The sequence below is a fragment of the Diabrotica virgifera genome, chromosome 5 (assembly GCF_917563875.1).
Source record: "Diabrotica virgifera virgifera chromosome 5, PGI_DIABVI_V3a".
NCBI classification, from domain to species: domain Eukaryota; kingdom Metazoa; phylum Arthropoda; class Insecta; order Coleoptera; family Chrysomelidae; genus Diabrotica; species Diabrotica virgifera.
This window is the reverse complement of record NC_065447.1, coordinates 80,990,013-81,134,191: the sequence shown is the minus strand read 5'-3', so window position 1 is coordinate 81,134,191 and position 144,179 is coordinate 80,990,013. Positions and strand designations below refer to the sequence as shown.

The 144,179-nt window shown below is 32.8% G+C and overlaps 2 protein-coding genes and 1 long non-coding RNA gene across 4 annotated transcripts; 1 reads left to right on the top strand and 2 right to left on the bottom strand.

The window, feature by feature from the left end:
• Positions 1-2,326: 2,326 nt before the first annotated feature.
• Positions 2,327-17,694, bottom strand: LOC114333877 (protein transport protein Sec61 subunit gamma). Its single transcript, XM_028283870.2, has 3 exons — positions 17,533-17,694; positions 17,364-17,461; positions 2,327-2,582 (listed from the first exon to the last, which is right to left on the bottom strand). Exons 2-3 carry the CDS (start codon positions 17,455-17,457, stop codon positions 2,470-2,472), a joined length of 207 nt encoding a protein of 68 aa, XP_028139671.1. The 5' UTR covers positions 17,458-17,461; positions 17,533-17,694; the 3' UTR covers positions 2,327-2,469.
• Positions 17,695-20,811: 3,117 nt separating this feature from the next.
• LOC126884261 (uncharacterized) lies at positions 20,812-23,528 on the top strand. Its single transcript, XR_007697911.1, has 2 exons — positions 20,812-21,259; positions 21,318-23,528. It is a non-coding gene; the product is annotated as an uncharacterized LOC126884261 (long non-coding RNA).
• A 41,788-nt stretch (positions 23,529-65,316) lies between these two features.
• On the bottom strand, positions 65,317-141,000 carry LOC126884258 (uncharacterized). Of its 2 annotated transcripts, none has more exons than XM_050650192.1 (5): positions 140,258-141,000; positions 118,695-118,821; positions 114,721-114,847; positions 90,072-90,248; positions 65,317-65,502 (listed from the first exon to the last, which is right to left on the bottom strand). In XM_050650192.1, the coding sequence occupies exons 1-5, from the start codon at positions 140,365-140,367 to the stop codon at positions 65,381-65,383; spliced, it is 663 nt and encodes a 220-aa protein (XP_050506149.1). In that variant the 5' UTR covers positions 140,368-141,000; the 3' UTR covers positions 65,317-65,380. The 2 variants fall into 2 exon arrangements, with proteins under 2 accessions (XP_050506149.1, XP_050506150.1); XM_050650193.1 differs by lacking the exon at positions 140,258-141,000 and adding an exon at positions 122,839-122,989.
• Between the last annotated feature and the right edge of the window lie 3,179 nt (positions 141,001-144,179).

Sequence of the window (144,179 nt, the reverse complement as noted above, 5' to 3'; positions counted from 1 at the left end):
ACAATTGTTTCATATTATGGCTATCTTTAGGCATGCTGGCAAATCTCCAGAGTGCCTAAAGATAGCCATTATTATTCCTCTTCATAAGGGTGGTGAAAAACCTAATGCTTGCAACTATAGACCTATTGCCTTACTACCGGTACTCTCCAAAATTATTGAGACTCATAAAAACCCGACTTATGTCCTTTCTCATTGATAACAACATCTTATCCCAAAATCAATTCGGCTTTTTAACTAATAAAGTACCACTGATGCCATGTTTTCTGTGCTTCATGAGGTTTACCAAGCACTAAACAATAATCTTTATACTGCCACTGTTTACTGTGACTATGCCAAAGCTCTTCATTGTGTAAATCACATTTTGATTAAAAAACTAAATTTCTATGGAATTCGAGGTATTTCTTCGAATTGGTTCCAATCTTACTTGAAAAATAGGAAACAACTAGTTAGAGCAAATGATACTGACTCTAGTCTTAAAAACATTGTATGTGGAGTACCACAAGGTTCAGTATTGGGTCCTCTACTGTTCCTTATCTTTATAAATGACATCACTAATTTAAACATCGATGGAAAAATTTTTCTTTTTGCTGATGATACCAGTATCACTTGGAGCAACTCAACTATTGCATCTCTTCATGCAACTATAACTTCTGATTTGCTTACGATAAAAACCTGGTCTGACTCTAATTTACTCTCTTTTAACGTGGATAAGACAGTAGCATTATCCTATAAAAGTGCTCTTCAACCCCTGCTTGTTAATAACAGCCAGATCTCTACCGTTGATTCTGTAAAATTTCTTGGTATTTTTTTAGACAGCAACCTCAAATGGTCCCTTCATATCGAGTTGTTACGTAAGAAACTCGCCTCAGCCTGCTATGCTATAAGATCTGTTTCGAAAGAACTCAATTTAGCATCTTCTAAACTAACATATTTTTCTTTGTTCGAGTCTCATCTTCGATATGGTCTTCCTTTTTGGGGTTCTAGTACAGCTGCCCAATTAGATGTTATTTTTAAAGTACAAAAAAGAGCAGTAAGGTATCTGTTTGGCCTCAAAAGAACAACACATTGCAGAAGTTACTTCAAAGATCACATAATTTTATCCCTTCCATCTTTATATATTTTAGAAACTGTTTGCTTAATTCGGAAACACATGCATGTCTTTCCAGCAATGACTACTTCACCAGAAATTCAACTTTTGATGTCTATTTACCGATCCCGTCCTCTGGAGTTAGTAAAGAAATCTATAGTATATTCCGCAAAAAAACTATACAACCATCTTCCTTTACAACTCAAATCTGCAACATCTTTCCTCAACTTCCGTAAAATGACAAAAGCTCATCTATCTAAAAGACCATATTATTCAGTAGAAGAGTTTCTTAATCGACTAACTAAGAAATTACAGTAATGTATAAGTATAACCAAACTTATCTATATTTGGGTGTCACATGCAGCAGCTTAAACTTATTAGTTCCTGTGTCTATAATTTACTTTGTTCCTTTGTTGTATGTTCACTTTGCAATTTCTATTAATTGTTGCAATATATCGATTTTGTTCTTTTTTTCTTTACTTTATTAACTTATATTTTGTATTTTTTTTATATTGACGATTTATCAAATTTCAGAAAATTGTATTTATTATTTATTTTTTCTGATTTTATATTAAGCTTTGTCCATAAAATTTGTATAATTTTCAGTGACAATAAAGCATATTTCTATTCTATTACTGAATGCACTTCTTAGCCCTTTCTATTCTAACTCTGATTTCTTTCGTAAAATCGTTTGTTTAATTAATGCTTGTCCCTAAATAGTTAAAATTCCGAACTCGTTCTATCGTCTTATTATTTACGTGTAGATTAATGTTTCTTATATTTTTCTTTGATATAACCATGAATTTTGTTTTCTTTATGGTTAGTGACGGACCAAATTCTTCACTCGTTGCAACAACCTTATCTAAAATTCTTTGTAGATCTGTAATATTTTCTGCTATTAGTATTGTATCATCAGCATATCTAATTTCACATATGGGTAGGCCATTTATTTTTATGCCTGCTACTTCATCTTCTAATGCTTTTTTAAATAGTTCCTCTGAATATACATTAAACAGTGATGGTGACAAGACACAGCCCTGTCTAACACCTCTTTTAATTTTTATTTTATTAGTTTTTAAATTATTTATTCTTATGGCGCTTCTTGTTCATAATACAGATTATTTATTATTCTTACATCCCGTGTGTCGATGTTCTTTGTTCTCAGTAGTTTTATTAACGGATTATGTTTCACCCTTTACTCCAAATCATGATATTATAAAAGAAATAAAATGGTCAAAATTTACAAAACAACGTTTTATTCTATGCAAAAAACATTGAATGATAAATATATGAAAAGTAAAAATATAATTTATGGTATTCCTATTTAACTAAGAAAATGGAAAATGATGATTGTATGAACTGACATAAATATGAAAATATATTTATGATCCCACTATAATGTTGTTGATGGGGATGTGGATTAGTTTTACGAAAAATCCTATGAAGCCCATGATACAAAAACCGATGGCAGTGGCAATTGCAATCTTTTGGAACTCTGAAACAAAAAATACATTCTGATTATTTACATTCTTGTAGATATAATAGGTATAAGTAAAACTTCCGTTAACCGAAACATTTTTAACCGACATGGTTGACAATTTCAATAATTTCTTCAATAAAAAGGGAATTTACAAAAAGGAATAAAATTAAGGAAAATGAAAATGTTTAGTATTATTTTAAAGAAATATTCTATTTTCTTTTCTGTTTTCCTTTGACAACGATGTTTTGCATCTATATCTTTCCAATACTATTAGTGCAGTAACTGAATGTATTCACCTCCGATTTCGTTGAACCTCCATCGATTTTCATGAAAATTGGTGAGTAGTTAGAAGAGACCTCAAGGAACAAAGGTGACATGGTGCCAACTTGCGCTTTTATCCTGGGGTGGATACCACTTCTTATCGGGGGTGAAAATTATTTTGTTAAAAATAACTCCTGAAATCGATAGAGGGTCAAATTATAAGAAATTTTTTATATAGATTTAATAAAATAAATCAATACTTTTTGAGTTATTAAGGATCAAAGATTTTAATTTTTCGTGAAAAAAATGAATGTTTTAAAGTGGTTTTTCATAAATAACTCAAAAACTATAAGTTTTTACAAAAAAGTTATAATTACTAAAATTGAAGATAATAAAAAATTTATTACACCTCTTACTTGAAAAATCATTGAATATTAAATTAAAATGGATTATAGACAATTAAATGTATATTTTTTCGGTGAGTACTCATATCTAAGTATTCACGCTTAAATAACTGGAAAACGGTGAATTTTATAACATATAATTATCAAACACTTCTAAAAGTACTTAGCAATACCTATCAAATGAGCTTTAGAAAAAGTTGATAGCACTACAATTTAGCGAGTTATGATGAAAATAAGAAAACCCTTTCGATTTTTTTAGGAAAAAATGAAAAGTAAAACATGTGCCATTTCCACAAAAGTTAAAATTTACAGTAATCCCTATAAGACTTTCTTTACATTTTAATGTTGGTAATGATCTCAAAAAATTTGACTGGTTTAGAGTGTATATTTTTGAAAAAAAGTATGATTTAAAAAAATCAGGATATTTCAAATTTTCGTACTTTTCATTTTCTTTTGATAAAACTCCAAAAATACTCTACACTATATACGTACAAAATGATATAAAACCAAATTTTAGTTGTTTCTTTAACATAAAAAATAACGGAGATAGAAACGTTTAAAGCCTTAATTTTACGGCGAAAGCCATGTAATAAGAGCCCTTTAACCTTAAGGGATTTAAAAGATTAAAATTAATATTATTTTAAAGCGCTTGAAATTACCTTTCAAATGGTAATTAGACAAACCTAATACCATAAAAATTAACGGAGTTATTCGAAAAAAAAACAATAATTTTTTTTGAAAAATTTTTGGAGCATAAGTTTTTAAGCATTTTTGGAGAATAAATTTTAATGGTATCAACTTCTTCGGCAGCTCATTGGATAGATATTTCTGAGTGCTTTGACAAATATTTAGTAAGTATATGTTATAAATGCATCGTTTTCCCGTTACTTAAGCTTGAATACTTACGATTTGAGTACTATCCGAAAAAAATATACATTCAATTATCTATAACTCACTTTGAGTTAATAATAAAAGATTTTTCGGACAAGTTTATTTTGCATTTTATTATCTTCAATTTTGGTAATTATAACTTTTTTGCAAAAACTCATAGTTTCAGTTATTTATGAAAAACCGCTTTAAAACATGCATTTTTTCCATGAAAAATTAAAATTATTGATCTTTAATAACTCAAAAAGTATTCATTTATTTTAAAAACTTGATATAAGAGATTTTGCTTAAAATTTGTTCCTCGATCGGTTTATGGGGTTATTTTTAATAAAATAATTTTCACCCCCGAAAAGGTGTGGCATCCACCCCCAGGATAAAAGCGCAAGTGAGCACCATGTCACCTTTGTTCTTTGAGGTATCCTCTAACCACTCACCAATTTTCATGAAAATCGATAGAGGTTCAACGAAATCGGATGTAATAGCTCATATCCACCTTCAGTGACTGCACTATACAGGGTAGCGAGAAAGTATGGAAACACGGTAATTTCTCGGAAACAGCTGAAACGTTTTTTATAGATTTTGGTGGGTAAGGGTTTTCTAATACGGCCGATATTATAGTGGTAATTACATTGTTGTCAAATCTTCCGTTTTTATGGAAATCTAATGAACTTTCTTATTTCAAATGGAACACCCTGTATTTTGCGTTTTGACGTCCTTAAAAAATACTGATTATTTTTCGTATTACATTCCCTATACCTAAATGCCATAATTTCGGAGTTATTACTACTTATAAAAAAAATTTTAAACAAATTATAAAATTCTAATTTTTCGGCCCGGCTAGACATTATTTTAGATTATTTGGATCATTTGGAACAAAAAAGATCCTTTGTAATTTTTCTTTAAAGTTAATCGTTTCCGAGTTATAAACAATGTAAAACTGAAAAAAATAAAAAAGTTACGATTTTTAAGATTAGAAAACACACGTAAATTTTTTTTCTTGAAATTACGAAGTACCTAAATTTAAGCTCAAACCTTCTTTTATCAGCTCGCTATAAGAATTTTTGGCACGTTTTATTCTAAAACATTGTTTTTTTTTTTTAATTGTTAATGAAGCACATATGAGAGGACGGGCGATCGGGCTCCGTTAACAACTAGAAAAGATTATTTTAGAATGCAATAAGCCTTATGCCTGGTTGCACCAACAGATCTTAAGCTCCAGTTTAGCTAAGCTCTACTTATATATAGGGCCTCCTTGAGTATCACTTACGTTGCATCATAATTTTAGATTCTTACCTCATTATTAATTATACCTATTATTATATTATGGTATTCTTATTGTAATATATTATAATTATATTAAATTAATTCTTATGATATTCTCGACTTAAGCTTAAGATCTGTTGGTGCAACCGGGCATAAATTACTTATCGGTAGCTGATAAAATAAAGTTTGAACTTGAATTTAGGCCCTTCATTGTTTCAAAAATAATATTCTTTACTTGTGTTTTTGAGCCTAGAAAATCGTCATATTTCGATTTTTTTTTTCAGTTTTAAATTGTTTATAACTAGGAAACGATTAACCTTAGACAAAAATTATAAAATCCCTTTTTTGTTTCCAATGATCAATGTTTTCAAAGAACCTAATATAATGTCTATCCGGGCCGAAAAATTTGATTTTTATAATTTGTTTAAACAATTTTTTTTTAAATAAATGTAGCAATAACTCTGAAATTATGGCATTTAGGTATAGGGAATATAACATGAAAAATTATAATCAGTATCAGGGTATTCTATTTGAAATAAGAAAGTTCATTAGATTTCCAGAAAAACGGAAGATTTGACAACAATATAATTACCACTATACTATCGGTCGTATTAGAAAACCCTTACCCACCAAAATCTATAAAAATCGTTTTAGCGGTTTCCGAGAAATTACCTGTATGTAATTTGATACAAGGAGAATACAAAAAACAATTTTATTTTTAACCAAAATTCTTGTTATCCGAAACGGCCTCCCTCCAATTATTTCGGTTAACGGAGGTTTTACTGTATTCATTTATACAATAATAACTTCAAAATAAGAGATTTATAAAATATTATATGTTTTTCTCAACACAAAATAAATAAGTACACATGCTATTAATATAAGGCTGATATTTAAAGAAGTGGTAAAATTAAGAGACATTAAACTGAAAATACTGCACAACATAATAAACTTTCTCTTAAACGAACATCAGTTGTGCCCCATAAAGCATTAATCAAAGGGAGAAAATGGACAAGGAAACTTTTTCTTCTTCTTCCTAGTTTATAAATAGGCTCAACAGAGCCGGCCCGTGGGTAATATTTCACCTGCGCGAATTACTATTGTGGCGCCCCCCCACCCCGGTGTGGGGCAACTGGTTTTGAAAAGTACAACTTTATAGGAAAATAAGTAGTAAAAGTCATTTATAGTAAAAGGAAAGTAGTATACAACATGTTTTATTTAAACGTAAGTTAACAAGTTATACAATTAGATTTTATTTAAAAAAGTCATCCAAAAGTTACAAAAGTATGGCAATGAGCCATGATACATATTGTGTTTTTATGCTATAGGCTAAGTTGAACAAAGTTAACTTTCCGAGATTTGCTCTGGGCAAACTCATTAACAATTGCATTAACATCAATTTTCGAGCACTGCAAACTCAATTGACATCAAAGCTAGTCCCACCAATCTGTCTTGCGACATTGAAGACCTCAGATAATTTTTTATTATTTTCAACTTGGAGAAACTTCTTTCTCCACTCGCGACAGACACTGGAAGAGTAAGAAGGATTCGCAGTGCTACACACAGATTAGGAAAGTTCTCCACAAATTCGTTGTCTGCTAAGTAGCTCAACATGTCAACTGGGCCTTTGATTTTGTCTTTGTCTTCTTTTTCGACATTCTGAATCATGCTGTTGACAAGTTTCAATTCAGAATATAGTTAAGACCATCAATGTCACTGTGCTGGCCATCAGTGAGAGCAGTGTGTAGGTCCTTGCAGCATTTTAATAAGGTTTTGTCATCACTTGTGGTGTTTGAATGTAGAAACCCAAACAGTTGGTGGTAGTTTTGAAGCTGCTCAAAACTGTCGCCTAGAGAAGAGATACACTGATCCAAGACCGCGTAGAAGAATTTAGTTTTGAACACGATTTCAGGATCAAGAACTGTTTCATCACTTGATTCATAAGAAAACACTTTCTTCTTCTTTCTCGGCCGCAGTTCACTTTCTTTAGGGAATTCTGGGTCAACTTCAATCATTTCGGCCACTTCCCTGCAATCGACTAATATTCTGTTGAATCCTGCATCACTCCTTGTTTCTTGAAAAAATTGCTTCGTTGAAGAAATCAAAGCAAGAGAGTTTGCTATGTTCATGTCAACCTCTTAAAGTTTCTTGTCTGAATTGTCAACAACAACTGACGATGTACTTGCACTAGCACAATCAATGACATTTGTTGTACTCGTAAAACTGGAACTTGGTTTATTAACAAAAAATTTTTTTTTCAACAAAACAGTCCGCTTCTTATTTTCTATAACTTGCTATTTTTTTTTCCTATAAAAGGCACCCCGAAGGCTTTTTCTTGTTGGCCATTGTTTACAGTCACTCCAATCCAAACAAGGCACAAGGCAAGGCTAAAATGAAAACTCACGTACTTGGCGGCAGTTCTGTCTAGCGGCTGACCCACTACTTTTTCCGTTGTGCCGTGTAATTTCGGTTGCCTATATGAACTTGAATCGGCAAAATGGGCATATAAATAATACTAGCAGTATTCCACCACACATACAATTATGTCTTTTTGTCTATAATAAAATTAAAACTTACTAAGGCTTTCTGAAATATTACTAATTCATCATCAATGAGTGAATAATTGACTTAAAAAATTGACATAATTTAAATAATTTATCGCTTTTTAATTTTTTTGGGAGGGGAAATTCGCCCCACACCCTTGGCGCCCTGTGCGGGCGCACGGCTCGCACGGCCCTCGGGCCGGGTCTGAGGCTCATATCTGTTTTACTTCGGTTTTTAGCCTCAATTGACGTTGTCTGACCATCTTTTCCTCAGTCATCACAATGATCTTCTTCCATTTGTCTCATTCGTATTATTCTATTTTCTAGCATTCTTTCAATGTGTTGATTCCATTCCATTTTTCTTCTTTTGGTCCACATGTTTATTTCTTCTATACCACATCACGCTTGTATTTCCTCACTTCTTACTCTGTCTTTTAGAGTATTGTTTGTTATTTTTCGTAAGACTCATTTTTGCTGTTTCCAGCAGTCTTTGTGCTTTCGGCGTATCTGCTCTTGTTTCCGCTGTGTACGTCATTATCGGTCTTATTGTTGATTTATACACTGTGCGTCAGAGAAAACGGGCACCCCAAAAAATGGGTCATTTTTGATGTCTCCAACTTCCTAAACCTGTTGTCCGATTTACAAATTTTTTTGTTATAGCCGTATTCTTTAGCAATATCGCTGTAATAATATTGTTTCTAAACAGGTAAATTTTCATTTTATACCGGGTGTACGAATCAAGTTGTGTTTTTTGCTCAAAGTTCGCAACATCCTGTGGAATATTTTTAGCATTTATAAAATATTGAAATTAAAACTCAACTATAGCCTCAGGTTTTCTTAACATTCTCGTTTTTGATTCATTCGCTTAGGTTGGATAATACAAAAGTTAGGTACTTTAACAACTAGCCATGTTATTCATCAGTACAGGGTGTTTCTAAACAAGTGCGACAAACTTTAAGGGATAATTCTGCATGAAAAAATAATCACCTTTTGCTCTATAAACATATTATGTCCGCAAATGCTTCGTTTCCGAGATACGGGATGTTGAATTTTTTCTTACAAACTGACGATTTATTTATTGCCCTAAAACCAGTTGAGATATGCAAATGAAATTTGGTGCGGTTTAAGAGATAGGTATTACGCATTGTTTGACATGCAATTAAACATTTTATATTCACCATTGGCGCGCCAATGGTGAATATAAAATTTCTTAATGGTATAAAAAATATACCAATATAAAATTCTTAATGGTATGTCAAAAAATGTTCAATAACTACGTCTTAAAACCCTCTAAATTTCATTTGCATATCCCAACTGGTTTTGAAGCAATAAATAAATCGTCAGTTTGTAAGAAAAGATTTAACATCCCGTATCTCGGAAACAAAGCATTTGCGGCCACACGATTATAAAGCAAACTGTCATTATTTTTTAATGCAGAATTTCCCCTTAAAATTTGTCGCACTTATTTAGAAACACCCTGTACTGATGAAGAACATGGCTAGTTGTTAAAGTACCTAACTTTTGTATTATCCAACATAAGCTAATAAATCGAAAAAGAGAATGTTAAGAAAACCGGTGGCTATATTGAGTTTTAATTTCAGTATTTTATAAATGCTAGAATATTCCAAGGGGGGGGGGGGGCGAACATTGAGAAAAAACACAGTTTGATTCGTACACCCGGTATACAATGAAAATTTACCTGTTTAGCAACAATATTATTATAGCGATATTTTTAAAGAATAAGGCTATAACACATTAAAAAAATTACTTAAATCAGACAACAGGTTTAGGAGATACGAGATATCAAAAATGACCCATTTTTTAGGGTGCCCGTTTTCTCCGATACGCAGTGTAATTTCTGGTTTTCGTTTCCGCTGTGAGGTATTTGTTTCTCCAGATTGTGTTGTTGAGACATCTTGGTGCTTTGTTCGCCATGTTCACTTGTTTTTGTGCTTTTTCTTCCACTTTTTTAAATGAAACACTTAGGGAAACTTAAAACACTTAAATTTAAACCTAAGGCTAAGGTATCTTATTTTTATAATTTGATATTCTACCGAATTTAAAGGTTGAGAGATTTGCTGTACTGTAATAAAATCCATGACTTCTTATTGAGCTACCATTCAATCGGTAAATTTTCTATATGGGAGTCATTGAAAGAAGGGTTTTTTACTTTATCCGATTACCAGTGGCTGTTCTTTTTCTTCAATAATATTGGTGCAAAATAGAGCATAATAATTGTTATTGGATAAGGTTGACCAAATAGTCCAGTCTTGTTGTCATTTATAAATATCTAGCCCTTTATTATAGTAAGCAGTTTTTCTTCCAATCAGCAATTACTGATAAATCGACAGCAGCTAATTCACCAGATATAGATTTGAAGCAAATAGTGTGCTACTTATAAAACTTCCTTGAGTCAGCAAGTAGAAGCCTTCGTAGCAACACTTAGTGCCACTTCTCATGTGCCTTTTGAATAAGTTTCATAGAAACAGTATTTAGACTTAAGTTGTGCTCACTACGGAGAGCAATGGATTGTATCCTCTCTCCGACCCTTGCTCCCTGGTATTCATATTCGTGAATTCTCGCATTTAAAATAATGTATTTATTTTACATAGCGATCGATAATTTAGTTTCGATCGCTATGTAAAATAAATACATTATTTTAAATGCGAGAATTCACGAATATAAATACCAGCGAGCAAGGGTCGGAGCGACGATACAATCCATTGCTCTCCGTAGTGAGTGAGCAAACCCTTAAGTTGTGCTCATGACGAGGTGCCGACCCTCGCTCCCTGGTATCCCTCGTACTGCTCGTACCATATTATCGATCGCCAGATGCATTATTTTAAATGTGCGGGTTCACCAAAATTAAGAGTAGGATACTAAGCGATACCATCCTTTGCTCTCCGTGGTGAGCAAACCCTTAGGGTCATTTCACTACGGAGAGCAATGGATTGTATCCTTGCCTTGTATCTATTGTTGTCGTCCTCATTCGTATTTACTCAGTGTTTGTTGTACGTTTGCCGACAGTATACCTGGTATTGGATACATGGGTACGATACATTGATTGGTGTAAGGCTTGGCGCCTCGTAGTGAACAAACCCTTAGACTACTCTTATTAGAAAATATTGAATTATAAAGATTGAAAAAGGTTGAATGAAAAAAAAAATTTTTGCTCTAATTTCACAATACTTTTCTGTCGATTGTCTCAACAACTTTTAAATATCCATATAATTGATCACCTTGGAATAATTTTAAATAAGAAGGAGACACAAGAAGACGAAATTGGAAATAGGATAAAAGCAGCCACAAGAACATCATTCGCTGTATAAAAACTTCTTAAATAAAAAAGAAATAACTAGGAAAAGCAAAATGATAATATTTAAAACAATTTACGTACCTATCACTACATATGGAGCAGATAATTGGGTATTGAACGACAAACAAGAAAAGAGATTGCAAGCCGCCGAAATGAGGTATTTAAGAAAAGTCGTGGGAGCTAGGAGAACCGATAAAAGACGTAGCAAGATATTAGAAGAGAATTAAAAGTAAAATCATTAAAGGAAAAAAATCCATGAAAAGAAATTAAAATGGACTGGGCACTTATTTAGAATGAACGACGGCAGACAGGTTAAAATGACATGGGAAGCGAGGCCGATAGGGAAAAACAGGAGAGGCCGACCAAGGAAAACGTGGAATACAAGTGTGATGGAAATATTGCAGAATAGAGGAAAATCGTGGCAGGAAGCCAAAGAATTAGCTAGGGACCGATAAAAGTGGCGTAAGTTCGCAGAGAATAACGAGTAAAGAAGACACCTCGACACCTTACGGTATAAGAGGATCATCGATTATGTATGTATGTATGTATGTATAATTGATCATTTCAACTTTTTAGAAATATTAATAGACAAGCGACACACCCCTAATTTGAGGCTTAGAAATCGAAAAAGCGACCATGATAGGTGAATGGCAAATATTTATCATTCTTTATGTTTTCGAAGTCGCTGAATCCGAATATGAAGTTAATTTTGATCTAGAATTGGTGGAACATGTTCAAAAATCCAATTTTAAGCAAAAATGCGAAAAATCAATTTCGCTGATTTTTCAATTTTGACTCACTGTATCTTTGGTCGCTGTAAATATTTCCTTTTGAAAATTATACTGTATCATTTTTGAAGTACATATTTAGATAACTATGAAATTTTTCTGAAATGTTTAAAAACATTAAAAGATGAGTTGTTAATTTTTTAACATTTTCTTGAGATTTCGTTAGTGTCATGTTTACTTAAAAAAGTTGAGCGACAAACTTTTTAGTTTATAATTTTAACCAACACAGCATTAAAACATAAAAAAGTTTTCTGGAAAATTTCAACTTAAAATATGCAATAGGAAAAAAGTTATGTGACTTGATAGACGAGTGGGACTCCATCAAAAAACGCTTATTTCTCGAGATTCTGACCATGGTGTGGTGAATGATTAATTTTGGTCATACTTAATGTTTCTGATGGTACTGAAAACGAAAATGTGGTTTATTTTAAATTTCATGTGGGGAAACATTGTCAAAATCGCAATTTTATCCTAAAAATAAAAAAAAAATAAATCACATTTTTTTGTTTTTAACTCATTACAACTCTGTTCCCTTTTAATATTTTTTTCTGAAATTTTTATAGTATATATCTCTCACATTTCTGAAGACAATGGGACCTGTTTTAATCTGTTATTCTTAGGGACGGTACTTTCTGTCCCGATTAATCCCCGGTTAGCTGAATTTTACATGACAAAATTCCTTCAACCGGGGTTTAATCAGGACAGAAAGTTGCAGATTCCTGAATTGCAAAGTTTAATTGCAAAACTTGAATGAAAAGTTTGAGATTTAGTTTTTTAATCAAGTTTATGTTATAATATAGAGTACCTATAATGTACAAAATGTTTTATAGAAAAAAAAATGGGTTTCGTTTTCAGAGCCATTAAAAACATGAAGTATGACCAAAATTAGCCATTCACCACACCGTGGTCAGTATCTCCAGAAATAAGCGTTTTTTGAGGGAGTGCCACTCATCTATCAAGTCACATAACTTTTTTTCTATATCTATTGCATATTTTTGACTTGAAATTTTCTAGAAAACTTCTTCATGAGTTATGTTTGAATACTATGTTTAAAATTACAATAAAAAGTTTTTCGCTAAACTTTTTTAAGTAAAAAAAAATAAAAAAAAATTCCGTGAAACTCACGGAATCTGACTACAAAATGTTTAAAAATTAACAACTCTTTTAATTTTTTTTCAACATTTCGGACAAATCTCATTGTTATCTAATGCTCGGTTTCATAATCAGTTAAAGTGGACTTTAGATTTTTAAGTTGGTACCTTTAGTTAATGTTCACTTTAAGCTGCTTATGAAACCAGGCGTAAATACTTGAAAGATGATTCAGTAAAATTTTCAAAAGGAAATAATTACAGCGACCAAAGATAGAGTGAGTTAAACTTGAAAAATCAAAATTGATTTTTTGCATAAAATTTGACTTTTGAACATGTTCCACCAATTTTTGATAAAAATAAACTTCATATTCGGATTCAGCGGCCTCAAAAACATAAAGAATGACCAATATTGGTCATTCACCTGAAAGTTGATTTTCGTGGTCGGTATATCGTCATTTTAGGGGATGCTGCCGCTCGCCTATAATGAACTAACGACATTTTGCCTGCCTGATATTTATTTTGTGAGTATTTATGTTTATTAAAATTTGTTTTTGACGGAAGGGACGTTTCGATGCCGCCGGTTCATCGCCGGCCGTTTCGATGCCGCCGGTTCATCGCCAGTCCATTTAATCGCAGTCATATCTCGCATTTCCTAGAATTCCTAATTAGTATTAAAAATAACTAATAATTGTAACTGTCGAAAATTCGGAAATATATCAGATAGCGATTAATTGACTGGCGATGAATCGGCCGGCATCGGCATCGAACTGGCGGCATCGAAACGGCGGCGATGAAACGTCCTAGACCCGTTTTTGAAACTGACTCGAGGGATGTTTTATAGCGAATATATCACACTTTTTGAGAATATAAAAATGAGCCTCTAGCTAGACAAAACTTTAAAAATAATAAAAACAAAATTAAAGACAATACTTGTAGAGTGAATGTATGTAGATGTGCTCTACATTTGGTCTTGTGGATTAGAATAATTTCTGAATGTTTAATCTCAATAAAGGAAACAGGATACATAACCAAAGTATATAGAAAATCAACATCACAATAAATATTTGAATTACCACTCAAATCACAACATAAATATTAAAGAGAAAATCATCAAATCAAAATATGGTCGAGCCAAAAATACTTGCAATTTAGATCAGCGGTTCTCAATCTGTGGTACATGTACCACTGGTGGTACATCTCATTATTTGGGGTGGTACACAAGACACAAAAAAAATTAAAATAGTAGTGCTTAGTAAGTCTTGATAATACAATCTAAAACTATAGGTGGTACCAAAAATAATAAAAAGAACTGTAGGTGGTACATGACTCAAAAAGTTTGAGAGCCCCTGATTTAGATAATACCTTTTTTTAATGAAAAAAGTAACCATTGTTGCTTATAAATAAGGAATTAAAAAAATAATGAAATAAAACAACACAACATTAAAAAACATTCTGAAACACACCAAGCTATTTGAAGTGACACTGTGACAGATATTTTGTGTATACCGTTACCTACAGTAGGTCATCAAATCATTATGATCAGTCATACAATTTTAAGTTTTTCACATTTGTACGAAAGTTTTAGAGTAAAATCATAAGCTGCTATACAGTTAGGGCATTAGGGTATGCCAATATGTTTTGTCACTAATAACATTACTTTTTTGATATTGACAGCACTAGAACTGTCATTTGTGTGAAATTATGTCACAACATACACATTGAGGTGAATTTGTGTTTGAGGAAATTAGAATTGAATTTGTCTGTTTTTATTTTGTTTTTAAAAGATTATTAGCATTTTATCTATGTAGTATGTTTTAATAATGTATTAGTGGTGAATGTGAGTGAAAAAAACTATCAGTTTTAATAATTTTAAAGACATTTTTCAAAAAGCGTGTTGCTACACCCAGATACGAGAGAAAAAAGAGGGATATCTTTGTAAACAATAGAAAGAAATCATGAAAAATCCTCACAGGACTTATTAGTGAAGCTTGGATGCCAGTTTCTGACATGACAGTCAGAAAGGCTTGCTGAGCAAGGTTTCAGATCATTTTGCCCTGCCAAAAAACCAAAGTTGACTGTGTTGACAGCAATGATGAAAAAGAGACTGCAATGAGCCAAAGAACACCAAAATTGAACAATTGGTTGGTATAAATGGCAGTGCAGATGCTTGTTTAAAGCAAATTCAAGATTCTCTGATAACTACTGAAGCTTTTCCCATGGCCAATGGAGAACATATCAAAATAGGCCAACAAAGACTCCAAATCATATAACAGACCTATGTCTCATTTTTTATACACCTTGGTCAATATTCTAAAAACCGTTGAATCAGTATCTCCAATGAAAAGCCATTCCTGGTAATTCCTACCTATCAAATGGTTTAGATTTTGTTTAGATAGAAAATAAAGACGACTCTAATAAATATCCAAGAGAACCGAGGATTGGGATACTATATGTTAAATGAGAGGATAAAATCTAGCCTATTCAATTTAATAAAATGAAGTAACATAACTTCTTTGAAATAAAAATGCAACATGCAACTTTTTCCAAAAAATGACAAGCCAGCTATTTATATTAAAACAGAATTATGAAAATAAATAATAAACAAACATTTTTTTTATTAATGGCTTTGACATAGCCAATAAGCCAGACTATTTGTTTTTTTTTGTATGGAATTACAATAACAATTTTAAGTTAATATCTAAGCCTACTTATTATCTAAATTTACAGGCATTCTAAATAAACAAACATTCTTACTATTTTTAAAGCATTGATACAATGGATGTGGACAATGGTTAGGTTCAATATGAGTGGGCACTTAACCACCCTTCCATTATACCCAAGAGGTCTATTGTGGCTCAAATAATAGGCTAAGGGGTGAAAAAATTGATCCATAAATTGATAAAGCTATGAAACTAAAAGCGTAATAAACTGCATTGAAATATCATCACTACCATTACATGTAACGTATGCTTACATATTCAGATAACATATTCAACAATCCAATTCACTTAAGGGAGCGTTCAAGTATTACGTAACACGATTTTTGAAGATTTTTGACCCCCTCCCCCAACCAGTGTTACGTAATACTTGAACGGCCCCTAACTCCTTTCATTGCTGACGAAATATCGATGTGTTTTTGACAAAACATCTTAAGCGACAAAGCTTAGGAGATGACTTTTTCTTCTAACAACTTTTTAGCTAATATAATTAAAATTTAATTTAAGCAGTAGATTAGTAGATTATTTACCAATTTATCATAGTTTAAAATTTTTAATTATATTAGCAAAAAAATGTTAGAAGAAAAAGTTGTCTCCTGAAAAACACACAGTTATGTAGCGAACAATGTTTTGCCAAAAACCCATCGAATGCCTAACGCTACCTGGGTGCTAACACGATTTTTTTTTACATCTACAATCTACATTGTAGTCTTTTGGTAGAGATGGCCCTGGAATTATAAATAAGATGAATCTAAACTGACGTTATAAAATCGCTTAATATTATAACTACTTACTCAATAGAAAGACAACTTGTTTCAGTCAAAGTCAAAACTTATAACAACATCTAAACAAATGTTGTGCATATGACACTTTAAGCCGTTATGTGCACTAAACAATAGTAATGGTAGTATTTTTAGTCCTCATCAGCATTCAAAGGGTGAACCATATCACACTACAGAAAGTATGCACTGAATACCTACATTATACATTGATACCAGATCTATAATTTGTATCTTAAGCATGATAGGTTGTTGAATCTACTAGCTGAAACACCATAGAAAAGAGTATAATATGAAGATACACAAGTAGTGTCAGTTTATTACCAAAATAAACAGCAAGACACAATAACCTATTTACATATTGGCAGCTATCCATATGGCAATGCCAAATAAACAGTAACAAAAATACAACTAGGCAAAAACAGTAACAAAACTAATAAGGGTACTAATATAGACTTAAGGGTAAAATTATATGAAACAGTAGGCTTGAAACACATTTTATGGAAATTAATGTTTAGCTCCTTAATGGATTCTTGCCCTTTAAGGTTTCGCAAAGTCTTATAATAGCTACAAAATACATTAGCAACACCAAAATCATCTTAAGCCACAAATTCTCCCCATATTGTATACATAAATGACAAAAATGCTCAAGTAGTATTTACATAAACCAAGAAGATTGATCAAATTTTCCCCTTGAGTTATTTTCAAAAGCAAATTGTGTTAAAGAATATAACCAAATGTCTTACCTCGTCTGTCTGGTTTTGTACACCTTTTAACTAATCTAATTGAGTCTTTGGCAAACTGTTTTCCAGGCTCAACGAATTTTGCAATTTGGTCCATAGTTCTAAAAGTGAGGAACAAATATAAAGTAAACTCTTTAATTCAGCAACTTGTTTAATTATTTTGAGTACTTACGTTTTGATTTATGTTAGAATACAGTACTATAACTGTGCTTCAAAGCTACGTCGACAGTAAAAGAATTCCAAGTTCTCCCCAAATCACGCACTCGGATCTCGTCAGTGACAGCTCCGGCCACGATGGCAGAAAATAGTAATAAACGTCAATTGACGTGTATGACAGGTATGACATGACTTGAACACAGAATAGGAAACTTCTGTGACTTGAATATGAAATTTAAACCATAATTACCAAAAAATAGTAATAAAATAAATAACACAATTGCTTTGTATTGAATAAACTACTGTAGTTATAACATTATTTTTTCAATTAAAAAAGCTTTTAAGATTTACAAATTACGAACACGTAATGTTAGTTGCATATCCAGCAAGATTTTTACGACCTTTTATGTACAGACTGTAACAAAAATACAGGTTATAAATTATTCTGGGGCCAAAAAAAGTTCGACTGAACCTAACTTATCTTAGTACAAATATGTACATAAAAAAGTTACAGCCCTTTGAAGTTACAAAATGAAAATTGATTCTTTTTAATAATAATATATCGAAAACTGTTAGAGATTTTTTATCGAAAATGGACATGTGCCATCCTTATGGCAAGAATGCAAGAACAATTTAAAAAAAAATTTATAGTGACATTTGTGCATCCCATAAAAAGTTTATGGGGGTTTTGTTCCCCCCCCTCCCAAACTTTTGTGTACGTTCCAATTAAATTATTATTGTGATGCCATTAGTTAAAAACAATACATATTTTTAAAACTATTTTGTCTCTTAGTGCTTTTTTGAAAAGCCAGTTTTTATCCAGATATTTTGAATATTTGTCAAATCCACCCAATGAACTGTCAATACGGATGGAATAGGGCTTTTCATCGATTGTCATTTGTTTCGAGCTTCTGTCATGTGTCACATAATATTAATATATCTACGTCATACGTCTTTGGTTTGTATCATTGTATATATCAACAACGTATGACATAGATATATTAATATTATGTGACACATGACAGAAGCTCGAAACAAATGACTGTGAATGAAAAGCCCTATAGGCACAAAGACCACGGTTATTAGACTTTATTACGGTTGTCTTGTCCGACGGTGGTGGGGAGACTTATATTTTTGACTTTACGTCACAAGAGTTTACATTCCCATATTTTTAAATTATTTTCGATCATTGAATGTGTGTTATTGTGTATATATGTGTATTATTTGTGTTATTATGAAATAATAAGACAAATAGTACACATTTTATCTTATACCGGGTGGTGAATCGTAAAAAGGGCCATAGGAAACTCAATGTAAAATTCTGAATTGTTGAATTCCTGCTTCCCTAATTATTCTACATCAAAAGTCATGAGAGAATACTTGTAGAGAATTAAAATCTGTATTAAAATCAAAAGTTAAAATTGTTCTACGATTTAAATGCATTCCAAAATTTTGAAAAATATGATACATTTGCCACAATAGGTATGCGTGTAAAAGTAAGGCCACACGTTACTATTTAACTGACAGTGCTCACACCATTGACTGAATAAAAAAATCTTTATTATTAATCCTTTCTCCGCAACTGAGGGTATCTTATCAACTGTACAATATTGTTTTTAAACAATAGATGATAAAATAAAAATATTGACAGTTCAAAAATGTGAACATTATTGCATTGTGTGTGGCCTAAGTTTGGGCTGAAAACTAAAATGTATTACATTTTTACAAAATTTTGGAATATGTTTAAGGTCCGCTTGCCACTATGCTAAATTTAGTACTGAAATTAGTACTAAAAATATTGTATCTACAAATTAGATGCGCGCGCCGATTTAGTACTAAAAATTAAAACATGTTCTAATTTCTTGTACTGAAATTGACACAATATTAAAAAGTGAGGTTGTATTGTATATTAGGTACTTTTGTTTTGTTTATAGGTACATAATAATAATAGTGATTTCAACTTTCAACATGTGGAGCCAAAGGCAGATTGAAACATTAATAGAGTTTTACAAATCGAATCACTGATCAATGTTTGTATGTGCCAAAGCACCCTCTCTATAAGAATAGGAATGCACGAATTAAAGTTTTGGAAGAAATAAAGGCTGAATTAGCCAAACTAGGTGTGGATATATCTGTAGCAGAAATAAAAGCCAAGTTTGCCAGTTTTGCAAAAATACTTCTTCCCATCTTTTATTGTTAATAAGTTAATGGCTTGCAACTTGCAATATCAATTAGTAAAGCTCCTATCTATGAACCTTGAGTAAAGCTCATGTAAATTTAGTAGAGCGCATGCCTATATGCTGATTACAATTCGGATAGTTGCAAACACAAACTTGGCACAAACTGACATTTTTCATACTAAATCGACTCGCGCAACTAACCAATATTTTTAGTACTGAAATCAGTACTGAAATTAGTATAATGGCAAACGAGTCTAATTACGTAGACCAATTTTAACAGTTATTTCCAATACATATTTCAATCCTCTTCAAATAGTTTCTAATGTCTTTTGATGCAAAATAATTATTAGGGAAGCTGGAATTCAACAGTTCAGAATTTTACATTGAGTTAATGCAAAACTTTGACGCATGTCAAAATTCTCAATGTGTTTTAATTGTATTCATTTTTTTAGAATCCTGAGAAAACTAATAAATATTTTTGAAAAATTTAAACTCAGAATGAAAGACTACATTATTAAAGAGGTCTGAAAGTCCCTGAAAACTTCTATAATGTTTATTTTAATAAGTTACAGGGCTGAAAATAAAAGAGAAGTGTGATATTTAATTTCAAATATTTCATTCAATAGAATCTGCTTGTTTATTCTAAGGGGCTTTCCGCCCTCGGTAATAATGTAATCTTGCATCCTGCGTTTAAATTTTTCTAAAATACTTGGTTTTCTCAGGATTCGAAAAAAATCATATTACGATTCAAATGACAGTAAACTCTCGTGACGTAATCTCACCCTTAATGTTCATTGGTTAGTCGATTTAGGCAACCGTAGTAATGTCTAAGAACCGTGCACAAAGACAACTAATAGGGCTTTTCATCGATTGTCATTTGTTTCGAGCTTCTGTCATGCGTCACATAATATTAATATATCTACGTCATACGTCTTCGGTTTGTATTATTGTAGATACCAATAAAGTATGTCGTAGATATATTAATATTATGTGACACATGACAGAAGCTCGAAACAAATGACTGTGAATGAAAAGCCCTATGCAGCCACGATACAAGAGAGAGGTCCTAGAGAGAGACAGACAAGGTGGTGGAAACACAAGAATCTACAGGTCGAGCAAGTCTCGTAAATTTCACGATTGCGAGCCACGCTTCACGCAACCGTGTTTGCGTACTTGTGTTTCGAGTTGCGTGGTCGTGCGAAGGTGCGAAGTTATGTGGTTTCAAAATTAAATCAATATGGCTACTGGGTGTAAAAGATAAATCTTATTCTATCTGTTCTTAATGAGTTTTAGATAATTTTAGTTGTATTTCTTTGTAATTTTGTGTTGTACAAAGATTAATTTAACATTTTCTCTGGAAGTATTAATTTAGAAAGATAATATGCTTCATTGGTGTTGTGTTTTGAAGTGTGAAATGTGATAAAGTCAAGATAAAGTTCACTTTTAAACTGAACTAAATAAGGTATCTGAGAGACAACAATGGTTAAATGCAATACAATGTACGGGTTTTACTAGCGAAATGAAAATTTCCCTGTCCTGTCTGCTGTAATCATTTTATATCTGGTAAGTTACAATTACAACAGTAACGATTTTTGAAGATGTTAACATTTTAATCTTATAGGAAAACCAGCCGACTTAATCGATAATAGCAATCTCCAGATTGGGTTCCTTCAATAAATATGGTCTATAAACACAATGAAATAAGTTCCCCAAAATCTAAAATGGAGTGGTATCAAAGGAGAATTAAAGGGAAAAATATTCATATTGAAATTATTTATAAGGCACTGGACTGTCTTAAATTCTACAATAATACTAGGTGGGTAAATGATTTTAGACATTTTTCATTAAGAGTAGATTAAGATTAAGTAGATTTTCATTCAGTAGATTTAAGACTTGTTTACACGGGTAGAGTAATGATGCAAGTACTTGATAGAGTAGAGTAACTCTACCTGTAAAAATTATAAGCACAGTAGAATAGCTGGTAGAGTGTATAGTTGGAGTTAAAGTAGAGTGACTAGCAACCTATGGCAAAGTAACTACTCTATGACCACCACTACTGCCAAAATGTCTACTCGGCTGCACACTCTACCCATGGAACACGCTCAATTATGGCAGAATAGAGTAGGTAGGAGAGTACATGGGGGTGCTGTCATTCTGGCTGGAATTGTGTTTTGTGTAAATAGTGAAAATGAAGTTCACCGAAGATGAAACTTTAAAACTTGTAGAGCTATAATACAGCAAATACCAGTGTTTATGGAATTTAGGTAGTGTATGCTACAGAAATAAAAGTTTGCAGCAAGCTGCGGAGGATGAAATCGTCGAAAGAATGGCAAAGGGGGCTTTGGAGTAAACGAGCTTCAGCAAAAAATTAAGAATTTAAGGTGCACTTATAATCAAGAGTGTTTAAAAATACAAAAATCGGTTTCACTATACTAGCATCAGTACTATACTTGTACTCTCCTCATGTGAATGGTATCAAGCCATTTTTGGTAGAGTACTACCACTACTCTACTCTCCTCAAAACTCTACCCATGTAAACAAGTCTTTAGAAACAGTGGAAAATGAGGTAGCTAGTAGAGTAGTAGTAGAGTAAAATATACTGGTTTAGCAAATTACTATGTTTTAAGGTAATACAGTAGCGATAAACAGGTAGCCAAAACGTGTTCCAAGATTGTCACTGTAATTTTGAATATTTTTTTGGGGGATTTGGCACACGTATTCGTAAAATAATAAAGAATGGCGGTACAGAGCCCAATTTGAAAAATATATTAATATGTGGAAATTACTCTGTAATTATACAATATTTAAAAAACGAGCCTGTACCGCCATTAAGAAGAACAAAAAAATACACTTTCTTCAAATAAACTTTTTTATCCAATGCCTAGATTTTGTGTAATTTTGGAACTACTAATGAAATAAAAAATTTTAGTAGTTCCAAAATAACACAAAATCGGATAAAAAAGTTGTATTTGAAAAAAGTGTATTTTTTTGTTCTTCTTAATGGCGGTACAAGCTCGTTTTTTTATATTGTATTTAATTACAGAGTAATTTCCACATATTAATATATTTTTCAAATTGGGCTCTGTACTGCCATTCTTTATTATATTACGAATATGTGTGCCAAATATCTTGAAAAAATATTCAAAATTACAGCCGCAATCTTGGAACACATTTTCGCTACCTGTTGATCGATACTGTTTCCTCTTAAGATAGTTTTAATAGTTATTTATGATATAAGTATTAAAAGTACAATTTTAAGACGCGCATGTGAAAGTTAACTTGAAAAAATAATTAATTATTTATATGGGAAATAAGCCACAATTAAAATGAAAAAAATAATTTTATTAATGTTTTGACTTCCACATCAGATGTCATTGTCAAAATACAAAATATTCATTATTATTAGGTTTGTTCTAGCAAACAGTCAAACTAGTCAAAAACTATCAGCAAACAGTTGGTCAGTAAAAGAACATAATACAGTCACCAGTGCGATCCCCTCTACTCGCGCTGGTCCACTATTCGCTGATGGTTTCAAACTGATGCTAGAACAAACCTATTATTATTATGCATATCATTATCTGTAAATAATATTTCTTCTGATTGTTAATTGTAAAGGATAGAAAAATTACCATTTATTTTATTTTTTTTAGAATCAGCTGAGAGAAGTGGTCTACAAAAAACCAGGAAGGAAACGGAATATGTGGCTACGAAAGGCAAAAGAAAGGTTTACAAAGCAAATGTGACACATCTTTTTGAAATATTTAGGAATATCAGTAAATTGCATTGAAAAAATGTATGAAAAGATTTTGTTCAATAAAAATGTTTATATTTATCAAGGATGTATTATTTGGTATGGCCACATATCGTCAGTGATGTAATAATACATCCTATCTGTTTTTTCATGAGTTTTGTAAGAGAGACTAAAAACTTGTCTTAGGGTCACCTCCTGTTTTCATATGATATTTTTTGACTTGTTTTGTAGTAAATTAAACTATGTATGAACTACAAAACAAGTCAAAACTTACATATGAACACAGGAGGTGACCTTAAAACATGTTTTTCCATCTCTCATATAAAACTCATGAAAAAACAGATAGGAGGTATTGTCACATCAGCAAGGATGTACAGTGATGAGTGCCCTAATAACCGGCAAAATATGGGCAACATATTTAGTTGTGAGATAAAAAGAAATGAAACTAGTCGAGCTGGGAAATTTAGCGAAATTAACCTTTAAATTTACGTTATATTGATCCCACCTTTACACATATCGGAGGAGTATGTCAACTAAAACTGTCACTGTGACAGTGGTAGTTTCCAAACTCGTCTGATACGTCTGAAGGTGGTACACAATCAATACAATCTAAATGTATAAGTTAATATCGCTAAATTTCCCAGCTCGACTAGTTTCATGTCTTTTTATCTCACTACTTAATACATCTTTTGTGCTATTTTGCCGGTTATTAGAGCGCTCATCACTGTATTTCTGGTATATCCAGGGAATGTCTACAAAATATATTTTGAATGTCCAGAGAACATTTGTGGACATTCATGGAATGTTCCAATAAGACATTCAGGTAATGTTTAAAATGCTGACACAGGATTTTCCTGGGATGTTCAGGGAACATGTTTTCGGGGATATTCCAGGAATTTTTCAATGTCTGTGTACCTTCTATGGACCTATATGGAATATTTTGGTGTTATTACCGCCGCACTCCACTTGCGATTTGTAATCAGGAAGATTGAACACATTGTTTCAAATACAAGTCAATCCATTTGACTAAATAATCATGGATTGACTTCTATTTGAAAGAATGTGTTCAATCTTCACAACTACAAATCGCAAGTGGAGTCCGGCGCTTAGGGCTACTTCCTCTTCGGTATTATGTATTATACTACAGAAATCAGGAACTTTGCTTCTAAATATATGTATGCATCTTGGCCATCAAACATATTCTTCCAAACATTTTTTTAAGGGGTTACATATAGGTCTTGTGGGTAAAAAAAGTGACTTTTTAAAAAAATTATATCTCGAAAACTAAAATTTATTTTTATTTATAATTGGAACATGTAAAAGTATAGTACTTAAGGTAGTCTCAAAAAAAGTTTCAGCCAAAAATATTCATTTTTGTAGAGTTTAAGTTTTTTTGCGTTGGCAGCATACTAAGTCCAGTCTCATCTGAAATCAAAAAGTTTCTTGTAGTTTATACCTCTGGCTAGAATATGAACGAAGGAATTAAAAAAAAAATGAAATTTGAAGATTTTACATAAGTTTAAACACATTTTTGACCCCAATTTTTCTCATTTTTAAAGTAGTTTTTTTTATAAAACAAAAATGACCTCATCTAATAAAAAATCCTTTGTTCATTCACTAGCCAGAGGTATAAACTACAAGAAACTTTGATTTCAGATGAGACTGGACTTGTTATGCTGCTCACTGCAAAAAAGGGCTGTTGTCGAAAAATTGCAGTCAACTCTACAAAAATGAATATTTTTTGGCTGAAATTTTTTTGAGAGTACTATACTTTTACATGTTTCAATTATAAATAAAAATAATTTTTAGTTTCCAAGATAAAATTTTTTTAAAAAGTCACTTTTTTTACCTGCAAGACAACAACTTAACAAAATGCTGATTTCAAATTGTAACAGCTGTTTTACAAAGTATGCTGCCCTCTTGTATTTTCTGTGTTATCTTCATCATAAAATTACTTCATCTAAAAACTTTCTGCGATATATTCGCAACAACAAAAACAAACAAAACAAAAAAAATAAAACAAAAGTTTAACCACCTTCACACCACAGAATCAAGCAATCAAGTTACAAAATTTTCAAACACCTCACCTGACACAGCGTCTCAAGTACGATTGCGCGAATTGGTAAATATAACTCCGCACGACCACGCAACTCGAAACACAAGTACGCAAACACGGTTGCGTGAAGCGTGGCTCGCAATCGTGAAATTTACGAGACTTGCTCGACCTGTAGATTCTTGTGTAAAACAAAAATCTTATTCTATCTGTTCTTCATGAGTTTTAGATAATTTTAGTTGTATTTCTTTGTAATTTTGTGTTGTACAAAGATTAATTTAACATTTTCTCTGGAAGTATTAATTTAGAAAGATAATATGCTTCATTGGTGCTGTGTTTTGAAGTGTGAAATGCAAAGTAATTGTGATAAAGTCAAGATAAAGTTCACTTTTAAACTGAACTAAATAAGGTATCTGAGAGACAACAATGGTTAAATGCAATACAATGTACAGGTTTTACTAGCGAAATGAAAATTTCCCTGTCCTGTCTGCTGTAATCATTTTATATCTGGTAAGTTACAATTACAACAGTAACGATTTTTGAAGATGTTAACATTTTAATCTTATAGGAAAATAGGAAAACCAGCCGACTTAATCGATAATAACAATCTCCAGATTGGGTTCCTTCAATAAATATGGGCTATAAACACAATGAAATAAGTTCCCCAAAATCTAAAATGGAGTGGTATCAAAGGAGAATTAAAGGAAAAAATATTCATATTGAAATTATTTATAAGGCACTGGACTGTCTTAAATTCTACAATTAATACTAGGTGGGTAAATGATTTTAGACATTTTTCATTAAGAGTAGATTAAGATTAAGTAGATTTTCATTCAGTAGATTTAAGACTTGTTTACACGGGTAGAGTAATGATGCAAGTACTTGATAGAGTAGAGTAACTCTACCTGTAAAAATGCTCAGCACAGTAGAATAGCTGGTAGAGTGTATAGTTGGAGTTAAAGTAGAGTGACTAGCAACCTATGGCAAAGTAACTACTCTATGACCACCACTACTGCCAAAATGTCTACTCAGCTGCACACTCTACCCATGGAACACGCTCAATTACGGCAGAATAGAGTAGGTAGGAGAGTACATGGGGGCGCTGTCATTCTGGCTGGAATTGTGTTTTGTGTAAATAGTGAAAATGAAGTTCACCGAAGATGAAACTTTAAAACTTGTAGAGCTATAATACGGCGAATACCAGTGTTTATGGAATTTAGGTAGTGTATACTACAGAAATAAAAGTTTGCAGCACGCTGCGCAGGATGAAATCGTCGAAAGAATGGCAAAGGGGGCTTTGGAGTAAACGAGCTTAAGCAAAAAATTAAGAATTTAAGGTGCACTTATAATCAAGAGTGTTTAAAAATACAAAAATCGGTTTCACTATACTAGCATCAGTACTATACTTGTACTCTCCTCATGTGAATGGTATCAAGCCATTTTTGGTAGAGTACTACCTCTACTCTCCTCAAAACTCTACCCATGTAAACAAGTCTTTAGAAACAGTGGAAAATGAGGTAGCTAGTAGAGTAGTAGTAGAGTAAAATATACTGGTTTAGCAAATTACAATGTTTTAAGTTAATACTTAATAGTAATTTTGAATATTTTTTCGAAGTATTTGGCACACGTATTCGTAAAATAATAAAGAATGGCGGTACAGAGCCCAATTTGAAAAATATATTAATATGTGGAAATTACTCTGTAATTATACAATATTTAAAAAACGAGCCTGCACCGCCATTAAGAAGAACAAAAAAATACACTTTCTTCAAATAAACTTTTTTATCCGATGCCTAGATTTTGTGTAATTTTGGAACTACTAATGAAATAAAAAATTTTAGTAGTTCCAAAATAACACAAAATCGGATAAAAAAGTTGTATTTGAAGAAAGTGTATTTTTTGTTCTTCTTAATGGCGGTACAAGCTCGTTTTTTTATATTGTATTTAATTACAGAGTAATTTCCACATATTAATATATTTTTCAAATTGGGCTCTGTACCGCCATTCTTTATTATATTAAGAATATGTGTGCCAAATATCTCGAAAAAATATTCAAAATTACAGCCGCAATCTTGGAACACATTTTCGCTACCTGTTGATCGATACAGTTTCCTCTTAAGATAGTTTTAATAGTTATTTATGATATAAGTATTAAAAGTACAATTTTAAGACGCGCATGTGAAAGTTAACTTGAAAAAATAATTTTATTAATGTTTTGACTTCCACATCAGATGTCATTGTCAAAATACAAAATATTCATTATTATTAGGTTTATTCTAGCAAACAGTCAAACTAGTCAAAAACCGTCAGCAAACAGTTGGTCAGTAAAAGAACATAATACAGTCACCAGTGCGATCCCCTCTACTCGCGCTGGTCCACTATTCGCTGATGGTTTCAAACTGTTTGAAACTGATGCTAGAACAAACCTATTATTATTATGCATATCATTATCTGTAAATAATATTTCTTCTGATTGTTAATTTTAAAGGATAGAAAAATTACCATTTATTTTATTTTTTTTTAGAATCAGCTGAGAGAAGTGGTCTACAAAAAACCAGGAAGGAAACGGAATATGTGGCTACGAAAGGCAAAAGAAAGGTTTACAAAGCAAATGTGACACATTTTTTTGAAATATTTAGGAATATCAGTAAATTGCATTAAAAAAATGTATGAAAAGATTTTGTTCAATAAAAATGTTTATATTTATCAAGGATGTATTATTTGGTATGGCCACATATCGTCAGTGATGTAATAATACATCCTATCTGTTTTTTTTCATGAGTTTTGTAAGAGAAACTAAAAACTTGTCTTAGGGTCACCTCCTGTTTTCATATGATATTTTTTGACTTGTTTTGTAGTAAATTAAACTATCTATGAACTACAAAACAAGTCAAAACTTACATATGAACACAGGAGGTGACCTTAAAACATGTTTTTCCATCTCTCATACAAAACTCATGAAAAAACAGATAGGAGGTATTGTCACATCAGCAAGGATGTACAGTGATGAGTGCCCTAATAACCGGCAAAATATGGGCAACATATTTAGTTGTGAGATAAAAAGAAATGAAACTAGTCGAGCTGGGAAATTTAGCGAAATTAACCTTTAAATTTACGTTATATTGATCCCACCTTTACACATCGGAGGAGTATGTCAACTAAAATTGTCACTGTGACAGTGGTAGTTTCCAAACTCGTCTGATACGTCTGAAGGTGGTACACAATCAATACAATCTAAATGTATACAATGTCTTTTTATCTCACTACTTAATACATCTTTTGTGCTATTTTGCCGGTTATTAGAGCGCTCATCACTGTATTTCTGGTATATCCAGGGAATGTCTACAAAATATATTTTGAATATCCAGAGAACATTCGTGGACATTCATGGAATGTTCCAATAAGACATTCAGGTAATGTTTAAAATGCTGACACAGGATTTTCCTGGGATGTTCAGGGAACATGTTTTCGGGGATATTCCAGGAATTTTTCAATGTCTGTGTACCTTCTATGGACCTATATGGAATATTTTGGTGTTATTACCGCCGCACTCCCCTTGCGATTTGTAATCAGGAAGATTGAACACATTGTTTCAAATACAAGTCAATCCATTTGTGACTAAATAATCATGGATTGACTTCTATTTGAAAGAATGTGTTCAATCTTCACAACTACAAATCGCAAGTGGAGTCCGGCGCTTAGGGCTACTTCCTCTTTGGTATTATGTATTATACTACATAAATCAGGAACTTTCCTTTTAAATATATGTATGCATCTTGGCCATCAAACATATTCTTCGAAACATTTTTTTAAGGGGTTACATAGGTCTTGTGGGTAAAAAAAGTGACTTTTTAAAAAACGATATCTCGAAAACTAAAATTTATTTTTATTTATAATTGGAACATGTAAAAGTATAGTACTTAAGGTAGTCTCAAAAAAAGTTTCAGCCAAAAATATTCATTTTTGTAGAGTTTAAGTTTTTTTTGCGTTGGCAGCATAACTAAGTCCAGTCTCATCTGAAATCAAAAAGTTTCTTGTAGTTTATACCTCTGGCTAGAATATGAACGAAGGAATTAAAAAAATGAAATTTGAAGATTTTACATAAGTTTAAACACATTTTTGACCCCAATTTTTCTCATTTTTAAAGTAGTTTTTTTTTATAAAACAAAAATGACCTCAACTAATAAAAAATCCTTTGTTCATTCACTAGCCAGAGGTATAAACTACAAGAAACTTTGATTTCAGATGAGACTGGACTTGTTATGCTGCTCACCGCAAAAAAGGGCTGTTGTCGAAAAATTGCAGTCAACTCTACAAAAATGAATATTTTTGGCTGAAATTTTTTTGAGAGTACTATACTTTTACATGTTTCAATTATAAATAAAAATAATTTTTAGTTTCCAAGATATAATTTTTTTAAAAAGTCACATTTTTACCTGCAAGACAACAACTTGTTGATTTCAAATTGTAACAGTTGTTTTGCAAAGTATGCTACCCTCTTGTATTTTCTGTGTTATCTTCATCATACAATTACTTCATCTAAAAATTTTCTGCGAAAAAAAATAAACCAAAAGTTTAACCACCTTCACACCGCAGAATCAAGTTACACAAATTTTCAAACACCTCACCTGACACAGCGTCTCAAGTACGATTGCGCGAATTGGTAAATATAACTCCGCACGACCACGCAACTCGAAACACAAGTACGCAAACACGGTTGCGTGAAACGTGGCTCGCAATCGTGAAATTTACGAGACTTGCTCGACCTGTAGATTCTTGTGGTGGAAACTTTACGAGAATCTAATAGACCGCGATAGTCATGACGTCAAAACGTCAAAAAAAGTTTTCCAAACACGTTGTGTCTAGGTACACGCTAAAATGTACGCAAATAAAGAAGTTAAACTTCATCAAGCTAGTGACTATTTAGCGTGGGCAGTGACTGTATATTTTGGTACACGCTATTTTGATATGTTTAGTGTTTGTTTGATAGCAAACTATTTGTTATGACCTTTAATTCTACCCATTCTACCTAACTTTTTTATTTGCGTACACGTTAGCGTATACCCTAGACACAGCGTGTTTGGAAAAATTTTGACGTTTTGACGTCACACTATCACGGTCCATTCGCACCTTAGAATATAAAATAAATCTTCTTTTATATGCTAAGCACTATACAGGGTGAGTCACCACTAACGGGACGGAAGATTACAGCTAAACGATAAAAGATTTAAAAAAAATTTAAATTGATTAGTTTGTAAGTTGATAAAAGCTACATTTTAAAATTATTTTGAAATATACAGGGTGCCCCAATAAATGGCGGCGTATCAAAGTTTTATTTTTTCTTATGGAACACCCTGTATTTTATTACATTTTTTAATTGTCCGCAAAAAATAAGGTATAGTTTTATAAGGCTTCCCTATACCTATGTACAGAGTGTTCTGAGTTATGTTGACTTTTCTTAAAATGTAAAGTTTTAAAAGAAGGCTTATTCTCAAGTTATTTAAGAAATTATAAAAACATTACTCTTACATCTAAATAGTTGGATATTGGTTTAATGTATTCCATGATTAATTATTATACATTTGTCTACAGGGTGTTCAAAATTTACAGTTTCATTATAGGAGTATTCAATGTGTCATATGATGCTTATTTTAAATGGAACACCATGTATATTAATAAATAATTATACTAACCAAATTTACCTCTTTCGAATGGTATATGAATGTCCTATACCTAGGTGTCATAGTTTTTGCGTAATTTACAATTATTTAAATTCTTAATCTGTAAATCGATTTTAAAACATAAGATTAATGTCATTGTATGACATTGTCAGTTTATGACAGTACGGTCTGGTAACTATCAAAACTATAAACATCCGTGTATGATATTTAATTTTTTTTTACTTAAAAATGGCTTTGGAAGAGCCAATTACATTCAAATTTAATTGTTCCTAGGTCACATTATCTATGAAAGAGTAGACATGCTACTTTGCATTGGGGAATATTTTTAAAATTTTCTCTTAGCTTCTAAAGTTTACGCTTAAAGGTATCCTAATAGAGGACACCCAAAAAAGGACGTTTTTGAGAAATTTCTAGGTAGATTCCGTGCTGCTGGTAATTTTGCATAGGTAGGAAAAGTTAAATAAAGTAAACCATTTATTTTTGATGACGTCAACGAACTTGATGTCCTGCTTTCTGTTACGGAGAACCCAAATACTAGTACCTACGTGAAAAATGTCGAGTCAATTGGAGAGCAGTCTAACAAGTGTACATAAGAAAAACCACTATCATCCGTATAAAACTCAACTACACCAGCATTAGACAGAACAGGAACGTTTAACTTTTCGTTTATAGACTTTAGAATTTGGAGAAGATCCTGATTTTTTTTAAGAATGTATTATGTACAGACGAATCTACCTACGTTTAATAATAATCGTCTAGTTAATAGACATAGCTTTCATTTTATTATGATACAGTAAACAAACATTTTAATGTTGATCGCCAAAACCGATGAAGTGTTAATGTTTGGGGCAGTATTCTGAGCCAGTATGTTATCGACCCATATTTTTTTGACGAAAATCTGAATGGAGCAACTTTTTTAAATTTCTTAAAACACGTTTTTTGAATCCTTCTTAAAACCTTCCACTTAGCGTGCGAACAAACATGTGGCTCCAAGTGGACGGAGCTCCTGCTTATTTTTGACGTGATGTTAAGAACAACCTCAACATAAAATTTAGAAATAAATGGATAGATTGATTCGGTCCATATATTTGGCCACCTAGGTCACCAGGATTGACCAAGATGAATTTTTTTAAATAAGGTTATATTAAAAATATTGTAAATGCTGCACTTCCTAACCCAGAAACCTGTGTTTAGTACAATCTTTGATTAATATACATGGTGTTCTAATAAAATACCCATCATATTATGCTACATTGAATAATCTAATAATGAAACTGTAAATTTTGAACACCCTGTAAATAAATGTGTAATAATCTATCATGGAATGCATTAATTATAAGATAATTACCAGACCGTATTGTCATGAAATGACAATGTCATACAATGACATTAATTAACTTCATCTTTTGTTTTAAAATCGATTTACAGAGTAAGAATTTAAATAATTGTAAATTACGCAAAAACTATGAGACCTAGGTATAGGACATCCATATACCATTCGAAAGAGGTAAATTTGTTAAGTATTATTATTTATTAATATATATGGTGTTCCATTTAAAATACGCATCATATGACACAATGAATACCCCACTAATGAAACTATAAATTTTGAACACCCTGTAGACAAATGTGTAATAATTAATCATGGAATACATTCAACCAATATCCAACTATTTAGATGTAAAAGTGATGTTTTTATAATTTCTTAAATAACTTGAGAATAAGCCTTCTTTTAAAACTTTACATTTTAAGAAAAGTCGACATAACTCAGAACACTCTGTACATAGGTATAGGGAAGCCTTATGAAACTATACCTTATTTTTTGCGGACAATTAAAAAATGCAATAAATACAGGGTGTTCCATAAGAAAAAATATAACTTTGATACGCCGCCATTTATTGGGACACCCTGTATATTTCAAAAAAAATTTAGAATGTAGCTTTTATCAACTTACAAACTATTCAATTTAAATTTTTTTCAAGTCTTTTACCGTTTCGCTGTAATATTCCGTCCCGTTAGTGGTGACTCACCCTGTATATTAGACAAGACGGAAACGGCGGGTTCGTTGGGAAAAATATTCCCATGAGATATTTTTGCATAATCACATTCGTGAGACATCCCAGAATAAAGGTCAAGAAGTCGCCCACGAGAAAAGTGGGCCAATTTTTTTTTAACAATTTTTTTTTAATCAAATTGTAAAAATCAATATTTTTGGCCCGGACTAATTTTTTTTAGGTTTTTTGGACCATTCTGGACAAAAAAGGTCTGTTATAATTTTTCTCTAAAGTTGATTTTTTTCGAGTTATAAGCAAGTTAAAATTTGAAAAACGCGAAAATGGCTATTTTTAAGACTTAATAACTCGGTCAAAAATTATTATTTTGAAAGTCAGAAAGTGACTAAATCAAAGTATAAAGTCGCCGTTACGTGATCCTAAAGAAATCTGTGTCATTAATTTACTACTAAGCTGTTATTTTTAATTAATATCAATGAGTGGTTAGATCGTATTGACGCTGTTGTAAATGTGAGTGCGAGTAAGATGCACAATTGGACTGCTGGAATGGCTTCTCTCTCGCACTCAGCATTTACAGCCCCGCACACGTGTATGGCGCTTATTATTATTACTTAAAAATAACAGCTTAGTAATAAAATAATGACAAAAATTTCTTCAGGATCTTGTAGGGGGCTTTAAACTTTGATTTAGTCATATATTGACTTTCATAATAATAACTTTTAACCGAGTTATTAAGCCTTGAAAATCGCCATTTTTCGTTTTTTTCAATTTTTAATTGGTTATAAGTCGAAAACGATCAACTTTAGAGAAAAATTATAAGAGACCTTTTTTGCCCAGAATGGTCCAAAAAATTAAAGAAAAAATTGTTCGGGCCAAAAATATTGATTCTTGCAATTTGATTAAAAAAAATTGTTAAAAAAAAATTGGCCCACTTTTTACGTGGGCGACTTCTTGAACCTTATTCTGGGATATCTCACGAATGTGATTATGCAAAAAAATCTCATGGGAATATTTTTCCCTTCGAACCCGCCGTTTTCGCCTTGTCTATATCAATATTGTTTAATCAACAACTCAACATATTCCCGATGCCATGTCAAATATTTAAATTTGTCACTGATTGTCACTGTCTGACTGACAGTATGCTGACAATATTCTATTCGACTGAGTGCGTTGTATGACAAAGAGAGATTTGAAAATATTACCACGGACATTGTGTTTATTTTATTCGAATCCTGAAAAAACCAAGTATTTTTGAAAAACCGCAGAATGAAAGACTATATTATTACCGAGGGCCGAAAGTCCCTTAGAATAAATAAAAAGTTTATTTTGAATGAATTATTTTAAATTAAATATCACACTAAATTTTCTCTTAGTTTTTCACCCCTGTAACTTATTAAAATAAACATTATAGAAGTTCTCAGGGATTTTCGGCCCTCGCCAACAACGTAATCTTTCATTCTTCGTTAAAATTTTTCAAAAATACTTATTAGTTTTCTCAGGATTCGAAAAAAAATGAATCCCCATTTGAATAGCATTGCAGCCGAAAATACGTACCCATCCTCTTAACTGCTAAAATCAACTTAATTTTTCATTAAAAAAATAATAATTATTGAAAATAGTGGGAGTGTATAATAAACTCATAAAATTTTGTGGAATTTATTTCTACAAAATATTTTTATTTTGTACAATAAATAATTTTATCATTTGTTAACACTACATTATAATGGTGTATTATTGATTGGCGTATAGTGGAGTCACTGAAGGTGGATATTGAGCTATTACCTCCGATTTCGTTGAACCTCCATCGATTTGCATGAAAATTGGTGAGTGGTTAGAGGATATCTCAAGGAACAAAGGTGACATGGTGCCAACTTGCGTTTTTACCCTAGGGGTGGATGCCACCCCTTCTCGGAGGTGAAAATTATTTTATTTAAAATAACCCCATAATTCGATGGAGGGCCAAATTCTAAGCAAAATTTGTTATATAAAGTTATTAAAATAAATCAAAATTTTTAAGTTATTAAAGATCAAACATTTTAATTTTTCTTGAGAATAATCCATGTTTTTAACCGATTTTTCATCATTAACTCAAAAACTACAAGTTTTTACAAAAAAAGTTATTATTATCAAAATTAAAGCACTCTTCGAAATTTAACATCTTTAGCAAGCACTCTTCGAAAACTCGACGTTTAGGCAGGATTTTTTCCGCTCGGAATTTTCGTAAATTCCAAAATTTATGCTTAACCTCTGAGTGGCCCTTTCCTTCTATGAACGTCGATAATAATTTCAGTGACTTTTTGAATAAGCTTGTCTGTATCTTCAATAAAGCATTTCCTTTAATCACAATTAAGCCAAAACATCACAAACCCTGGACTACCAAAGGTGTCCGCATATCAGCCAAAAATATGCGTTCACTACTGTATATCAAGAAATTTACTACCAACGTCTCTGTTACTGAATATATCACCAAGTACAGGGCGATCTATTTAAAACTTATAAAATCAGCTAAAAAATTGTACTATCAAAATCGTCTGAGAAGCTCTAAAAGTGTTGCAAAAGAAACTTGGTCCATAATAAACGATCTTCGTAATAAAACTCACACAGCTCAAACATTTTCCCTTCCAGACCCAGAAAATCTAAATGAATACTTTGTTAATGTGAGTAAAAATATAACATCAACTATTGTGTCACAACAAGATCCCATTTCCTATCTCCCTAATTCAGGAAAGGTCTCGAATTCATTCTTTATAAGACCGGTTGATAAATCTGAACTGATTCAGACAATCAATAATATCAAATGCAAATCTTCGTGTAGTACCGATGGACTATCCATAAAAATTTTCTCAAATCTCCCAGACAGTGTGTTGGGAGTCCTCATCTCTCTAATTAATGATTCTTTTGAGAAAGGTAAATTTCCAGAGTGCCTAAAGACGGCCATCATTATTCCTCTTCATAAGGGTGGTGAAAAATCAAATGCCTGCAATTATAGACCTATTGCATTACTACCGGTACTCTCCAAAATTATTGAGAGACTCATAAAAGCCCGACTTATGTCCTTTCTCGTTGATAACAATATTTTATCACAAAATCAGTTCGGCTTTTTAAATAATAAATGTACCACAGATGCCATGTTTTCTGTACTACATGAGGTTTATCAAGCATTAAACAATAATCTGCACACTGCCACTGTTTTTTGTGATTATGCCAAAGCTTTTGATTGTGTGAATCACGACATTTTGATAAAAAAACTAGATTTCTACGGAATTCGAGGTATTTCTTCGAACTGGTTTCAATCTTACTTGGATAATAGGAAACAACTGGTTAGAGCAAATGATACAGACCCTAGTCTCAAAAATGTTGTATGTGGGGTACCACAAGGTTCAGTATTGGGTCCTCTACTTTTCCTTATCTTTATTAATGACATCACTAGCTTAAAAATCGATGGCAAAGTTTTTCTTTTTGCTGATGATACCAGTATCACTTGGAGCAACTCAAATATCGCAACTCTTCATGCTACTATAACTTCTGATCTACTTACAATAAAATCTTGGTCCGATTCAAATTTACTCTCTTTTAATGTAGATAAAACAGTAGCATTGTCCTATAAAGGAGCTCTTCAACCCTTACCTCTTCATAACAGCCAGATCAGTATCGTTGATTCTGTAAAGTTTCTTGGTATTTTTTTAGATAGCAATCTGAAATGGTCCCTTCATATTGATGTGTTAAGCAAGAAACTATCCTCAGCTTGCTTTGCAATAAGATCTGTTTCAAAGGAAATGAATTTAGCCTCTTCCAAAATAACATATTTTTCTTTGTTCGAGTCACATCTTCGATATGGTCTCCCTTTTTGGGGTTCTGGTACGGCTGCCCAATCTGATGTTATTTTTAAATTACAAAAAAGAGCAATAAGATATCTGTTTGGCCTCAGAAGAACAACACATTGCAGAAGCTACTTCAAAGATCACAGGATTCTAACACTACCTTCTTTATATATTTTAGAAACTGTTTGCTTAATTCGTAAACATCTACATGTCTTTCCAGCAAGACCTAGACATGACTATTCCACCAGAAATTCTACCTTTGACATCTATTTACCGATCCCGTCCAGTGAGTTAGTAAAGAAATCTATATTATATTCTGCGAAAAAACTTTACAACCATCTCCCTCTACAACTTAAATCTGCAACATCTTTCTCCAAGTTCCGTAAAATGACTAAAGCCTATTTATCTGAAAGACCATATTATTCAACAGCAGAGTTTCTTAACCAATAACTAAGAAAGTACAGTATTCTTATTTATAAGTATAATCTTAATCTATATTTGAGTGTCATATGCAGCAGCTTAACTTATTAAATTTCTTAAGGTAGATTATGCAATTTGCAAATTTTTTTTTTTTAAATTTTGCAATAGGTTGTTACTGTTTTTTTTGTTTATCTTCATTATTTTTATTTATGTAGACGATTTATATCATTTTAGTAAATTGTATTTGTTATTTGTTATTGTTCTTATTTTTATGATTCTTGTAAGCTTTGTCTATAAAATTGTTAAATTTTTCATGACAATAAAGCATATTTCCAATTTCCAAAGCTAACAAAAAGGAAATAAACCCTTTACTAGAAAAACCTTTTAGTGTTAACTAAAAGTGAGTTAGAGGTAATTGAATGTATATTTTTTTCGGCGAGTTAAGTATTAAAGCTGAAATAACGGGAAATTGATGCATTTTATAACATAAACTTATTAAACATTTGTCAAAGTACTTAAAAATATCTATCAAATGAGCTCCTGAACATGTTGATAGCCTTAAAACTTATGCTTCAAAATTTTTTCAAAATTTATCTTTTAAAAATTTTTCCAAAAATGTTATTGTTTTTTTTAATAACTACGTTCGTGTTTACGATATCAGGTTCATCTAAAAACTGTTTAAAAGTTAATTCTAAGTGCTATTTAAGCAAGTTGAGACTAATCTTTTAAACCCCTTATTTTTTTTATAAATAAAAGGTTAAATGGCCTCGTTTGCGTGGTTTCCACAGCAATATTTAAGATTTAAACGTTTCTATCTCGGTTATTTTTTACCATAAAGAAATTGTAAAACAGGTAAAATATTTGGTACAGAAAAAACTAACATTTGGTTATATATAATTTTTTACGTATACTGAGTATTTTTGAAGTTATTATCAAAAGGATATGAGAATTAAAATAATTTTAAAAAATATGATTTTTTTTAATCACATCTTTTTTTCAAAAATATGCTTTCTAAACCGGTCAAAATGATCTAAAACATTACTTATGCTCATATAAAGAAGTTCTTGTAAGGATTACTATAAATTTTAATTTTTGTGGAAATGGCGTATGTTTCATTTTTCACTTTTTCCTAAAAAATTCGAAACGGTTCTTTTATTTTCATCACAACTTTCTTAATTTTGACCCTATTACCTTGTTCTGGAGCTCATTTGTTAGGTATTCCGAAGTACTTTTACAACTATTTAGCAGGAATATTTTATACATTGCATCGTTTTCCCGTTATTTAAGCTTGAATACTTAGATTTGAGTACTCGTCGAAAAAACTACACATTCAATTGCCAATAACTCACTTTGAACTAACATTAGTTTAATTATTTATGTGAGGAATGTATTCAATTTTTTATTATCTTCAATTTCAGTAATAATAACATTTTTGTAAAAGCTTATAGTTTTTGATTAATACGTGAAAAACCGATTTAAAACATGCATTTTTGCGAAAAAATTAAATCTTTGGTCTTTAAAAACTCAAAAAGTGTTGATTTATTTTAATAACTTTATGTAACAAATTTTGCTTATAATTTGTCCCTCTATGGACTTATGGTATTATTTTTAATAAAATAATTTCCACCCCCGAGAAGGGGTGGCATCCACCCCCAGGGTAAAAGCGCAAGTTGGCATCATATCACCTTTGTTCCTTGAGGTATCCTCTAATTACTCACCAATTATCATGAAAATCGATGGAGGTTCAACGAAATCGGTGGTGAAAACCTTCAGTGACTGCACTAGTAAGGTTTATGTTGTTTGTGTCTGTTTACTATTAATAATATTAGCAATGAGCAGGTATGTTTGGTTGTGTAGTAGTTTTCACTCACGTCTAGCAACCTAACTTCCAAAAAAAATTATCAACATTGTTTAGGCAATACGTAAAGTATCCTTAACAATAGTAACCTATACTTATTGTACGGTTATAGAGTATATTCCCATAGGTAAGCTGGTTAAGAGTAGATAACGATTTTTCATATGTAATTTAAAGTATTATCTGCATAAATGGCACAAAGAATATTTGCTACGAGAGGTATATGGTTCAAAATGCATACAGTATCACGACTAATAAGTTATGTTCACATACATGTAGAGTACTTACAGTTTTATTCCTTGATGACGTGTCACATCAGAGCTCTGATTGAATTCCATAATCCATTTGGTTCATTTGTAAGGCACTCACTAATACGCTAAATAAATCATCGTCGATAATACTGAGCAGATTGAATTATCTGAGCGGTATAAAACGATAGCAAAAAAAGCCGGTAAAATGCGGCCTTTTTACGAATAGCGGGAGCGTCGATAGATTAGAGATGATTCTCGTTAGGAAGCTTTTGACGATCTGCTCCGGCGAGGGGTTCAAATGCGAGTCTCAACAATAACCTGGAGTTTCCAGAAAGGTTACATAAATACTACTTGAATTTTAAGTAATCAGTAGTACAGGGGCGTAACTAATTATTTTAGTGAGCCGTGTATAATATATTTATTGTACATATTGCCGGGGGCGACAGGCGAGAGAGATGGCCTATATCACCTCGAAGAGAGGGGATTGGCAAAGATGTGCACAACGATAAGAAATGTTTGAAGAAATTAGAGTTTATATACACAAGGGGTAACAACGATAAAATGGAGGAAAACGATAAGTTTTCCCCCTAGGGATAGATTTTAATCTTCCAGGGGAATCACAGCGATTTTCGTAATACCACGAAGAAAATCACCGTGAGTAGTGTGAATCTTGACAGTACGAACTAGACCATCCTTACCAGGCAATACATCTATTACCCTGGCAGTTGGCCATAAGAGTGGAGGAGTACCATCCTCCTTCAACAGAACCAAATCCCCGATCTTGACAGGGTCAGTAGGGTCGGTCCATTTATTTCTTTGCTGCAGGAGGCAAAGATAGTCTTTTTTCCACAATTTCCAAAATTGCTGTTGAATTTTACTAATACGCTGAAAAAGATTCAACCTATTTTCAGGTATCTCTGAAACACTTGGTTCAGGGGGCGCGGTTAAACTTCTTTGAACTAAGAAGTGAGCTGGAGATAGGAAAGCGAAGTCATTGGCGTCAGACGACATCCTAGTGATGGGTCTCGAATTTAGAATAGCCTCGATTTGGCATAATACTGTGTTAAACACTTCAAAGGTGAAGTGGGAATTTCCTATAATTCGATAGAGGTGATACTTCACACTCTTTATTCCTACCTCATGGAGGCCGAATTGATGGGGGTTGCGGGGAACACCCATCTTGAAAGTTATGGAGTTTTGAGTACAGAATTCCTTAATCTGTTCCGAATTATTTTGATTTAAGAAAAAATCATAGAATTCGCGCATTTCATTTTTTGCCCCATGGAAATTTGTGGCATTGTCGCTCCAAATAATACTGGGCGTGGATCTTCTGGCAATAAACCTTTTCAGAGTAAGAATATAGGCTTCTGCGCTTAATCCTGTGACGAGTTCGATATGAACACATTTAGTGCTCATGCAAATGAAATAGGCTACGTATGCTTTGTAAAGCGGTGCCTTCCTCAAATGTGAGGACTTAATTAAGAAGAACCCCCCATAGTCCACTGAGACGACTTGGAAGGGTCTAGTGGGGAGTACACGATCGGGATGCATATCTGCCATCTGTTGAACAGAATTGGGTGTCATGAATCGGAAACAGTTTACACACTTACGAATTAAGCGTTTAATCTGTCTTAATCCGTCAATTGGCCAGTACTTCATTTTGACATACGAAAGTACTGTTTGCGCGCCTGAATGTAATAACTTATGATGAGCTTGAGTCAAGATTAGTTCTACAACTCGACATTTAGAAGGAAGTAGAATGGGGTGTTTTTGATTATACGATATGGGGGCGTGTCGGAGACGTCCTCCCACACGAATCAGCCCATCATTATGTTGTAGGAAGGGGTTGAGTTTACGAATGGCTTTATTGGTCACGAGTTTAGCATTTTTCAATTCAAGAATCTCTTTTTTAAAGTAGATACTTTGGATATACCTGATGATCGCGTGATCAGCGATCTCCATTTCGGGTGGCGTCAATATATCCGTATCTCGTGGAGAGTTATTTATTTTCTTTTTAATATTACTGATGAATCTAAAAAGATAAGCGACAATTCTTTGAATTTTACGAAAAGAAGAAGATTTAGCGAATAGATTTTCAAAGGTGTCGTTGAGTTCGTGATTTGTTGCTATGTTTGAGACAACTAACTTCCTTAATTCAGGAAGATCATCCTGAAAATGAGGAATTTGATGAAGAGAAAAATCGATGGGATTGTCTCTAATAAAGCTAGGTCCGCATAACCAGTCTTCGGTGGTCTGGGGATTATCAAAGACATTTATCCCTCTGGAAGCGGGGTCAGCGATGTTTTCGTGACTTCTGACGAAATGGAAATCACAAGGAAAAGTTTCCAACAAGGAATTGACCTTTTGAATTCTGTTTTGTACAAAAATGTTCCAAATGTGTTTTTTAGAAAGTATCCAAGACAAGGCAATTGTAGAGTCAGCAAAGAGATGAGATGAAGATATACTCAAATTTTTCTTGAAGATGTGAAAAAGTCTATGAGCCAGAGTGACTCCCAACACTATTCCACAAAGTTCCAATTTGGGGATGGTGAGTTTATTTTTTAGCGGAGAAATTTTGTTTTTAGAAGCGATAAGCCGCGACGATACAGAAAAGTCTGAGTATGTCGCTTTGAGATACACACAAGTGCTGTATATTTTTTCCGATGCGTCGGTGAAAATAATTAATTGAACATCAACAACTTTCTTTTGTAAAAGTAAGCATCGAGGTACCTTGACCTCTTCTATAGTTTTGAATGTCGATAAGAGGTTTTGCCAATTTTTCATAATGATGGGTGAGTCAATGGGTTGATCCCAGTCCAATTTCTGGGACCATATTTCCTGTATCAAGAGCTTAGCGTTCACAAGGACAGGGGATAACCATCCTAGCGGGTCATACAAAGTAGCAATGTAGGAGAGAATAGTACGTTTAGTAACAACATTAGCCAATTTGAAGATAGGAGTTTTAAACGAAAAGTGGTCGCGTTCTGAATCCCAGAATATGCCTAAGACTTTATCAGATCCCGTGAAGTTAAGACTGACTTCAGAGACGGGATTTAAATTGTGTTGAGACAGAAATTCTGAAGAACTGCAGTTCCACTTGTGGAGGAGGAAACCATGGGTTTCTAGCAAAGAAGTTAATTGTTCGAAAAGACAACTTAATTCATGAAGACTGTCAGCACCGCTGATCAGGTCATCCATATAGATAGATTCTTGCAGAACACTAGTAGCAAGTTCGTGGGTATGTTTGTTGTTGTCAGCGATGTGCTTGATAACTCTTTGAGCGATAAATGGGCTACTTGGGAGCCCGAAGGGTAATCTTTGAAATTGATAGCACCGTAAAGGCTGCTGAATATTGTCCCTAAAGAGAAAATTTAACAGAAATGTTTCAGTGGGACAAATGGCGATTTGTAGGAACATAGCCTTGATGTCGCCTACTAGTGCGAATTTAAACTGACGAAACTTAGCGAGAATGTCAAAAAGTTCATGTTGGACGACATAACCTTTGTCTATGACGTCACTGAGGGAGATTCCCGTAGACGATTTATTGTTTGGATCGAAAACTATACGAGTGGAAGTAGTAGAGTTGGATTTGAAAACGGGAAAGTGAGGGAGAAAGTAATTAGGTTTACCTGAGTCATTTAGCATTTTTAACGGCACTTGAATTATTTGTCCGTTATTGAGATATTCCGATATAATGTCCTGATATTTTTCCAATAAATCAGGGTTGAGTTGAAAACGTTTCTCGAGACTGAGAAAACGTCTTTTTGCCGAGAGAAACGAATTTCCCATGTCTATATCTTCGATAGGGAGTTTGAGATTGAGTGTGGACTCATATCGTCCATTGGGGAGAACATTAACATGTTTTACAAAATTAATTTCAGCGGGGTGATCATTAATGAGATCGGTGTTCTGAGGAGCGGCTTCTTCCAGCTCCCAGAATTTTTGTAAATGATCGGATAGTTCCTCGTTGGACACTACCGGCTCATTTACGGCGGAAGGAGTGTTATGAGAACAACAAGTAACGAGAGAGTTTGAATAAAATTCCAAAGCCTTTTTAGTATTTTTCGACTTAAGAGCAAAGTCTGGAACTGACCCTGATATCGTGTACCCGAGTAGAGTGCGTTGAAGAACGGGAAGACCTTTTCCCAAACGAATTATTTCAGGTTGAATGATATCGTTATACAGGTCTGCACCGAGCAGGATACCAATTGGGGATGTTACATGGAACATCGGATCACCTAATGGTATCTCTGAGGGTATGTTTAGTTTGCTCGCCGAAATAGAAATTTGAGGAAGCGGATTTGTTATCTTTGGGAGTACAGAGCACGAGATGTCAAAAGGAACGTCGTTAGCGACAGCGAAAATTGTTGTATCTACAATAGATTGAGACGAGGATGAGGTGGAGTTAATTCCATTGATCCGTAATTTTCCATCTCTAGTGGTGAGTGACAGTTCCTTTACGAGGTCAGCACTAATAAATGAAACCTGTGAGGCCGAGTCTAAAAGTGCCTTTGCGAAGACCCTCTTGCCGCTAGGAGCGACAAGATAGACCTGGAGTGTGCTTAATAACACCAAATGATTATCAAGCGAGGCTGCAGATAGAGCCATTGAATGTGGAGTCGAATTTTGAAGATTAACTTCCGTTTCAGGAGCTCTAACATGTGAGGGCCCCTGTTGTGAATTACCCTGTGTATGGGAGTTATTTGAGATAGCGGTTTTATTATGATTATTTGAGTTGTGTTGGCCAACAGCCGCGGAAGGGTTACTATGACCCGTTTTGTCGAAATGGAGCAACGTGTGATGACGAGATTTACAAACTATGCAAGAGAATTTGGATTTACACTGATCGAGCATGTGAGACCCAAGACAATTAATACAAAATTTATTTTGTTTGACAAAACTAAAACGTTCTTTAGAATTCAACTGCTTGAACTGAGGACAAGAGTAGATCGAGTGAGAGTCGTTGCAATAGGAACATTTCTTAGGACCTAAGCGAGGCGAAAGGTTACTGGTAGAAGTGTCTGAGGCTAGGTGTAAAGAGTGTCTGGAAGTAGTAGTCGATTTTGGTTTTGATTGAGATTGAATATTCTCAAGATGAACAACGCGTGTCTCGATTTCCCCTAGAAAATGGACAAAATCAGGGGTAGCTTGGCTACCACCGGATTGGAACTCAAGAGCCCTAATGGTAGGTGCGTCGAGTTTCTGAGTAGCGATATGTATGAGAAGTAAATGCAAGAGATCTGAAGGGGGCCTATTCAAGTTCAATAGGGCCTTGAAATTATTTGACATGACCGTATGAAAATTTCTTAATTGTGAGTGATTTGCGTTTCCAGAAATAGGAGGCGCATCAAGAATTTGAGAGATGAGAGTTTTGATAAGCGATTTAGAGTTGGCGTACCTTTGTGTCAGGTTATCCCGGGCTATTTTGTAATTGTCACCTGTGAGTGGGATATGCTCGAGAAGCGTCAAAGGCTCGGAAGTTAGAAAACTTTTGAGGTAAATGAGTTTTTCCAGATCACTTAATGTAGTATCAGATCCTATTATTGTATCAAAGGTCTCAATGAATGAATTGTATTCAGTAACTAAGCCACTAAATGGTTTTAACTGAATACGAGGGAGGTTTACTGTTCGTTGCCTAGCCATAGACTGTGAGGTTAGAGAAGAATTAGGGTCAAATTGGAGGGAGGGGGTAGCAGTCACATTAGAACTTTCAATGACCTCTAACCTTTCTTCCAATAGAGAAATTGTATCCAAATATTTATCAAAAACCACAGAGGAATCAGTAGAGGGGGTAGGTTCCTCGGGGATCGTCTCCAGCACATTTTGAGCATCGCGGAAAAGTCCGTAAGAATGTTTGAGTTGTGAAATTATTTCACGAATTTTATATTTGTTTAGAGAATTAAGAGTTGTGGGAACCGAATCAGCCAACTTGGTTATATCAAGTTTTGCGGTGAGCCTCTGTCGGTTATATTTTGATCGGTCAGCCATGTTGCGAGAATGTGAGATTAGATAGATTATTTGCAAATGTCTAAACCTATAAATCGATGCGAAAATGAGAGAATATGTACAATATATTATATATTACACGTTTAATAGTGTGAGATTGGCTTAATAGTATCACCCTGTATGAGCGCAGATTAGTATATGAAATGCAAAACTATAAAATTTCAAAATATATGCAATTTTCCAAAATGGGTATTTTTCAGCAAGTGTGAGACACCCTTAACAAGTATTTAAATTAATTAAATTGAAGGAAAAAACAATTATTTATTTTCTATAGTTTTCTAGAAGTGTAAAATGAGCTTAAGCGAAGCTAAATGTAGCAAAAACTTACAATTTATGCAAGAAAACAAAATTATTTTTAATAATTTTTGTAACCTGTGAACCAGGCTTAATCGGATTCAAAATTATAAATTTAATTTAAATCAAAAGGTTGAACAAACAATGTTAAAATTATAACACCCGTACTATCAGCCAAGAAATGAGTACACTTTTTGTATACTATAAACAGAAAAATATATTTACGAAAATAAAATAATGTAATATATGCAAATATTTTTTCATACAAACAAAACGACTCCTTTATTTGAACAAAGCAAGTAGTTTCTGAAATTGCACGTGTAGACCGGGCTTAACAACCTACCAGCTATTGTAGAGACGTGCTGGGTTAAATACTGAGAATTTGAGTGCAGAAAGAGAGGAATATTTTATTTTTGTGCCGGGGCGGCGTGGCTTGGAAATTTCCAAATGCAACAGAAAGACACTATAAATGAAAAACCGTTATTCTCAGAATAGAGATTATCAAAATATGCAAATACGAAGGACCTTGAGGATTTAATTAATAAATAATTAATATGATACGGCTCGATGGAACAGAAATGTTTAGGCAATACGTAAAGTATCCTTAACAATAGTAACCTATACTTATTGTACGGTTATAGAGTATATTCCCATAGGTAAGCTGGTTAAGAGTAGATAACGATTTTTCATATGTAATTTAAAGTATTATCTGCATAAATGGCACAAAGAATATTTGCTACGAGAGGTATATGGTTCAAAATGCATACAGTATCACGACTAATAAGTTATGTTCACATACATGTAGAGTACTTACAGTTTTATTCCTTGATGACGTGTCACATCAGAGCTCTGATTGAATTCCATAATCCATTTGGTTCATTTGTAAGGCACTCACTAATACGCTAAATAAATCATCGTCGATAATACTGAGCAGATTGAATTATCTGAGCGGTATAAAACGATAGCAAAAAAAGCCGGTAAAATGCGGCCTTTTTACGAATAGCGGGAGCGTCGATAGATTAGAGATGATTCTCGTTAGGAAGCTTTTGACGATCTGCTCCGGCGAGGGGTTCAAATGCGAGTCTCAACAATAACCTGGAGTTTCCAGAAAGGTTACATAAATACTACTTGAATTTTAAGTAATCAGTAGTACAGGGGCGTAACTAATTATTTTAGTGAGCCGTGTATAATATATTTATTGTACAAACATCACTAGATAGTTGTGTCTCAGATTTGCAAATCGACTTTAACAACAATATAATGTAAATTTATAGGTTTCTATCGCTAAATTTCCCACCTCTACTAGTTACGTCTCTTAATATCTCACAACTTAATATGTTTTTAATCTTTTGCGTTATTTTGACGGTTATTAGCGCGCTCATCACTGTATAGAGTGTTTTCACGTCAAGTCAATATTTTTCGAGTTATTGGCGAGTGATATGTTCATTTTTTCAACAAAAACATCACGTTTTTTGAAGGTTTTCCGGAAATAACTCGAAAAGTAAGAATTTTATCGAAAAAATATTCTTAGGAAAATTATAACTTAAGTAAAAATTGTATATGTATATAGTCTGTAGACCCAGAGAAAACTCATCACAACTTTTTTAAAGGTTTTAAAAAAACTTTATTTTTATTTCATAAAAAAGTTCCTGGCAACAGTAAGCAAGTTACGCTCAAAATAAACTTGGCCTATTTTTTTAATCGTGAAAGCACCTCCTAATTAGAAGGATTAAAAGGCAGGATTTCATAGATGTACTAGATCAGTAGTCTTCAATCTTTTTGAGTCATGTACCACAAAATACTTTTTATTATTTTTGGTACCACTTAACCGAAATGGCTATCTAGATAGCTATTCTAATTAACTATAATGCTGGTGCGGATTTTGTCCGTTTTTCCCAAGTATTCCGGTTCCATCACTTGTTCTATTATTTTGTTATTTACGAATAGTTTACATCTCTCGATTCCGCTGATATTATTATCGATTTAGTTTTCTCTGTTGAGATCACCATGTTGTATCTGAGCGCCTTGTCTACGAATTCTTTAATTAATCTTTGTAGGTCATCTTCATTTTCGGCTGTTATTATGGCGTCGTCGGCGTAGCAGATTATCTTTATTTCCTTTTCTTCCATTCTAGTTGCGATATTTCATACTTTAGTTGCTGTGATGTATGTAAATAGGTAGTATTCGGAACGCACTCAAGTTGGTAATATTGTAAAAGTGACATGACAGTGACAAGTACAGTGAAGTGGAAATAAAACCATTCTGATTCTGAATCTAGACACGATAGATACAAGTTGTTTCATTATAACCTCTCCTCCAAAGTTAACCTAGGAACCCTACCACGTGTTACATTATATTATTACAGTTGCTACTTTAGAGTAGCATACTAGGTTGCGATAGTTGTTGTTTATTTGGGTTTATATGACTGCGGACACTAGATCCATTCGCCAACTTTTCTAGTTTTCATTTTATTAGTCATTTTTTCGTATCTTATCCTAAAACTAATACTAATATTAATCTCTAATAAACAATTCTACTAATAAATAATTATTTTTGTAAAAATGTATACCATTTTTACAAAAAATGTATCTTCATCTTAATTATTTTTGTATTTATTTTTTTTAAATCCACGAGGAAAAATTTCTTGTAGTTGGCTGTATACCATTACAAAAACATAAAATCCTTTATAAAAGGTATATTTGTTCAAATCTCTAAACAGGGCTACATCAAAGACATAACTAGTTTTCGATCGGTTGACAGATCATCATCAGTGTAATCTTAGAATCTACATGCTAACCACCAAAGTAAAAATATGGAAGCAAGTACTTGCTTCCATACAGCCATGATGTGAACTTGTCAGATTGAGCTCATTGGTACCTCGGGCGTATAACATTGGAAATTTTATACATCCATGTTATAAATCACATCTTCTTCATATGTTCCTAGGACGGATCAATTATAAAGGGTTTATACCCAAATATTTTTACTTTGGTGGTTAGCATGTAGATTCTAAGATTACACTGATGATGATCGGTCAACCGATCGAAAACTAGTTATGTCTTTGATGTAGCCCTGTATGGGGATTTTAACAAATATACCTTTTATAAAGGATTTTATGTTATTTTTTTTTAATAATTTTTTATAATATATTTTTGAAGTGAAAACTTCTTTAGGGACGTTATCTGATTTTTGGATAGGGGAAAAAGCATTGAATTCGCGACCGTCATCGCGACCGTCATTGTAACCGTCATCGCTTATGCATTATTTGTATGTAAATATAAATTGTATAAAAGTATTTAAATTTAAAATAAATGTAAAACCTATTTTAAGATGGGGAAAAAAGATTTATTTCGCGGCCGTCATAGCGACCGTCATCGCTTCGAAGAAATAAATTTTTGAAGTGAAAACTTCTTGAGGGTCGTTGTGCACTTTTTGGATGGGGAAAAAGTATTAAATTAGCGACCGTCATCGTTTCGACGAAATAAATTTTTGAAGTGAAAATTTCTTTAGGGACGTTGTGCACTTTTTAGATAGGGAAAAATATTAGATTAGCGAACGTCATCGCGACCGTCATCGCTTCGGCAAAATAAATTTTTAGAGTGAAAACTTCTTTTGGGGACGTTGTGCACTTTATAGGTGGGGAAGAAGTATTGAATTAGCGACCGTCATCGCTTCGGCAAAATAAATATTTGAAGTGAAAACTTCTTTAGGGACCTTGTGCACTTTTTGGATGGGGAAACATTATTAAATTTGGACGGGGAGAAAGTAATAAATAAGCGACCGTCATCGCTTCGACGAAATAAACATTGAACTAAAAACTTCATTAGGGACGCTGTGCTCTTTTTGGATGGAAAAAAACATTAAATTAGCGACCGTCATCGCTTCGATGAAATCAATTTTTGAAGTGAAAACTCCTTGAGGGACGTTGTGTACTTTTTGGATGGGGAAAAATATAAATTGGGTACCTTTATCGCTTCGACGAAATAAATTTTTGAAGTGAAAACTTCTTTAGGGACGTTGTGCACTTTTTGGATGGGGAAAAATAATTAAATTATCGACCGCCATCGCAGCCGTCATCGCGACCGTCATCGCTTCGACGAAATAAATATTTGAAGTGAAACTTCTTTAATGACGTTGTGCACTTTTTGGATGGGGAGAAACAATTAAATTAGCGACCGTCATCGCTTCGACGAAATACATTTTTGAAGTAAAAACTTCTTTAGGAACGCTGTGCACTTTTTGGATGGGGGAAAAGTATTGAATTAGGGAGCGTCAACGCTTCGACGAAATAAATATTTGAAGTGAAACTTATTTATGGACGTTGTGCACTATTTCGATGTAAAAAAGTATTAAACTAGCGACCGTCATCGCTTCGATATAATCAATTTTTGAAGTGGAAACTTCTTGAGGGACGTTGTGCACTTTTTGGATGGGGAAAATATTATATTAGCGAATCTTCATCGCTTCGACGAAATAAATTTTTGAAGTAAAAACTTCTTGAGGGACGGTGTGCACTTTTTGGATAAGGAAAAATTATTAAATTAGCGACCGTCATCGCTTCGACGAAATAAATTTTTTAAGTGAAAACTTTTATAGGGACGTTTTGCACTTTTTGTATGGAGGAAAAGTATTGAATTAGGGCCGTAATCGCTTCGACGAAATAAATATTTGAAGTGAAACTTATTTAGGGACGTTGTGCACTTTTTCGATGTAAAAAAGTATTAAATTAGCGACCATCATCGCTTCGACGAAATAAATATTTGAAGTGAAAACTTCTTAAGGGACGTTGTGCACTTTTTGATGATGATGATTTTTAAATTATGAGTATGTATACATAAATAGCATAGGGCATACGCATCACGTATATCGTATATGATATAGGTATAGCACTTCTTTTAGGATGGGGTAAAAGCATTGAGCTCGTAATTTATATACTATAAGAAGTTTCACTAAATTTTCTCTTAGTTTTTCAGCCCTGTAACTTATTAAAATAAACCTTATAGAAGTTCTCAGGGACTTTCGGCCCTCGCCAACAACGTAATCTTTCATTCTTCGTTTAAATTTTTCAAAAATACTTATTAGTTTTCTCAGGATTCGAAAAAAAAATGAATCCCCATTTGAATAGCATTGCAGCCGAAAATACGTACCCATCATCTTAACTGCTAAAATCAACTTAATCTTTCATTAAAAAAAGAATAATTATTGAAAATACTGGGAGTGTATACTAAACTCATAAAATTTTGTGGAATTTATTTCTACAAAATATTTTTATTTTGTACAATAAGTAATTTTTCTACGAGCGTGAAAAAATGTTTACTTTCGCACACGAATTTTAGTTTAGAAAGTTTCACTTTTCCGCACGCGTGTTACTATTCCGCACGCGTGTTACTTTTACGCACGCGGTTTTTACTTTTCCGCACGCGTGTTACTTTAGATATGTTAATATGGCCTTAAAGTAATTATAATACATGCAATAAAACTAATATTTAGATATTATTTACTAATTTATTTCAAATATATCTTATTGTATTCCTATTTTAATGAAATTAACGCGACAATTCGATGAAATAAAATTATTTTCGCATAATATTCGAAAGTCAAATCGGTAGACAATAACAGTCGTTTTGAATCATCGTCATGGAAACCAAGATCGTCGTCATGCTAACTAATTATATTGAAAGTTTGGTTTTGACAACCTTGTCAAAGAATTAATTTGTGTATGTATTTTTACATTAATTAAATTAATTGATTAAGATTTGGTAATCTTTTAAAGACTCTTAGAAAAAATATTGTTCCTAACTCTTGCAGAAAGTCTCTTTTCCGCACTCGACTGCAGTCGCGTGCGGAAAAGAATGACTTTCTGCACTTGTTAGGAAAATAACTATTTTCTTCAAACGTCAAATAATGATGACATTACTTATCTAACTTGATCCTGTCAAAGTTTGATGTCTCCGCCGGCAGCAGTTTTTTTCCCATTTCTTTACGGCGCGGCGGAGGGAAAAATGTTGTCATGGCAACAATATGAAACATGTCACAAAGCAACAATACAAATGTCATTAGCAACAATTAAACATCATTTTTATTTATAGTAATATTAAAAGTACAATTAGTTAATGAGGCATTTTCAAAATTGAAAATGTGGAAAAATGTTCCCGACTCCTGATACGCATTGGTAATAGTTGATGATACTAATGGTCGAGCACAACTTTCAGCAATCATTCCCGATGTTGGCGAATCATGAGGGTTTATCCCACCGACGACTTAATTATTTTAATTTCTAACATTTAGACTACTTTGATAGTTGTCACAGTTAATTTCGAGTAAAAATAGCGTATGAATTGTACTATTTATGGTTGAAAATTGCTACGTTTGAAGAAAAAATAGTATACTTTATTCGGCAAAGAAGCGACTTTCCTTGACTTGCCCTTTATTACGCGCCGAACGAAGTGAGGCGCGAATATCGGGCGCGTCAAGAAAAGTCATGCTTCTCCGCCTCATAAAGTAATATACTATTTCTCATTTGTTAACACTACATTATAATGGTGTAAATAAATAATTATTGATTGGCGTATAGTGGAGTCACTGAAGGTGGATATTGAGCTATTACCTCCGATTTCGTTGAACCTCCATCGATTTGCATGAAAATTGGTGAGTGGTTAGAGGATATCTCAAGGAACAAAGGTGACATGGTGCCAACTTGCGCTTTTATCGTAGGGGTGGATGCCACCCCTTCTCGGAGGTGAAAATTATTGTATTTAAAATAACCCCATAATTGGATAGAGGGCCAAATTCTAAGCAAAATTTGTTATATAAAGTTATTAAAATAAATCAAAACTTTTTAAGTTATTAAAGATAAAAGATTTTAATTTTTCTTGAGAATAAAATAATCCATGTTTTTAACCGATTTTTCATCAATAACTCAAAAACTATAAGTTTTTACAAAAAAAGTTATAATTATCAAAATTAAAGCTAATAAAAAAGGAAATAAACCCTTTACTAGAATAACCTTTTAGTGTTAACTAAAAGTGAGTTAGAGGTAATTGAATGCATATTTTTTTCGGCGAGTTAAGTATTCAAGCTGAAATAACGGGAAATTGATGCATTTTATAACATAAACTTATTAAACATTTGTCAAAGTACTTAAAAATATCTATCAAATGAGCAATGAGCCCCTGAACATGTTGATAGCCTTAAAACTTATGCTTCAAAATTTTTTCAAAATTTATCTTTTAAAAATTTTTCCAAAAATGTTTTTGTTTTTTTTAATAACTACGTTCGTGTTTACGATATCAGGTTCATCTAAAAACTGTTTAAAAGTCAATTCTAAGTGCTATTTAAGCACGTTGAGACTAATCTTTTAAACCCCTCATTTTTTAATAAATAAAAGGTTAAATGGCCTCGTTTGCATGGTTTCCACAGCAATATTTAAGATTTAATCGTTTCTATCTCGGTTATTTTTTACCATAAAGAAATTGTAAAACAGGTAAAATATTTGGTATAGAAAAAACTAACATTTGGTTATAAATAATTTTTTACGTATATTGAGTGTTTTTGAAGTTATTATCAAAAGGATATGTGATTAAAATAATTTTAAAAATTATGATTTTTTTTTAATTACATCTTTTTTTCAAAAATATGCTTTCTAAACCGGTCAAAATTATCTAAAACATTACTTATGCTCATATAAAGAAGTTCTTGTAAGGATTACTATAAATTTTAATTTTTGTGGAAATGGCGTATGTTTCATTTTTCACTTTTTCCTAAAAAATTCAAAACGGTTCTTTTATTTTCATCCCAACTTTCTTAATTTTGACCCTATTACCTTGTTTTGAAGCTCATTTGTTAGGTATTCCGAAGTACTTTTACAAATATTTAGCAGGAATATTTTATACATTACATCGTTTTCCCGTTATTTAAGCTTGAATACTTAGATTTGAGTACTCGTCGAAAAAACTACACATTCAATTGCCAATAACTCACTTTGAACTAACATTAGTTTAATTATTTATGTGAGAAATGTACCTATTCAATTTTTTATTATCTTCAATCTCAGTAATAATAACATTTTTGTAAAAGCTTATAGTTTTTGATTAATACGTGAAAAACCGATTTAAAACATGCATTTTTTACGAAAAAATTAAATCTTTGATGTTTAACCCTTAACTACAGACATCCGGTATTTTTTACCGGCGGGCATTCCCAAAATGTGGATTTCGTGGTAACCTCACAACTTACAAGTTCATGTGTCTCTGTACCTCTCGGGCAGTTTGTATAACAATGCTAGTCAAAGCGTGTATTGTGTATTGTCAATATTTTCTTTTCTGGTACACATCAAAAATCTTAACCGGTAAAAATTACCGGATGTCTGTGTTAAGGGAGTATTTTTATATGAGTACTATATTTGTAAATCTGAAATGTTTACATTATTTTTTGTGTTTTTGGGGAAAAAGTAAAGAAATGGACTGTGGAAGACATCCTGGACCTTCAATGAAGGTTAAATTTGAAGATAAAAATTTTGAGGCCACTTTGCAAAAATGGAATTGCCATTTAATTTTATTACAATTTTACCCCTTGCAGATTTTTTTTCATGGATGTAAAAATTTTCGTGGATGCTATTTTATATTTCCTTTGTGATTCTATGTTACGTTTATTTGTTAAAAAAAAGTTTAAATTTTTGTCCATAGCATTTATGGCCGTTTGTTTCAATAGACCAAAAATGTTACCAAAATTCTGGTTTAATAGATTATTCTTCAAAAATCTTGTCATTATATTATTAAAATCACTCATTTTACCATTTTTCCCATATCTAGAGACTCCATAAAAACACATAATGCAAAAAGTTTTTGTTTTTTATTATTAACTTTATGTTTTGACTCTATTTTATAATGACCGGTAAAAAATACCGGGAGTCTGTAGTTACGTGATAATATTGGGATGTCTGTAGTTAAGGGTTAAAAACTCAAAAAGTGTTGATTTATTTTAATAACTTTATGTAACAAATTTTGCTTATAATTTGTCCCTCTATCGACTTATGGTATTATTTTTATTAAAATAATTTCCACCCCCGAGAAGGGGTGGCATCCACCCCCAGGGTAAAAGCGCAAGTTGGCATCATATCACCTTTGTTCCTTGAGGTATCCTCTAATTACTCACCAATTATCATGAAAATCGATGGAGGTTCAACGAAATCGGTGGTGAAAACCTTCAGTGACTGCACTAGTAAGGTTTATGTTGTTTGTGTCTGTTTACTATTAATAATATTAGCAATGAGCAGGTATGTTTGGTTGTGTAGTAGTTTTCACTAACGTCTAGCAACCTAAGTTCCAAAAAAAAATTATCAACATCACTAGATAGTTATGTCTCAGATTTGCAAATCGACTTTCAACAACAATATAATGTAAATTTATAGGTTTCTATCGCTAAATTTCCCACCTCTACTAGTTACGTCTCTTAATATCTCACAACTTAATATGTTTTTAATCTTTTGCGTTATTTTGCCGGTTATTAGCGCGCTCATCACTGTATAGAGTGTTTTCACGTCAAGTCAATATTTTTCGAGTTATTGGCGAGTGATATGTTCATTTTTTCAACAAAAACATCACGTTTTTTGAAGGTTTTCCGGAAATAACTCAAAAGGTAAGAATTTTATCGAAAAAATATTCTTAGGAAAATTATAACTTAAAAAAAGTAAAAATTGTATATGTATATAGTCTGTAGACCCAGAGAAAACTCATCACAACTTTTATAAAGGTTTTAAAAAAACTTTATTTTTATTTCATAAAAAAGTTCCTAGCAATAGTAAGCAAGTTACGCTCAAAATCAACTTGGCCTATTTTTTTTGATCGTGAAAGCACCTCCTAATTAGAAGGATTAAAAGGCAGAATTTCATAGATGTACTAGATCAGTAGTCTTCAATCTTTTTGAGTCATGTACCACAAAATACTTTTTATTATTTTTGGTACCACTTAACCGAAATGGCTATCTAGATAGGTATTCTAATTAACTATAATACTGGTGCGGATTTTGTCTGTTTTTCCCAAGTATTCCGTTTCCATCACTTGTTCCATTATTTTGTTATTTACGAATAGTTTACATCTCTCGGTTCCGCTGATATTATTATCGATTTAGTTTTCTCTGTTGAGATCACCATGTTGTATCTGAGCGCCTTGTCTGCGAATCCTTTAATTAATCGTTGTAGGTCATCTTCATTTTCGGCTGCTATTATGGCGTCATCGGCGTAGCAGATTATCTTTATTTCCTTTTCTTCCATTCTATATCCTGTTCTTTTTAAACTTTCTTTATGATTTCATCCATTATCAGATTAAATATTAATGGGCTCAGCGAATTTCCTTGTCTAATGCCAGTTTCATACTTTAGTTGCTACTTTAGTAGCATACTAGGTTGCGATAGTTGTTGTTTATTTGGGTTTATATGACTGCGGACACTAGATCCATTCGCCAACTTTTCTAGTTTTCATTTTATTAGTCATTTTTTCGTATCTTATCCTAAAACTAATACTAATATTAATCTCTAATGAACAATTCTACTAATACATAATTATTTTTGTAAAAATGTATACCATTTTTACAAAAAATGTATACTAACTTCATCTAACTTCATCTTAATTATTTTTGTATTTATTTTTTTTAAATCCACGAGGAAAAATTTCTTGTAGTTGGCTGTATACCATTACAAAAACATAAAATCCTTTATAAAAGGTATATTTGTTAAAATCTCTATACAGGGCTACATCAAAGACATAACTTGTTTTCGATCGGTTGACAGATCATCATCAGTGTAATCTTAGAATCTACATGCTAACCACCAAAGTAAAAATATGGAAGCAAGTACTTGCTTCCATATAGCCATGATGTGAACTTGTCAGATTGAGCTCATTGGTACCTCGGGCGTATAACATTGGAAATTTTATACATCCATGTTATAAATCACATCTTCTACATATGTTCCTAGGACGGATCAATTATAAAGGGTTTATACCCAAATATTTCTACTTTGGTGGTTAGCATGTAGATTCTAAGATTACACTGATGATGATCGGTCAACCGATCGAAAACTAGTTATGTCTTTGATGTAGCCCTGTATAGGGATTTTAACAAATATACCTTTTATAAAGGATTTTATGTTATTTTTTTAAATAATTTTTTATAATATATTTTTGAAGTGAAAACTTCTTTAGGGACGTTATCCGATTTTTGGATAGGGGAAAAAGCATTAAATTCGCGACCGTCATCGCGACCGTCATTGTAACCGTCATCGCTTATGCATTATATTATTTGTATGTAAATATAAATTGTATAAAAGTATTTAAATTTAAAATAAATGTAAAACCTATTTTAAGATGGGGAAAAAAGATTTATTTCGCGACCGTCATAGCGACCGTCATCGCTTCGAAGAAATAAATTTTTGAAGTGAAAACTTCTTGAGGGTCGTTGTGCACTTTTTGGATGGGGAAAAATATTAAATTAGCGACCGTCATCGCTTCGAAGAAATAAATTTTTGAAGTGAAAATTTCTTTAGGGACGTTGTGCACTTTTTAGATAGGGAAAAATATTAGATTAGCGAACGTCATCGCCACCGTCATCGCTTCGGCAAAATAAATTTTTAGAGTGAAAACTTCTTTTGGGGACGTTGTGCACTTTATAGGTGGGGAAGAAGTATTGAATTAGCGACCGTCATCGCTTCGGCAAAATATATATTTGAAGTGAAAACTTCTTTAGGGACGTTGTGCACTTTTTGGATGGGGACAAATTATTAAATTTGGACGGGGAGAAAGTAATAAATAAGCGACCGTCATCGCTTCGACGAAATAAACATTGAACTAAAATCTTCATTAAGGACGCTGTGCTCTTTTTGGATGGAAAAAAACATTAAATTAGCGACCGTCATCGCTTCGATGAAATCAATTTTTGAAGTGGAAACTTCTTGAGGGACGTTGTGTACTTTTTGGATGGGGAAAGATATAAATTGGGGACCTTTATCGCTTCGACGAAATAAATTTTTGAAGTGAAAACTTCTTTAGGGACGTTGTGCACTTTTTGGATGGGGAAAAATAAATAAATTATCGACCGCCATCGCAGCCGTCCTCGCGACCGTCATCGCTTCGACGAAATAAATATTTGAAGTGAAACTTCTTTAGGGACGTTGTGCAGTTTTTCGATGGAAAAAACCATTAAATTAGCGACCGTCATCGCTTCGATGAAATCAATTTTTGAAGTGGAAACTTCTTGAGGGACGTTGTGTACTTTTTGGATGGGGAAAAAGATAAATTGGCGACCTTTATCGCTTCGACTAAATAAATTTTTGAAGTGAAAACTTCTTTAATGATATTGTGCACTTTTTGGATGGGGAAAAATAATTAAATTAGCCACCGTCATCGCTTCGACGAAATACATTTTTGAAGTAAAAACTTCTTTAGGAACGCTGTGCACTTTTTGGATGGGGGAAAAGTATTGAATTAGGGACCGTCATCGCTTCTACGAAATAAATATTTGAAGTGAAACTTATTTATGGACGTTGTGCACTATTTCGATGTAAAAAAGTATTAAATTAGCGACCGTCATCGCTTCGATATAATCAATTTTTGAAGTGGAAACTTCTTGAGGGACGTTGTGCACTTTTTGGATGGGGAAAATATTATATTAGCGAATCTTCATCGCTTCGACGAAATAAATTTTTGAAGTAAAAACTTCTTGAGGGACGGTGTGCACTTTTTGGATAAGGAAAAATTATTAAATTAGCGACCGTCATCGCTTCGACGAAATAAATTTTTTAAGTGAAAACTTTTTTAGGGACGTTGTGCACTTTTTGTATGGAGGAAAAGTGTTGAATTAGGGCCGTAATCGCTTCGACGAAATAAATATTTGAATTGAAACTTATTTAGGGACGTTGTGCACTTTTCGATGTAAAAAAGTATTAAATTAGCGACCATCATCGCTTCGACGAAATAAATATTTGAAGTGAAAACTTCTTAAGGGACGTTGTGCACTTTTTGATGATGATGATTTTTAAATTATGAGTATGTATACATAAATAGCATAGGGCATACGCATCACGTATATCGTATATGATATAGGTATAGCACTTCTTTTAGGATGGGGTAAAAGCATTGAGCTCGTAATTTATATACTATAAGAAGTTTCACTAAATTTTCTCTTATTTTTTCAGCCCTGTAACTTATTAAAATAAACCTTATAGAAGTTCTCAGGGACTTTCGGCCCTCGCCAACAACGTAATCTTTCATTCTTCGTTTAAATTTTTCAAAAATATTTATTAGTTTTCTCAGGATTCGAAAAAAAAAATGAATCCCCATTTGAATAGCATTGTAGCCGAAAATACGTACCCATCCTCTTAACTGCTAAAATCAACTTAATCTTTCATTAAAAAACGAATAATTATTGAAAATACTGGGAGTGTATACTAAACTCATAAAATTTTGTGGAATTTATTTCAACAAAATATTTTTATTTTGTACAATAAGTAATTTTTCTACGAGCGTGAAAAAATGTCTACTTTCGCACACGAATTTTAGTTTAGAAAGTTTCACTTTTCCGCACGCGTGTTAATTTTCCGCACGCGTGTTACTTTTCCGCACGCGGTTTTTACTTTTCCGCACGCGTGTTACTTTAGATATGTTAATATGGCCTTAAAGCAATTATAATACATCAAATAAAACTAATATTTAGATATTATTTACTAATTTATTTCAAATATATCTTATTGTGTTCCTATTTTAATGAAATTAACGCGACAATTCGATGAACTAAAATTATTTTGGCATAATATTCGAAAGTCAAATCGGTAGACAATAACAGTCGTTTTGAATCATCGTCATGGAAACCAAGATCGTCGTCATGCTAACTAATTATATTGAAAGTTTGGTTTTGACAACCTTGTCAAAGAATTAATTTGTGTATGTATTTTCACATTAATTAAATTAATTGATTAAGATTTGGTAATTTTTTAAAGACTCTTAGAAAAAATATTGTTCCTAACTCTTGCAGAAAGTCTCTTTTCGGCAAACTGCAGTCGCGTGCGGAAAAGAATGACTTTCTGCACTTTTTAGGAAAGTAACTATTTTCTTCAAACGTCAAATAATGATGACATTACTTATCTAACTTGATCCTGTCAAAGTTTGATGTCTCCGCCGGCAGCAGTTTTTTTTTCCGATTTCTTTACGGCGGAGGGAAAAATGTTGTCATGGCAACAATATGAAACATGTCACAAAGCAACAATACAAATGCCATTAACAACAATTAAACATCATTTTTATTTATAGTAATATTAAAAGTACAATTAGTTAATGAGGCATTTTCAAAATTGAAACCGTGCAAAAATGTTCCCGACTCTTGATACGCATTTGTAATTGTTGATGATACTGATGGTCGAGCACAACTTTCAGCAATCATTCCCGATGTTGGCTAATCATGAGGGTTTATCCCACCGACGACTTAATTATTTTAATTTCTAACATCTAGACGACTTTGATAGTTGTCACAGTTAATTTCGAGTAAAAATAGCGTATGAATTGTACTATTTATGGTTGAACATTGCTACGTTTGAAGAAAAAGTAGTATACTTTATTCGGCAAAGAAGCGATTTTTCTTGACTTGCCCTCTATTACGTGCCTCACTTCGTTCGGCGCGTAATATCGGGCGCGTCAAGAAAAGTCATGCTTCTCCGCCTCATAAAGTAATATACTATTTCTCATTTGTTAACACTACATTATAATGGTGTAAATAAATAATTATTGATTGGCGTGTAGTGGAGTCACTGAAGGTGGATATTGAGCTATTACCTCCGATTTCGTTGAACCTCCATCGATTTGCATGAAAATTGGTGAGTGGTTAGAGGATATCTCAAGGAACAAAGGTGACATGGTGCCAACTTGCGTTTTATCCTAGGGGTGGATGCCACCCCTTCTCGGAGGTGAAAATTATTGTATTTAAAATAACCCCATAATTGGATAGAGGGCCAAATTCTAAGCAAAATTTGTTATATAAAGTTATTAAAATAAATCAAAACTTTTTAAGTTATTAAAGATCAAAGATTTTAATTTTTCTTGAGAATAAAATAATCCATGTTTTTAACCGATTTTTCATCAATAACTCAAAAACTATAAGTTTTTACAAAAAAAGTTATTATTATCAAAATTAAAGCTAATAAAAAAGGAAATAAACCCTTTACTAGAATAACCTTTTAGTGTTAACTAAAAGTGAGTTAGAGGTAATTGAATGTATATTTTTTTCGGCGAGTTAAGTATTCAAGCTGAAATAACGGGAAATTGATGCATTTTATAACATAAACTTATTAAACATTTGTCAAAGTACTTAAAAAGATCTATCAAATGAGCCCCTGAACATGTTGATAGCCTTAAAATTTATGCTCCAAAATTTTTTCAAAATTTATCTTTTAAAAATTTTTCCAAAAATGTTATTGTTTTTTTTTAATAACTACGTTCGTATTTACGGTATCAGGTTCATCTAAAAACTTTTTAAAAGTTAATTCTAAGTGCTATTTAAGCACGTCGAGACTAATCTTTTAAACCCCTTATTTTTTTTATAAATAAAAAGTTAAATGGCCTTGTTTGCATGGTTCCCACAGCAATATTTCAGATTGAAACGTTTCTATCTCGGTTATTTTTTGCCATAAAAAATTGTAAAACAGGTAAAATATTTGGTACAGAAAAAACTAACATTTGGTTATATATAATTTTTTACGTATATTGAGTATTTTTGAAGTTATTATCAAAAGAATATGAGAATTAAAATAATTTTAAAAATTATGATTGTTTTTAAATTATATTTTTTTTTCAAAAATATGCTTTCTAAACCGGTCAAAATTATTTAAAACATTACTTATGCTCATATAAAGAAGTTCTTGTAAGGATTACTATAAATTTTAATTTTTGCGGAAATGGCGTATGTTTCATTTTTCACTTTTTCCTAAAAAATTCGAAACGGTTCTTTCCTTTTTATCACAACTTTCTTAATTTTGACCCTATTACCTTGTTCTGAAGCTCATTTGTTAGGTATTCCGAAGTACTTTTACAAATATTTAGCAGGAATATTTTATACATTGCATCGTTTTCCCGTTATTTAAGCTTGAATACTTAGATTTGAGTACTCGTCGAAAAAACTACACATTCAATTGCCAATAACTCACTTTGAACTAACATTAGTTTAGTGTTATTTATGTGAGGTATGTATTCAATTATTTATTATCTTCAATTTCAGTAATAATAACTTTTTTGTAAAAATAACCACCAAAGTAAAAATATGGAAGCAAGTACTTGCTTCCATACAGCCATGATGTGAACTTGTCAGATTGAGCTCATTGGTACCTCGGGCGTATAACATTGGAAATTTTATACATCCATGTTATAAATCACATTTTCTTCATATGTTCCTAGGACGGATCAATTATAAAGGGTTTATACCCAAATATTTTTACTTTGGTGGTTAGCATGTAGATTCTAAGATTACACTGATGATGATCGGTCAACCGATCGAAAACTAGTTATGTCTTTGATGTAGCCCTGTATAGGGATTTTAACAAATATACCTTTTATAAAGGATTTTATGTTATTTTTTTTAATAATTTTTATAATATATTTTTGAAGTGAAAACTTCTTTAGGGACGTTATCCGATTTTTGGATAGGAGAAAAAGCATTGAATTCGCGACCGTCATCGCGACCGTCATTGTTACCGTCATCGCTTATGTATTATATTATTTGTATGTAAATATAAATTGTATAAAAGTATTTAAATTTAAAATAAATGTAAAACCTATTTTAAGATGGGGAAAAAGATTTATTTCGCGACCGTCATAGCGACCGTCATCTCTTCGACGAAATAAATTTTGTACGTATCCATATTATGTGTATCTATACATAAATTGTATAGAAGTATTTAAATTTAAAATAAATGTGAAACCTATTTTTCGATAGGGAAAAAATATTTATTTCGCGACCCTCATCGCGACCGTCATCTCTTCGGCGAAATAAATTTTGTACGTATATGTATTGCAGTGAAAACTTTTTAGGGACGTTGTGCACTTTTTGGATGGGAAAAAGTATTATATTGGCGACCGTCATTGCGACCGTCATCGCTTCGAAGAAATAAATTTTTGAAGTGAAAACTTCTTGAGGGTCGTTGTGCACTTTTTGGATGGGGAAAAAGTATTAAATTAGCGACCGTCATCGTTTCGACGAAATAAATTTTTGAAGTGAAAATTTCTTTAGGGACGTTGTGCAATTTTTAGGTAGGGAAAAATATTAGATTAGCGAACGTCATCGCGACCGTCATCGCTTCGGCAAAATAAATTTTTAGAGTGAAAACTTCTTTTGGGGACGTTGTGCACTTTATAGGTGGGGAAGAAGTATTGAATTAGCGACCGTCATCGCTTCGGCAAAATAAATATTTGAAGTGAAAACTTCTTTAGGGACGTTGTGCACTTTTTGGATGGGGAAAAATTATTAAATTTGGACGGGGAGAAAGTAATAAATAAGCGACCGTCATCGCTTCGACGAAATAAACATTTGAACTAAAAACTTCATTAGGGACGCTGTGCTCTTTTTGGATGGAAAAAAACATTAAATTAGCGACCGTCATCGATTCGATGAAATCAATTTTTGAAGTGGAAACTTCTTGAGGGACGTTGTGTACTTTTTGGATGGGGAAAAATATAAATTGGGGACCTTTATCGCTTCGACGAAATCAATTTTTGAAGTGAACACTTCTTTAGGGACGTTGTGCACTTTTTGGATGGGGAAAAATAATTAAATTATCGACCGTCATCGCAGCCGTCATCGCGACCGTCATCGCTTCGACGAAATAAATTGAAATGAAACTGCTTTAGGGACGTTGTGCACTTTTTCGATGGAAAAAAACATTAAATTAGCTACCGTCATCGCTTCGATGAAATCAATTTTTGAAGTGGAAACTTCTTGAGGGACGTTGTGTACTTTTTGGATGGGGAAAAATATAAATTGGCGACCTTTATCGCTTCGACTAAATAAATTTTTGAAGTGAAAACTTCTTTAATGACGTTGTGCACTTTTTGGATGGGGAAAAATAATTAAATTAGCGACCGTCATCGCTTCGACGAAATACATTTTTGAAGTTAAAACTTCTTTAGGAACGTTGTGCACTTTTTGGATGGGGGAAAATATTGAATTAGGGACCGTCATCGCTTCGACGAAATAAATATTTGAAGTGAAACTTATTTATGGACGTTGTGCACTTTTTCGATGTAAAAAAGTATTAAATTAGGGACCGTCATCGCTTCGATGAAATCAATTTTTGAAGTGGAAACTTCTTGAGGGACGTTGTGCACTTTTTGGATGGGTAAAATATTATATTAGCGAATCTTGATCGCTTCGACGAAATAAATTTTTGAAGTAAAAACTTCTTGAGGGACGGTGTGCACTTTTTGGATAAGGAAAAATTATTAAATTAGTGACCGTCATCGCTTCGACGAAATAAATTTTTTAAGTGAAAACTTTTATAGGGACGTTGTGCACTTTTTGTATGGAGGAAAATATTGAATTAGGGCCGTAATCGCTTCGACGAAATAAATATTTGAAGTGAAACTTATTTAGGGACGTTGTGCACTTTTTCGATGTAAAAAAGTATTAAATTAGCGAACATCATCGCTTCGACGAAATAAATATTTGAAGTGAAAACTTCTTGAGGGACGTTGTGCACTTTTTGATGATGATGATTTTTAAATTATGAGTACTCGTATGTATACATAAATAGCATAGAGCATAGCATAGCATAGGTATAGCACTTCTTTTAGGATGGGGTAAAAGCATTGAGCTCGTAATTTGTATACTATAAGAAGTTTTCACTTCTGTCGGCACTCCCACGAGTGCCTTTATTTTTTTTTATTTTTTTTTTCTAAATGATGTTCTCAGAGTTCCACAGCAAAAATTGCAACATTCTTCTTTAGTCCCCTACTTAATTCGAAAGCTTTTTACTATGTACTGTCAAGTTCGTCATTCATTTTTATCTATATATTTTTTTTATTATATTTTTTTTATTATATTTTTTTTCTATTATTTTTTTCTATTTTTTTTGTATATATTTTTTTTGTATTTTTTTCTTTTGTTGCGATAGTTAAAAGAAGATGAATCTGGTTATTTTTCTAGTGACATTATTGGGTGTGATTTTTTTTACTTTTCCTCCTAGGTTAAAATAGGGAATACAAGTGGACTATTCCGAATAGCTGCCCAAAAAGTAAAGGTAACCATGATGATGACAACAGTCGGAACGGATAAGATATGTTTATTATGCATAGTAAGAATAACAAGAAGTACAAAAAAATATGTACATGGCAGCTTATTTTTTATTTCAGTTTTATTTCTAAAAGTTCCAGATTTATTTATTTTTGGCATGTGTTTATAATTATCTCTACAAAGTCTAAAATGGCAAACAAGGATACAAAAAAATAAAACAATTATTTTTTTAATATGCTTTATTCCCCATTTAATATTATTGTCCTAGTACTCTTCTCTCCTTACTTTGGGTATGTTATTTTGCCATGTATTTGATTACGTATAGCAAATTCGCCAAACTTACTATATGTATCTTCATACGTGGAAGTGCCAGTTCGAACTTGCAGTATTTCGTTAATTTTTTCTACAAAACAATATTAATTAATAGTACGGGATCCGAATACAGGTCGATCTGTACCCATCTGCTTGCCGGTTGCCTATCAAAATCGTGTCATGGCTATCCTTAAGGGGGGGCCGTAGGAGTTGAAATCAATATTTCAAGCACATTTTTTTTTTGAAATTATGGTAGAATTATTTTATTTTTAAATTAACTGGACATATTCAGTTCAATTCATAGATTATTCAAGAAAAAATTCAAGGAAAATATTGAAAAATGAGCCAACGGTGGCAAATTTCTGAAGACAGCTCAAAATATAATGAATTTTGCGGTGGACATCAGAATTCATCATTAGCTCATGGTAAACAAAAAATTCAAAAATATTTTATTAGCTTACTACAGCCTTTGAAAAAAGCAGTGTTGAGAAAAACGCGTTTAAAGTATTGTCAACTTTTAGTTTCATTTTTTTTGTTTGTCAACTCGTAAAGTGGTGCATACCGGAATATATTCCTGAATAGCGGAGTAATTTACAAACGAAAATAAGTTGACCGTTTCTCACTATGCTCAAGCCCGAACTTGCTTCAAAGCGACTCGAAGGTAGGGAGGTAGGGAGATAGTGTTGAATATCCCTACCTTCGACTCGCTTTGCAGCAGGTTCGCGCCAGCACGCTTTAACGTAGTGAACAACGGTCAACAACTGTTCTCATTTTCTTTTGTAAATTACTCCGCGACTCCAAAAGATATTCCGGTGTGCATAATTTTACGACTTGACAGACAAAAATGAAATTGAAAATTTAAATAAAAGTTTACAATACTTTAAACGTTTTTTTCTTAAAACTGCTTTTTTCAAAGGCTGTAGACATTGTAACTCAAAAACTACTTGACCGACCCACATCGTGTTTGGTAAAGAATGGGTCATAGCTTAGCCTTAGATTCCTGAGGTTAAAATAGGTCGATTTAAGCTAACTTACCTCTGTACAAAAGTTGATAATAACAGAAATACAAGGTGTCAAAGTTAAACTTTTATTTTATTTATTTTTGAATATTTCCTGACAGATATGGGACAACAACACGAAATTTGGTACGTGGTGCTGGTACTGTACTCCCTACTAAATTATGTTAAACAAACGTTTCTGGCTACTGCCTAAAGCCATTAGTTTTCGAGATATTTGAAGCTAAAACGAATGAGCATATTATGACATTAATCAAAATAAGTGTGCCTTTTCATTTCTAACTTCAAATATCTCGAAAACTAATGACTTTATCGTTACGAATGAAGAGTATATTATTTGCATAAAAAGTATTAAAGAATCTAAAAATTATGCTAAAAAACAGTTTCATCAGTGGCGTAGAATTGGGAAGGGTCAACCATTTACTTTCCCCTGTCGTATGCTTCTGGTAGTAGGCAGAAACGATTATTTAACATAATTTAGTAGGGTGTACAGTGCCTACACTTTCTGATAAGTATGATACGGCTATGTCAAATTGTTTTAAAGTATTCTTTTTTTTTTAAATAATTTATTCTTTATTTAAAACTTTAAGAAATATGTATGCCCAGTACTATAAAACTATTGGACATATCCTTATGACATTTGGCAGAAAGTGTAGGTACTGTACACCCTACTAAATTATATAAAATAATCGTTTCTGGTTAATACCAGAGGCGTACGACAGGGGAAAGTGAATGGATGATCGTTCCCAAATTCTACGCCACTGATGAAACTGCTATTTTAGCATAATTTTTTTTATTCTCTAATACACCAACTGTGTTAAATAGTCGTTTCTGGTTAATACCAGAGGCGTACGACAGGGGAAAGTGAATGGTTGACCCTTCCCAAATTCTACGCCACTGATAAAACTGCTATTTTAGCATGATTTTTAGATTCTTTAATACTTTTTATGCAAATAATATACTCTTTATTCGTAACGAGAAAGTCATTAGTTTTTGAGATATTTGAAGTCAAAAATGAAAATGTACACTTATTTCGATTCATGTATTATGCTCCTTCGTTTTTAGCTTCAAACATCTCGAAAACTAATAGCTTTATCGTTACAAATAAGCAGTATGCTATTTACATGAAAAGTATTGGAGAATCAAAAAATTGCACTAAAATAGCAATTCCGCCAGTGGCGTAGACTTTGGGAAGGGTCAACCATTCACGATCCCCCGTAGTACGCCTCTGATAGTAGCCATAAACGTCTGTTTAACATAATTTAGTAGGGTGTACAATACCAGCACCACTTACCAAATTTCGTGTTGTTGTCCCATGCCTGTCAGGAAATATTTAAAAATAAATAAAATAAAAGTTTAACTTTGACACCCTGTATTTCGGTTATTATCAACTTTTGTACCAAGGTAAGTTAGCTTAAATCGACCTATTTTAACCTTAGGAATGTTCTTTGAATTCTTTACCAAACACCCTGCATATTTTCTTAGACATTTCATGAGATAAAGCTGTCGAGATATGTTTTGTTTTATGCTTATTTTTTGTGAAACAATAATAAATATGCTGCTGTTCACCCTTTTTTGCAAAAAAAATTCGTTATTTTGACTTTTGAGTGATATCAAAAAGTCAAAATTCGATAAAACTAAAAAAACTCGACAGCGTTACCTCGAAAAACTCATAAGCTAATAAAATATTTTTGAATTTTTTGTTTACCATGTGCTAATGATGAATTCTGACGTCCACCGCAAAATTCATTATATTTTGAGCTGTCTTCAGAAATTTGCCACCGTTGGCTCATTTTTCAATAATTTTCTTTGAATTTTTTCTTGAATAAAATCTATGAATTGTACTGAATATGTCCAGTTAATTTAAAAATAAAATAATTCTACCATGCTTTCAAAAAAAATGTGCTTGAAATATTGATTTCAACCATTACGGCCACCCTTAAGGATAGCTATGACACGATTTTGATAGGAAATATTTGTCTATGTATGAAATTTAATAAAAACAATGTTTCACCCGGCGAGCAGATGGGTACAGACAGGTCCGGATTTAAGGGAGGGCAGGCTGGAGAGCTGCCCGGGGCCCCCACATTTCAGGGGCCCCCTCATTTTAGGGGCCCCCACAAAGCCCAAACGTAAAAAAATCAGCACATTATTCACACATAATAATTTTTGTGATCGATTAACTATGATGTTTCGGTACATAGAAGGTCTCACTGCTGTTAAAAGGTTTCTCATATTTTTGCCAAATCACGGTCATAAAGCAGAAGATATATTTAATTCTATAATGACATTCTTGCAAGAACATGATACCGAATTGAAAAACTGCAGGGGACAGTCCTAGGACAACGCGTGGATTCCGTGTGCCGTCCACTCTCTAAATTTTGTTGCAAAAGCTGCAGCTGAGGGTTGTCCTGCTGTCACTGCATCCTTTGATTTCTTAGAAGAACTATATGAACTATATGTACTTTTTCTCTTCCTCCACATAGAGATACAACTTATTAATCGGATGTTTAAAAGCTGCGCCTTTAAGAGAAAGCAACGTTGACCGTTGCAGAAATATTACTTTTCCTAAAAGAGTAAATACTACTGCTAGATGATCATCTAGAAATGATGCCGTAAAAGCACTAGTTAAAGGTTATAATCAGATTAAAGGAGCAATATCCAAAATTTCAGAAGACGATGAGCAACAATTTAAAACTCGTAGCGATGCAAATGGTTTGTATAATCGAATGTGTTTACTGGAAACAGGAATATTCGCAATATTTTGGAATGAAATTTTAGAGATGACAAACAGCACAATTCGTATTCCCCAAGATCCAATTATTGACCTTAATTCAGTAGTGGCGGCACTTAGATCACTTAATAGCCCAGTAAATGAACGGGAAATTCGGCGATACCGTGTAATTTTCAGGGGCAACTCCGAATTGCATGAAAATTTGGATTTAGGTTCTACTTACCCTCCACTTCAAAGTTGAAATTGTGCCGTTGGTTGCTTTTACTTGGGGGGTGACAGTCACCCCTTCTCGGAGGTGAAACTACATACGTTCAAGATAGGACCGGAAATGGATAAATTTACTGATTTTAAGCAACTTTTGTTATATAGAGTTTTTTACGTCAATACTTTTCGCGTTATTTGCCATTGAAAATGTTGATTTTTCGACAAAAAAACTACGTTTTCAGACGGTTTTTCGCAAATAACTCAAAAAGTAAATATTTTATTGAAAAAAATATCCTTAGCAAAAGTGTAGCTTATAAAAACCCCAAAAAAATGGTGTATCAGTAAAGTCTATCAATCAAATAAAAACAAAGTTGTAGCTCATGAAAAATACGTTCTTATTCGTCTAATTCCAAATCGAATATTTCAAGGTGAAGTCACCGAAAAATTAAGCACTTTTCGGGAAAAACCCATTTAAACTTTTTTAAAGTGTTTATAGAAAGCTTTGTTTTAATTGTTAACAAAAGTTTTAGCATTAAAAATAAGCGAGTTACGCTCAAAATAAAGTTGGTCCTCTTTTTTTTTGTAAAAAAATCATGAAAATCTCGCCGTGTTTAGCTCCCCAAATGAAATTAATCGCTACCGCTTTACAAACAATTTACTTACCTATCTATTTTTTATATGATCTCTCAGTCTCACCAGTTTAAAGTGTTTATTTTTGAAAGGGTTATAATTGAGAAAGCTTGAATGGGTCACTAATCACAAGTGTATGCAAATATTTGAAAAGCCATATGTTAACCAATTTTTGTCTTACGGAGAAACAAAATGAAACTAGCATATTTATAATAACAAAACCTACATTTTTTATTCTTCAAGATTTTTCTTATCACTAATACTTTTTAAGTTATTTTGAAAAAAATGAAATTTTTCAAAAATTTTTAGAATTTTTTTTTACTATAAAACCAAATGTTTTCAAAAATAAGCACTTCAAACCAATCAAACTTAGAGATCATATAAACAAAACAGATACAGTTAAAATAGATGGTCAAGCCAAACGATTAATTTCATTTAGGGTGCCAAATAGAGGGAGGTTTTCACGATTTGTTTTACCAAAAAAAAGGGGCCAACTTTTTTTTTCAGTGTAACTCATTTATTTTTGATGCTGTAAACTTTTGTAAAAAACAAATAATAAGCTTTTTTTCTATACTTTAAAAATGTTAATAAGGTTTTCCCGAAAATCGCTTCTTTCTTCGGTGATTTCGAGTTGAATTATTCGATTTGGAATTAGACGAATAAGAACGTATTTTTCATGAGCTACAACTTTGCTTCTATTCAATTTGTAGACTTTACTGGTACAACATTTTTTTCGTTTTTTTATAGACTACACGTTTGCTATAAACATTTTTTTTGATAAAGTATTTACTTTTTGAGTTATTTGGGAAAAACTGTCTGAAAACGTAGTCTTTTTGACGAAAAATGAACATTTTAAATCACGAATAACTCAAAAAGTATTGACTTACGTAAAAAATTTATAGAGCAAAAGGTGCTTAAAATAAGTCAATTTATCCATTTCCGGCCTTATTTTAAACACGCGTTTTTCACCCCCCGAGAAGGGGTAAATATCACCCCACAAGTAAAAGCAACCAACGGCACAAATTCAACTTTGAAGTGGAGGGTAAGTAGAACCTAAATCCAAATTTTCATGCAATTCGGAGTTGCCCCTGGAAATTACACTCCAAAACGTTCATTTATTGGGCTATAAAGAATTTACACTCCTTTTAAGAATATTCGACTGATTCCACTGCTCACTCACTGAAGCTTACCTTATAGCAATGATTAAGATGAAAATCTAATGGTCGACTGGTACAGTATTTACAATTTTTCAATTCATTTAAAGAGGAAAGCAGCTCATCAAAATATAAGTTAAGAATTTCAAATGTACCGACTGTTAAAAGAGAAGAACGTGAATAATGCTGTTCCAAACGTTGAGATGACACTTCGTTTTTATTTATTTCTGATGTTAACTAACTGGGTGAAGACATATTTTATTGTGTTTATTTTTAATATTTTACTGTAACAAGATACAGCTCTTAATATTTTTTATTATTTAAAAATATATTTATAAAAGTACTTAGATCAACATTTTTTTTTATTTTTAAAAGGAAAAACCCTGTAGTTGGTTGTATACCATAGTTATAACAACAATTTTTTAATGTGTAGGAGGTAGGGCCCCACACCAATTCTGCCCAGGGGCCCCCACTGCCTTAAATCCGGCTCTGGGTACAGATCTACCTATATTCGGATCTTAGACTATAAGCAATAGGGAACTTACACATTTTTTTTAAATAGCTTTAGAGCAATATTTTTTTATTACATAATAATGTTCAGTTTTGTTTAAAAATGAGATATCCAAAATTTCACGCCTCAAAAACTCATAATAACTTAGAAGTACACATTTAAAATCTTCTGTGTATTTAAACCATTTCAGACGACCCAAAAAGCACGCGAACCCTTGTGACGTCACATGATTATATTTTATAATGACATTTATCGTATGTAATGGTAATATGTAATATTATATAATATAATACTATTATAATAACATTATATTTTATATGTCTTAACAAAAACACTCAAATATTAGTTAGAAATAGCAACTATCAAAATATTTATTAAACTGAGTGTCATATCATAAGGAATGCCAAACCTAATGAATTAATAGCGAGGACATCAAATACTGTAACGAAAGAGAACTCTTGGCCGGCGCCCGTATAATAGTAAACAACAAGCGAATGACGTAATCGAATCTTCGCGGTGTTCTGGAACGTGGGCCTGCCGACAGACAATGGATCGACTGGTATAGATTAGTGATGTAACGAATGTCATTTTTTGAACATTCGCGAATACGAATGCGAATGCGAATATCTGCTACCGACATTCGCGAATGCGGATGCGAATGCGAATATTCAGTTTTTTTTAATTTGTTTCTATTTTTGTAATGTTTACTTTTATAATGAAAAGTTAATTGATATTTAGTGTAAATCAATCTGAATCTTAAGCTTTATTACATAATACCAAATAATAAAAAAAAGTGGAGGCTGATAATGTGATTATACAAGGTTAAGTTCTATCTATCTATTGCCCTTCATTTGTCCAAAGTTGAACGTATGCCTCCCCCTTATTTTTCCACTCTTCTCGGTTCAGTGCTAATGCTGTCGATCTGGTCCCTGCGTATCTTTTTAGGTCATCCGACCATCTCGTCTGTGGTCTGCCCCTTCCTCTTTTGTAGTCCCAAGATCTCCAGTGAGTTATCGCTTCATTCCAGTGACTTATCCCTCATCCGTCTCTTTGTCTGCTATTGTGCCCTGCATTATTCCATTTCACAGTAGCTGCATGTTTGAGGTTAAGTTACCTTTTCTTAATAAAAAAGATGAGAAGTGAATAGATTTTGATTTTATTAACCTAATATTATCTTAAAATTATTTTTTTTTCTGGTTTTCATATTCGCAAAACATTCGCACAAATTTTGCGAATGCGGATGCGAATGCGAATATGCAAAAACATGCGAATATTCGCGAATGCGAATGCGAATACGAATATTCGTTACATCACTAGTATAGATATGGGAGATACATTGAGATGGGCGCGGATATTTCTGGAATGTTCCATAATAACTGTATCGCATATATAAATACGGACAGATTTGTAATTAGAGTTAGTGTATAATATAAATTCGATCTGTAACTTGTATAAATAAATTCGTATAAACGAACCGAGAGTATTATTTTAACAGTAATCACGCTACAGTGGAGTCAGGTGTCGGATTATAATTAGTTTTAAATAAAATAAAAGCGACTCGAAAAGACTTTTGGACTTTATTTGTCGGGAAAAATTAAAGTGCCTTAATTGTTCGGTATTCGGAAAGACTTTTAAAAGACCTTGTGATAAGTGCGTGTGTGCCGACCAAAGATGCTGCTATAAGAACTTTCCGTAAAACAGCTCCGTGAACAGCTAGAGGAACGGGGTGAAGACAGCAGTGGAACCAAGAAAGTCCTACAAGCACGACTCGAGAAAGTACTCACGAAGAACGGAGATGATCCAGAGACGTTCCACTTCCAGTCAGCAGAACAAGCAATCTTATCGAAATTTAAAGACGTTTCTCAAAAGATCGATGATACTTCTAAAAAGAGCGACGATACATTCGAAAATGTTGCTAAAAAATTTGACGAGACTTCTCAAATAATTAAAGACGTTTCTCAAAAGATCGATGAAACGTCTAAGATAAATAATGAGAAATTCGAAACCATTTCTCAAAAGATCGATGAAACTAGTAGAAAGAATAACGAGAAATTTAAAGAGGTTTCTAAAACATTCGATAAGATACAGAAAAGTGTAGACGACAATAAAAAAATGTTAGAAGAGAAGATCTAACAACTAGAGACCGTAGAAGAAAAGATCAAACAACTAGAGAGCATGATAACTGATAGAAAAGTACAACCATCAGTTAATGCAGTAGCGTTGGATCCTGTAGTGAAAGAAGAATCACCGAGAGACGAAACGTCGCATCATATGAGATTTAAATTACCACCATTTGATGGAAAGTCTTCTTGGTCCGTATACCTTAGACAATTTGAAACTATTGCGACCGCCAATCATTGGACCGAACAAGAAAAGGCTGTTTCCTTGACTGCTGCTTTAGGAGGTGATGCTGCAGATATATTAAGATCAATTCCTAAGGGTCAAGAAAAATGTTACCAGACCTTGTTCACTCGTCTAGAAAAACGCTATGGAGATGCCCATCTACAGCAAGTATACAAAGCACAACTGCGAAGTAGAAGTCAACGAGCAGTGAGAATCTGCAAGAATTTGAAGCAGATGTGGCTCGTGTGGTGCGGTTGGCTTATCCGAAGGTGCCAGTCAGCGTTTTAGAAAAAATTGCGGTAGATATCTTTGTCAATGGGCTGAAAGATAGTGAACTACAGAAAGCTTTACGACTAGCCAGGCCGAAAGTTTTAGACGAAGCACTTGCTATTGCCTTGAAACACGAATCAGCTAGCCAAGCTTCACGAAACAATCGAGTACTAACCGTGGAAAAAGGCGATAAGAGAAAAGGTAAACGTTTAGTGGAAATGGTACGGAGGGTGATTCGTGACACGATGCCGAAGAAACGCATGAAGAGGGCTGGAAGAGTTGGTTCAAATAACTGCCATGCGCTGAAAGTTGTAATCACCGGCTTAAAGTAGAGGAGCAGCTTTGCCCTGTGAGACGAACCACCGTCGTTAATGAGCAATGGCAGCCCCAACAGTTACAAGACGCCCAAGAAGATGATCCATGTATAAAAAGAGTATTGGATTGGATGCGTCAAGGTGACAGACCTAGTTGGTAAAACATTAGTGCATGTAGTCCGGAAGTCAAGGCCTACTGGAGCCAATGGAATTGCCTGGTACTAAAACATGATCTTCTTTACAGAACCTTTAAGAACGATGATGGTACAGAATCTAAGCTGCAGTTGATTGTACCTAAAAGTAAAGTGTCAGAAGTATTGCGTCAGTTGCATGACGGTACATCAGGTGGACACTTTGGTATTACGAAGACTCTGCAAAAGATTCGAGAACGGTTCTATTGGGTGAACTGTAAGGATGATGTAAGAAGATGGTGCCGGAAATGTGAACTGTGTGCATCCGGCAATGGTCCAGTTGGTAAAGAGAGAGCACTCATGAGACAGTCCAATGTTGGCAGTCCTATGGAAAGAGTAGCAATCGACATTGCAGGTCCAGTTCCAGAAACCGATGCTGGAAATACATACATCCTGGTAGCCATGGATTATTTTACGAAATGGACTGAGGCCTATGCATTACCAAATCAAGAAGCTGCTACTGTTGCAGAGGTACTTGTTAAATAATTCTTCAGCCGATTTGGTGTTCCCTTGGAGATCCACTCCGACCAAGGGCGAAACTTTGAGTCAGCCCTTTTTCAAAACGTTTGTAAATTGATTGGTGTCAATAAGACCAGAACGACATCCCTGCATCCTCAATCAGATGGAATGGTCGAGAGGATGAACCGAACAATGGGTAAACATTTGTCCAAAGTTCTATCTGAACATCAGCGAGATTGGGACCAACACATTCATTTATTCCTGATGGCCTACTGCTCGGCCGTGAATGAAACCACAGGTCAAACACCAACCTACCTGATGTTGGGTCGTGAAGTTCGTTTGCTCTGCGACCTAGAGTTTGGCTACAGACCTGCCGAGGAACATGTTGCAGGCGAAGAATACGTCGACCATCTGAAGTTACGAATGAACAACATTCATGAACTTGCCCGACAACACATCCAGATAGCCAGTGACAGAATGAAAGATCAATATGATTCTCGATGCAAGAATGAAAGCTTCGAAGTAGGTGATCTTGCCTGGCTGTATAATCCACAACGTCGTCGAGGCTTGTGTCCTAAACTGTAAAGACAATGGGAAGGTCCGTATGAAGTTAAGAAGAAAATAAATGACGTAATATACAGAATTAAGAAGTTGCCAAACGGTAAAGCAAAAGTAATTCAAATAAATCGTCTTGCACCATATGCTAGCTCAAATGAAACAGAAGAAGCCCGAGTCCTCCAACAGGAAATGAGAGATGCCGCACAGCCAAGTTTTAAGGAATTTATGTCAAATTACGCAGAGAGAAAGAGTGATAGATTCGGCGTGACCACATAAGTTCAGCAAGATCTGTTTGGTGTCCCAGAAAACGTCTCTCTAGCCCACTGTGTTGCCCAAGACCTCGAGATGACTAAAGGAATCTCGTCCGTATTCAATAGAAAGTTCGGCAGCCTGGACGAGTTAAGAAATCAGCAGCCTAAAATTGGAAGAGTATTGCGATGGGAAGATGATCGTCGATCTTTGCTGTATATGGTGACCAGAAAGTCTTATACGGACACGCCAAGCTACAAGAACATATGGCGTGCTCTAACTAATTCGAAGAAAATCGTGTGTAACTATGACATCAAAAATTTGGCTTTGCCAAAAATAGGCCATGTAGTAGAAAACCTGGTTTGGAAGATAGTGAGAAGCATGCTTGAAGTGATCTTCAGAGAATCTGGCGTACAAATCACTGTGTGTTGCATGAACCCGAAGATGTCGTACCCTTCAAAGACAGTAGACTGTTATTTCTTCTTGAAGGGTGTATGCAAAGCTGGAGAGTCGTGTAGATTCCGCCATCCTGGGCCTTCATATAGAGTTGCTGATCGGGACGCTCAGATCTTAAGAGTGGATCGACTGGTATAAAGATGGGAAATACATCGAGATGGGCGCGGATATTTCTGGAATGTTCCATAATAACTGTATCGCATATATAAATACGGACAGATTTGTAAATAGGGTTAGTGTATAATATAAATTCGATCTGTAACTTGTATAAATAAATTCGTATAAACGAACCGAGAGTATTATTTTAACAGTAATCACGCTACAATACTATAATGATATGATGTCACGACCAGTGAGGGCGCGCTTTGGGCTGCCTGCTATAATTTGAATTTTCTTTCGATTTTAATCGTCTTTAGAGACCAAACGAAAGACAAAAACGTTTTTTCTTTGATATATGTTTTAAATTATGTTCTGTTGTGATTTATTGCATTTTTTCGTATTTAAAATTTTATACAAGTTCCGTATTGAATATTTATTATGAAAATGCAATTATATGATTTTTGGACGTCTAAATATGCCAGCATATCCTTTTATACACAAATATACAATACACAAACATATAACACACACAAGCGTAATACCTACACAAACAAATAATACAAAATAATCAGTATTTGATAGCTTCCTGAGGATAAAAATATCACCTTTAGAGTTTTTAACAAAAATCATAGAAAGTCATAACTTCGAAGGTATCATCACTTCGAAGTCAGAAATATGAAAAATTCAAAAAAACTGATATACGAAAATACGACCGAAATAATGGCGACGACAATGGCAGGAATAAGGACAAAGAAACCAGACAATAAAAAATAATAACGGAAAACAGCAAGGGCGTGAACGAATAAATAACGAAACGATAGAAATAGGTATTTGGAACACAAGAGGAATAAATGGAAAAGAAGAGGAAATAGTCCATGAAATGAAAAAACGGAAAATTGACATATTAGGAGTTACAGAAACAAAGAAGAAAGGAACAGGAATGAAAGAAATAAAAGACGGATACAATATATGGTGGTCAGGAGTGGACCAAAGTAGCACAGCGAAAGCAGGAGTAGCAGTAATTATTGTAACTCCGTCCTACATGAAGAACATCATCAAAGTCCAATTTACAAACGAGAGGATTTTAACAGTTCAACTAAAGATTAAACAAGAAAAGTATAGTTACATCATAACAAATGCACCAACTGATAATACAAACAAAAATGAAAAAATGAGTATTTTGAAAAACTTCAAGAAATAATAGATAAGACAGAGAATAACAATTTAATAATAATGGGCGACATGAATGGAAGAGTGGGAAAACAAAATGCTGATATAGAAAAATGGCTAGGAAAAGAGGGAGAAGAGACGAGAAACGATAATGGAACACGGACTATAAATTTATGCATCGAAAATAATCTGATAATAGAGAATTCAAATTTTACACACAAAGACGTCCACAAATACACAAGGGAAGAGAGGGGTAGAGGCTAGAGATCAATCATTTATTATTTCCTAATTAACTCAGAGATATGGAAAGCAGTCAAAATACAATAAAAACCTCGATAGAACGGACCTCTATTTAACGGACTTTGGATATAACGGACAAAAAATCTGATCAAACGTAAAAAAATTTTGAATGCAAAAAATATGAAAAATCTAATTCTGGAAGAAAAATCAGCAAGGACAGGATCTCATTACTGCTTTGTACTAATGCCGATGGATCGCATATCTTTGCCAACAATTAGAGGAGCATTGGCAAATCTCGTAAACCTAGAGTTGGCAAAGATATAATATGCTTCATCTGCCCGTCTGCCCGTTTCATATTATAGCTCTAATAAGACATGGTTCACTACAGATATTTTCAGAAATTGGCTTTTTTAAAGAATTTGAACCTGCTGTTAGAAAATCTCAAGAGAAGAAACTGGAAACAGCCGAAGAAAGGTGGTGAAATGTTTATTGAATTTTGACAACGCTCCTGCTAATCCTCCTGAAACTATTGGACATCCAGCAGACGGCAACTTTAATAATTGTATGTTTTTGACAAAAGATACATCGTTTTTTCAACCCATGGGTCAGTGAATAATTTTTCCAACCAAACAAGTATATTGCAGAAAGTTCTTAGATGAAGTAAAAAAGTAAAAAATATTAAACAAAACTTGATTCCTTTTTTAACTTACAGATTTATACACTGTGTCTAAATACAGCACATAATTTCAAAAAAAAAATTTTGATTGATTGTAAACCTATTTTTATACAGTGAGCACGTAAAGGTTGGAATAAATTCATTTTCTCGAGAATGGACGACTTTGGAAAAAAATCCCGAAACAGGTCAATTTTTATTTTTAAATTACGACTTTTTGGCATATATATCATACTAGTGACGTCACCCATCTGGGCGTGATGACGTCATCGATGATTTTTTTAAATGAGAATAGGGGTCGTGTGATAGCTCATTTGAAAGGTAATTAAATTCTCTATTCATTAATATAATCATTAATATAATTATTTTTACAGGGTGTCAAAAAAATTTTTTAACAGAAGTTAAACATATGGTTAAAAATAACAAAGACAAAACGTGGGTAGAATTTGGAAATAAATAACAGAAGCATTCGGTGAAAATCAAAAATTGTTTTATACCACACTTAACCCGGCACCTGCCACGTGGATTTGCAAGGCGCCAACTGCCACGTGGGGTGCTCACAGCACCCCTTAAAAATTTTCTGTGGTGTACTTGTTTATAAACAAAATAAGGTATTGAGTTTTACAAGTATATAAAAAAAACATGTTTTATTAACTTATTACTCTTATTAGCTACTAATCTATTATAAAAGTTGAAAAATAAAATTAAAAAGGTATTAGAAGCAAATTAGCAAGTACCAACCTATAATAAATGAAGTGAAGTAAAATATCTAAAGAAATTAAAATTTATGGAGTATAGAGACTATATTAATAATTTAAATCAATTATTACAATAAAAATGTAAATCTGACCAGTTTATCAAAAACACAAAAAAAATTTTTAAACTTAAACTGCCAGACTATGACACCCCGATTCGACTTTAGAGCTACAAGTTCAGAATGACACTAAATAACCACTTCAAACGCAAACAAATCTATGCTATATAATATTATAGAAAGCTACTATGACGCACAGCACGGTTAACAAACTTAAAATACCAAATATTTGATGAAAATATCTTATGGGGTGCTGGTAGCACCCCACGTGGCAGGTGCCGGGTTAAGAGCATGAGAAAACCAAAACCAAATACATTGAAAAACGTGAAGGATAAGAATAGAACCATACAGAAAAGAATGAGATTATGGAGAGGTGGAGAGAATACTTTGAAGAACTCTTGGAAGTGGAACAAGTAGAAGGAGATAATATAGAACAAAATAAAAATCAACACACCCCACAAGAGCAACAGGAACAGATAGGAAATATAACACAAAATGGATTAACAAATTCAATCAACAAAATCAAGATGGGAAAAGCACCGGGACATGACGATATAACTGCAAAAATGGTCAAATACATGAATGAAGAAAGACAACAAGAATTACTAAACATCATGAATCCAACATCATTCAATAAAAATGAAAAGAAAGTACCACTAGACTGGCAGATAGGCATTTTAACACCATTGTATAAAAAAGGAGATAGCAAAGACTGCTCAAACTATAGAGGAATAGCACTTGAAAGCACAGTAGGAAAACTTTATGCTAGCATACTAGAAAACAGGCTAAGAGAAAAACTAGAAAACACCTTTGAGGAGAGCCAGAGTGGTTTCAGAAAAGAAAGAGGGACGAACGATCAGATTTTCATATTAAGACAAATAATAGAAAAAGCTCTTAAAACAGAAAAAGAAATACATGCATGTTTCATAGATATGGAGAAAGTTTTCGACAGAATTAAAAGATGATATTTGGAAAATACTAGAGAAGAGAAAAATTGAACAAGATCTAATAGGATGCATCCAGAGTTGATACGAAAAAACGAAAAGCTATGTAAGGACAAGAAATAAAAAATCAAAAGTATTCGACAGCAACATTGGATTAAAACAGGTTTGTGTCCTGAGCCCACTACTCTTTAACCTAGTACTAGATGACGTATTAAAAAAATGGAAACACAAATGGAGAAAATATAATGTAGGATATTGGAAGTTGAGAATGATACAAATAACAGAACTATACTACGCAGACGACCTGGTGATCATTGGGGAGTCAGAAAACCAATTAAAAGAAAATATAAACATACCTAATATTGTATGAAGAGCTAAAAATAAGAAACATGAAAATAAACAAAGAAAAATCAAAAACAATGATAATTAGAAGACAAAAAAGAAAACATGAAATAGAAGTAGATTGCAAGCAACTTGAACAGGTAGACAGATATAAGTATTTGGGGGTAATCATAAGCCGGGATGAAAAATTAGAAGATGAGATAAATGAAGAGTAACTTTTTAAAAAAGAAAGAATATAAAAACGGAAATAGTAAAAAAGATTGTGAAACCCACCCTAACCTATGCCTGTGAATCTAAGGCATTAACAAAAAGGCAAAAGAATAGACTAATAAGCACAGAAATGAGATTTTTGAGAATAATAGAGGGGAAAACAAGGAAAGATAAAATTAGAAAGCAAACCTTGATAGAAGCGAGAAATACGGGAAGAAAGAAGAGAGGAAGACCAAGAAAGACGTGGGCAGAAGAAGTGAGAGAAGCGGCCGACAAAAGAGAAATAAAATGGGAGGAAACAAAAGCATTGGCCATGGATAGAAGGAAATGGAACGAAATGTGGAAGAAAACGACGGACAACCTAACTCCGTAATAACTCACACCGAAAGGTAGACGAGTTCTGGATTAAGTAAGTGAGTAAGTAACAAAAAACATGACTATTTACCTACAATATCGAGGCCAAAGTAAGGCACTCGGCGGGCTGAACTAATATAACAGCTAAACAATTTTTTGGTAATAAAAAACAACTCACTATTGTCTGGTCTGCCAGTGTGGTAATTTGGCTGGACACCAGACTACCAGCTTGCCTTCACCACACTCAAGAATAAATTGAAAACGGCTCCAATCCTGGCATATTCTAGAGAACAGGGTCCTTTTGGGCTAGATACGGATGCTTCTCAAAATGGCGTCAGGACAATACTTTCTTAAGTACAGGAACAAAACTCTTGAAAAAGCAGAAAGAAACTACTATGTCACAAGAAAGGAGTTGTTGGAGTTCGTCAAAGCAGTAGAACAGTACCATTCGATCCTCTATGGTAGAAGACTCTTGATAAGAACCGACCATTATGCCTTGCAATGGCTTTTCAATTTCAAGTCACCTGAAGGCCAAATAGCTCGACGGCTGGAGAAATTACAGACTTATGATTTTGACATTCGCCACCAAGCGGGAAGAAGTCATGGGAATTCCGACGGCCTCTCGAGAAGAGCGTTAAAGAGAGCATCTGCCAATTCTGCGAGCGCCAAGAAAAATGAGAGGGCAAAATTTTACAGTTGAAAACCATATAGAACGGAAGTAATGAAGAAGCTCTAATAAAAGAAAATCTCCATGCCATCTAAAGACAATCTGTGAGGGGCTGGACAACGGAGCTAGGCCGCAGTAGCGGGAAATATCCAAATATGGACAAACGATGAAGTGTTATTGGCTTGAATGGGACATCTTTGTTTTGTGAGATGACATCATCACTGAAACACGGACGCTATCTTTGAGAGAAAAATATTTCGAACATTTTTTGAGGCCATAAATGAAAATGGACTGGCTCATGAGAAAAAGCACCAACGGTAAAACTGGGATACACTGGAATACCTTTGAACAATTAGATCTTGAATACGCAATGATGTATGCCTTCTTTCAGCAGAGAGACAGAGCATGCAGAAAAAAGTGAGAAATTTGTCAAAGAAGGTAAAAAAGTGGGTATGGAGGTAAACATGAATAAAACTGGACAAATAGAAAACCAAGAGCTAAATTCAGTGGAAAGAGTCAGGTATCTAGGAAGTATACTGAAGATGATAGGAGGAGCAGAGGAGTATATATATTCAAACAAGAATTGGCAAAGCACAGACAGTATACTATATGTTAATTAATATACATGATAATCTAATGAGATAAAACTGGACAACAAAGTAAAAGTCTTCAATAGTAATGTAAAGGCAGTACTATTATACGCAGTGGCGTACTGAGCATGGTTCCGCGGGTTCCGCTGAACCAGGGCCCGGGCCACGCAGGGGCCCGCTTTAACGCGTTTTTTGCTTCTTTTGTTTCTAATTTGATGGGGACATTGTGAACTACACAATTGCACACTAAGAAATGTAACTGCTTAATAAATTTTAATTTTTGTGTAGGTAATTATAAATAAAAACGAAGAATGACTAATAATCAAAAAATTTGAAAAAAATATAGACAATACAGTGGAACCTCGATAAGTCTGATGAATCGGGACTACGGCCTATCTGGGTTATCGAAAATCCGGGTTAACCGGAGAATATGGTAAAAATTAATAAAAACCAGTACCTATAGATAAACTCCATTATAATTGCAAAAAAGTGAAATATATATATATATATATATATATATATATATATATATATATATATATATATATATATATATATATATATATATATATATATAACTAGAAATGATCACAGCTGATTAGTAATTATCAATTTACAAATTATTGGGTTAACAGCTGAAATGGAAGACTCACTGTACTTTTTTCTACGATTCCAATATTTCGTTAACAGTCGTTAACATCATCAGGGACGCTGAAATAATATTAAAGGTATAATAGTGAAACTGGGTATTAAAAAACAACTCACCAGTTTGAGATTTTAGTCAACGATGTTATAAATGTGTAAAAAAGCGGCATTAACAAAAAGAATTGCAGTGAATGTTATTAAAAATTAAAAAATATAACAAATATAAAAAAATGGAACTATAATATAAATAACTATGCTAAAAAACCACTAATTATTAAAATCTTTTAAATTCGTCGCACAGAAAGGTATTAGAGACAATTATGTCAATATACTGTCAATTATGACAGAAAGAGGTAGTATATTATGAACTAGAATCTAAACTAAAATCTTTATTGACATTTAAGTTCAAGAAGGAAAGAATAGATCTCTGTTAATTGTTTAATATCTGTTCTTTTATTAATTGTCTGTTCATTCTGATAAATAAATGCCATTTCAAGAAAAGTTCTTTTGTGATAGTTATTTTCATTTGTTAAAATTTTTACAGATTCAAAGTCCATATTATGGCTTTCATTTACAACATGTGTAGCTAAAGAGCACCTGTCTGGATATAATCTACAATCACTTTTATGACTTGTTTGATCTATTCTTTCCTTCTTGAACTTGATAAAAACTTAAATGTCAATAAAGATTTTAGTTTAGATTCTAGTTCATAATATACTACCTCTTTCTGTCATAATTGACAGTATATTGACATAATTGTCTCTAATACCTTTCTGTGCGACGAATTTAAAAGATTTTAATAATTAGTGGTTTTTTAGCATAGTTATTTATATTATAGTTCCATTTTTTTATATTTGTTATATTTTTTAATTTTTAATAACATTCACTGCAATTCTTTTTGTTAATGCCGCTTTTTTACACATTTATAACATCGTTGACTAAAATCTCAAACTGGTGAGTTGTTTTTTAATACCCAGTTTCACTATTATACCTTTAATATTATTTCAGCGTCCCTGATGATGTTAACGACTGTTAACGAAATATTGGAATCGTAGAAAAGAGTACACTAAGTCTTCCATTTCAGCTGTTAACCCAATAATTTGTAAATTGATATATATATATATATATATATATATATATATATATATATATATATATATATATATATATATGCACTAAATTACGTTCAGTTGTTACAGTATTGTTCATTTCTTGCTAAAAAACTCAGTAAAACTGAAAAAATGTTTCTCTTGTCTGATGAACCCTCTATAGATAAACTCCATTATAATTGCAAAAACATGAAATATATATATATATATATATATATATATATATATATATATATATATATATGCACTAAATTACGTTCAGTTGTTACAGTATTGTTTATTTCTTGCTAAAAAACTCAGTAAAACTGAAAAAATGTTTCTCTTGTCTGATGAAAATCAGTCCGGGTTAGCCGGACTTCCGGGTTATCGGAGGCCGACTTATCGGGGTTCCACTGTATGTAGTGGTAAGGATAATAAGGATAAATACATACACTAATTTCTTTTTAAGCAAATCTCGTCGTTTGTTAAAATATCAACCCTACCGTTATCCAAGGTTTTTTTTTGATATTTTTTTATTTAACCGTTTTATGTCCCTAGAGGTTTGTATGCAATTATTGAACTTATTTATAAATGTACCATAATATGCAATTTGAGAATCTATTTTGTTGATATACAATTCATTCCAATGTTCATTTTTTAAAAGCTGTTTTAATGTTCCGATATTAAGGTTTTTAATTATGATTGGAGATTTAGATGTAGAAAATTTTTGAGTTTATTTCATTTGAGTTCTCATATCAGTATGAAAAACGATAGAATTAATATTAAATTACTGTTTTGATATTACATTGTTTTTAAAAAAAGTTTACAACATCAAAAGTAAGTAAGTTACGATCAAAATAATTTTGGTGTCTTTTTTTTTGGTAGGTAAAAAAATCGTGAAAATCACCCTCTAATAAGCATCCGAAATGAAATTAATCGTTACCCTTTTACACATTACTTTACTTATGTATTGTTTATAAGATATGTATTCGTTGGTTCAAAAATGGGCTTAAACGAATTACTAATCACGACTGTATGCAAATTTTGAACAGCCATATCTTATCTAACCAATTTTTGTCTACAGGAAACCAAAATGTCCAAAATGTTCACAATAGTAAAACCAATATTTTTTTACTAGTTGCGATTTTTGGTATCACAAATAATTTTTAAATTATTCCTATAGAATACGTATTTAAGTAAAAAGGTTTTTTCAAAATTTTTAATTTAAAACTAATTTTTTTCAAAAATGAGCACTTTGAACCTATAAAACTTACAGATCATGTATACAATAATAAGTCTAATAATTTGTGAAGCAGTAAGGAATAATTTCATTTGGGATGCTAATTAGGGGGTGATTTTTACGATTTTTTTACCAAAAAATGAACCAACTTTAATTTGAGCGTTACTGATGCTAGAAACTAAAAAAATACAGAAATAAAGCTTTTTTTAAAACTTTAAAAAAGCTGTGATGAATTTTTCCCTAAAGCGCTTCATTTTTTGGTTATTTTACGTTGAAATATTATTCTAATTGGAATTTGCGAATAACAACCTACTTTTCATTACCTACAACTCTGTTTCTCCTGGGTCTACAGACTTTGCATATATGTACACCATTTTTTTCACTTTTTGATAGGTTTTTTTTAAAAACCGTCTCAAACGGTGTTCTTTTCGTGAAAAATGAACATATTATTCACTCACAAATAACTCGAGAAGTATTGCCTTAATCAGAAAAACTCTATAGAACTAAAGTTACTTAGAATTAGTCAGTTTGTCCAATTGCAGACTTATTTTGAACGTATTTTTTTCACCTCCAAGAAGGGGTGAAACTCACTCCCAGGTCAAAAGCACATATCGGCACAATATGTATCACTTAATATTATTTATTTTATGATATATTATGATATGATTTATATTTAATGTTTATTAAAAACTTTTGATATACAATTGTATTTTTATTGGGGGGCGGGCCCGCATCCCAACTGGAACCAGGGCCCGCCGATCTATCAGTACGCTACTGATTATACGGATCACAAACTTGGAAAATAGCAAAACACAATACTGGAAATTTTCCATTCTTCATCACTAAAAGCTTAAGAAAAATTATAAGAATAGTTTGGTACAACCTGATCACAAACTCAAACTTATGGAAAATAACTAAACAAGAACCAATACATAAAAAAATAAGAAAGAGAAGATGGAAATGGTTGAGCCATACTCTGCGGAAACCGGACACAGACATAACAGAATAAGCATTGGAATTCCAACCTCAAGGAAAACGGAAAGACGCCGATAAAGACATGGAAGAAAACAATTATTAAAGAATCAGAAAACGTCGACCTAACCTGGAAAGAAGTCAGAGAAAAAGCACAAGATCACCAAAAATGGAGAGTGAGAGTAGATTCTAGTTTCCCTATGTTCCAGTGGGAATGAAGAGGATAAGTAAGTAAGTAAATGAAAAGGGTCTATGGCGTGGAAGATATAACTTTGAATTACATCAGCTATATTGTAGATCCAGATATTGTGAAATTTATTAAGGTGTAGAGACTAAGATGTAATATAAATATTTTTGTGATACCAAGTGGCTCTAATAGCCATACCTAGGTCAGTGCAGATTGAAAATAAATAGTAAAAGTAATTTGCATTTAAATGTCATTGTGTACACTGTATAGACCAGTCATCTGCGGTAAAAAACTTTAAAACCGTGGAATTTTTAGAATCAACACCGATTTTAATGAAAATTTTGCATTTAAGCTCGGTTGACCCTCTCCTTCAAAATTTACCCTATGCCGAACCGGGCTTTTGCTCAGGGGGTGAAAACAATCCCATCTAGGAAATGAAAATTTTTTCCATCAAAATAACTATGGAAGTCCATATATTGACCAATTTTGAGTAAATTTTGTTCTATTTTTGATTGCAATGTTGATATTTTCCAAGTTATTAGCGACTGAAACTATGCATTTTTCATTGAAAAAACTCACGTTTTATAACCGTGGTCCATGAATAACTTAAAAAAAATTATTTTATAGAAAAAATACTAAGGACAAAATTATAACCAATAAAAAAAACAAACATATTCGCGTCAAAAAGACCTTCGTCAAATCAATAACGACTGAATTATTGCTCTTTACTTACTTATTTATTCGTCTTCACTCCATGCGGAGCATAGGACGTCAACTGCCTGCCTCCATTTTGTCCTGTCCTTTGCACTGATCTTTATTTCTGCCCAGGTTTTCCCAATAGCATCAGTTTCTTTCTCAACACTTTTTTCCACGTTTCTACGGGTCTACCTGGTCTTCTCTTTCCATGTGTTGTATATTCTAGGGCTTGCCTCGCTTTGTCTGTGTCAGGTCTCCTTAGTGTGTGCCCCATCCAACTCCATTTCCTTTTGCATATTATCTTAGATATAAGTTCCTGGTTAGTTCTTGTCCATAGGTTTTGGTTTGATATACGGTTTGGCCAGTAAATGTTAAGAATCTTCCTTAGGCATTTATTTATGAACAACTGCATCTGTCCGACACATTTTCTTGACACTTTCCATGTTTCTGCTCCATACAGTCACACACTCTTCACGTTGCTGTTGAATAGTCTTATCTTGGTTTTACTTGTTTTCTGATGTGAAGACCACATTTTACTTAGCATTGAATTCGTTTTGAGCTATTCCTATTCTCCGTTTTACGTCCTCCTCCGTCCCTCCTTTGTTGTTCAAAATGCTGCCCAAGTAGTTAAATTTCTCTACCGTTTCTAATTCCGTACCTCCCAGTAATATATTCCTCTTGGTGTATTTATTTTCATTATCTTAGTTTTTCTGACGTTTATGTTAAGCCCGACCTTCTTCCCTGCCTCTGAAACTTTTTCAGTTTTGCGTTGCATGTGTTGTCTTTTTTCTGTTAAAAGGCATATACGATCTGCAAATTCCAATTCCGTTATTGCTCTTTAAAGGATGGTTATTTTCGAAGAACCTCGAAATAGAGAATTTTAAATCCCAAATAACTGGAATGTGGTGCAATTTTTTGGGAAAACTTGAGAGATATCTTTTAAAGTTTATTAAAAAAAATCTTTCAAATGAGCTCTGACAAAAGTTTTTTGCATAAGAACTGACTGACTTATGACGAAAATAAAGTTGCTTCCTGCTTTTTTTGAAATGTAACAATTAAACCCTCGTCATTACAATTTTAATAGAAATTAGTAGCTTCCCACTTAAAATTAACTTTACTTAGGTATAATTGAAACGATTCATGTGATTTGACCGGTTTGAAATGCCCAGTTTAGAAAAAAAAAATAGTTGATTAAATCGAAAATGACATTTTTTATAATTTAAAATAAATTGAATTTTTCTTAAATAAATATAAGTGATACAAAAACAAAAAAAAAACAAATTTTCGATAAAAAAAATCCTACAATTAATATTTGAAACATTTTTTCATATTACGAATAGTTTTAGATTTAAAAATGTATAAACATTTTCAATTTTTTTGCAACACGCAAATGCAGCAGCTGCATAATACTCGGGTTAAATCGGAGAGTGCAGGAAGAGTCTATACCGGTTTCGGAGGTCTTTTCCCCCTCATCAGTAGTCCCATATCCCCTTTTCTCCGATTTCTCCAGGTATCACACTTTGGGCCTTTCCGAATTGCAAAGAAAGAAATGTCACGGATAGAGCCACCTACCGAAAAACAAAGTAAGTTATCAATCGAAGTAGAACAGAAAACGACAATAAATATCGTTCCCATACCACCAGATTGACAACAGGTGGAATACTTTCTTCGGTTACACCTCCTGAGATTTTTAAAATTTATTAATCAAACAGAATGCCGAGGAAATATTTTTCGAGGATGCCAGAATTTTAAATAATTCACAACTCATCTGCTCAGCGTGGTAAAAGTTCCAACAAGAAAGATTCCTTAATACTCCTACAAAAGAGTAAATTAATTAAAAATGTATAAACATTTTCAATTTCTTTTCAACACGAAAATGCAGCAGCTGCATAATACTCTGGTTAAATTGGAGAGTGCAGGAAGAGTATATACCGGTTTCGGAGGTCTTTTCCCCCTCATCAGTAGTCCCATATCCTCTTCTCTCCGATTTCTCCAGGTATCACACTATGGGCCTTTCCGAATTTCTTTCTTTGCAATTTAAAGGACTTTAAAAGATGTCTGTTAAGTTTTCCTAAAAAATTGCACCACATTCGAGTTATCTGAGATTGAAATTTCTCGATTTCGAGGCTCATCGAAAATAACTATACTTTAAAGAGCAATGGCTCGGTCTTTATTGGGTTTACATAGATCTTTCTGACGCGAATCCCTTTATTTTTTAATAGCAACAATTTTTTTCTTAATGATTTTTTCTATAAAATTAAAAAATTTTAGGTTATTTATGAAAAACGGTTATAAAACGTGAGTTGTTTCAAAGAAAAATGCATAGTTTCAATCGCTAATAACTTGGAAAGTATCAACTTTGACTTTGTATAATAATTTAATAGCACAAAATTTACTCAGGATTGGTCAATCTATCGACTTCCATAGTTATTTTGATTGAAAAAATTCTCATCCCCTAGATGGGATTGTTTTTACCCCCACAGCAAAAGCATGCTTCGGCGCGCGGCGTAGAGTAGATTTTGAAAAAGGTTATAAATACTACCTAAATCCAAATTTTTAAGGAGATCGACCTTGATTCCCAAAATTCCACGAGAAAATGGCTGTTGATTAGACTAGTAGATAAAGCTAGTTTTACTGTACCATTCTGCCCCAAACTATCTGGAGGGATAATAATTAATGGTGGATCCAGGGCTGATTCGTTTAACAGAACTGGATTGCGGTGTTCCCGTCTTTGGGTAGTTTCTGGAATGATCCAATTTTCTGGTAATTTGAAATGTTCAGTTTTTATTTTAAGTATTCGCTCTTTGTCTTGGATACCTGTCAAATAAAAAAATAAAAAAATAATTCTGTTCCCGCTTCAAGCAGGTTTAGTGTTGGTAATTTTTTTAACGAAATAATAAATCCACAAGGAAAAAAAGAATTTTTCCGTAGTTGGCTGTATATCATAATCACAAAAATTTTATTGAAAAAATCCTTTGTAAAAGGTATAAAAACTTTAATTTAAAATCCCTTTAAGGGTTACATCACAACAGAACGTTATAGATTTGCTTACAAAATCATCATCAGTGTTAAAATAAACAGGATACATTGATTTGCATGAAATTTGGTGAGTGGTTAGAGGATATCACAAGGAACAAAGGTGACATGGTGTCAACGATTTTACCCTGGGGTGGATTCCCACAACTTGCCACCACTTTTCGGGATTGAAAATTATTTTATTAGAAATATCTCCAGGATTCGATAGAGGGACAAATTCTAAGCAAAATTTGTTATATAAAGATATTAAAATAAATCAATACTTTTTGAGTTATTAAAGATCAAAGATTTTGATTTTTCGTGAGAAAAATGCATGTTTTTACCGATTTTTCATAAAAAACTCAAAAACTATAAGATTTTACAAAAAAAACTATTATTACCAAAATAAACCTAATAGAAAATGAGCTAACCTCCTTACTGGAAAAACCTTTTAATGTTAACTAATAGTGAGTTCTAGGTAACTGAATGTATATTTTTGTCGGCGAATACCCAAATCTAATTATTCAAGCTTAAATAACGGGAAAATGATGCATTTTATAACATAACCTTATTAAACATTATTATTTGTCAAAGTATTTAGAAATATCTATCAAATGCGCCCCCGAACAAGTTGATAGCATTAAAATTTATGCACCAAATATTGTTCAAAATTTATCTTTTAAAAATTTTTCCAAAAAAGTTGTTTTTTTTTTTAAATAACTCCGTTAATTTTTATGATATCAGGTTTGCCTAAAAGCTATTTGAAAGTTAATTTTAATGGCTATTAAACAAAGTTAAATTTAATGTTTTAAACCCTATACTTTTTTAAAAATAAAAGATTAAATTGCCCAGGTTACATGGTTCTTGCAGCAAAATTTAAGCTTTAAACGTCTCTATCTCGGTTATTTTTTACCCTACAGAAATAGTAAAAAGGTAAAATATTTGATTCAGAAATAACTAAAATTTGGTTATACATATATCACTTTTTACGTATATTGAATATTTTTGGAGTTATTACACTGGTCAACAAAATAAATTGAAAAAAAATGAACAGACACTCTGATGGGTGTTCTTTACTAATTTTGGGTCGCTGAACTCGAATATGACCTCCGTTTTTTTCCATCACCCTCCATTTTTCCGCTCCCCCCTATTCTTGCCAAAATAGTGGTGAAATAGGTAAATTTCGTTTAATTTGCTCATTTCGCCGCGATAAATGCCAACTTATAGATTAAAATTACAGTAAAATAATGATTAAGATTATGCCCAACGATAAACATAATTGGGGATCCGAGGGGGCGAAAAAAGGGGAAGAAAGGGGTATTTTTCTGAAAAAACGTAAAAAATCAGCATTTTTCAGTATTTTTTTTGGAAAAAAAGCGACATTACAGGCCTTTTACACCTTCCCAATACCCCCCTTGAACCGCCTTGCATCATCATATCTCTCTTTTTCACCCTCCCCCCTTAAAGCCCCCTCGTTCTTCAACAAGAAAAAAAAAACATAAATATGGATGTACAAAAAAAAAAGAAGTTACCTATTTATTTGAAACAAACTCTTATGTGGTTTTGATTGTATCTGAGAATTATGACAAAAATATGATTAGACAAGGTGGAGGGGGAGAAAAAGTATTGAAATTAATCATAAGGCTAAGCAATCAAAAAGTCTGAAAAAAAAACATACCTGCATCTACTTGGAAATTTTTCTCCTTTTGTAAGCGTCCTCCGGTGTTTCTCGAATTTGAGTCCAACAGTAGTCCGCCAACATACTAGGGTTCCATTTTCCAGCGTATCTCTTCTCCATTTGGGCAATCTGCTGATGAAATCTTTCACCATGCTCGTCCGAAACGGCTCCACAATTTTCCGGGAAAAAACTCAGGTGGGAGTGGAGAAAATGGACTTTTAATGACATATTGCAACCTAAAGCCTTGTAAGATTTAAGTAGCTCATCAATTCGTTGTTGATAGTCATCTGACCTTTTGTTTCCAAGAAAATTGCGACAAACAAAAACAAAAGATTCCCAGGCTCTTTTCTCTTTTCTTGACAAACTGTTGGAGAAAGCATCGTCATCAAATAACTGTTTAATCTGGGGTCCCACAAATACGCCTTCTTTGATTTTGGCATCACTTATATGCGGAAATTTTTGCTTCAGGTATAAGAATCCTTTACCATCCCTATTTAGAGCCTTAACGAATTGTTTAAAAAGGCCCAGCTTAATGTGAAGTGGAGGTATAATGATTTTTTTTTTGTCTACTAAGGCACCAAAAGCGATGTTTTTACAACCGGGAATATCATTCACGCGCAAGGGCCAGTCTTTTCGCACATAATGTTGATCTTTAGCACGGCTGTCCCACTCACAAAGAAAGCAACAAAATTTAGTGTATCCAGCTTGCAATCCAGTTAATATTGCCACTACTTTGAGGTCAGCACAAACATTCCATTGATGATGATCGTAACTAATTTTTTCCAAAATTTTTCGTAGATTGTCATATGTTTCCTTCATACTGGTTGCATAGGCAACAGGGACCGATGGTAGATCATTTCCATTATTAAGTAAAACCGCTTTTAAACTAGTTTTTGAGGAATCAATGAAAAGTCTCCAGTTTTCAGATACGTATGGTATTTTTAGCTCAGTCATTAGTCCTGCAATGTTGTTACAGCTAATTAAATCTTCATCATCATCATCTCGCGAGAAAAAAGAAATGAAGGCGGAATTTCTTTTTCTGAAAAACGTAATATTGACATCTTTCTGCAGGAGATTTTTCTGCTGAAGTCGTGAACCAAGAAGCTCAGCTTTTATTTTAGGCAGGTCTAAATCGCGAACTAAGTCGTTCAATTCCTCCTGAGTAAAAAGTTGTGGTTCGTTCGAACCGTTAGGCGTGTAGTCTCCATCTTGGCTCCCATGTGAGGTCTCCTCTTCCAGTGGTGACGCATTCTGTTCAGTTGCTGATTCTTCATCATCTAGGGTGTAGTTTACGGGTGGTATGGGAACAGGCAGCATATTACTATGTTCCACGGGTCTAATTGCCGAAGGGATATTCGGATAAGTGATGGTACGTTTCGATTTTCGCGAAAATCCAGATATTTTCGTCATACAAAAATAACAGTCCTCGGCATGAGAAGTGGGCTCACGCCAGACCATTGGTACAGCGAAGGACATCGGACGTGATTTCCCACGTAACCACGAACTTAAATTAGTGTAACAACTATTGCAACATAATTTTGGGGCCCATGGCTTGTCTTGATCCCCGACTTTGCAACCGAACTAATGCTCATAAGCTTTTCGAACCATCTTATTTAAAGGTCTCCTTTGATTCTTAAAAGTTACTTCTCCACAAATATAACAGAAAGAATTCACATCATTCTTACAAAAACGCGGCATTGTAACTCCAAAAACTTTACAAAGAAATGTACTTGAAGCACAGAAAAAAAAACACGTGTGCTAAACGCAAACACCTCACTTTTAAAAACTTCGAGACAGTCTGTCTCGAACAACACGCTCACTGCAACTGACAGGTGCTTGCTTGCGAATTCAAGTAGTGTCAAAGAGAGAAGGGGGGGGGTGAAAAAGAGAGATAGGAAGGTGCAAAGGGGTAGTGGGAAGGTGTAAAAAATGGCAAAAGGCCTGTAATGTCGCTTTTTTTTCCAAAAAAAATACTGAAAAATGCTGATTTTTTACGTTTTTTTCAGAAAAATACCCCTTTCTTCCCCTTTTTTCGCCCCCTCGGATCCCCAATTATGTTTATCGTTGGGCATAATCTTAATCATTATTTTACTGTAATTTTAATCTATAAGCTGGCATTTATCGCGGCGAAATGAGCAAATTAAACGAAATTTACCTATTTCACCACTATTTTGGCAAGAATAGGGGGGAGCGGAAAAATGGAGGGTGATGGAAAAAAACGGAGGTCATATTCGAGTTCAGCGACCCAAAATTAGTTAAGAACGCCCATCAGAGTGTCTGTTCATTTTTCCATGTTGACCAGTGTTATCAAAAGAAAATGAAAATTAAGATAATTTTAAAAATTCTGATTTTTTTAAACTACATCTTTTTTTCAAAAATATGCATTCTAAACCTGTCAAAATTGTTGAAATCATTACTTATGCTAACATAAAGAAATTCTAAGGATTACTATAAATTTTTATTTGTGTGGAAATGGCGTATGTTTTAATTATTTAGATGGGAAAAATGATATAATGGCGTATGTTTTATTTTTCCCTTTTTCCTAAAGAGTTCTAAAGGGGTCTCTTATTTTCATCATAACTTGCTTAATTGTGATGCTATTAACTTCTACTGGAGCTCATTCCCACATAACAATTTCTTGTTCTTAGTAGATTCACAGAACATACTTTTCAGAAAAAGTATATATTAAGAATATGCGTAATTACCATTGCGAATGTGCAGAGAAGATACTAAGTATATACTACATTACAGTACTTAAACGTTCTATGTATATACTTAGAATGTACTACCGCATTTCTTTTTAGTATATACCAAGAACATACTTTTTAGAAGGTTCTAAGGAGGTTCTATAAACCTTCTATTGATATACTTAGAATGTACTATCGCACATATTTTAGTATTTGGGAAGAATATTCCAAGGAAGTGCTATATACCTTCTAGTTATATACTTAGAATGTACTATCGCACATATTTTTAGTATATGGGAAGAATATTCCAAGAAAGTGCTATATACCTTCTAGTTATATACTTAGAATGTACTATCGCACATATTTTTAGTATATGGGAAGAATATTCCAAGGAAGTGCTATATACCTTTTATTTATATACTTAGAATGTACTATCGCACATATTTTTAGTATATGGGAAGAATATTCCAAGGATGTGCTGTATATTTCTCAGAAGTATTTTTTCAACATCACCCAATCTCATCCTAGGTTCTACTAATATATTATATTTACATAAATATTCTAATTGCATATGAGAATGTAGTTATTACATTCTACAATATTACGTAAAAAGTAAGTATAAATATTATATGTATAATAAATATTATATGGGTAAGTAGGTATATATAAACTATAAGTAATATATTTAGTTATTATGTGCACATCAAAATAAAAATGCTGCTTATATATTATATAATAGCCAAATATATAATATGTATGTAAATTACTAAAATTTATAGGTATCTATATACATACTTTTACTTACTAGGTATTTAGGAAATATTGAAGTACCAATATGAATTTATTATCTTCAAGCTGCCGGCAAACAAAATAAAAAAGTTATTTATGTATTTTCTTAAAAATGTTTTAATCCTTGTAGCTAGAAATACTTCGTCTTCACTTCGTCCTAACAGCGTAGACACAAATGCCTAACTAACTGTACTGGAAACTATTTTTATATTTTGCCCTTGTTATTTGTTAACTACCCCCTTCCGCTGTGCAGGTATAATATGCAATGCAAAATGCAAGGGTAAAAATGACAATGAATGGCCGTTTCCGGATTCCCGTTTCACGTCTTTTGGTTGTGGACTTTACCTGAACCTAATGTAGTTAAAAATAAAATTATGCTTAAAAATACTCATGGTATATTATATTCATTTCAGTTGAAAATGAAACGAGAATTTCTCATGTTCCTTCAATAGAATTAAATTTTAAACTTTTTTACCATACAACTAAAACGGTTTAAAAAATGAATTAGATAGTTCAGTAGTACCTACCAAAATACCTAAACTTTATTAATTATTCTAAATGAAGTTGATAACCTATAGGCTAACATTATTCTTCTTCCTGTAGGTACATACAGTATATTCTTTTTAAGATATTTTAAAAGTATATACAAGTATGTGTTAAGCATATACTTTTGGATATACTTACGCATATACTAAAAGTATTTGATTAAGGTATATTCTAAGAATAAACTTTTACGAACATTCCGAGATACTGCGTACACGAATGTGCTCAGTATATTCGGTGCAAGAATATTCTTTGAAGCACATGCAAAGAACATGAAATTTAGAATGTTTTTAATGGTACACTTCGCGTCAAAAAAAATTGGTACAACTCTTATAACCGAAAATCGTGTTTTTCAAGTTGTGTAAGTTGATATTGTCACAAGTGTCATTCCAATTTCTAGGGCAAAGTTGCCAGTTCAACGAAAATATTATATCAAACTAGGTAAAAACGGGTGTGCGACAGACCGCATTTTTTAATACACTAAAAACTAAAACAATTGTAATTTTCCGTCATCTAAATTAAGTATCCATACATTGATTCGTTTTTTATTATAATTTATAAAAATATTTCAATTCAAAAATAATGATAGATAATAAATCTTGACATGACTTTAAATTATTATGTTTAATGTCAAATCGAGAGGTGTGATTGGTTTCTCGTAAATTGTAGGACAAAACTGCATTAAGTTGTGTAGAATAAATAAAACACACTGGAAAAATTAAAAATTAAATTTGAAATTAATACAAAATGAATAACTTTTACAGTGAACAAGTGTGTAATTTAAATATATGTATTACAATTCGAGATATACATTTTAAACGTTATTTTTTTGTATTTAGATTTAGTGCAATTCCGTTATCTGTGATGGCAACAACGAAGTGATTCACGAACAATAATTGTCAGTCTGAACACAGGTTTACATTGGGAAAAAAAGTGTACCAGTTTTATATGACGCGAAGTGTACATGCTATGCTTGTACTACGCTACGCATATACTAAAAAGGATACACTTCGACGAATGTTGGTAGGATATGCTTAGAACATGATACGAACATCATTGTTATGTGGGTTTGATGGGTACTCCGAAGTACTTTGACAAGTGCTTAGCAGCTATATTTTATAAAATGCATCGTTTTCCCGTTATTTAAACTTGAATACTTACTTGAAAACTGACCTTGAATTAACATTAGTTTAGTTCTTTAAGTGAGGAGTGTATTCAGCTTTTTAAAATCTTCAATTTTGGTAATAATAACTTTTTTGTAAAAGCTTACAGTTTTTGAGTTATACCTGAAGAACAGCTTTAAAACATGCATTTTTTTACGAAAAAATGAAACTTTTGATCTTTAATAACTCAAAAAGTATTGATTTATATTAATAACTTTATATAACAAATTTGGCTTAGAATTGGTCTCTCTATCGATTTATGGTATTATTATTTTCACCCTCACGTAAAGTGGTAGTTTTCACCACCACGGTAAAAGCGCAAGTTGGCATCATGTCACCTTTGTTCCTTGAGGTATCCTCTTACTACTCACCAATTTTCATGAAAATCGATGGAGGTTCAACGAAATCGGAGGTGAAAACCTTCAGTGGCTGCACTAAGTGGATTGAAAGATATTTTCCCTAATTTTGACTTTTAGTCCTGTCGCCAGGGGGGGTACAACGGCCTCCTTAATTCAGATGGACTTACCCAAGTTTTTTTATATATTTTGACCCGCAGAATACGAATTTTTTGGGTAACAGTTGATCCGGATGTCGATAAGATTGTTATAGACAAAGAACTTGAGGAATTACATAACAGCGATTTCTCGCAAAACAAAACATCTTTTTGTATTTTTTGGGTCATTTTAAGCAAAAAATATTCCTACAAGTTTTTTCGTAGAATGCATAGTTTTCGAGATAACCGCGGTTGAACTTTCAAAAAATCGAAAAATTGTAATTTTGGAACCCTAATAACTTTTGATTAAAAAATAAAGTAGCAATTCTGCTTACCGCATTTGAAAGTTTAAGTCAAATTATATCGGTTTTGATTATTTGCATTGCTAAAAATTTATTATTTTATTGTTAAACAAAGCTATAAACACCTAGTATGTGAGTGATGTTTTCTATGATTTCTCATTTAAAATCGAACGAGTAGGTAGGGTAGCTACAAGTGCAAGCGAGGCAATTTCTACGTAGCATGCGTTCAAACGTATGTATTAGGCACGGGAAACACTATGTGTTTAATAGATTAGTTTAACAATAAAAAAATTAATTTTTAGCAATGCAAATAATCAAAACCGATATAATTTGACTTAAACTTTCAAATGCGGTAAGCAGAATTGCTACTTTATTTTTTAATCAAAAGTTATTCGGGTTCATAAATTGCAATTTTTCGATTTTTTGAAAGTTCAACCGCGGTTATCTCGAAAACTATGCATTCTACGAAAAAACTTGTAGGAATATTTTTTGCTTAAAATGACCCAAAAAATACAAAAAGATGTTTTGTTTTGCGAGAAAGCGCTGTTATGTAATTCCTCAAGTTCTTTGTCTATAACAATCTTATCGACATCAGGATCAACTGTTACCCAAAAAATTCGTATTCTACGGGTCAAAATATATAAAAAAAACTTGGGTAAGTCCATCTGAATTAAGGAGGCCGTTGTACCCCCCTGGCGACAGGACTATTTGCTTTGCACATTTATTTGTGCTTCCCAGTTGCCAACGTGTACGCTGAAAGGTCATTTTCGAAAATGTCAAGAATTAAAAATAATTTCCCATCGAGTATGACGCAAGAACGTGTTAACAATTTGTCGATTTTGTCAAGAACAATTTTTTTTTTGAAAAGAAGTCTTTGATGCGATCGAACTGGAATGACAATTTTTTCTATTATAGGTATATAAACATCGTAAATTAAATCCATTTTTAGTGTATTCTTATTTAGGTCAAAACGGCAAACAGGTGTATGTTTTCAAAAAAACTTTTGATAGTGTGTAAAAAATATTTTATTATCAGCTAAGTACTTTCGACACATAACGTGTCATCATCAGAGCTTCCTAAAAGGACATATTTAAGATAAGATTTTTTAATATAAAAAATAAGTGAAAAACTTACGTCCTCTTATAAAACCTTCATAGAAGAGCAATTGCTAAACAACACAATAAAAAACATGGATACTGGGCAAAAGCCACAGATATAGGGTATAATAACCCTTTAAAGTGAATAAAATCACATCTAAATTCTTTTATTAATTAGTAAGACAACATGGCTGAGTCAAACCATTTTGAGCCCACGTGAACAGCAGATCAGCTGAGGAAAACTGTAATTTAGTAAAATGATAAAGAAGGAACTACAATCTTATGCGACCTCTATGTTCATAAATATTAATTAAAAATTGAAAATGACTAAAAAGCCATGTATAGATTAAATGAAATTAAAGTTAACATACTAAATTTTAAAGTTAAATTTTCAAAAATTTTTTCTATTATTACTATTGAAGTGAAATGTTAACGTGTATATTAAAAGTTATCAAAATTCTTCCAAAAAACAAAACTGTTATAGTTTGACCAAGTGTAGAAGAAGTTAGATGGTCTACACTTGGTCAAACTACAACAGTTTTGTTTTTTGGAAGAATTTTGATAACTTTTAATATACACGTTAACATTTCACCTCAATAGTAATAATAGAAAATTTTTTTGAAAATTTAACTTTAAAATTTAGTATCTTAACTTTAATTTCATTTAACCTATACATGGATTTTTAGTCATTTTCAATTTTTAATTAATATTTATGAACATAGAGGTCGCATAAGATTGTAGTTCCTTCTTTATCATTTTATTAAATGACAGTTTTTCTCAGCTGATCTGCTGTTCACGTGGGCTCAAAATTGTTTGACTCAGCCATGTTGTCTTACTAATTAATAAAAGAATTTAGATGTGATTTTATTCACTTTAAAGGGTTATTATACCCTATATCTGTGGCTTTTGCCCAGTATACATGTTTTTTATTGTGTCGTTTAGCAATTGCTCTTCTATGAAGGTTTTATAAGAGGACGTAAGTTTTTCATTTATTTTTTATATTAAAAAATCTTATCTTAAATATGTCCTTTTAGGAAGCTCTGATGATGACACGTTATGTGTCTAAAGTACTTAGCCGATAATAAAATATTTTTTACACACTATCAAAAGTTTTTTTGAAAACATACACCTGTTTGCCGTTTTGACTTATTTAGAAGTGTGTACAAGTCTTGCAGTCTTTTTTAATTCAATTTATTCTTATTTAAATAAAAATTTCTGCAATTTCTTTCGCAAAAATGGTACATGTTTGAAGGGCGGCTACTAGAGAATTGCCTAGGGCGTCAATTGACCTAAACGCGGCCTGCTTTTATGTATAAAATTTCTAGCACTACTTATAGCATAAAAATTCCATCGTAATTTTAGCGAAAATAATTTAGCTAATAAGTATTACGGCGAATGGACAAAAGGCATGAAGTAATACTTTCCATAAAAACGAAGAAAGTTTGAATATCTTGGCCATCTAATATGGGAACACAATACACATTCCTACAAAATATAATGCAGGGAATGATTGAAGGACGAAAAATCCAGGCCGCAGAAGAATGTCCTGGATGAGAAATCTAAGAGAGTGATTTGGTTGCAGTTGCACCACAAACGAATTATTTTGAACAGCTGTAAGCAAAGTTCGATTAGCTTGAAAATTTTTTGCTCAATTAGAAATCCAATGATATCAATTAATTTGTGGTCATCTGATTGAATACAACCAATAAAACCAACATTATACTGAAAACAGATCCCATGGGCTGTTTTCACTCAATCATGTAGCTATGGATACCTACATTTCGTTTCATTTCGATTTTGACATTTTAAATATTCAATATTTCAAAATGTCACGATTTGGTTGTAATACTGATGAGAATATTAATGAAATTATCGAATCAAATATACCAAAGAATACTGTTTACTCAATATAATTAACTCAATAAAACCGTACTTGAACATTGACGAAGAACATCATAATAAAATTATTAACAGCATGCGTAGTGGAAATACATCTTCATCAGTTATAGAAACTAACATGTCTGGATCTTCATTAAATTTTTCTAATTGTTCCTTTGTTAATTGCACATTTAAATAAATTGTTTCTGCTCTGTATTTTTTTTCATAACCAGCAAAAAATTTTCTATCCGAATAACCCTCGAACATTGATAAATGCTCAAAAAATTTTTAACAACTTTCTCAAGCTTGTTGCTTACAGGCAAAAGACCTCCGCCTACGGCGTCGGTCTGTTTCCAAGCAACAAGCTTTCGAAATCTGTTATAAAATTTTTTCGAACAATTATCAATGTCCTTGGGTTATTACTACTGATAATTACCCCAGGCTGTGGGTGAAAAATAGGTCGATTTCAGGTTATAATTCAGGAATTTTTGAAACCTATCAGGTGTTGTAAAGGACGATGCCAGGAATAACTTCTACTAAAATGTAACCAAAAATATTGTGCGCTTTTTTTAATTGCGATTTTCATTTGTTAAATTTGCAATTTTTATTGATTTTTAATTTTGCAGCTTAGGATATTGATTTTAGAGAAAAACTTTTTAATGGAAAGTTGTAGTAAATTAATAAAACTACAATTTGAGCTATGGTAAGTTTAATTTCGTTAATTGGTTATTGCAAAACAGCCTGCGAAAGTCCAAAATGGCCGTTTTTTACAATTGCATTATGTATTGTACAAATAATTTTTTTTTTATTTTTTAAAGCTTTAAAATGAAGATATTTCAATTCCAAACACAAAAAAAAAATTGTAAAGCCAGATTGACGAATTTGTTGCTTAGATATTATAAATTATTTATCCCAAGAGGTCAAATGTCGAAGGCTATAAATTTTTGAAAAAAAATCGTAGAGAGTTGGTGAAACATCTAATCTCATTCTAAAGAGTTATATTTTCATATTCTGATGTAAATAAATGCGTAAAATATTTTTAAACCTCTAATTTTTGGGTTTGAAAATAAGGGGGCAAATTTCGTTATAAACATTTAGAGCTGAAGCGGCCCTGTACATCCTATGAGTTTTTAATTTACGATTATTGTTGCTGAAGATGAAACAAAGATTTATAAAAAAATAAAAAATTTCTACGACCAACTGAAGCCGAGCTAATTTTTGGGATTGAAAATAAGGGGGCAAATTTCGTTATATACATTTAAAGCTGAAGCGGCCCTGTACATCCTATGAGTTTCTAACTTACAGATTATTGTTGCTGAAGACAAAACGAAGATTTATAAAAAAATAAAAAATTTTCTACAACCAACTGAAGCCAAGATAATTGTTTTTTTTTCTCAAGTCGTAGTGCCTTTATTTATAACAATTAAGAAATTATTTTACAGTCATTGACTAAAGAAAGACTTATATTATCTTAAAATAAAAATTATTATAAAATATAATTACATTTAATTATTAAAAATTATTTTTTAAATCGGTGCTTTTGCGAGCGGCCGAATTTTGCAAATCGCCCGGCTAGCTTCAAATCCGAGCGGTCGGAAAATTTTTACGTAACTTGTATTAAATTTGGACAGAAAACAATTTATTAATATTACCATTATAATATACAGTCTATTTACCACTGTATTTGTTTTTCTTGATAAACTTTTATATGTGAAATTTCATATCTGAAGAAATAATATTACAAAAATGATACATATATATGAAATATATAACTATATTTTTAATTTTTTCATTGTTATATAAATATTCTTCTTCTTCTTCTTAAGGTGCCTATCCGTTCCGGATGTTGGCGACCAGCATGGCTATCCTAACTTTGCTTGCTGCTATTCTGAATAGTCCGGTTGTCGATGTATTAAACCACTTTCTCAGGTTTTGAAGCCAAGATATTCTTCTTCTCCCTGGTCCTCTCTTTCCAAATACCTTGCCTTGAAGAATGAGTTGCAACAAGCCATATCTCTGTTCATTCCTCATAACATGGCCAAGATATTCTAGTTTGCGCTCTTTGATTATGTTAATAATCTCGCATTCCTTGCCTATTCTACGTAGAACCTCAATATTAGTCACACGATCCACCCACGAAATTCTCAAAATGCGCCTGTAACACCACATCTCAAATGCCTCGAGTTTTCTCAAAGAAGCCTCGGAAAGTGTCCAGGCCTCTACTCCGTATAATAACGTAGAAAATACATAGCATCTGATGATAGAGATTTTGGTAGCAAGAGGTAAATCGTGGCTTCTGAAAAGAGACTTCATCATTATGAACGCTGATCTCGCTTTTCCTATGCGTTGTTTTATTTCACTTGAGTGGTCCCACTGGCTGTTTATGTTGGTACCAAGGTATGTGTAGCTGTCGACCCTGTCAATTAGTTGTTGGTTAACCAAAAGCTGTGTATTTAATATTTCGCGCTTACTGACTACCATATACTTTGTTTTTTTCGTATTGAGATCAAGTCCGTATTCTCTACTTATATCTGATATGCGCGACATTATTCTTTGCAAACCATCTAGACTGTCTGCAAAAACTACAGCGTCGTCGGCATATCTAATGTTGTTCAGACGCACTCCGTTGACTAATACGCCTTCCTGTAGTTCTCCCAGCGCTTGCTCGAAGATACATTCAGAGTATATATTAAACAGCACCGGGGACAGGATGCATCCTTGCCTCACTCCTCTATCTATGGAGACTGCCTCTGTTAATTGGTCTTCCACTTTAATATTGGCAGTTTGGTTGTAATACAAATTATATATGATTCTCAAGTCTCTATCATCTACTCCCGCTTCTTTCAAGATGTTTATGAGTTTATCATGTTTTACTCTATCAAACGCCTTTTTGTAGTCGATAAAACAAATATAAACTTCACAGTCAACATCCCTGCATCTTTGCATAAGCACTTGGACAGCGAATAGAGCCTCTCGGGTGCCTAAGGCATCGCGGAATCCAAACTGCGTCCATGATATCTGTTGTTCGCATTTTTTATATATTCTGCCATGTATCACCTTCAGAAACGTTTTGAGTAAGTGGCTCATTAGGCTAATTGTTCTGTAGTCTTCACATGTTTTGGCATTTACTTTTTTGGGTAAAGTTACGAAGGTCGACTTTAACCAGCTTTGGGGTATTTTTCCAGTTACGTATATTTTGTTGAATACGGTTGTTATCCATTTTATTCCTTGTTCATCCATAAGTTTTAGGAATTCTACATAAAACTGGTCAGGCCCTACAGCTTTACCATCTTTAGTTGTAAATATATAAATATAATAATAATAATAATGTTACTTCTTACTATAATATACAATATATAACTTTTTCTTCTTGTAGTGACTATTCTTTTTGGATTTCACATATAAAAGTTTATCAAGAAAAACAAATACAGTGGTAAATAGACTGTATATTACAATGGTAATATTATTAAATTGTTTTCTGTCAAAATTTAATACAAGTTACGTAAAAATTTTTCGAGCGCGCGGATTTGAAGCGAGCCGGGCGATTTGCAAAATTCGGCCGCTTGCAAAAGCACCGATTTAAAAAATAATTTTTAATAATTAAATGTAATTATATTTTATAATAATTTTTATTTTAAGATAATATAAGTCTTTCTTTAGTCAATTACTGTAAAATAATTTCTTAATTGTTATAAATAAAGGCACTATGATTTAAGAAAAAAAAAACAATTTTCTCGGCTTCAGTTGGTTGTAGATAATTTTATTTTTTTTTTATAAATCTTCGTTTCGTCTTTAGCAACAATAATCTATAAGTTAGAAACTCATAGGATATACAGGGCCGCTTCAGCTCTAAATGTTTATAACGAAATTTGCCCCCTTATTTTCAAACCCCAAAAATTATCTCGGCTTCAGTTGGTCGTAGAAATTTTTTATTTTTTTATAAATCTTCGTTTCATCTTCAGCAACAATAATATGTAAGTTAAAAACTCATAGGATGTACAGGGCCGCTTCAACTCTAAATGTTTTTAACGAAATTTGCCCCCTTATTTTCAAATCCAAAAATTAGAGGTTTAAAAATGTTTTTCGCATTTACTTACATCAGAATATGAAAATATAACTCTTTAGAAGGAGATTGGATGTTTCGCCAACTTTCTACGATTTTTTTCAAAAAGTTATAGCCTTCGACATTTGACCTCTTGGGATAAACAATTTATAATATCTAAGCAACAAATTCGTTAATCTGGCTTTACAATTTTTTTTTATGTTTGGAATTGAAAGATCTTCATTTTAAAGCTTTAAAAAATAAAAAAATTATTTGTACAATAAATAATGCAATTGTAAAAAACGGCCATTTTGGACCTTTCGCAGGCTGTTTTGCAATAACCAATTAACGAAATTAAACTTACGATAGCTCAAATTGTAGGTTTTTTAATTTGCTACAATTTTCTATTAAAAAGTTTTTCTCTAAAATCAATATCCTAAGCTACAAAATTAAAAATCAATAAAAACTGCAAATTTAACAAATGAAAATCGCAATTAAAAAAAAGCGCACAATATTTTTGGTTACATTTTAATAGAAGTTATTCCTGGCATCGTCCTTCACAACACCTGATAGGTTTCAAAAATTCCTGAATTATATCACGTTTTTTCACCCACAGCCTGGGGTATATAGAAAGGCGAGGGACAGAAGAAGAAAATTGTAGGTTCGGTATCAAGTTGAAACAAAATTATATGCTGCCAGGAGATTCTAAAACTCTCAGTGTTTTGTCAGTCTGGTTTTTTGAGATGTGAATACAACTTCACTGATTTTTTAAGAAAAGCTTTAAAATTCATATCGAAAATATAATAAAATAAAAAGAAGCCATAAAGATGAACTCTAAAGATGATGACACTAGAATTAATTTTTATTGAGAAGATTAACACAATTATACCATCTAGAGATGGTAGCAGGTAGGAGCTCCTTTTGGATAGTCCTATCAGGGAAATTGAATCAATCCCTGCCTTCTGCAGATTCCAGGTGTTTCCTGACCCGGGAAACTAGTACCTGCTAAGAGTCCCCTGTCCAGGGTCACGGATGAAGCCCATAACGGTATCCAGGGCGGAGAAGAAGGTCTTCACAACAGTCTGGAAGACGGGGGTGGCAGCCCCCTGGTTTTAGGGCTTGTATAAAATCGAACCTGGAAATCGGCAGCTGGTTTTTCAGTATCTGTATTGAGCGGAAGTAATGTAGGCCAGAACGGTCAATACAGAATAGTACTCGGTGCGGTGGCAACCACTTAAACAGCGTGTACACAGCGGTGTAGAAAGCCAAGGGAATGACTACTACACTATTTTTCCCAGGTTAATCAATATGGCTGAGGAAATAAACTTTGAGCCCGAGTGCGGGCGCTTCTTAAATGGGGCAGGGGTGCGAAGAATTTCCCGCTTGGCCAAATTTGATATACAGAGAAGTTGTAGAATAGGCACATGGAATGTGCGGAGTTTATATGAACCAGGAAAAACACACAATGCCATAAATGAGATGAAAAGGCTGCAAATATCAATTCTGGGTATCAGTGAAATGCGATGGCCTGGATCTGGCCAATGCCATGTGGATGATCATGCAGTATATTATGCAGGAGAAGAGAGTAATTACCATCGTCATGGTGTAGGATCCATAGTCTCAAAGGACAAAGGAGGTTAGCAAATGTGTTAGGGCGGTATGCCAGGTATCTGAACGAGTCATAATGATTCAGTTGAACGCGAAACCCAGAAACATAAATTTATTACAAGTGTATGCACCGACAGCGAAAAGTGAACTGGAAGAACTTGACAAGTTCTACGCCGATGTGAAAACTGTTACCAACCAACTCAAGACTAGAGATCTCACCATTCTGATGGGTGACCTTAATGCTAAGATAGGAAAAGGCAGGCAAAGTAATATTATTGGATGTTATGGACTGGGCGATAGAAATGAAAGGGTAGACTATTTCGCAGATTTTTGCAAAGAACATAATCTATGTATAATGAATACCTTTTTCAAATTACCTAAACGGAGATTACCTATTTACGTGGAAATCTCCAGCAGATACCCCCCATAATATCGCAAGAAACCAAATTGACTACATAACCATCAGTGAGCGTTACAGAAATGCAGTAAAGTGTGCAAAAACCTATCGTGGCGCCGAGTGCCATCTGAGCACAATTTATTGTTAGCCGAAATAAAATTAAAACTTAAACGGATAAAACAACAACGATCCTCTAACAAACTGGATACCGATATTATTAGAAACAATAGTCAGGGGATTGCAAACAATTTAGAGAGCAATTTTGAGAATAGCGAACAAAAAGAATCCATCGAGGATCATTGGAACCAAATCAAAACGATTATAAGTTATAAGCAACTCAAAACTTCAAAGAGAAAAATCAAAAGAAGCAACAGTGGATGAACGATGAGATTTTGAATTTGATGGAAAAAAGACGCAAATTTAAGAACCAAAACATCGAAATTTATAAACGCATTAGTAAAGAGATAAGGACTAAAATACGAGCGGCAAAAGAAACATACTTTGAAGACAAATGTTTAGAAATTAAAGAGTTGCAGAGAAAACATGATTCATTTAATATGTATAAAAAAATAAAAGAACTCACCGGTCAGAACAAAAAACATGCAAATAACATCGTTGATAGAGACGGAAAACTGATTATCACTGATTTGGATAAAATAGACAGATGGAAAGACTACATTGAGGAGCTGTTTAATGATGAAAGGCCCGAGCTTGAAATTAACGAAGTAGTTACAGGACCTGACATAACTATGGACGAAATTGAACAAGCAATAAGATTAGCAATGACCAGAAAAGCGACGAGACCAGACGAAATACCGAGTGAAATAGTAAAGCTCTTCTAAAGTTCAGGTAAAAGATCTCTCCTTCATCTTTTTAATAAAGTTTATCAAACTTGCTATATACCAACGGATTGGCTGCTGTCGACTTTTGTGACGATACCTAAAAAGGCAAACGCGAAAAGATGTAGCAACTACCGAATCATTAGCTTGATGAGTCATGTTTTAAAGATATTTCTACGAATTTTGGACTCTAGGATGTACCAAAAAATAGAAGAACAGCTTGGTGATACACAGTTTGGATTCCACAATAACCTTGGGACCAGAGAAGCACTGTTTAGTATTCAGGTTATGGTACAGAGATGCAGAGATGTCGGACATCCGGTTTATATGTGTTTCATTGACTGTGAGAAGGCCTTTGATTGGGTAAAGCATACTGAAATGATTGCTATTCTTCAGAAAGTGGGTATTGACGATAAAGACCTACCCATTATCACACATCTTTACTGGCATCAACGTGGAAACATCAGGATTGGCCGGGACACGTCTGAAGAACTTCAATTACGAAGAGAATTAAGGCATGGCTGCATTTTGTCCCCACTAATATTTAACATTTATTCTGAGTTTGTTTTCAATAAAGCAGTGGATAATGCTCAATGTGGTATCAAAATGAATGGCGGCAATATTAATCATTTGAGATATGCGGATGACACGGTGTTAATTGCGAGCAATTATGAAGAACTTCAACATCTGATTAATAGGATTACCACAACGTGTAATGAATATGAACCCAAGCTAAACACCGCAAAGACCAAGGTGATGGTTGTCAGTAAGACGCCAATACAACCGGAAGTGGTAACAGCTTATGGTGAACAATTAGAGAGAACTAACAGTATCACCTACCTTGGTTGTAATCTAAATGAGAACTGGGACATGAGCAAAGAAAATAGAATACGTATAGAGAAGGCCAGAGCTGCATTCTTTAAGATAAAGAAACTTTTATGCGGAAACAACATTACTTTGAATCTTAAAATTAGATTAGTGAGATGTTATGTGTTCTCTACTCTTTTGTACGGTGTCTAAGGTTGGACTTTAACAGATACTCTTCTCAAGAAATTGAAAGCCTTTGACATTTGGGTATACCGAAGAATCCTACGAATAAGTTGGGTGGATAGAGTTCGTAACGAAGTTGTTTTGCACCGGATGGGGAAAAGTCACGGAAGTCGCCAGAACAGTTAAAAATCGAAAACTTGAATATTTTGGCCATGTTATGCGACACCCAGAGAGATATAATATAGTCCATTTAATAATACAAGGCAAGGTAGACGGAAGAAGAGGGCCAGGTCGAAGAAGAACGTCATGGCTTAAAAGCCTGAGAGAATGGTATAACAGATCCTCTGCATCCCTTTTCCGAGCTGCCGTTAACAAAATTGCTATAGCCAATTTGATAGCCAACGTTCGATAATCGAGCACGGCACATGAAGAAGAAGATACCATCTAGAGAACAAAAAGTCTCAAATATTAATGGCGACTTAATATGGTTTACTGATGGATCCAAAGCTACTCATGGTACTAGAGTCTTTGGGCAAACATGTAATTATAGTAAATCTTACAGCCTAGGTCAATATGCAACTGTGTTTTAGGCTGAAGTTTTTGAATTGGTGGTCTGCATTAATGAAATCATGAATGGAGACCCCAAAGTAAAGGGAATCAACATTTATATAGATAGCCAAGTGGCTACTTTAGCAGTAAAGAACGCTCTCGCCAAATCAAAACTGGTGAGAAACTGCAAAGATATCCTTAACAACCTGGCAAAAGATAATACAGTGCCTTGAATATGGATGATCATGGGAACAAACGAGCACATTTGTTGACAAAAAAGGCTCAAGGGAAAACCTTGTAGGACCAGAACCTGTCTGTGTCATCACTAAAGATGCTACAAAAGACGAGGTTTTGAAGTGTCTAATAAGAAGTTATTAAAAGAAGAGTCACTCAAGGTTCACTTAATCCAGATTAAGAAGATAGTCAAGAATATTAATAAAAAACTCACGGAGAATTTGATGCACCTCAATAAACGAGAGATTAAAACAAGATTATTACAAACTAGGTAAGGTGAATGAACCTTAGTGTAGTAAATGCGAACAAAGAAGAAGACACTGCCATATTTATACGTCCTATGCCATTGTAATGTGCTAAGTGATATTACGCTGGAATTATCTGGTCAATCCATTATGAGAATTGTTAATTCGTTTCGCATGCGGATTGTTCAATTATTTTTATTAGTAATGAGATATTGTATGAGATTGTATGAGATAAAATCATTATCTCACATATCTCATCAACTACCAATAGTTGCTGAGATATAAGTATGAGAAAAAGAGGTGAAACTACTAAATTTTTTGAATTATCTCAATACATTGTTTAATAAAAAGTTAAGCCCACTTTTGAGAACTCACACATACTTGGATGTGATTTGTACAAACAACTATGTTTATATACCCACCCAACTCAAAACATATAGGTACCTATAGTACCTGCTATCTAGAAGAGACTCATCAATATTCAGCTCAGCGGGGCACTATCGTTCGAGGTGTGAAATTACATAAACAACCGCTGAACTAAATATTAAAGGGATGGGTACGTATTTTCGGCTGCAATGCTATTCAAATGGGAATTCATTTTTTTCGAATCCTGAGAAAACTAATAAGTATTTTTGAAAAATTTAAACCCAGAATGAAAGATTACTTACGTTATTAGCGAGGGCCGAAAGTCCCTGAGAACTTCTATAATGTTTATTATAATAAGTTACAGGGGAGAAAAACTAAGAGAAAATTTCTTCTTCTTAAAGTGCCTATCCGTTCCGGATGTTGGCGCTCATCATGGCTATCTTGACTTTGTTTACCGCAGCGCGGAACAGTTCAGTGGTAGTCGTGTTATACCACTAACGTAAATTTTGAAGCCAGGAAATGCGTCTTCTTCCCGGTCCCCTTTTACCATTTACGTTCCCTTGGAGAATCAGTTGGAGAAGGCCGTAACGTTCTTGATTTCTCATTACATGTCCTAGATATTCTAATTTTTTTGTTTTTATGGTTATGAGAATTTCACACTCTTTCCCCATTCTACGCAGGACTTCCACATTAGTAATTCGGTCAACCCAGGATATACGTAAGATGCGCCTATAACACCACATTTCGAAAGCCTCGAGCCGATTCATAGATGCAACAGTTAGTGTCCATGCTTCCATTCCGTAGAGCAGAACTGAGAATATGTAGCATTTCAACAGACGGTATTTTGTTTTTAATGCTATGTCTCGACTGTTGAAAATGGGTCTCATTCTAACGTATGCTGCTTTCGCCCTTATTATTCGCTGTTTAATTTCTGTTAAGTGGTCCCATATTGCTCAACTCTTTCGATATTCTGTTGGTTGATTTTAAGTTGAGCGTTTAGTATTGGTTTCTTACTAATTGTCATAAATTTGGTCTTCTTTATGTTAAGAGCTAGTCCGTATCTGTTGCTGACTTCTGTTATACGATTTGTTAATATCTGTAAATCATAGAGATTATCGGCAAAAACTATGGTGTCATCTGCATATCTAATATTATTCGACCATTCACCATTTATTAATACTCCTTTGGCACAACCGTCTAAAGCTTCCTTAAATACCCATTCGGAGTAAATATTGAATAGTAGTGGAGATAAAATACAGCCCTGCCGTACTCCTCGTTCTATTGCAATTTTATCAGTTAACTGGTCTTCTATTTTGATTTTGGCCGTTTGATTGTAATAAATGTTTCTGGTAATTCTTAGATATTTGTTGTCAATTCCAATTTCTTGCATTAGAGTTATTAATTTGTCATGTTTTACTCTGTCAAATGCTTTCTGGTAATCTATAAAGCATACGTATATATCACAATTTATATCCCTGCATCTCTGAAGTAGCACTTGCACAGCAAAAAGGGCCTCCCGTGTTCCCAGAGCATCACGAAATCCGAATTGTGTTCTTGTTAGTTGTTCCTCGCACTTTATATATATTCGTTTGTGAATGACCTTTAGAAATGTTTTAAGTAAATGGCTCATAAGGCTTATAATTCTATAGTCTTCGCACTTTCTCGCATTGGGTTTTTTTGGAAGATTTATAAAAGTTGATTCTAGCCATTTTTGGGGAATTATGCCTGTGTCATAAATATTGTTAAATATTTTTGTCAACCTTTTTATGCCGTCGTAGTCCATAAGTTTTAAGAATTCGGAATTAAAATGATCAGGGCCTACTGCTTTACCGTCTTTGCTACTTTTGATGGCATACGTTACTTCTTCAACTGTAAGTGGAGGTCCAGATTCGCAATTGGTGTTTGTTGTGATGCCAGTGTTACTTCGTATATCTTGAAAAGTTTTTTCCACGTATTTAATCCAAATATCCCTTTTCTGTTCTATTTCTAATACTATGTTTCCCTGATTATCTGCCAGAAATCCAGTGTTCTTGTGGTTACATAAGCCTGCAACTTCTTTGATATTTTTATGGAGCTTAAACGAATCATATTTTTGTTGTAATAACTCTATCTCTGTACATTTCGAGCTTAGCCAATTTTCTTTTGCTATTTTAATAGCCCTTTTAATTTCGTTATTTATTTTATTGTAGTTATTCTTATTATATTTAGCCTTTCTTCTGTCTTCCATCATACATAGAATCTCCTCTGTCATCCATTCTTTTTTCTTTGTTCTTTCAGGTCTTAAGTATTTCTCTGATATTTCTTGACTTACCTTGTGTATCTTTTCTAGTTCTAACTCTGTGCTATCTATTTCTGTATGAACCCACGTTTCTCCTTTTAGGCGTTTTTGTACCTTTTCTTTTACTGTTTTATTTTTCAGTTGATTAATATCGTATTTCCGAATTTTTGGTCTTTGAATTTTCTTTAAACTAAGTTTCATTTTGGCGACAAGTGGATTGTCATCCTATTTTATGTCGGATCCTGGGTACGTTTTTACAGATGTTATAGAGTTTCGAAATCGTTTGTTGACAAGGATATAGTCTATTTGATTTCTTACTGTGTGATCTGGCGTATCCTGAGGAGATTTCCACGTATACAGTCGTCTTGGAGGAACAGGGCGTCATTTGATACTGAAAATGACTGAATTGAATACAAAAAATAGATCAATTTTGTATTATGTTTGCATATATAATGTATTGTATATATAATGTTTGCCCCTCCCTAGCAAAATTTCAAATGACGCTCCTGTAGGAGTAAGATCATAAAAGGTGTTTGTGACTACGAGCTGGCCCTGGATTCCGTGCACTCTAGATATCTACAGTCGCCTTCTATCGATGTCACGTGTCATGAAAATATTTGAATTTTTAGCTTTAATTGAATTATTTTCTAGTTTTGCTAGGTTATACTCTAATTGATGCTGAAGTGACACTTAGTAAAACAAGAAAATATTTGAATTAAAACTAAAAATTCAAATATTTTCATGACAATTGCCATCGACAGAAAGCGACTGTAGATATCTACAGTGCACGGAATCTAGGCCCGGTTCTTCAGTTGCAAATTCAATCAAACAGTCTCCACGTTCGTTACGTTCCCCTAGCCCAAAGGATCCTACTAAATTTCCACTTTGTCATTTGCCAACTTTGGCATTAAAGTCGCCCATTATTAGTAGTATTTCGTTTTTCCGAATCCTTTTAAAAATATTAGTAAGGTCACTGTAAAATTCTTCTATAATTTCTTCTGGGGCGTCCGCTGTAGGAGCGTACACTTGAATAATATTTGTTTTTATGGGAGTTGTGTTTAGCTGATCTAAGAGCATTCTTTCTGACACAGGTACAAAGCGATTGACATAGTTGGCGATTGTAGTATTAATAATTTTAGTGTTAGTTATATTAATAAAGAGAAAATTTACTGTTATTTTTAATTTCAAATATCTCATTCAAAATAAACTTTTTATTTATTCTAAGGGACTTTCGGCCCTCGGCAATAATTTAGTCTTTCATTCTGCATTTAAATTTTTCAAAAACATTTATTGGTTTTTTCAGGATTCGAAAAAAATGAACACAATGTCCGTGGTAATATTTTCCAAATCTATCTTTGTCTTACAACGCACTCAGTCGAATAGAATATTGTCAGCATATTGTCAGTCAGACAGTGACAATCAGTCACAATTTTAAATATTTGACATGGCATCGGGAATATTTTGAGTTGTTGATTAAATAATATTGATATATAGTGTATTTGATAAGTAATTGATTTAAGACGTGAACTTAATAAAAAGTTATTTATTGTGTATTATTTGTGAAAGATCCAAGCAGAGAATACATCAGGATAATATATTCTGTGATTCAAGTATTTTGTTGTTAAAGATGTTCAAAATTGTAAGCGTTCCATAGTAACAATATATTATTAAAAAATCACTTTAACACTTTTCCTCGTTTCTCGATTGAGTATTAGTTTTTGTTGTACATACTTATAAATTATTACAATCACTGAATACATAGTTAGTGAAAAAATTATAACATTTATTAACTGAAATAATAATTTGCAATTATACAAATAACAGTTATCCAAGAACATTCAAAAGCCATCTCTTTAAAGTTAATCATGACATTGTCAAGTAGAATGACGTTCTAGTAATGTTTACATATGCATACCAGTGTGAATTTTACTACACGTAATTTGCCGTGTAAAGACAGAAAAAGTAGGGATAGCCATAAAATATTTGCGAATTATGTACCGACAGCCTTAATGAGTCTCCTAGATAGCTGGTATCTACTATTAAACCTCCTGATCTATTTGTTTTGCTTTTGATATATGAATTAACAAGTCATTTACCTAAGCTTCGATATTCAACTTGATATTCAGTTGCCATTCCCATCATTTTATCTTCTTTAACAATTGCATGGTCGATTGGATCTTTCAGATGCAGTTCTTGAATTTTTTTAGATTTTATTTGCTTTACCTTAAAAATTAGTTTAAATTGTGTTAGATATAATATACAGTGTGGACATTTAGGTTGGAATAAATTCATTTTCTCGAGAATGGACGATTTTGGAGATAAATCCCGAAACAGGTCGATTTTTATTTTTTATTTTTGAATTATAATTTTTTGGCATGTATATCATACTAGTGACGTCATCAACTTGGGCGTGATGACCTCACTAGTGATGACACCAAAAATAATAATTTAAAAATAAAAATCGACCTGTATCGGGATTTCTCTCCAAAATCTCCCATTCTCGAAAAATGAATGCTGCATGAAATTCTTCGATAAAAATCAATGAACATGATGTAAATACATGCGTAACATATAGCGTAAGTAACACTGTGTTGCTATCACAGTTTCTTCTTCTTCTTAAAGTTCCATCTCCTATCGGAGGTTGGATATCATAATGGCTATGGTCACTTTGTTGGCATTGCTCTGCGTCTTCTTCCTATGCTTCTTCTTCTTTGGATCCTTCCTTGCATAATAATTCTCAGCAACTCATATTTTTTTCCTCTGGTAATTCTATGGTAATGTGACCCAAATATTCCAGTTTCCTTGTTTTTATACTGTTCATAATTTCTAACTCCTTATTTAAACGTCGTAGCACTTCAACAATGGTAATCCTTTGAACCCACTGAATTTTCAATATTCTTCTGTAACACCACATTTCGAACGGTTCTATTTTTCTTATTTGTTGTCTCTTTAATATCGAAGCTTCCATTCCGTATAGTAATATAGAAAATATGTAGCATCTTAGAGCCCTCAATCTGAGAGGCAACTGAATGTCTTTGTTTGTAAGCAGTGCCTTCATTTTTATAAATGCTTGCCTTGCAGTTTCAATTCGGACTTTAATTTCTTTGCTTTGGTAATTTTTGTCGTCAACCCAGGTTCCCAGATATTTGTTTGTCGTTACTTTTTCTATTTGGGTTTGCTCTAGCATAGTCTCTACAATTGATTATTGACTTTAGAAATGGCTCGAAATGATCAACATTCTTTCTTCGGATAGCTTTTGATTTTTTTGTCACATTTGTCACACTAACAAAATGGTAAATGGTATGAAATAATCACATGAAGAACGTAAAATCAGATGATTCTCATGTGAATATTAGTTGTAAGCATTAATTTGCAGTCTTTGAAAATTTATTACCATTGTTTATTCCATTCTGGAGAGGGGAGCGATCATTTTGGTGTATTCTATAAACAATTCATGTGCCAATATCACAGCTCAACAATTTAATATTCAACATCAAGATAAACAGGACAGTAGAAAGATTTTTTTAAAGATTTATTCAGGAAGCTGAAAATGTAGGTGATAAAAAACGAGAAACTGAAGGACATGGAGTTAATAAACCTAGTGAAGTTGCAGTATATGGAATGTTTACCTAGATTCCACGAGAAGTAAGAGTCAAGTAGCCGATTTATCTGGGTTGCTGGATTACTGCGTAGTTACTGATAGTGATTATGTTTTGTTTTCGTCCCTGTATGTTCTAAACCAGTCGTGCTCAGAGTTACAGTGCATGGGATCTACCACATAAACTGCAAGCGTCCAGCGATCTACTGCTAGTTTATTTTTTAACCAAGAGGAGTATACTAAAAAGAGAGATTCACACTCAAGAAAGTCACTAGAAAAATAACCAAATACTTCTTCTTTTTTGGTTGATTATGTCGGTCCTCAACGATAATCCATAAATATTATATTGTGTTAATACGTCGCTAAAGAATTGTAATATCTTAAAGTTAAAGGAATAACACAGAAAACACAAAAAATCGTCGATATAACTTAATTAACCTATAGTCTAGGGCGCATCTGTTTTGAGATGGACGTTGAGAGGTGACTTAAATTTTTTTGCAGAAATTGCTTGAAAATAAACCAAATAATAATATTTGAGTTATCCTCCCTCTCAAAAAGGTCCGGAACATTGTTTAAATAATCAAAATGTCAAAAAATGAAGGAAAAATTCGATTTTTTTCTTCGTTTTTTGATTATAACTTTAAAAGTATTCATTTCCGAGAAAAGTTGTACCAACCAAAAAATTGCATAATTAAATTTCCTACAACACAGAATTGGTCAAAATTTAAAAAATAGTCGCCCTAGTTGCAAAATAGCAATAATTGCGAAAAAACCATACAAAACCAAGTATTTGCATTTTACGTTTTTCAACCATTTATGCTACACTTAGGACCTTTATATTTCACCCAGAAAAACTTTATGATACAGTAAAACAATACTGTAAATTTCATTAAGATCGGTTCAATAGATTTTGCAAAATAAATTTTGCAATCCAGCTTTCGCAAAAAAAATTCATTTTTTCAAAATGTTACAGGACTGAAAATAAAGCAGATAGCAAGTTGAAATTTTTCTTTGCTTATAGAAGTGTACTGTACCTTTCATTTGCAATTTGCAAAATTAAAATCGATTAATTGCCACGGCGTCAGGAAATTTTTTAAATAAACATTAATTTTTGGTGCTACGCGCAGGACAGCGGTGTTTGATTCACACAAGTTGATTTCCACCAAAATTTCTTCCAATCTTTATCTAATATATTATTTTCTTACTCTATATTTTGTTGTATTTTAATATTTTAATTCCACAAAAATCAAACTAATTTATTATTGTTTGTAAAATATTGTTTAACCAATTGCATATGTTTAAAAATAATAAACTTTTATTCTCTAAGTTAAAATATATGAACAAAGAAAGTTTTTGCTAATAAAAGTGTTATTTCAAAGGATAGAGTATGCGTTTTTATTTTGCAATAAACAAATTTATTTATTTATATCGAAATGTAATAAAAATTAAAATGTATTAAAAATAAAATCAATCATTATCAAAGGTCATTGGAATGCCCAATTAGAGCAAACTATCCGCTGTCCTGCGCGTAGCACCAATAATTAATGTTTATTAAAAAAATTTCTGACGTCGTGGTGTTAATCAATTTTATTTTGCAAAATTGCAAATTAAAGGTACAGTACATTTCTATACGCCAAAAAAATTCAATTTGTTATCTGCTTTATTTTCAGTCCTGTAACATTTTGAAAAAATGAATTTTTTTTGCGAAAGCTGGATTGCAAAATTTATTTTGCAAAATCTATTAAACCGATCTTAATAAAATTTACAATATTGTTTAACTGTATCATAAAGTTTTTCTTAGTGAAATATGAAGGTTCTAAGTGTAGCATAAATTGTTGAAAAACGTAAAATGCGAATACTTGTTTTTGTTTAGTTTTTTCGCAATTATTGCTATTTTGCAACAAGAGTGACTATTTTTTAAATCTTTAACCAATTCTATATTGTAGGAAATTTAATAATGCAACTTTTATGTCAGTACAACTTTTCTCGGAAATGAATACTTTTAAAGTTATAATCAAAAACCGAAGAAAGAAATCGAATTTTTCCTTAATTTTTTGACATTTTGATTATTTAAACAATGTTCCGGACATTTTTGAGAGGGAGGATAACTTAAATATTATTATTTGATTTATTTTCAAGCAATTTCTGTAAAAAAATTTGAGTCACCTCTCAACGTCCAAATGTACTAATATTTTTACAGATGCGCCCTGGTCTACTATGAAATGCCAAAAAATTTTATTACTAAATAATATATATCATGGCACTAGAAAATCTGGATTGGAAGGTTATGAGAAACATGCTTGAAGTGATTTTCCGAAAAATCGGCGTACACATTACTGTGTTGTCTTTCTCAACTTCTCACGTACTCTTTCAGTTTTCACTCTATACCTTAATTAATATATTGTAATTTATCTTTGTAAATAAAAAATACTGTTTAACAATTTTATTAACATAATTTAACATTATACATACTTTCTCATAATATTCATCTCCATCTTCTATTGGTGATTTAACTTCTGCGTCAATTGTTAAAAACTTTGTGAATGCAGATGTAATTGGTTCTTCAAATTTATTTATAACAGGGCGTATAGGATCACGTCTAGAACAATAAAAGGGACATAGGTAAATTTTAAAAAATAAAAAGTTGTCACAAGTCAGCAAATAAATCAGTTTCCTATCTCTCTCTCTCTCTCTCTCTCTCTCTCTCTCTCTCTCTCTCTCTCTCTCTCTCTCTCTCTCTCTCTCGCGTGCTCTCTCTCTCGCTCTCTCTCGCGTGCTCTCTCTCTCTATCTCTCTCGCCCCCATGTCGCTGCAGCCCAAGTCGGCCCCTGGTTTCCCCAACAACCACAAAAATGCCACAAGGAAATAGCTTTAGAACAACATCCAGTTATCCCTCCTCAATATCTCTTTAGTATCGTTTCTCACTTCGTCTATCCACCTCTTTCTTGGTCTTCCTACTGGCCGATGTCCCCACCAGTGGCGTGCTGAAACTTTTCAAGCGGCCCGGTGATTTTATAGAAAAGCGGCCTCCCATTCTCATTTTATCTTCTATTATCAGAATTTTTTATTTGTTATTTATTGTTCTGAAACTATTTCTTTGAGGAATTTTTTTAATTAACTATTCTAATTGGAAATAGGCCACAATTTAACTTGAAAAATCATTTTATTGACGTTTCGACTTCCATTAGGACGTCGTTGTCAAAATACAAAATATTAATAAATTAAACAAAAATTTTTTGCTTAGTAAAAAATTTTTTCTAATAATTTAATTTAATCTGACTCATTCATATCGGCAATTCAGATATATTATAAGTATTATACATTTTAAAGTAGAAGACTTTAAAATGATACTGCCAATATTTGTGAGATATGAGATATGACATACGTCTGGACGAGATTAGGTAGGATGTGGCTACTGTGTTTGAAAATATTAAAAATCAATAATTATTATAATTGAACGTATATAAAAAAAAATCAATAAGCAAAGCGCAGAAAAGCATTGCAGTAATGATAGAATTTTGTAAAAAAATATTAAATACTTTAAATGACTCAATATCAACATAAATTACTTTGACACTTGAAAATAGTTTCGCTGAATAGGATAAAATTCACATAAAAATGTATGTATTAGGTACTAAAATTTGTTTTATTGGCATAAAATAATTCTTATATTGGTTTTAAGAATGATTTGTACCATATTATAAAGTAAATATTACCGTATAATAATAAAAAGGTCTTAGGTTTTGCGGATTATTTTCATAAAACTGTTTTTTTATTACGTGGATAGGCGCAAACCTTCGGCTTCAATGTTACTTAAATGCATTCATTTTTTAGAATCGTCAAAAACTAATAAATATTTTTAAAAAATTTAAACGCAGAATGAAAGATTGCATTATTACCGAGGGCTGAAAGTCCCTTAGAATAAATAAAAAGTTTCTTTTGAATGAGATATTTGAAATTAAAAATCACACTAAATTTAATTTTCTCTTTTTTTTCACCCCTGTAATTTATTAAAATAAACATAGAAGTTTTCACTGAAATTTTTCAAAAATACTTATTAGTATTCTCAGTCGAAAAAAATGAATGCAATGGAATAGCATTGAAGCCGAAAGTGTGCGCCCATCTCCTTAATAACTAATATAGAAACGTTTTAAAATTATTAGTTATTTGTAAAAGAATCATTAGTTACCGCTAATGAACACTTAAAAATCTATCAAATATTATTTATAAGTTATAAAATGTACATACCTAACAACTTTTACTTTTCTTACACTTGGAATGTTCCTGTTATTTTTTTATAACTTAATCGTATTTAAACAGCTTCTTGAATTTCAATGAATCTTACATATTATTCCTTACTAATTTCTTGATTTATTAATCTATGTGGAAATATGCTTTCTGTGCTTTCGTAAATAAGATATTCGTATTTACAATGCTTATGCTTGGTAACGCAAACAATATAATATTTTTAATGGATCTATCCCTCGCTCCTCGCTAATTTCAAGATAACCGCGAATCATCGCCTGGTCCTGTCCACTCAGCAAAACCGAAAACATCCAAAAATACTTAACGAACTTTTCCCAGAAAGAAACACATAATAATATGACATACCTATTATCTAAACAAAATATTATATACAATTGCTGAGTCGCATTTTGTTAAAGTATGTGTTTATATTATTATCAGTAGTAATTGCACAAATTCTGAGCTCTAAAATTCTATATTAATTTTAGAGATCGACTGCAATTTGTTGCGATTATTTCATGAATAAAACTGTTCAAAACCAAAATTTTATGGTAATTTATTTATGTAAGTACAAATAAGTACAATTAAACACACAGTTGTTATAAATATTTTACGGTTGAAAGTCATCACTTTTATAATTTTTAAAACATTAATTGTCATTAATGTCACTGAATGTATTTTTTCATAGCAACGAAGGGCATCTGACGTAATATACTTGACGATGGGAAATTATCAAAAATTATCAGTCTAATTCAGATTTCTGTAGCTTTCTGTTGGTCAGAATCTCCTATGAATGAAATAATCCGAATAATACCTACTCATGACTCAATTAAATGTCTTAATTTTAACCGTTTTGAAATACAGAGGGTGTGTATAAAACAGAAAACTGGAATTAATGAAATATTATTCAAATGGCTCGAACACTATGTATGGAAATAAAATATTTTTGAAACGTTTTGTCAATATCATTCGATTAGAAATTAAAACTTAAATAAAAAATTTTTTGTTACGTCTAAATTTTTTTGTGAAAAAAAACTTATTTGACCGGCCTCAAGAGGCGGCTTCCTCTCGGTGATTGCACCGATTCATTTATATGGCCAGCACGCCACTGCGTCCCACAATAGTTTCACTAAGCGTTCTACTAGGTGTTCTGTCATTATCAATTCTTACAGGGTGACCTGCTTAGCGCAATATTTATATTTTTGCATAATTTCCTAATGAGGGTGCTTTGTAATATTGATACAACTTATGGTTGAACCTTATTCTCCACGTACCATTGTCGCAGATGGATCCGAATATCTTTCTCAATATCTTCCTTTCAAAAGTATTAATAAGTTTTATTGTATAAAACTATATTGTATAATTTTACAAGAATAAAAGACCGCTAAACGCCGTAAAAATGAGTGGCTCATACAATATTTTAGCTACAAATGATCTGATATGATTATTACGTGGCGCGAAAATGTATTTTTATTTTGATACAAAACAAAATTCTAGTTTTATTTTAAAAGATTTTTCACACTTTTACGGTGTTTAGCGGTTTTTTATTCTTGTATCAGGAGTTTTTCAAAGTTATTTATAAATTAAATGTATGAACTTGAATGCAATGTTTCTCGATTACACGTTAAGCTTTATACATGGTCGCCTTTATCGCATTATCTCCCAAATCATCTAGTGTCCATCGAATGTACACTAGATTTTTTTCTCTATGCGAAATAGACTGAAAAAAAAAATATTGGGATGGCCGGTAAATGAACTCAGATTGCCCGTTGTCAGATCAAATTTAGCGTCGTAACCACTACAACCACATAAACCATTTCGGGAATAATCGTTAATTGGATTATACTTTTGTAGCTTAATAACCTCTAAACGGCTTAACCGATTTTGATGACTAAACATGAGTTTGAAACGTATTGACAAGTAGTATCTGATGCATCTAAGGTCAAGTATGATAGCTGAAGCTATTACTGGAATTATTGAGCTTGACAAACCCTTTTTTCCCATAGGAAATAGATTTGATCATATTTATGAAGCCTATAACTTAAAAAATTCGAATTTTCCCGGATATATACACCTTTAGATTCGTCTAGAGTCCTTCTACAAACGCTCAGTTATTGGCGTAACTGAGATAACTGGATCCAAGCCGCACAAAACAGAGAGAGATGGAAAGAGCTGAGGGAGACCTTTCTCCAGCAGTGGACGCGAACGGGTTGATGATGACATTTATAGACTTCAAGGTTTCTCCCCATGTGATTTTTTGACGCGCTCGAATAACTGAAAATCCCCCGCTTGGGCTGCCCTACCATAATGGGTAAAAAAGATAACTTGACACAAAATCTCCATTTTATTAATGTATATTTGAATAACTTACTTGCAGTACCCTTTTGGAACGTAATCCCTACCAGTTGTAGTAGAATATAAAATGTGATTTATCTCTTCTTCAGTCATTTCTAATTCAAATATTTACCATTTAAAAATGTATCTTGCAGATATTTAGAAGTATGTAATATTTGTATCAAATGTCGATATGACATTTTAAACGAAACGTGAAATATAAATAAGTTCATATTCTTCTTACTCTTTTTCTTGGCTTGCATACTTGTGCATCTGCCAGTACATTTGATAGTATTGCAGCTCGTCTTGCTCTAATGATGGGACCACAATAACGACTAATGCCGTTAATTAACGCATTATTTGCATTACAGAGATGGCAAATAATGCGTTAATTAACGGCATTAGACGTTACTGCGGCCCCAGCATAAGCAATGCTGCAACACTGAAAACCTAAATGTTGCCTTATTTATACGGGGAGTATTAGGGATGTTTAAAAGAAGTTCGGGTCAAATTATTTTAAATTCATAAATTCATTTTGTTAATATTTAAATGATTAATAACTGCCTGTAGTTGTTCATGAGTAATATTTTGTAATATACATATTTTGAACATTGGAATTCTTTGTTACTCCAATTTTGTCAGTTTGATTCTCAGATTAAACTGTTTGGATATAATTATGTACAGTTGAGTCCACCAGTCTTCCGTGCGTCATCATTTAAAACATACGAAATAAGTCGATGATAAGTCGGAAATTGAAATTTACTAAACGCAACAGCAAGTGACAGTAAGTAGCTACTGCTCCTATTACGGGTTAAAATTTGAGTTATCAAATATGTGTTTTATCTCGCCAGGTATTCATGACGCACGGGTAAAGATTCGTGGACTCAACTGTAAGTTAGTCGTTTCCATTAGATATGTCTTTTTAGTACGTCTTTTGTTAAGTGATTACAGACAACTCTGGGAAAAATACGAATAAATTCCATTAAAAACATGCATGAAGAAGAAACAAATTACACAAATAAAATACATATTAACAATAACACATATATTATGAGAAGTTCCTTTGAAGACTTCTACCATGTAACCAATTTCTGGGCACTTCCTTAATCTCTGCTTTCTACAATTATTATTTACAAGGCAAGCAAACAACGAATAAAGGAGATCAAAGGAACTCTACAATATGCAGTGACATTACGTCCATTCGCCTAAACGAAAGTTAGTTCCCCGTACTCACAATATGAGTAAACTGAGAAAATTAAAGACAGTTTATCTTTAATTTCGACTCAGAGAACATCAATCATCCCCTGGCATACGGTTCACTATCTGCAAAGATCTTCCGAGGGGCTATATTATGATCTGCTCTGAATCTAAATGAAACCAAACTGTCTATTTAACCTTTGTCGAGCGGCATAATTTTACACCTTTAACAGACGGCATAGGTACAATTGTACCTGTTATATATTTTCTTAAAAATTCGTTAAACTAAAGGTAGAAAATATAATATGTTAATTTTAAGATAATATTATTTATTACTATCATAACTGGTACCTAACAAATTGTTTAATATTGCAATAAATAAATAATAATATTCGGCAATTGGATCTTATACGGATTTACAAACAAAGATTAGAAGCCGCTATGACGTGCCCGCTCTTATTTATCGTAAATTATTGAAATTACTACAACAATAAACTTGAAAATAGTGGTCGTAAACAAATTCTAGGAAGAGTAGCATTGTATTGTATTTCAATTGGAAACGTAGATCTCATTCCCATTTAGTTGTTTGGTATTTGGCATTACGTGTATATACCCTATTCCACGAACATACGCCTGTTTTGGATTACTTCGACAACGAATATTTTACTGTGCAAAATAAGAAGAACGAAAGTAAATTGAAAATAACATTGTTGTTTATTGGAATAATTATTAGCGCCATTTACTTTCGTCCTTCTTATGTTGCACAGTAAAATATTCGTTGTCGAAGTAATCCAAAACAGGCGTATGTTCGTGGAATGGCCCATACCTAAAAATTATTATGAATAATACTGTTTAAACTGTTTATATATCTAGTTTACCAAAATGGAGACAAAAGAGGTGTACATAGAAATAACAAAAAAAAAACTTGTGTGAGGTGTGGATTATGGAGTATCTGCCACTAATACGTGCAGCAATGTCTTGAATGAAGACACGTTGTTTATTCTCCGTTTAGGCCTAGGCCTATTCAGGGTCGTAAAGTTAACTTTAGACAAGTTAACGTTGGCGAACAAACAGTTTTGGATCTGGTCACGTCTTATAAAGGTTATGTGCAGAATGTTACCACATATAAATTTTTACCAGTTTTGAATTTGCTAAATTCTTGAATTCATGACACAGGATGTTAGTAAGGCTATTAGGCACAGTTAGAAAAAATAATAGATTTCTGCCCTCCAATATGTAAGCAAACAAGGAAATAGGTGGTTTTTTCACAAATTTTGCATACAATCATGATGCTATTGTATGCTCTTATATGTGCCAAAGCAAAAATGACGATGTCCCTCGTCCGTGCATATGACAGGAAAAGTAGAAGAGAGTGAAGTAGCGAAGCTGAAAATAATTGAGTATTACAATAAAACCAAAGCGGGATTGATAACATGGATAAAATACTGGGTGCGTATTTGACCGTATACTCACCCAGAATTTTGTGTGTACCTATTGGCCTTTTTTTATAACATTGACATCACTGGCTTATCATGCTGCATTATACATCTACAGCGTAATCCATTACAAAAAACAAAGCACTAACGCAGGAACTTTTTGAAGGATCATTCTAAAGATATTTCGTTGCCTTTATTTCAATCTCAATGTAAAAAAACCGCATGATGATGAGAAGTCATTTTCTTCGTAGTGCTGTAGAAATAGTCCTTGATCGAAACAGAGCATCCTATTTGTTGTAAAAACTCCTCCTCAAGTATCTCACAGCATTCGTGGATCTACTCCAGTAACCGGAAGTTTGTTGTCATGTTTGTCGAAACGAACGGAAAAACAGCATAAAACGAGAAAAACTTGTGTAGTATGTTTTCTACCTCTGTGTGACAAATATTCTTTATTTAAAACGATATGTACCTACGTGTTCCGAAAATCCTAAAATCCACACATTCATTTTTGTATTTTGATCCAAATGAGCTATCATTTAAATGCAAAATGTATTGTTTTTTTAAATTATTTATTTAAAAAAATATACAAGGTACAAATGTACCTATGCCGTCGTTTATGGGGGTAGAAATTCTTTAAGCCTCCTTCTGGGAACCGAAAAAATATTGTTTTGTTAAATTTGCCTCACATATTCTATTGGATAAATGTAGAAATGTCACAAAAGTTCAAGTCTCGATCTCTTTAAAAAACAAGTTATCACAATTTGAAAACTCAAAAGTTACAATAATTGTACCCATGCCGCCCGACGAAGGTTAAGCAGAATTATAAAAAAAAAGAATGTGTGTGTACTTTGTACGCACGTAAGAAGTTATACTTCTATCATAATATAATTTCAACGAAATAAATATACCTACTCAACAGTTACTACAATACAAAAAATTAACAATAATTACCAAACATGAACCAAAACTTAACAATGCCAAATATTAAAAAAAAAAAGAAAAAAATATGAATCGTCCGGGATTTGAACCCGCAATCTCGCGATTTTTTGATCTCTGGTCCAATGCTCTACCAACAAGGCCATCAAGCCGCATGCCAGTTACCTTTCAGATATACATAATTATACATCACGGTGACAAGTGAAATATAAAAATAGATGTTTTATTATTTTACGCCCAAGGAAGACAAATCCAAAGACACAAAATTATAATAAAAAACCTTTTAAACCACCTTTTTCAAATTGCGCAAGTTGTATTATTAATATTAATGTTAATAAATGAAATATAATAAACATTTTGACGTTTCACAATTTGACAATTCACTTTTAACTGCAGTGCCTTAAAAATTTTAAAGCACTAGTGCCTTAAAGTAGCATTTTTAACGCTCCTATGGAGTCCTTAAAATTGCATTTTTAACACGTTTGTAGAAAAATATATTTAAAAACACTAATATATTCTTTCCACACCTTTTCTGGACTGATACATACATAAATTAAAACATTTTGAAGTATAACTTCAAAAATATAATATGAAAACTATTTAAAAAGGCAGTATAACTATTAACTAACCTTTGTTGTTTCTCTTCCCACAAATTTTAAAACGAAACAACCATACATAACCAAACCGTCACCCGTCCAAACCACAGCTGCGCTACAGCTGCCATATTGGATAATTTTTGACATGTCATTTGAACATCCAATCAGAACAAAGTTATAATGCGCATGCGCCGGGATCGTAGGTTTTAACATATAAAAATTCACCCTCATATCGCGCGTAAAGAAGTATAACTTCAAAAAAAAGTTATCACAATTTGAAAACTCAAAAGTTACAATAATTGTACCCATGCCGCCCGACGAAGGTTAAGCAGAATTATAAAAATAATTTGCTTTTGGACAATTCGACATCTATTAACGAAATGAGAATTCCCAAATCTGAACACCTCTAGTCCTCAGAACTCTATTTTCTCAGTTTATTCATATTGTGAGTGCACGGAACCAACTTTCCGACTAATAAGTCGGAAATTGAAATTTACTATGTAAACGCAACAGCAAGTGACAGTAAGGAGCTACTGCTCCTATTACGGATTAAAATTTGAGTTATCAAATATGTGTTTTATCTCGCCAGGTATTAATGACGCACGGGATTCGTTGGATTTTCGTTTGATATTTTTTTCTAGATGAATGGACGGAATGTGACTGCATGTTGTAGAGTCCCTTTCGTCTACTTTATTCGTCGTCTACTTGCCTTATAAATTGTAGATGCAGAAATTGGTTCCACGGTAAAGGTATTCAGATTTGGAATTTTTTATTTCGTTAGTTGATGTCGCTACAGCGTCCAAAAAGCGAATTATTTTCATAATTCTGCGTAAATAGATAGTTCGGTTTCATTTCGATTCAGAGCAGATCATATAGCCCCTTTGAAGACTTCTGGAGGGAGTGAAACGTACATAAGGTTATGTGTGTGTGTTTAGATGTATGACCTTGGTTTGAACCAATTGGCCAGCTCAAAATTTTTTTTTATTATCTTTTTCATAGACACAATTTCCTAATTTTAACTGAGATACATTATATTTTAATAAATACATACAGTCGGAAAAATGAAAGAATACCCATGAACGAACATATAAAACACGCTGTATTTTCCTGTCACCGTGTCACAAAGAAAATTGCCCAGCGCAAGTACATGTAGTAATAATTATTACATGTACTTGCGCTGGCCAATTTTTTGTATGACACGGTGACAGAAAAATACAGCGTGTTCTATATGTTCGTTCATGGGTATTCTTTCATTCTTTCTACTGTACATATATTACATACAATACATTAAAAATACAGGGTGTCCAGAAACTCTACCGACAAACGAAGACAGGAGATACCTCAGAAAATTTAAAGACAATTTAACCCAATTCACCTAGTCCGAAAATGCTTCCTAAGGGAGCTAGAGCTCTTTGAAGATGGCGTCATGTAATTAGTTTTTCTTAAATACCTCCAGAACGCTTCTATTTAGAAAAACGAAAATTGGTATGCATATTTACTTTCCAGAAATGAATCGATTTCATCCATTGCGAATTTCTAGTACCGGTTATAGGTGTCCGTTTTGGGTAGGGCAACGGTTATTTTATCGCATAACTTTTTTGTCTTTAACTTTTAAGCATTTTTGATACTGGATAATTAAATCGTGAGGTATTCTAGTACTAAAAGGTACTCTTGTTTTAAGTCGGTAGGACGCACCGTTTTCTAGAAAAATCGATTTGAAAGTTTTTTGTTATGGAAATTTGAAAAAAAATTGAAAAAATTTTTCAAAAAGAAACGATGTATTTTACCAAGTTGAAGCAAGAGTAACTTTTAGTACTCGAGTACCTTATAATTGAATATTCTAGTGCCAAAAATGCTTAAAAATTAAAGACAAAAAAGGTATGCAATAAAATAACTGTTGACCTACCCAAAACGGACGCCTATGACCGGTACTAGAAATTCGCAATTTATGAAATCGAATTATCTCTAAAATATAAATAAATGTACCAGTTTTCGTCTTTCTAAATAGTTTTTTTTTGAAAATTTTTTTTAAATTCAAAAACCGAAAAATTTTCAAATTGATTTTTCTAGAAAACGGTGTACCCTGCCGACTTAAAGCAAGAGTACCTTTTAGTACTAGAATACCTTACAATTTAATAATAATTCAGAGTCAAAAATGCTTAAAAAGTAAAGACAAAAATGTTGGGCAATAAAATAACCGTTGCCCTACCCAAAACGGACGCCTATGATCGGTACTAGAAATTCGCAATCAATGTAATAGAGTTATCTCTAGAAGATAAATACGCGTACCAATTTTTGTTTTTCTAAATAAAGGCGTTCTGGAGGTATATAAGAAAAACTTATTACAAGACGCCATCTTCAGAGAGTTCTAGCTCCCTTAGGAAGCATTTTCGGACTAAGCGAATTGGGTTAAATTGTCTTAAAATTATCTGAAGAATCTTCTGTCTTCGTTTGTCGGTAGAGTTTCTGGACACCCTGTATATACTAATATTAAACACTATTACTAAATACTTATACTAAACCACTAATGGATATTAAATTTTTTTTTCCAGCGCTAAGACCTAAACCCGATTCAACACCTCGGAGGTTTAGTCCTTCTTTGTGTTGTTTTTTCCTTTTTTTTTTTGTGATTTTTTTTTGTGTTTTTTTATTATTTTTTGATATTTATGATCCAGGGCCTCCGTAAGAACTACTGGCGCCTGTGTGCAAAAAAGGATTTTGGCTCCCCTTAAGGCATTTTGATAATGTTTTTTTATTTATTTTTTTGAAGCTAAGTAGGTAGGTAGGTGCTTTAATTAAAGCAAAATAGGTACAAATAACACCATAGCAAATATTAATTGAATAAAGTTTAAGGGGCTTTATTGAATAAATTCTGCATCTTGTCACACTTAGAGGGTTTAAACTTAACCCGAAAACATTTTCTCACCCCACCCACAACATTCCACTTATCCCACCTTTTTGTGGATGACGAACTCAGAGTACCTCGTTATTCAAATTTTGTCCATTTAGATTGTATCGTCGCCCCCGTTAGCGAAATTATTCCGATTCGATTTTGTGCACACGATTCGATTTTGTGCACAAACTTACTCAAAAAGAGGTCACTTATAACAAGTCCACAGGGTGACAGGCGGTGCTGTGGTCGAAAAATTGTTTAAACAATTTTTTTTAAACAAATTCACAAAAAAATTTTTCATTTCGAACAATTTTTGTTTAGATAACTTGTAGGCCTGGATCTCGCGTACCAAAAAAAAGTTGATTAGTAGCAAGCTGAAAATTTGTTAACAGCTTAACGGTCAGACAAACTTTGATGTACGGGAACACTGGAACAGGGGATGTTTTAATTGTGGAACAGGTTAAAAATTTGGAACGTCAGACTATGAAAACGTCCCATGTATTTTGTCGGACAGAACTCCCAGTTGATTTTTTGCCCTTTCATTAAACTCTCCTGCAAAAATCAGACTGCTATTTATCACCAACATAATTCCTGTCATTTAAAATGTTCTACGTATCGGACTTATTAAAATGCCCAGTTGGTGATAAATACCAGTCTGATTTTTGCATGAGAATTTAATGAATGGGTAACAAATTAATTGGAAGTTCTGTCCGACAAAATACATGTGACGTTTTTGTAGTCTGACGTTTCAAATTTTTAATCTATTCCACATTTTAAACTTGTTCCAGTGTTCCTATACATCAAAGTTTGTCCGACTAGACACAGTTAAACTATTAACAAATTTTTAGCTTTAATCAACTTTTTTTCAACAAGAGACCTTTTTTTTTTCAAAAATCACAAGAGACCTTTTTTGTTCGGAATGACCCGAATTATCTAAAAAAATTGTTCAAAGTGAAAAAATTATTTTTGTGAATTTGTTTAAAAAAATTTTTTAAACAATTTTTCGACCAAGGTACCGCCTGGAACCCTCAGAATTTGTTATAAGGACGTCTTTTTGTGTAAGTTTTTGCAAAAAAATCTAACCGAAATAATTTCGATAACGTGGACAACGATAAAGCCTGGACTATAGCGCTAATTGTTAATAATTAAAAACGACAGCTTTGTAATAAAATAATAACAAAAATTTCTTCAGAATCTTCATGGAGGGGTTTTAAAATTGACTTTATAATTCACTTTTTGACTTTCATAATTATAATTTTTAATCGAGTTATTAAGCCTTGAAAATGGCCATTTCCGCATTTTAGGCTATTGATTATATATTTTAGAAAGGAACTACAACGTTTACAAAGTTTTTCATAAATTATTGATTCATACAGTCAATGGACCTTTAACTATGAGAAAACCGCGGAGTGCTACCATTTAAAGGGGTGCGTTTTTAAAAAAGGGGTGAATTAGTCCCTAGGCACAGGGCGAATTAAGGTGAGTTATATGCACATTTGATACAAACACTTCTACAGGAAAATTGTTCCAGGTTAATTTTACTATCGAAATATCATATTTCATATTTATATCATATTTATCGAAATATCAATAATAAAACAAGTGAAGAAAAAAAGAGGGTACAAAATGGGCAATAGAGAGATAAAAATACTCTGTTACGCTGATGACACCGTGTTAGTAGCAGAGTGCGAAGACGACCTACAAAGATTATTGCACGAGTTCAACATTAACGCAAAAGAAATGAATATGAAAATATCAGTCCAAAAAACAAAAAGCTTAGTAATTGCCAAAGAACCAATAAGATGCAAATTGGAGTTAGACAATCAAATTATACAACAAGTAATGACTTTCAAATATCTGGGAATTAATCTATCAGCCGACAACAATATCGAAGAAGAGGTAAAAGACCAAATAATTAAAGCCAGTAGAACGGCCGGGTGCCTAAACGACACAATTTGGAAAAACAAACACCTAAGATTGGAAACAAAGGCCCGAATATATAAGTCAGTTATTAGGCCAGTTATGACTTACACGGCCGAAACAAGACCAGATACAAGCAAAACACGAAGACATCTGGAAACCAACGAAATGAAGATCTTAAGAAGGATTGCTGGAAAAGGACTACAGGATAGGGTAAGAAGTGAGGAAATCAGACGCATATGTGGAGTAGACAATATAAATACCTGGGTAAAGAACAGAAAAGAAGAGTGGAATGAGCACATAAGCAGGATGTCTGAATCAACGATAGTAAGAATAGCCAGGGACAAGTCACCGTTAGGCAGGAGAAGTATAGGACGCCCAAGTAAAAGATGGAATGACAACTTAGGGGCAGAATGAAAGGCACCGTTGAAGAAAAACAGGCAGTACTGCCTATATAAAAGAAGAAGAAGAAGAAAAAATATCATATTCTAAAGTCAAAAATATTTTTTTGTACAATATATTCAAAAGAAAAGCAAGAAAAAATCACGAAAGATAGCAATTTTGCTTTTTGTCCCTCAACTTTTTTCACGGGGATATAGGTATAGGCATTGCTTCAGCGAAAATTAATTTCCATCGGTCCTCTTTAAACTGACGTTTGATAGAAGTCTCTATGATTTATAGTTTCTGAAACAGGATTTTTCCAAATTCGCCACTCACAGCGATTTTGGGTAATTTTCCTTGTTACTTTGGAAACATTGTTCTGTAACTTTTTTCTACGCAGCTTTAGGTGTATGCAATGTTATATTTAATAGGAAGAAAAGTCCATTGCCTTTAAAACTGTCTATAGTAGAAGGCTGCATGACTACTTTTAGCAAGATATGGTTTTTCAAAATTTTATACTTTTAATGATTTTTGATATATCGATTATTTCTAAGTTTCTGATTATAACTTTTTTTATTGTATATTTAGGTATAAACATTGTGTAATAAAAAAGAAAGCTTATTTTCTATGCTTCAAAATGGTGTATTGTAAAAAATTCTAGAACTATCTTTAAACAAGATATGCTTCTTCAAATTGTGTCATGTGTCATATACACATGCAATAGGTCCCACTAAGTTGGAACCATATGGAAAACTTTTTTATTATTAACTTTATGAAAAAAAATTTTCGTTATAAAATGCTCTTCATAGTCTAAAATCTAAAATGCAATCATCAGATATAAAATTGTATCAATAGTGTACGAGGTATGTTAAAAAATATGAATTTTGCTCAAGAGTGAAGTACCTCTATATGTCACAATATCGAAAAGTGTTATTAAGTTTTTTGGAATTAAAAGTTAGGTTATAATGTGCAATTCTATTTTTCTTATTGAAAAAAATAAAAAATTTTAAAATTTTTCTCCAATTACTTATACCCTTGGATATGCTACGGATATCTTATTTAAAAGTAGTCCTAGAATTTTTTGCAATACACCATTTTAATGTAAAGAAAATAAGTTTTTTTATTTCACAAGGTATATATATCTAAATTTACAAGAACAAAGGTCATATGGAGAAATTTAAAAAGTAATCATAAAAAATTGAGCTGTGAGCGGCGACTTTCGAAAAATCCTGTTTCAGAAACTATGAATTATAGAGACTTCTACCAAACATCAGTTTAAAGAGGAACGATGGTAATTATTTTTCGCTGAAGCAATGCCTGTACCTATATCCCTGTGGAAAAAAGTTATGGGACAAAAAACAAAATTGCTTTCTTTCTTGTTTTTCTTGCTTTTCTTTTGAATATACAGGGTGGTTCATCTTATTCGCCTCGGTCTCTGTACAGAAAACCACTTGATATTTTAAAATAATTTCTTCACAGAAATATACAGGGCCTTTATTACTACAACCTAAAAATAATGTGAATTATACAGGGTGTTCCAAAAAAGAGTGGTATATCAAAGTTATATTTTTTCTTATGGCATGCCCTATATCTGATGATATTATTGAATTGACCTTAAAAAATAAGCTATACTTTCATAAGGGTTCCCTATACCTAAATACAGGGTGTTTTGATTTATTTCGATTTTTATAAAAATGTAAGGTTTTAGAAAAAAATAAATATCTACGAATCTAAGAAGCAGTAACAAATTCTTTCTCGGATCTTAATAATAAACTATTTAGCATACTTAAACAGATGCTTATTACAACAAAATTTCTTACAGGGTGGTCAAAATATGAGATTGTTCTATTAACAAATTCAAGCTGTAATAACTTACTTATTTTAAATAGAACACCCTGTATCTTACTAGTCTATCGCGTAGAAAATTTACTTAGCTTTGAATTTGTACTAGAGTTTCCTATACCTATCTTTTTACAGGGTGGTCAAAATATTAGATTGTTCTATTAACAAATTCAAGCTGTAATAACTTACTTATTTTAAATAGAACACCCTGTATCTTAATAGTCTATCTAGTAGAAAATTTACTTAGCTTTCAATTCTTATTAGGGTTTCTTATACCTATCTCCCTTCATTTTTTAAATATTTAAAGATTTCCTAATTTGTAAGCTTTAAAAATTAGAATTAAGTACCTATGTCGTGGTTATGTACAACACATCACCAACACCTGCAATATACTTAAATATCTTAATCAAGATAGTTTCATTAATAAAATTCACATTTTTATCATTTAATCTTCTTATTTTAAATGACATACTCGATATTCTATTCTTTATAATGGAAGATATTTAAAATCTCTTCAATTCCATGTTAACATTCTCAATACACATGTTATTCTGTAGATATAAATTCCCATGTTATTCTGTAAATACCCATTTTTACTAATTTTTTACAATTGTCTCGTTTTCGTCAAAGTAGCTATTGCATTTAATTGTTTGTAATTGCGATTTAAAGATTCAAACAAACAGTGGCGTTCTTAAATTTACTTAAGGGGTGATACAGTAGCGATCAACAGGTAGCCAAAACGCGTTCCAAGATTGCGGCTGTAATTTTGAATATTTTTTCGAGATATTTGGCACACGTATTCGTAATATAATAAAGAATGGCGGTACAGAGCCCAATTTGAAAAATTTATTAATATGTGGAAATTACTCTGTAATTAAATACAATATTAAAAAAACGAGCCTGTACCGCCATAAAGAAGAACAAAAAAATACACTTTCTTCAAATAAACTTTTTTATCCGATGCCTAGATTTTGTGTCATTTTGGAACTACTAATTAAATAAAAAAATTTAGTAGTTCCAAAATGACACAAAATCTAGGCATCGGATAAAAAAGTTTATTTGAGGAAAGTGTATTTTTTGTTCTTCTTAATGGCGGTACAGGCTCGTTTTTTTAATATTGTATTTAATTACAGAGTAATTTCCACACATTAATATATTTTTCAAATTGGGCTCTGTACCGCCATTCTTTATTATATTACGAATACGTGTGCCAAATATCTCGAAAAAATATTCAAAATTACAGCCGCAATCTTGGAACGCGTTTTCGCTACCTGTTGATCGCTACTGTTTCCTCTTAATAACCGTTGGGTTAAGATATGGAAAATACTTATACGGAATGAAATATAATTTAAATATCTTCCAGAATACGGCATCTAATATAGGGTATGCAGTTTAAAATAAACGTATTATTCAATTTCACATGCAGGCCAAAATCAACTAAAATAATACAACACTCTGTGTGACTACATGATAACACTGAAAATTTCATTAATGACAGTATCTTGTCTAAGTATATTGCCGGTGTTGGTGATGTGTTGTACATAAACACGACATAGGTACTTATGTAATTCTAATTTTTAAAGCTTACAAATTAGGAAATCTTTAAATATTTAAAAAATGAAGGGAGATAGGTATAGGAAACCCTAATAAGAATTGAAAGCTAAGTAAATTTTCTACTCGATAGACTAGTAAGATACAGGGTGTTCCATTTAAAATAAGTAAGTTATTACAGCTTGAATTTGTTAATAGAACAATCTAATATTTTGACCGCCCTGTAAAAAGATAGGTATAGGAAACCCTAGTACAAATTGAAAGCTAAGTAAATTTTCTACGCAATAGACTAGTAAGATATAGGGTGTTCTATTTAAAATAAGTAAGTTATTACAGCTTGAATTTGTTAATAGAACAATCTCATATTTTGACCACCCTGTAAGAAATTTTGTTGCAATAAGCATCTGTTTAAGTATGCTAAATAGTCTTTTATTAAGATCCAAGAAAGAATTTGTCTCTACTTCTTAGATTGGTAGATATTTATTTTTTTCTAAAACCTTACATTTTTATAAAAATCGAAATAAATCAAAACACCCTGTATTTAGGTATAGGGAACCCTTATGAAAGTATAGCTTATTTTTTAAGGTCAATTCAATAATGTCATCAGATATAGGGCATTCCATAAGAAAAAATAAAACTTTGATCTACCACTCTTTTTTGGAACACCCTGTATAATTCACATTATTTTTAGGTTGTAGTATTAAAGGCCCCGTATATTTCTGTGAAGAAATTTTTTTAAAATATCAAGTGGTTTTCCGTACAGAGACCGAGGTGAATAAGATGAACCACCCTGTATTTTTGTAACGAAAAATATTTTTGACTTTAAAATGTGATATTTCGATAGTAAATTTAACGTGGAAAAATTTTCCTGTAGACGTGTTTGTATCAAAAGTTCATAGAACTCACCCTAATTTACCTCGTGCCTAGGGACTAATTCACCCCTTTCTCAGATTTTTCAAATTAAGAGGTCCGTTGACCATAGGAGACAATAAAATCATGTTAACGTTGTATTCCTTTTAGCTCTTTTATTTTGAACATAATCAATAGCCTATTTTTTAAATTTTAATTCGCGTATAACTCGATAACAATCAATTTTAGCAAAAAATGACAAGAGACCTTTTTTACTCAGAATGACCCAAGTGATCTAAAAAAAAATGTTAAATACTGAAATGGAAACATTTTTGTGAATTTGTTTTAACAATTTTTCAACCACGGCAACGCCTAGCACCCTGTGGATTTGTTATTAGAACCTCTTTTTGAGTAAAAAAAAAACAATAAAATCCTGTATAAAAGGTATATTTAAAATCCCTCAAAAGGCCAATTTTACACAGGATTTTACTGTTTTTTGTATTACATGGTATACAGCCAACTACAGGAAAACTTTTTCCTTTCCTTTTTTCTTTTTGAGTAAATTTGTGCAAAAAATCGAATCGGAATAATTTCGCTAAAGGGGGCGACGATACAGCTCGGTCTTATTAGTTATTTGATAGGTATGCGATTTTTAAATCTTGTCGATTCATCATTTGAGCGCCACATAATCGTTCGCTTATCGATGAGATAGAATTACCGCCCACACACTATTGCTCAACCAATGTAAAACCTACATGTCTGGAATTTTTCAACGAAATCGGGTTATAGTTAGGTAAATATTTGTTATCTACAGAATGGGTGTTGGTTATGTTTATAGCGGGATTTTTTATTTTATATCTATAGAAAGACTAATACTGCCATGCCATCCAAACAAAGTAAAACTGAACTATTTAATTTCTCAACTTTTTATTTTAAAATAAATTTTTGCTTTTTGATTTTTTTGTAAATATTTTTGCAATTTTTGACCCCCTGTTTTGGCGCCCCTAAAGGATGGCGCCCGTGTGCATTGCACATATGATAGCGGGGGCCCTGCATAGGTCTCTTGCATATTCCTGTAATTTGATTGATCTATCTTGTTGGGGATCTTCCTTGTGATCTTCGGCCTTCCACCTTTCCTTGTATAATGAATCTTTTCATGTTTTCTGTGTTTGCTCTCATGACATGTACAATGTACATGACAGATGGACTTTAATGGAAAGTCGTTGGCTAACTTTTAGTTCCCTTAAAATTATTGAATTATTTGTCCTACGGTTGGCCCTCGGTAATAATGTAATCTTTCATTCTTTGTTTAAATTTTCAAAAATACTAATTAGTTTTCTCAGGATTAAAAAAAAATGAATGCATTTAAAATACATTGGCACGTAATTTTACGTCTACGCCCTTAAACACGAAAAATCACGTTTTGATCTGGAAATTACTGGGCTTTTTTAATTTAATGTTACACATATTAAAAAACACAGAGGGTAGGTAGTTTAAAAAAAAATAAATTGTTAAAACTGCTTTTAATAGTTATTTATAATATAAGTGTTAAAAGTACACGTTAAGGCACGCATGTGAAAGTTTGCAGAATGGGCGATAGCGAGTTCTGCAATTCACATGAGTGCCTTAAAAATGTACTTTTTAACACGCATATCATACAATATTTTTTCTACAAACGTAATTACAGGACAATATCTACAAAAACTTTTACTTGAACTTGGCTGACATTCCATTTTTATATTTTTTTGACATTATATCAAAATTACCTATACGGTCAATACGAATTGCAGTGCCATAATAGTATATTAAGTATGGAGAACGGTAAGGGTTTTATACCGATCGAAGACAATTGTTTGAGATCGAATTATTGTCTGAGATCGGTTACCCTTAACGTTCGACATGCTTATAACGTTTTTTGCACGATTGATACCATTATAAATTATAAAATTAAACATTTTCGTCATATTGACTAGTTTCATTCATTTTATCAAGATAGATACTTTGGTTGTTAGGTAGTAACTAGGGTGCATAACAACAATGGAGAATTGAGCTTTTATTTAGTTGTCAATAATTTTAAGTACAATTTTGATTATTATAAATTAAAATATGAGCGAAAGTGAATTTGAAGAAATTGAACAGGCTTGAGAAGAAGGGTGTTCCGCAATTATTCCCGAAAAATTCAAAATCCGTTATCAAAATACCTACCAAAGTTTTAAAAAATGGTGCGAAGGCAAGAATTTAAGAATCGAAGAAAAGACTCTATTGGCATATTTCGTTCAAAGACATATGCAGTTGAAAGCTCCTGGAAGCCTCTGGGCAGAATATTCAATGATTAAATCCACCGTTTTTCTTTATGATGACATTGATATTTCCAAGTTTTCAACTTTGATCGCGTATTTGAAGAGAACAAATGTTGGCTATAGGCCTAAGAAAGCGAGCATTTTTACACGGGAGCAATTTGAAAAATTTCTGATGGAAGCACCGGATGAAGAATTTCTAGTTCACAGGGTAATATAAGCTAGTTTAGGTAAAAGAAATACTTTAATGAAGATTTTTTCATAATTTGTAGGTCGCAATGATATTGGGAATATCTGGTGCCGGTAGAAGAGAAGAATTATATAATATTACTATGAATGACATCCAACAAACCGATGGTTTAATTATTGTAAAAGTACCCAATACAAAAACGAACATCCAGCGTACTGTTACAGTCGTTAATAAACCAGACGATAAAATTCCATATTTAGAAATTCTGCAAAAGTATATAAAACTTCATCCATTACAAGTAAAATCAAATCATTTGTTCTTAAGATACGCCAAAGGAAAATGTTGTGCTCAAGTAATAGGGAAAGGGACAATCGGGGGCTGGCCTTCTCAAATTGCCAAATTCTTAAATTTGCCTAATCTCGAGAACTATACCGGCCATTCGTTTAGGAGGACATCAGCAACGCTTTTGGCTAATAAAGGTGTTGATGTCCTCGGATTAAAGCGTCATGGAGGTTGGCGTTCATCGACAGTGGCAGAAAGCTATGTAGAAGATTCTCTTCAAAATAAAATAGATTTTGCCGAAAAAATATTGTGCAATACTAGTAATGCTACTAATGTATGCGATTCTGCAGGAGTTTCTGTTAGAAGTGAAACCACAGCCCAAACAAGTGGGATTTCATTAAATAATTTAACAAATTGTATCATAAGTTTCAATATTAATAATTCGTTAGTTTTCTTTATTCTTTCAAAAAATAAATTAAAATTAAGAGATTTTTTAACTCGACGGTAAGTGAATTACTTACCGTCGAGTTGGAGTACTTACCGTCGAGTTGGATTACTTACCGTCGAGTTGCTAGTATATGTCACCTACTGACGTAAAATCTGTCACGGTAAACAGTCAAAAATGATCAATCGTGCAAAAAATTTTTAAAGCACTAGTGCCTTAAAGTAGCATTTTTAACGCTCGTATGGAGTGCTAAAAATTGCATTTTTAACACGGTTGTAGAAAAAAATAATAAAACAATTTAAAATATAAAAAATTTAATTACTAATAAATCAAGTAATATGAATTATATTAATATAACTTATAACATAATAGTTAATATCCTATGCCTGGATTCAGCGTACCAAAAATGCTGATTAATAACAAGCTGAACATTTTTTAATAGCTTAACGGTGTCTAGTTGGACAAACTTTGATGTATGAGAACACTGGAACAGGGGAAGTTTTAATTGTGGAACGTGTCATTATGACAAGCTTATGATTGTGACAATAGTAAATTTTATACAGTGATGAGCGCACTAATAACCGGCAAAATACCGCAAAAGATGGAAAACATAATTAAGTTGTGAGGTAAAAAGTACTCACCGGAGGGACCGCAGACGTTCGGATACAATTAGCATCTCTTTGAAATGACAATGACGTCGACTTTGCAAAGTAACAAGACACTTACTCAACACACACACTACACTACACATTACACCTGAGTTAGTGATAAGTTATACAATTACGTGGCTAAACGTTCTAGTTCTAAACCAAGGCCACAATCAGAAAAATAAAGATAAAAAGAGATGAACCTAGTGGAGTTGTTAAATTTAGCGATAGTAACTGATTGTTTCCCACCTTTAGATGTATCGAACGAATTTGAGAAATGCCACTTTCACAGTGACAGATTTAGTTGACATACTCCTCTGATACGTCTAAAGGTGGGAAACAATCAATATAATGTCAATTTATATGTTACTATCGCTAAATGTAACAACTCTACTTACTAGTTTTATTTCTTTTTATCTCACAGTTTAATACATATGTTTTCCATCTTTTGCGCTATTTTGCCGGTTATTAGCACGCTCATCACTGTATAATACCTATATGAAAAAATGTTTGTCCGACAAACAAAATATGTTGGACATTTTAATAAGTCCGACACTTAGAACATGTCAAATGATAGGAATTATGTTGATTGTAAATAGCAGTCTGATTTTAGCATGCGAGTTTAATGAAGGGTAACAAATCAATTGGAAGTTCTGTCCGACAAAATACATGGGACGTTTTCGTAGTCTGACGTTCGAAACCTGTAACCTGTTCCACAATTAAAACTTCTGTTCCAATGTTCCCGTATATCAAAGTTTGTCTAACTAGACACCGTCAAGCTATTAAAAATTTTTTAGCTTGCTATTAATAAATTTTTTTTTACGCTGGATCCAGGTCTATTCTCTTGCTCTTTTATTTCTTATATCATACGATATAAACACCCTATATTGATGGAGAAATCATACTAATATACGGAATAAATAAATAGAATGCCTAAATTTATACTGACAGACTGTTAAGTTATTATAATAATTTATTTCGTTTTTGTTTTTAAGAATTCCTGAATCTCCTCTAACGATTTTCCCTTAGTCTCGGGAATAAGTTTATACACAAATATAAAAATAACAAAACTGACACCTGAAAATGTAAAAAATGGTATAGCATACGAACCATAATAACTTTCTAGCCAATGAAACACTTTGGCTGATATTACAGCAAATACAGACATCCACAATTCAGTCATTGTAAGAGCATTAGCCCTCACTCCTGTTGGGAATAATTCACAAGCATAACAAAACGGTGCAAAGGATATACCTATATTGTGAAAGATGTTAAACAGGATTAAAGCAGTGAGGGGCAACCAATTCAAATAAGGAATTAGTTTACTTTCCAAAATATCCAATTGGAAATAAACACCTATGGTAAATAGGCAGATAATACAACCAATTAAAGAAATTATACAAAATATTCTCTTTCCGAATCTGTCCAAAATGAAATATCCGGTAAAAGCAACTACCAAAATTTCTACTGCTGAGTACGAGATTGTGGAAACGTAGCGCTAATGTCACTTCCAGTTTTTTCAAATATTGTTTTAGTGAACAAAAATAAAGGAGTTTTAGCGGTAGCTTTATGTTGTACCTAAGGCTAAAATACATGTAATGATAGTTGCTCGTCTATTGCTTGATACTGTAAATAAATCAGTAACTTTCGGTTTACTTTTTCTCTCTTCTTCTCGTACAGCTTCTTGTATAATCAAGAATTGTTGCTTAACATCATTTTCTCCTTGTAGAATCTGCAACGATTTTTCAGCTTCATCATATCGATTAACCTTAATGTACCAATAAGGAGATTCAGGCATAAATATAAAAGTGATGAAATGTACTAGAGTACTAGAGGAATAACGGATGCTATTAGAGCGCAAGTAAAGATGCTCCACACGGAACCAATAACGTTAATTATTAAAATTCCTGATAGAAACAATAAAGTAGGAAGTGTTGACAAAAATCCTCTAATCTCTGGAGAAGATATTTCTCCTATATATACCGGTAGAATTGTAAAGCTATATCCATCTATCATTCCTATCATGATCCTTATAAAAAATAACATCCATAATTTGTTAGCAAAAGCCAGCCATATGTGTCCGAAAAACACTATTGGAGCTCCCATGAGTAGAGACCGTTTTCGTCCGAAAGTATCTGCTACGTCATCATCATCATCATCATTTGGCTCTACAACTCAATGTGAGTCTTGGCCGCGTTTACTATTTCCCTTCATTGTTGTCGGTCCTGAGCAGCTATTTCCCACTTCTGTACTCCCATTTTGCGTAGATCACTGGCTACTGCGTCCTTCCATCTCTTTCTTGGGCGACCAACTGACCTTTTTCCATCGGGCCTTTCCCAGAATGTGGCGTTCAGAAGTCTTTCGTCACTTGATCTTAGCACGTGACCCGCCCATCGTATTCTGTTTGCTTTAATGTAGCGTACTATGTTTTCATCTCCATATATTGTCTGGAGTTCATCATTGTGTCTTCTTCTCCATTCTCCTGTTGTCTCGTCTCTGCAAGGCCCATAGATAGTCCGCAGTATCTTTCTTTCAAGTACCAGTAATTTTGTCGTTTCCCGCTGATTCAGAGTCCATGTTTCGCTTCCATATGTTATTGTGGGACGAATTATTGTCTTATATATTCTTATTTTTGCTGGTCTTGAGAGTATTTTTGATTTAAGTAGGGTCATTAATGAGTAATATGCCCTGTTTCCTGCAATGATCCTGGCTGCTACGTCCTTTCATATTTATTTTCAGATGTTATAATCGCTCCCAGGTACTTAAATTCTTTGACGACTTCAAAGTTGTATTCATTAATTGTTACGTTTTGTCTAACCCTTGTTCTTGGGTTCTTCGTAACCACCATGTACTTGGTCTTGTCCTCGTTGACCTTAAGACCAACTTCCTTGGCTCCGTTCTCGAATAGGGTGAAAACTTCTTTTGCATCTCTGGTGGATTGTGCAATTGTGTCCACGTCATCCGCAAAGGCTAATAGTATTTTTGATCCTTGGGCTGCAAATCCGTTTGTCAGTTGTGGCTGAGCTTTCCTTACTGCATGTTCCAGTGCGAAGTTAAACAGCAGGGGGGCGAGAGGATCTCCTTGTCTAAGCCCGGTGTCAATGAGGAATTCCTCCGACGTGGTGCTGCCAATTCTGATTCGTGCGGAAGCGTTCTCCGTGCTAACCTGTGCTAATCGTACCAGCTTTCCAGGTACTCCAATTTCCACCATAGTCTGCCATAATGCCTCTCTGCTAACAGAATCATAAGCTTGTTTAAAGTCCACGAAGATTTGGTGTACGTCGCGGTTAAATTCCCAGTTTTTTTCCAACACCTGGCGTAGGACGAAGATCTGGTCTATGGTCGACCTTCCCGGTCTGAATCCGCTTTGGTAGTCGCCTATTATTTCCTCTGCATATGGTGTTAGTCTTCTAAACAGTATTATGGATATAATTTTGTATGTTGTGTTAATCAACGATATTCCTCTATAGTTCCGACATATTTGTTTGTCTCCCTTCTTGTGAATATGTATTATATGGCTTTCATGCCAGTGTTTCGGTATTTCTTCTCTTTCCCAGACTTCTCTTATAAGATGATATATCTCAAGATGTAGTTTTTCTCCCCCTTTTTTTAGTAGTTCCGCCTGTATGCCGTCTGGGCCTGGAGCTTTATGGTTTTTTAGGGACGAAATTGCGGACTTTACTTCAGCTATTGTGGGCCCTGGTATTTCAGGTTCAGCTAACTGGTACTGTCTTTGTTGCCCTGTCGTTGTGGGGTTTTCTGTATTTAAGAGTTGCTCAAAATACTTTCTCCATTGGCGGCTTATCTCTTCGTCGTCTGTATTTTGTCCTGCATCATCTTTTATAAATCTTGGGCTGTTGATCGTGTTGCCCGTCATTGTTTTTAGGTCCCTATAAAACTGTCTAGACTGACCGGT

Coding starts and splice junctions, on each gene's coding strand:
- LOC126884258 (XM_050650192.1), bottom strand. CDS start 140,367: ATGTGTAGTGTAGTGTGTGTGTTGAGTAAGTGTCTTGTTACTTTGCAA. Junction 118,822..140,257: donor GAACGTCTGCGGTCCCTCCG/GTGAGTACTTTT, acceptor TTATTGTTCTAG/ACGTGATCCTATACGCCCTG. Junction 65,503..90,071: donor AGATAGTTTGGGGCAGAATG/GTACAGTAAAAC, acceptor ATTGTTTTGTAG/AAAAAATTAACGAAATACTG.
- LOC114333877 (XM_028283870.2), bottom strand. CDS start 17,457: ATGGACCAAATTGCAAAATTCGTTGAGCCTGGAAAACAGTTTGCCAAA. Junction 2,583..17,363: donor TACAAAACCAGACAGACGAG/GTAAGACATTTG, acceptor TTTTTGTTTCAG/AGTTCCAAAAGATTGCAATT.